We start from the raw sequence: 143,634 nt of genomic DNA on the forward strand, positions 1-143,634 counted from the left end.
CCTCAAATGTGAAATAGAGATATCTTTTCGTAGGAGGAGAAGATAAAGAGACTCATGCGACCATTGGCATTACACGTGCTCAGTTATTTTTCTCTATCTTGTATCAGCCTCAGCTGAAAAAACTAAAAGTAGAATCAAACCCCCTCCCCATGAATACTTTGCAATAAGAAACCAGACTCACCAATGTCCAAGATCTCTTCACCCCTGAGACAGTCCAAATCATTAACACACCAGAAGATCCAGCAGCCATTAAGTCCACACAGAGTACGTTTCCATTGCCCATGAACCCCACAATCTCTCATTTCCCTTCTTGTACAATAAGTTACACATTCTTCCTGATTTCCCAGCTGCAAACACTCCATCACAACAAGGTCGTTATTTTTCCAACAAGGTTTTAATCTCTAATCAACTTTTTCAAATCAGAGAATTAGGAATCAAATCGGCCAGAATTGATCTCGATCAAAACTGATATGGAAGTGATCAGAACGGGCAGAAATTGTCAACATCGATCGCAGCTAGGATTGATCACAGCTGATAATAATCCGAATCAGCCGATTCAAACGATGAGGACTCATCTAACAGTACATCCTACTAATTTCATAAGTATTAAGGATTCAGAACGATTGCATTGTTAGTGATTCTAAATCCTAGAATCATTTGAATTACCTATAGTGTATAGAATACAAGAATGAATAATGGAAAGAAATCAATCACATACCCGTTGAGCGTGAATAAAGTCCCTAAATCAAGGTTGACGCTTGTACCACGAATTATGATGAAGAACCACGCAATATGGGTCCTTCTACTGAGATCTTCTGCAGCCTCTTACTATGGGATCTTCTCTCTGTCTCTACACTAGCTTTGTGAGAAAGCAGTGCTCCCAAATATTATTATGAAAAGTAATAGCTGCAGGGACCGTCAGTATTCTATATATAATAGAATTCCTAAACCCTATTCCATTCCCACAATAGAATAGGGCTAGAAGTTTCCTAATTAGAGTGGTCCTTATTCTCTTGGACCCAATGGGTCAATCAATATCAGTTAAGCCCACATAAGAGTCCTAACAATCTCCCACTTGGGCTACACTGATACTGATGTCTTCCCATTGACATCTGGCCAAATAATCCCAAGATTGAATATCACTCAAAACAAACTTTGATCCAATCAATAATCTCCATTGTTGAACAATAGTAGAAAATACACCTCAATATACGGCATATAACTATCTAATGTTACAGACAACAGAAAATTATCAATTCAAATCGCCTGGAAACATAGATATAAGGAATTATATCATAATTGTGATCACATAAGATATATCCTTCCTTATAGGTCCGTTCTTGATCTAAAGATCAGCCTACCTTGAAAACCTCACAGGTAGAGAACTTTGATATTAATCAATACTTAGGAAAACCGCCATTTTCTTGTATTAATATCTCACTTTGGCATACAACCTATGGTTAACAACCATCTCCATGGATTTAGGCTAAACACCGCCATTAACTGTGACATGTTAAAGTAAACCACAATAATCATACAACAATACGGTGAAAGAGAATATAAATGAACACTATACTGGAAAGTAAATATCCTCAATATAGATTGTGCTCATAATGTATGATCTAACAAAATAATGCTTATTACAATACCATTATGGATAAGTAAACTCCCACTAAACAAGCATATCAAAAGATTCCATCACACCCATGTCCTTCATTTCAAAGTTTTCTGAAAGAAAACCCTTGGTCTCCATCAATAAGGTTTTGTTGCTGCTAGCCAACAGAATGTCATCCACATAGAGCGCAAGAAAGATGAAACTACTCCCACTGAGTTTCAGATATATGCACTGATCGATTGGATTCTCTACAAAATCAAAAGAAGTCACAACTCGATCAAATTTTAAGTATCATTGTCGAGATGCTTGTTTTAACCCATAAAGAGACTTTTTCAGCATACAAACAAAGTCCTCTTTACCATTTTTCTCAAAACCTTCAGGTTGTCTCATGTACACCTTCTCGGACAGCTCTCCATTCAGAAATGCTGTTTTCACATCCATCTGATGTAACTCTAGGTCAAAATGGGCAACAATGACCATGATAATTCTGAATGAGTCCTTTGATGAGACGGGTGAGAAGGTTTCCTTGTAATCTTTCCCCTCTCGCTGAGTAAAACCCTTTGCCACGAGTCTAGCTTTGTAGCGTTCTACTCTACCTTGAGAATCTGTCTTGGTTTTGAAAACCCACTTAAATGCAATAGCCTTACAATCCTTTGGAATTTGTACTAATTCCCATACTCCATTGTTACTAATGGATAACAGCTCTTCCTTCATTGCTTCTATCCATTTGTCTGAATGCTTATGATTAACTGCTTGAAGAAAAGTAACAGGGTTTTCTTCTTGTCCTATGTCAAACTCACACTCATTCAAATAAGAAACATAATCAGAGTGCAGAGAAGGCTTGCGCACTCTAGTAGACCTCCTTATAGGTTTAGGTGGAAGCCTACCAATATTAGCGGTATCAGGAGGTGAAAGTGGGTCTGCAATAGCAATATCTGTCCCAACTTGCAAATCATATTCAATTGGAGTTTAAGTGACTGTATCATCAGACATGATGGGATTGAGATCAATAAGTGAATTTCTCAACTCAACAGGTGCTATCTCAGGAATGTCATACTCCCCTTCTTCAAAAGAGAAATTACGAGGAGTTCTAGACTCTTCATTGCATTCAATAAATCTAGCATGAGTGGTCTCTACAATTTTGTGTCCTGGACCAGGACAATAGAATCTATACCCTTTAGACCTCTCTGGGTATCCCACAAAATAGCAACTTGTAGTCCTTGAGTCAAAAACTTTTTCTTGAGGGTTAAAGACTTTGGCTTCTGCTTGACATCCCCACACTCGCAAGTGTCTAAGGCTAGGTATTCTGCTACTCCAGAGTTCATAGGGAGTCTTATTTACAAATTTGCTTGGCACTCTATTGAGAAGGTAAACAGCAGTTTTAAGTGCCTCTCCCCATAAGGATTCTGGTAAGGTGGTATTGCTCACCATAGAACGGACCATGTCTTTCAGAGTACGATTTCTTCTTTCAGCTACTCCATTCTACTGAAGTGTTCCAGGCATGGAATAGTGAGGAAATATCCCATGGAATGACACTCCTGAGATAGCACCTGTTGAGTTGGAAAATTCACTTATTGATCTCAATCCCATCCTGTCTGATGATACAGTCACTCAAACTCCAATTGAATATGATTTGCAAGTTGGGACAGATATTGCTATTGCAGACCCACTTTCATCTCCTGATACCGCTAATATTGGTAGGCTTCCACCTGAACCTATAAGGAGGTCTACTAGGCATCAACCTTGATTTAGGGACTTTATTCACGCTCAACGAGTATGTGATTGATTTCTTTCTATTATTCATTCTTGTATTCTATACACTATAGGTAATTTAAATGATTCTAGAATTTAGAATCACTAACAATTGGTATCAGTGCCTACACTATGGTGTTAGAATCAAGAAATTATGTAAGAAAAAAAAAAAGATTTGGGTTTCAATTTATGAAAATCATTATTTTACTCTCACTTAAAGATACCGTATGAGAAAACTTTCTTCATGAAAGTTGTAGAGCACGAGAAGACGATCGCGATGATATACCGCACGTCACCGAAAACCTCCGGACCCACCGGCACATGCCACTAGAAATCGGCTGCTGGAGGAGAGAGAAAAAAAAAATTCAAAAAAAAAAAAAAAGGGCGACGAGTCATCGTCGGGTCAACTTGGAAACCCTACCGAGTTGACCCGGGATGTAATGGGTCAACTCATGACCAACTCGGTCAAAGGTTGACCGGGTCGTTGACCCAAACTTTGACCCGGAACTAATTTGCCCGAACCGGTTGGATTGGATTGATTTTGATTCCTTTAAAAAAAATAGTAACTTCAAATGGCTCGTACGGGTAAACGGTGAAGAATTTTTCACCCTGGTTTTTTGCGTTGAGTTCAGTTTTTCGTGCTCTTCGTTTTGATAAATTATGAACCTAGTTTTGATCAACTTTTATAATCTATTTTGTATAAATTACAAGTATGGGTGTTTAATGATTCTTTATAATTTTCCTATTAATTGGAAGAAATGAAAGAAAATCAACTCATACATTACTTACATATCAGAATATGAACTTGTTTATTCTTGGTAATGTAGTTCATGCTTTTGTTTATGAATATTTTTTTATTCATGGTTAAACAATCCCACTTTTAGCTGCCGGAATGAATTTGTAGACTATTGCAGTAAGATTGGGTGGAATCCACCAAAGTGGTAAAGTTCAACCTTATTGTAATAGAATACGAATCAAAGGTCTTCTTTGTTTGAAAAGACAGAGAATAATGGTTGGTAGCAAGGTTGCTAATGTTCACCCAAAGGTGGCATTATCAAAGAAAAGTTAAAGTTAAAGTTAAAGTTAAAGCAAGTAAAAAAAAATAGAGATTTTTCAACCTAGAAGATGCTATCCATCCAAAGATGGCGGTACTTTTTGAAAGTTAGAAGAAGTCTCGCAGTAATAGCAGAAACTTGAGTGGACCAATATGTTTCAGACCCAAAGGTCAGAAATGTAGTTCCGATTGACACTCATGAAGTAATTGATACTTGAGCATGTAATGTTTAATTTTGCTAAGTGTTACATGCTTATTCTTTTACATATATGTCTATATGTTGAATAGAATATTCTTTATTAAAATATTCAACAGAGAAATCAATCACATACCCGTTGAGCGTGAATAAAGTCCCTAAATCAAAGTTGACGCCTAGTAGACCTCCTTATAGGTTCAGGTGGAAGCCTACCAATATTAGCGGTATCAGGAGGTGAAAGTGGGTCTGCAATAGCAATATCTGTCCCAACTTGCAAATCATATTCAATTGGAGTTTGAGTGACTGTATCATCAGGCAGGATGGGATTGAGATCAATAAGTGAATTTCTCAACTCAACAAGTGCTATCTCAGGAGTGTCATATTCCATGGGATAACTCCTCAATATTCCATGCCTGGAACACCTCAGCAGAATGGAGTACTAAAAGAAGAAATCGTACTCTGAAAGATATGGTCCGTTCTATGGTGAGAAATACCACCTTACCAGAATCTTTATGGGGAGAGACACTTAAAACTGCTGTTTACCTTCTCAATAGAGTGCCAAGCAAATCTGTGAATAAGACTCCCTATGAACTCTGGAGTAGCAGAATACCACCTTAGACACTTGCGAGTGTAGGGATGTCAAGCAGAAGCCAAAGTCTTTAACCCTCAAGAAAAAATTTTTGACTCAAGGACTACAAGTTGCTATTTTGTGGGATACCCAAAGAGGTCTAAAGGGTATAGATTCTATTGTCCTGGTCCAGGACACAAAATTGTAGAGACCACTCATGCTAGATTTGTTGAATGCAATGAAGAGTCCAGAACTCCTCGTAATTTCTCTTTTGAAGAAGGGGAGTATGACACTCCTCTGATAGCACCTGTTGAGTTGAGAAATTCACTTATTGATCTCAATCCCATCCTGTCTGATGATACAGTCACTCAAACTCCAATTGAATATGATTTGCAAGTTGGGACAGATATTGCTATTGCAGACCCACTTTCACCTCCTGATACTGCTAATATTGGTAGGCTTCCACCTGAACCTATAAGTAGGTCTACTAGAGTGCGCAAGCCTTCTCTGCACTCTGATTATGTTTCTTATTTGAATGAGTGTGAGTTTAACATAGGACAAGAAGAAGACCCTGTTACTTTTCTTCAAGCAGTTAATTATAAGCATTCAGACAAATGGGTAGAAGCAATGAAGGAAGAGCTGTTATCCATTAGCAACAATGGAGTATGGAAATTAGTGCAATTCCAAAGGATTGTAAGGCTATTGCATCTAAGTGGATTTTCAAAACCAAGACAGATTCTCAAGGTAGAGTAGAACGCTACAAAGCTAGACTCGTGGCAAAGGGTTTTACTCAGCGAGAGGGGATAGATTACAAGGAAACCTTCTCACCTGTCTCATCAAAGGACTCATTCAGAATTGTCATGGCCATTGTTGTCCATTTTGACCTAGAGTTACATCAGATGGATGTGAAAACAACATTTCTGAATGGAGAGCTGTCAGAGAAGGTGTACATGAGACAACCTGAAGGTTTTGAGGAAAATGGTAAAGAGGACTTTGTTTGTATGCTGAAAAAGTCTCTTTATGGGTTAAAGCAAGCATCTCGACAATGGTACTTAAAATTTGATCGAGTTGTGACTTCTTTTGGTTTTGTAGAGAATCCAATCGATCAATGCATATATCTGAAACTCAGTAGGAGTAGTTTCATCTTTCTTGTGCTCTATGTGGATGACATTCTGTTGGCTAGCAACAACAAAACCTTATTGATAGAGACCAAGGGTTTTCTTTCAGAAAACTTTGAAATGAAGGACATGGGTGAAACAAGTTATGTGCTTGGAATCGAGATTAGTCATGATAGGCCGCGGGGGTTACTTGGGCTATCACAACAGGCATATCTTGATAAAGTTTTAAAGAGGATTAACATGTCTAAATGTTCTGGTGGTGAAGCACCCATCAGTAAAAGAGACAAGTTGAACAAGCAACAATGTCCAAAGAATGATATTGAGAGGAGCTCAATGAATGACAAGCCTTATGCCTCTGCCATTGGAAATTTGATGTATGCACAAGTTTGTACTCGCCCTGACATTGCCTTTGCAATTAGTGTACTTGGTAGGTTTCAATCTGATGCTGGTTTGGCTCATTGGACTGCAGCCAAGAAGGTCATGCGCTATTTACAGCAGACAAAGGACTTCAAGCTAGTGTTCAGTAAATCAGAAAAATTTGAAGTTGTGGGGTATTCTGACTCGGACTTCAGTGGGTGTACCGATGATAGAAAGTCTACCTCTGGATGCATTTTTATATTGGGAGGAGGAGCTATTTCTTGGAAGAGTGCCAAACAAACTATTTTAGCTTCATCCACTATGCAAGCTGAGTTTGTGGCACTTTATGAAGCTACCAAGCAGGCAGTGTGGCTGAGGAATTTTATATCTGAACTGAAAGTTGTAGATTCCATTTTTAAGCCTTTGCATTTGTGGTGTGACAATATTTCTGCTGTTTTCTTTGTAAAGAATAACAAGAAATCTAGCAGCTCCAAACACATTGAGATTACATATCTTGTGGTTCGCGAGAAGATCAACCCTGGGGAGATCGTTGTTGAGTATATTATTACTGAAGAGATGGTTGCTGATCCTCTGACCAAAGCTCTTCCAGTGGGAATTTTTAAGACGCATGTTTCTAACATGGGTGTGATGGAATCTTTTGATATGCTTGTTTAGTGGGAGTTTACTTATCCATAGTGGTATTGTAATAAGCATTATTTTGTTAGATCATACATTATGAGCACAATCTATATTGAGGATGTTTACTTTCCAGTATAGTGTTCATTTATATTCTCTCTCATCGTATTGTTGTATGATTATTGTGGTTTACTTTGACATGTCACAGTTAATGGCGGTGTTTAGCCAAGTTTCGTGATTTATGACGGTATTTAGCCTAAATCCATGGAGATGGTTGTTAACCATAGACTGTATGCCAAAGTGAGATATTAATACAAGAAAATGGTGGTTTGCCTAAGTATTGATTAATATCAAAGTTCTCTACCTGTGAGGTTTTCAAGGTAGGCTGATCTTTAGATCAGGAACGGACCTATAAAGAAGGATATATCTTATGTGATCACAGTTATGATATAATTCCTTATATCTATGTTTCCAGGCGATTTGAATTGATAATTTTCTGTTGTCTGTAACATTAGATAGTTATATGCCGTATATTGAGGTGTATTTTCTACTATTGTTCAACAATGGAGATTATTGATTGGATCAAAGTTTGTTTTGAGTGGTATTCAATCTTGGGATTATTTGACCAGATGTCAATGGGAAGACATCAGTATCAGTGTAGCCCAAGTGGGAGATTGTTAGGACTCTTATGTGGGCTTAACTGATATTGATTGACCCATTGGGTCCAAGAGAATAAGGACCACTCTAATTAGGAAACTTCTAGCCCTATTCTATTGTGGGAATGGAATAGGGTTTAGGAATTCTATTATATATAGAATACTGACGGTCCCTGCAGCTATTACTTTTCATAATAATATTTTGGGAGCACTGCTTTCTCACAAAGCTAGTGTAGAGACAGAGAGAAGATCCCATAGTAAGAGGCTGCAGAAGATCTCAGTAGAAGGACCCATATTGCGTGGTTCTTCATCATAATTCGTGGTACAAGCTTCAACCTTGATTTAGGGACTTTATTCACGCTCAACGGGTATGTGATTGATTTCTTTCCATTATTCATTCTTGTATTCTATACACTATAGGTAATTCAAATGATTCTAGGATTTAGAATCACTAACACTCCTCACACGGGATTTTTTATTATATTTTTAACTGTCCAATGGAATCAAATCACTCTCTGACTCATGGTCAAACGTCAATGGATGGTAAATATCCCATGTGAGGAGGTCAAGATCCAAGATTCAAACTTTTCCACTATGAGAGTGTGCTGTGGTCTTCTCACATAGGATTTCTCATTGTTATCTAAATCACCTCTCTACTCGTGCCATGAATGATGGATCCTCATGTAGGGAAATCACCACATAGAAGAAAATTCAGAATCAAAATTTTCATTGAGAGTGTGCTACACTCCTTAATTAGTGGAATGGTGTCACAAAATGGAAAGATAAACATTTGTTGGAAATTGTTCTTTTCTTTTTGTTTCATGAGAATGTTCTCTTTTTTTTTCCTTTTTTTTTCCTTTTTTTTTTTTTTTTTTTTTTTTTTTTTGTGGAGGGGTGGTTTGGGAGATGTTGCTTAATTACTCACATGCCTTCCTCTATTCTCAACAATTAATCTTTTATGGCATTCTCCCTTATTTTTACCTCCTTGCATGCATGTCGTGTGTTGTTCATTTTATGACTGGGGTATGAATAAATCATTAATTTCCATGATATATCAAGTGTCATTATATTGTAATGACCTTATTATCTATGAGTGTCTGTTACCTTCTTTGAGATACACCATTCTTCTTCTTCTTCTTTTTTACTGAGGATCATGATTCGACAACTCACATTTTCAGTATCCTCCTATTCCTACCATTGTTCCTCTTTCATATTCTCTTGTTGCCTCTCAACCAACAACCAAACAGAGTAGTGACAACAATAAATAGAGTTGGGCTTCTCGAATCACTTTCTTTTTCTTTTCTCACTTTAATTTAATTGATGTATTTAACATAAATCACCTACAAAAACCAGTTAGTACTCACTTGAGAGGCTGGACCAACAGGTTTTAGTACCAGAACCATTTTTTTATGGTGCTTGATTCAAACATGGAATCCCCTCTCTCTCTCTCTCTTATTTTTGGATGAACAAAACACAGACATGAAAAAAAAGCTTTGAGATTTCATTAGCAACTGATTCTATTGTGGACACAGGCCTTAAACTCTGCCTCATCTTCTCTTTCTCTTTCCATTGTCTTCCTTTCTACAAACCTTCTCCAGTACCAATGCTTCTCCCAAATAGGGTGCATTGCCTCCAGAGCAATCCCTTTGGTCTCAGGAAGGAACAACAACACAAATGTTGTCATTATCACCATCCATCCAGCATAGAACAAGAACAAAACATACTTCAAGTTGCAAAGCATGGAAACAAATGTTTGAGCTAACACAAAAGTGATCATGAAGTTGAAAGAGATACCGATGCCATTGCCCACTGGCCGGACTTCTGTTGGTAAGACTTCACTTGATATGAGGAAGCTAAGGGGACCCCATGAGAACCCAAATCCGGCGGCAAAGAGACACATAACGAACATTATCGCCAAAGCACTTGCCTTGGTGAGGGGTTCATCGCCGGAAGACCCTTCTTTGATCGCAATCAACCAAGCCAAAACCATCTGCAGTTCACCACGCAACCATAAGAGATAAAATGAAAATTAAGAAAGTGTTCATATAATTCATGTCAAGAAATGAGAATTTGCATAATGTTACAAAATCGGCTAGGCCCGGTTTTGTTTCTCAAGCGTCCAAATAGGATTTTTGTGGGCCGGCCACTAGGGTTTGAATTGTTAGGTGACCAGATCCTTATAAGTGATTAGAACTCTCTCTCTCTCTCTCTCTCTCTCTCTCTCTCTCTCATTTCCTCTTGGGTGTGTGTCTCCAAAGACCTCTAGCATTGTCCTTGGATTTGGAGCATGGAGTTTACATTGAAAGAGTCCTTATAGACTATGGATCAAGTTATTGTACGGTCTGATCCACACAGATGGAATCCACCTTAGAGTTTGTCTTCGAATGGATTCTATGTGTGTGGATTAGACATGTACAAAAATGATTCTTATACGAGGACCGGATCTGCTCTCGTCCTAAATCCACCATTTAAGGGATAAGTAACGAAAATTGTTTTTCTGGAGGTGAAGAGACACTTGGCATCGTCTAACCATACATGCAGCATACACGAAGTTCAAATCAACTCCCCACACCCGGAGAGTAGTTATTCTCTCCACATTAGATCCTACCATCCAGGTATAAGATCACATAGCAATTAATACACTATTGAGTCATGGTCTAACACCCAATTAATGGAAGATGAAATCCCATGTGAGGAGGTCACCACTTCAATACTCAGATGTTAGTGTAAAAAAAGGCGGGAAAAAGTTGATGAAACTGACCTGGCAAATAAACATAGTGGTTCCACCCACAACAAACAGAACCCTCCGACCAACTCGATCAACAATGGAACAGGAAGCCATAACAGAGCCGAGGTTGATCACTCCCAATAAAACAGCTCCGAACAAAGCAGAATTACTCCCAAACCCAACCGATTTGAACAGTATCGGCGCATAAAATGCTGCTAGACCAACACCAGTCAGTTGCTGAAACGTCATCACTCCCACTGACAACACCAAATGAGGTCTATACTTTTTCTGGAATATCTTGTTGTAATGATTCCCAGACTTGGATTTCACTTCTTGGTTGTAATTGAAGATCTCCATCAGTTCTGCATCCACATCTGAGTCGACCCCTCTGATTTGACTCAGTGTTTCTCGAGCCTCCTTCACTCTGCCTCGCTGGACTAGGCTGAGGGCTGTGTCGGGGATGAATAAGGCTCCGAATGTCATGAAGAACGCCGGTACTCCGGCGAGACCGAGGGCGAGACGCCAATTCCAGTCGACTTTGAGTTGGGCGGCGAAGAAGTTTGTAACGTTTGCAGTTACTATGCCGATGTCCATGAAGAAGTTGAAGGCTGTGGCAAAGGCTCCACGCCACTTGGGAGGGGCCATTTCGGAGAGATAAACTGGTGCTGCCTACACATGGAATTGACCAATTATGACATTTTTTTTTGGGGTCAAATGGTATCTTTTCTTACTATTCAATTTTGGAGGAGAAATCTCTTCTCCACTCAGTAATGTGATGATGCGATTTGATTTCTCCGTCATTGTTAAACTCTCAAACCCTATTGTAGGAGGGGATAAAAATTATGTCCTATTTTATTAATCCGGAGGGTTAAATATCCTTAGATATGGAGATTCCCTCTTCACCATGAGTTTAAAGAAATTCAATCCCGCCTATCTTTTTTGTATTCTTACTCACCCTTTGTATTGGTTGTTTTCTCGTATGTTATTCATTAGTACTTAGAAGTCCAAAATCTGTTGAACTTGTTAAATTTGTGTGAAGACAACATCGTTTGGTGGAGGATAATGCCATACTTTTATTGGCATCAGATCAAATCCCTATCGAATTCAATCTGTTTCAGAATTAGTTGAAAAAAAATCGCAGAAGCGTTTTGTTCTGAGTTTGATTCATCTTATCTCTTTAGGTCAAATTCAGTCCATGTAATTGTGGAGTCAGTATGAATCCACCGGACTATTCAGCTGAAATTGAGATTAGTCTTAACCAATTCCCGTTCATGATATTTATATTTAGGGAAAATTCTCTCTCAACCAAAGGTGTACAATCGTACAACGTCTCTCCTCACATTTGTTATTATATTATTTTTTTTTTAAAGAAAGAAACGGTTATTAAGTGTAGGAAGATGGATCATGTTGTATGAGAACCTTATCCACACCCAAGGTGTAGTATATCCTTATTGTTGAGAGATCCGAGTTGGAACCAGGTCCTCTTGTATCTTGTATGGTGTTTGATTCACATGTAGAATCAATTTGTTCTCTCTCCTTTCAATATGCTTTCACTTTTTTTTTTTTAAACATAGTAGGTTTTCCCATAGGATTCCGTGTATTAATCAGACACTCCATATGAGAACCATTCTCGTACGAGGGCATTATCCAAACTCCCTCTCATTATATTTAACAGTTAATAATTGTAGGGGAGAGAGTGTGTTTGTTAAGGCATAATGATGAAAAGCTCACCTGGTTGGAAAAACCGATCCCGATACCGAGCAAGACACGGCCAAAAATGAGCATAGTCACATTAATGGCGGAAGAAATGACTAAGGCGCCAGACAAGAAGATGGCACCACCAAGCACCAACGTGGCCTTCCGTCCCCTGGAAACGTTGAATCGGCCGGCGAATAAGGATGACACCAGGGCGGCCAAGTAGAGTGACGACGTGAACAATGTGAGAACTTGGCTATCGTACATGCAGTAGGTGTTGTCATTCCCATGCGAAGCCATCTTCCTCATCAGATTCGGAAAGAACTTCTCAAGGAACGGTTCCATCGTACTCACCCCTCCTGAAACGCCAATGTCATAGCCAAAGAGCAAACCAGCTGAGGCTGCAACCATGCAAATTATGACCATCGACACTGTTATGTTCCTATTACCCGCGACATCGCCGCCAAGAACGATCTTTCCGGTAGACATCTCTCTCTCTCTCTCTCTCTCTCTCTCGCTAAAGTGAACCGGATGGGAATGACTGAATGATGTGAGGGACGTCGTCGGATTACACACATTTTCTAAATATAATTAAAATGATTTGCCAAAAATGGATGAAGCCAGTGTAAAGAAGACAATAAGGCCAGAAATCTAGACGATGAGTCAACAAAGCTATGTGAGACTGTCGATCTAGACTCAAGATGCGAAGAAGCAGTTGTGATACTGTTCGGTCGTTCGGTTTAGGCGCGAAGCACCAGTTGTCCATACTTTTGTAGCTATGAATTTTGACCACTAGTGGACGCTGCCTCCGCGCGTGTAGGAACAAGTTCGTTGCTGGGTCTTGGGTAATCATACACGGGAGTATCCAACCCTTTTCCATTTTCTATCATTATAAGAGTGAAAAGGGATATATTTAAAAATAAAAGAGACTGGTGTTGAATACTCACATAAACCAAGTGATCGTCCAAATTTGATGGGAAGAAAACACCAAATTTTATTGAATGACATGGAACACTAGTATCCTATATTCCTACCCCAAAAGTGTGGTTGAGTTGGTCTTGAGGTTAATTTATAAAGTAAAATGGAAAAATCAACGACCTATGATGCAAGCGTATATGTTAGCATCTTATTGATAGTCGGATTATTTTTTATGCATTTTCTCCTCTCCCCAACCCAATTTTGTGGGGGTTTATTGGAAATTACCATCACTTTTTCTCTTGATATTTGGTAGCATTTAACATTGATTAGAGGGAAGATTTGTAATCTCATTATTGATTAAAGTGAAGGGTTTTACTTGAACGAAGTCCTGTGATTTTTTTCTTTCTCTTTGAAAGAATTTTTCACTTTAAAATTGATACTTTGGCATGATCTGTTTCAATATGTTATTATTTTATGCGTGCTTGATTATCCTAGTGTATATCCATTAAGTCGCACACAAGTGGAAAAGACTTATTTTTTCAAACAGATCACTACTGAAACAAGTGTTATCAAAAAAAAAAAAAAAAAACAACAACTGAAACTAGATTCAGGGGAAGAAAAAAAAGGAGGTACAAAGTACAATTAGAGACCATTGAATAAACCACCTGTTTAATGAAACCCACACCAAAGGCTCTTGTGAGATAGCTAGCTACAAGGGATGCAGCTAACCCAGGTATGTACTAAGTGGTGAACTATATCTGACAACTTGGTTGTCTTAGATGCATTACACCTTTTTTCTTAGCAGCCACCTTCTGCCATAATGTCGAATAGCATATTCCAACATGCAGAGTCTCACATAATTAAGATGTGAGGTCCACATTAACACCTACTCTTTCAGTCACAGGGATCACTAACCCAACCCACATGTGTGCACTCAATCTATTCAAAGCATCAGCCATGATAACCCATCTAGAGCAGAGAGCACAGAGCATAGAGCATACTTTCATTTTAAGTTAAAAGAAAAAAATATGGGTTTACAATTGAAAAAGAAGTTTAATGTAACCAATGTACTATAGGCCCTCTCAAATGGAATTTTTTATTACTCTCTCTTCTCTCCTGACCCTGTGCAACTCTATATGGATGATACCATTCTCCATGCTGCCACTGATGTGGCGTGGGAGATTCACAAACGGGAAACCCCCTCCCTTTGAAATTTTAAGGAACCCAAACTGTTCACCAATAACATTTCCATTGAACCGAGCAATTTTTCATCTTTTTTCTTCCACTTAATGCAAAAAAAAAAACCACGGTAGCACATTTTTTTTTTTTTTTTGGTAGAGACCATGTTAGGACAATTACAACAGAAGCTTTTTGTCAAACCTATTACAAAAATGAAAAGAGTATTTCATATTGTAAAACCTTCATCAGGTAATAATTAGTGAACTCCAAAATTTAAAAAAAAAAAAAGGAAAGGATTTCATTGTACAACCTTGAAAAGACGACACAATTGACCATTACAGCAACTGCAAATAAACGTTTAAGTATCTCATAGCAGCACCAATGATAACGTTGGCCCAAGATTTGATAAGCTCTCATTTAATGAACCAACTATTCCACCGTAGGCATTCGATCTCTGTATGCTGTGATCTCATTTAGCTTTAGTGACCCTTGAGATTATCCTTTTCCAACTGTTCCACATGGAAAGTGGCTGAGCCAAATTCCATCACTCTTTGTTCTATATATGTATGTGATGCTCTAGCAAGCACAGCCACCTCCTTGCTGCTCTTGCTGGGATGAATTTAATGTAGGCTTCAGGTTCACATCAACCATATCTTCTTGTTTAGTTGAGGAGAGGGTCTCCATTCCCGGCAAGGCAGCAGCAATCTTTCGGAATAATGGCTGCATTGTGAAATCAAAGGTCAAAGAGAAGAAATTTGTCAAATATTAAGTTATAAGGGATGAAAAAGAAAACCAAAAGCAAATGAAGAAGACTTGCTCATTGTCTCTGCTGTACAAGTAGCACATATGCACATGATGTCAAGATGGAGGAAAGTTCATGCCAAGGAAAACCATGTCAAAACACTGACTCAATTGAGTGAGACCAACTATCTGTAATGTAAAGATTCGGGACTACTACATGTGTCTCTCAAAGTTGGAAGAATGTAATAAGTTCAATGATTAAGATAAAAGTGCATCAATATTTCCTAGGAAATTTTGTTGGTGGCATTGAATGTCCTACGCTCACCAATGCAAAGGGTAAGGAGAATCCTTGCATATTAATGAACGTATTCTTCAAAAGAAAAACATTGACATAAGAAAAGAACATACTATCCACCTTGATATTGAATCCAGCTTTAGCACTGGTCTCTATGAACATGACACCAAAGTCACGGGATTTTAAATCTCCCTCCTCTATTGAAACCTGCCTGTTTGATCAACCAGAAAGGGAAAAAGAAAAAAGTATCAAAAACATGGTAGAGATTAAAAAACTATTTTTTTGATGCATGAAAATGTCATAAAACCCACATTTATTCTTTTAGAAGTATCATAGAATCCTCTTGGGCATTCTACTGAATCTGATCAGTAGCTCAGTAAGTGCAGTTCTCCAGACCTAGAAGATTTACTAATAGATGCTAAACTAGAGTTATTGTAAGGAACACAACTAAATTGGGTGCTCAATTTAGATAGTTTTTCATGCATCATCGAGGAACAGTCAAAAAGAGTTCCTCTACAAGATTGACAGTAGATGGTCCCGAAGCTACACATATTGAGATGAAAAAAATTGAATAAGATATGGGGCAAGAAATATGCATTCAAAATGCAGCTTAATTATAACCAACCTCTTCTCAACTAGATCAGTTTTGTTCCCAACAAGGACAATAATCACATCACTGCCTCGTTCTGTGCGTACTTCCTCTATCCACTTAGAGGTGTTCAGAAACGACTGCCGATCTGCATCAAATCAGATAGTGAAATGCAAATTCAGCATTAGTAACTGCACAAGTGGGTTCATGTGGATAAAATGAATCTAGATTAACTGGTTTTTGCAAAGTTTTGTTGTATAACAAGTTAACGATGGTTTACAGCTAGGATAGGTTGTATGTGTAAATTATAGTGGATATACTGGGCTACACCAATTCAGTCCAGCTTTTGTCTACTACCAAAACTCCAAGATGGAATTAAGCATGCTATATTGAAAATGTTAAAAAAGGGGAAGCTAATATGGTAACTCTTAATAAGTGCATCGTTAAAGAGGAGATCACTAAATCCAGGAGATTAGAGGCCTCTGCAAGGATAGACTACTCATCCACATTAAATCCAAATCGAGATTAAGATACAATGACACAAAGATAAAGAAATATTTCTTAGTCTGGAATCCACAAGTGCCACTACTTTCAGTGATTATAGGTAAAATTTTGGCTCGTCAACAATGGCTTTACATTCTTCTTTTCTCTTAGGTTTAGTTAATGCATTCAAAAGCGATTAATGAGAAGGAAGTGAAACAATACAGAAAACATTTAAGGTATGCCAAGAGCTACTACTCACTGGATACATCAAAGACAATCACTGCAACAGAGGAATCTCTGATGTAGCTTGGAATGAGACTCCTAAATCTCTCCTGTCCAGCAGTATCCCTGTAAAGCGAGACTGTGAGATTTCTAAAAGGATAATATGCCAACGTAATAAGGAACACAGAGGGAAAACAGAAACATGCAACCTGAAAATTATATCAACAATGCAATGCAGGGGCATTGAATAAAATGCTGATCTTCCTGACATCCTGACATGTGCTTTATTTTACAGGCCATTTTCTTTTCCTGCTTGTGACCGAGATAAAAATAACTTGTTTATTGAGGAAACTATAAAACGAGTCTAGAAAACATGGTAAAAGTCCAAAAGATAATTGAGCAACCAAAAAACTATTCTGCCTCTGGGAGAATTATTCATAAAGGAACATTTACTAAGTGAGATCCATTTCATGATGGAGTCAAGGGCCAGCTTAAAGGCATCAACCTATCACATGATTCCCATATCAAAGACAGGTTATCCAACTTCTGTAGACGTTGCAGGAACACAGTTGACAAAAAGTGTAACAGTCATTGGGAGGCACAAACAACTCTCAGCCTATCCACAAGGCACCAATTCTCTGGAAGATGATGTCGCTTCATTTTGTTTTTAAGTTTATGAGTCATCATATATCCTTGTCTTCCTTGTAAGTTTGAATTTTCTGAGAAAGGGCGAGTCAATTAACATACACTTTCCTGTAGCTTTATTTTCTGATACAATTACTGGGTTCTGGCGACAACCCATATCTAACCAACCAGAAAGAAACTTCATATTAGAATTCAAAGGTGTGCATTAAGGTCCTGCAGTATATTTACCACTGGTATCCTAAGTAGCCGACCCCATTTAGTTGGGATAAGGCCGAGTAGTAGTTGTTGTTGTTGTATCGTACAATAGAAGCCATATATCCGAACGTAAATGCAGGAAGCAGAGAACATTCATATATATGAGAATCGCCAAACTTGAATTGACAAATGGATAACTGAAATTGATAAAATCTTATTTCTCACAAGCCGCAAGAACTGCCTCATTATTTGTTGCTATAGATGAGATTATATTCCTCCCCTGTTTCAACTGCACTGCACAATCATTTCCATTGAAGGGACATGAGAAGGAACATATTTGCATTCATGCATCAGAGAGACATGCTTTGAACTTAGAAAATGAACTCCAAGTAGCATCAATATAAGGAACCATGAAAAGAGAATCAGATTTTTAGCAATCATGAAAAAAATGGCATACCATAGCTGCAGGCGAACAGTGCGATCTTCAAGGTACATTGTTTTTGACAGAAAATCAATGCCAATTGTAGCCTGTAACAGAATACAAAGTAAGAGAACCTGACATTAATTAAACATAATTAAAGGGATAAAATGCAAACTTATAAGAAAATAACAAAAAAACCAAGGTCGAAAGTAGGAAAAAGTATTCATTATGTGACAAAAGTAGGGATTGCTTGCAAATTATTTACGTGTTTATGTCATTGCATGATAAACTAAATTAGTCAATCAGAACTAATAGCATGCAGAGACAAACATATAGAGAGACAATTCAAAATTTACGAATGATACCTTGCAGTGTTATAATTCAAAATATTTGACAATTTTCTATCATGCATACACATAGTATAAATCCGTACTGAGTGAGAGAAAAGACATAGTATCATGTTCTGACATAAGGAGGCCAATTCTCACCAAAAAATTAAAAAAAATTAACATAAGGAGGCCAATAGGCACATCTAATGAATCTACTCTGTTATTACACATAAAAGTTGAGGTTCAAATCAAATGTCGTAGATTTGGAGGAACTTTTATGTCACTGCTCAATCAAAGCAGAAGATTTACCCCTTACAACTGAACTCAGCATTATCCCAATCAAAACCATACTTGTTACCAGTCCTAAGCAATGTATGTCTTTCCTTACCCCCTTCATTTTTTGGTAATGATATCATTTAGCACGCATTGTTCTAGTATTAAAACAACACAATAGAGAAATTAAAATTCAAAATATGACTTAGGATTTAGAAGGCCCAATGGCATATCGAAGTTTAGATGAAAATAATCTAAATTAATGACCATGTCAAAAGTAAGAAGATCAATCAATTCAAGTTGACAAGTCAAAACTAAGAAAATCAAATCAATTCAAGTTGAAATGTCAGCCAGACTGAAGATATCTTTTGAATTCAAAAATTGAAACATGAACGCACCAATTCATGAAATAAATTTTCATATGAACCTACATACACTGAAAACTGGCTAGAAAAGAGGATGCAATGAAAAGAAACGATCATGAAATCTATAACAAAACCAAGTAACAAAGTCAATTAGAAGATACAATTCCAGCGGAATTATCAAAAGTTTCAGTCTTTCGGTATCAAACAACAACCAAGCATCAACAATGCAATCAAATAGGAAGAAAAACCAAATCGACCAACCAAAACAATGAACAGATTAAAATCCAGTATGGATCTTCACAAAATTGAACGAAAAGACACGTGAGGAAAGATCTTGAGTACCTGGTACGTATTATCGAATTTATCGTACATGAAGCGGGTGATGATGCTGGTTTTCCCGACAGATTGGTCGCCCAGGAAAACGAGCTTGTATTTGGCAAGAGGAGAGACATTCGCCATGGATTCTGTCTCTGTCTCTGTCTCTGTCCTCCTCCCCTCTCTTACCCTCAGAACGTTTTATCTCAAGACGAGATGAGTGAGCAGATCTGAATCTAAAGAAAGCGGAGCGTGACAAGCGAAGAAAAGGGTCGTTTTGGTTTAATAGGAAAGAGAAGGGAACGACGAACAAGAGACAGAGGAGAGAGAGACAACGAAACCGCCAGCCAAGACGAAGGGAAGTCAAAAACTTCAAACTTGTTTCATTGACTGACTATTTTACCCCTGTTTTTCTTCATTTTTACGAAATGGTACACATGCGCCTGCCACGTGTAAGCTAAACATTGACCACAAAAAGGGTAAGAAAAAAAAATAAAGACCTTAGGAATATGGAAATACATTTTCTCGTTCATTTCCTTTCAGGCTATGACCGTTTCAGTTTGGATTTCCTTCCCGCGAAAGGGTATCTGTTACACTGGTGGGTAAAACCGTAAAAGTCACTGGACAGACATCATTAACCCTTACTTTGCTATTATTTACATGGATGCCCTCCAACCTTTTATCCCTCATGTACTCATGGTTTCAAAATATGGTATCGGATCCAGCCAATAACGATACTTCGCTGATCCTGTATCAGTGTAAAAGTTCATAAGGATAGATTTGGGCAAAATGTGTATCGATATTGGCCGATCCTGATTCCGATATTTAATACGAGGCTTGTACCAGTGGTCTTCCTCCTACCATTCATGCCCGGTGAGGATATCTAACCATACAAATCCAGTTCATAACGCATTTGGTGGAAATGCTCCAAAGATGTATTAAAATATATCTAAGGTCCTAAATAACAAAATGTGGGTTTACCAAAAAAAGAAATAATAATAATAATAACAAAATGTGGAACTATAACTTTATGACTCTAATATCTCAACAGATGTTCAAATGATGCCTTCTATTCAATAAGTGTCAATTTACAAATCGAGAACACCACTACCTCCCCATGTCTGGATGTCTATTGCCTTCCTTGAATGTGATAGTCATTTCTTAGGCTCCCTCTCCGGAATTGAACCCTAGCGGATCAAGCCCAAATCTCCTGGAAGAGAACACCAGAGCATGAAAGCCCCGTCGTGTCCTGATCCTATTGCACCACACCACAAAGCACTATAGGTGAGTTGAGTTGTTTGGGAATGCAGCCCTAATTGGACGGTAAATTCTGTCTGAGGCTAAATATGAGAGAAAATTGCACTAGTTTATCTGCCCCCACGGAACCCACCTGCTATCTGATTGTCCACAAAAATAAAACCTGTGTTGCAGGTAAAGCATCTTTTTACCATTTCTTTTAAACTATACGGTCATTTGGGAAGCAGGGTTAGGCAGAAAACCACCAAAGTAAATTAGGAAAGATTCATCCTATGATACAAAACTAATTCCATTATGTCCTCAAGTACATCATGAAACAAAATTGCTTATGTTCAAAACTGCCAAAAAAAAAAAAAAGAGCAAGATGATCAACCACTATGATGATTCTACAATGATTCTCTATGAACATAACAAGGTTGCAATATAATCGAAATGAACTTATCAGCTCGCTTGTAGCAATTAATGATTGGATACAAAGAGATTTATTTTTCTACAAGACAAATTACAATTAGGGTTTCTTTGGGGTGGGGAGGGGGATGGATGGCTAATTCACTTCAGCTTCAAAATAGTGATTACAAAGGTCTTCCTATATTTCTCTTCTGACATTATAAAATCAATACAAGAAGGCAGAGTGAAAAACTACAAATTCAATTAATAGAGTGAAGAAGCTTCAGTGCTTGGCATGTCCAAACCCATGTTGCATTCAAGAGGACAACAATAGCAGTAACAAATCATTCTATAGCACCGGTATCTGGCTTGCACGCTGTTAGAGTTGAAGTGTCTTCAGCTCTGAACCGAACAAATTCCATTTGATCCATGGCCCTTTTGAACTCACCACCGTAATTGAACTTTTAATGGAAAAAAAAAATAAAGAAAGAAAGAAAGAAAGAGATCTAGCCTTTGCCGCCTAAATTCAACCTTAGAAATCAGACCATGTAGGTCATGCTGACCTGCATCAGATTTGAGTGCGGCACACTCAAAGTTGTAATCCCTCTCCTACAATTCTTTCTCAAAAATGCATAGAAGTAGTTTATGACCAGTTTCTTGATAAACCATGAGTCTTTCCTCGCTCTAATATCTCCATGTCCAAGAAGATAAACAACCCCAGATTCTTTGGCCTTCCGTATGAAGGAGAGCTCCCGTTCAAGACTCTGCTCTGGATCAGATACTGAGGGATCTGAGACATGGACTGGCCTCACCTCAGCTGAAGTGCTTACCTCCGAGATGGTGCTCTCTGAGCAGTCGAAATCAGCCAAAAGTGGAACACCAAGTGAGTAAACACTACCATTGGGAGCAACTAGAACCCTTGAATTAGATGCCTCAATTTCAGACTCAGTGTCATCATCCCCATCACTCTCCAATGATCTCTCCTGAGCTTCACGACGGATGAACTTCTCGAGACTCTCAATTAGCAACTGTTCAAAAGTCTGATGATTCTCTTTGCGCACATCCTTGTAGCCATACCTGTTCATAATGGTAAATGTGCAATAGAAGTTCGAAGGCATTAGGTCACCAAGTAAAGTGGGTTATGAAATGCTCATTAAACAAAAACAACATTGAAGAAGTCGGCCCTACCAAGAATTAGTATAATATGAATGTATTCAAAATCACTTGACATCAGTTCCACACCATAGTTTTTAAAACTGAAACAAATTGGCAATCAAACTCCAATTCAGTTTTAAAACCTATTGTCTACACACCCAGAGACACCTGATTCATTCTCGAAGAATTTTAGATATTTAAATCAAATTTCAATTTTAAAGCATAATTCATTCAGACCCATAGGGTTGGGAGGGGGAGAGGGGGATGTGCAAGATTTAAACCAATCCCAAAGAAAATCAAACCAACACATCTCAGGGAAGATTCATCGATGGGCCACCACTAAGGTAGCGTACCCAGTGCATGAGGCTCTAACCATTGCAGGGTCTAGGGAGGGTCATAATGTATGAAACCTTACCCCAGCTTCGCTGAGAAGCTGTTGTCCTGATTCAACCATACAACCACAAGCTCGCCATGAAGCAAAACTTACCGCTGCGCCCAGCCCACCCTCTATGGGCCACCTCTAAGGCATTTCCCGGAAAAATAATGCAAACAAATGGACAAGTCCAAAGTTGTTAACACCTAACCAAATCAATGAATCCCAATGAGGTGGTGTTGAATCAAATAGGGATTCGAATCATGAATGGTAGGACTCAAAACGATTATCCAAAACAGTTGGAAGAAAATGCAGAAAATTATAGAAAAATATAAATAAAGAATTATCCATACAATTAAATGCATATCCATGAACTGAAAACCATAGAAGTGTTGTTCAGAAGCTCGTACAGTGATATGGATATTGAATAAGACATATTATATTCCTACATAAACATCCCCATAAAATAAATAAGAGTAACAACCACAAGCAAAATTAAGCAAACCAAGGGCCCGTTTGATAACGTTTCAAGAAACGCGTTTCTGCCGTTTCTGTTTCCAGAAACAGCAGAAACGGAGTAAAAAGTGTTTGATAAAACTATTCCGTTTCACTTATTTTCAGAAATAGAAATAGAAATTTTTACTTATTTATGGTTCAAGAAACGACCCAGGCGAAACAAGTTCAACTTGTTTCGCTATTTCTAGAAATGACTTGTGGCCATTATTTCATTGGTTACTATCGACTTCTAAAAACATGACTTATCAAACACCTTCAATTCCGTTTCTGTTTCTAGAAACGAAAATTTATGTTTCTGCCGTTTCTTGAAACAGAAACGGCAGAAACGTTATCAAACGGGCCCCAAGGAATAGAGATCTCTACTAAAACCCCCCTCAAAACACCTCCATCTGAAGCTTCTAAATCAGAGGAAATATACGAAATAAATGGGATCAAATTCCATTATGTATTGAAGGAGATATCTCAGTTTTCTGCGTTTACGGAAGAAAAAGCTTAAATATTCCAAATTCTTGCTAAAAGGAACTCAAAACAGTCTTTAAAACCCTTTGACAAGTGTTACAGGGATTAAAATAATAAAAAGAAAAATCTAAAAAGGCAATTAAGGTTATCAAATAAACGAGTTTCATTGTCACTGAGCTCATCTAATTTCTTCCAATTCAACTCAGTCACTTCACCGTCTTTCAGAATAATTTGAATCGTAAGCACTTATAACTCAGTGGCCGAGTCGTAACCAGTTCCAGCTAGAATATGACTCCACCAAATGAATCTGAATAAGCTGGGCACCAAATCGTAGAATTCAAAGCATGACTCAGACCAATTTAAAACGTTCCTTCAGCAACCCACAAAGAGTATTGATTGCTTATTTTGTTAAATTCAGGCAATACTCATTCCAAGAGGTAGTTCAATCCCAACACAAAAATAATACAATTAATAGTGGGTGATTGAGGACAATGAAGCCCAAATCCTCTATGACTCAAAAATTAATGATGGCAAAGCGTAGTGATGTATATATATATGTATATATATATATATATATAGATGATGATGAATCAATTCAAGGATCAAAATCCACCGAAGAACTTTATGACTGACAAGTGTACAGAACAGTACCTAGCAATGCAGCGGAATATGTGATAGCTCTTTGGGCAGACCCGCCGGAACAGAAATCTTTCACTTTGAGGCACTACAGGAACTGGAACATACTTTATGCACACAAAAATGATCATGGAGTGGATTGCAGGAAGAGTGGTCAAGAAATGGCCAAAAATTGCAGGTGTACCCTTAACTAGCTCATTATAAAGCAAGCCAATACCAGGAGCTCTGATCGTCCCAAGGTTGCAACCAAGTTCCCGCAACAGATTCGTTGACATCTTTTGTTTGACTTCAGTTTCATACTTGAGCTTGCTCCCATAATTCCAGATGTACATTATCAAAAACAAAATTGCCCCAAAAACCAATATGACCCAACTTCCATCTCCCACACTCCATAAAACTGAAGAGTAGAAAGTCAGTTCCAACCCAAGGAAGAAAACCAGAAAACTCAGCACAATGATGATGTTTATCTGCCATATCAGAAGCATAATAATGGTTAACAAGATTGTTGTCGTCATCATCACCCCGAGCTCTGTAATGCCTGTAAAAGTGATTCACGTCAGAAATGGTTTATTCCTTAATTGACAATTTGAAAGAATGAAAGTAACAAGAACCAAGAACTTTACATACGGACAAGGAAATCCCTAAAAGCTGCCAAGACAAGCTTATTTACATGACCAGCAATGTGGATGGCTAATCTTAGCAAACAGACTGTTGGATGGGTAGCACATGATGTGCATCAGCAGGACTGAAAAGTACCAGCGAAGGAACAAGAAATCAATAAGAGGTTTAGACAAGCCATTTTGAAGAATGGGTATTCTCAAAGTCAAGTTAACCAAACTTTATTTACCCAGAGAGGTAATGGTACTATCACAACCTAATTGTCTATGTGGACGATATTGTCATGACTGGAAATGATGAGGTTAAGATCATGAGACTAAAGTACTACTTGGCCCAACAGTTTCAGATTAAAGATCTTGGGCCCTTGAAGTATTTCTTGGGGATTGAAGTGTCAAGATCTAAGAAGGGATAAAAATTTGCCAAATGATGTTTATGTTGGACACCTGGACTTACTGAAAGAGATAGGAATGTTGGGTTGCAAACTGGCGAACTCTCTTATTGAACAAAATCACAAGCTTGGAGAAGACTATGTTCCACCCCTTATTGAAGCAAGGAAATACCAGAGTCTAGTGGAGAACCTGATCTACCTTTCTTTGACTTGCCCAGACTTCACATATGCAATTGGGGTGATGATGCAGATTAATTACCAAAATAGGCTTGTTTTATTAGGAATAAGCTTAGGGTTGGGTTCCATACATGTTGGGCCTTTGATCCCATGTGTTTTGAGTGTAATAGACCACTTTTATGGGTCTAAAAGGGGGGGTCTAAGATTGTATACGGGATTACTAGTTAGTTTCCATTTTCATTAGTTTCCTTTTTAGTTGGGCTTGATGTGAGTTATATTTGTTTCTTTAGGAGTCAAGTTATTAATTGAGCCAAGTCATTATTAGTTAGTTTCCTTTTCAACTAGTTTCTAATTTTAGATTTTAGTAACTATTGTATTAAGAGAATATTTGGTTTCTTTTTTGAGGAACTTTCTATTTTGTAATTCTCTCCCCCATTAACATTATAAATAAAGAAGAGGAGGCTCCTAAAAGCCTAGAATGATTTTGATAAAAAAAATTAATGGTTGTTGCTATTGTATTCTTCTTGAAGAGTTGTCTTGTGTTTGATCAAGGCTGAAGGAATTGGTGTTTGATCCAATTGACTCTTTGCGGCGTGAAGTCCAAGAGGTCTCTTCAACTATTCTTTCTTTCTTTTCAAAGTTAATTACAAGGTTCTTCAAACCAGGTAAGGGATCTGAACTGCTTTTGATTTCTGGTTCTGGAAATCTCAAGTTTCTCTCCTACTGCCCCTATATTGTTCTGAAGATCCAGCTAGCCGATGGCCCTCCCCTTTTGATTGATTGTTGGGTTTATTAAGAGGGAGGTTTGACCTTAATTTGGGACCAATCAGACCATGGGTTTGTCTGATCTGAGATGTTAAATACTTCTGGCCGACTATGTTTCTACCCAGATTTCAGATCTGGTTTGACTTACCTGCTCCTGTAGTATTTGTTTCTGATTGTGGCTTATCTCGTGCTCTATACATGCTGCTGGTTAGTCTATTTGTTTGGTATAATCTCTGTTTCGAAAATTCCAAATTCTGGGTTTGAAAATTCTGGTTTACAATGACTGTTTGACTCTTACTCCTGGACTGTTGTTTGCTGCCTAATTTTGGGTGATTATTGGTTGTTCTCTGGTTTATAAAATCCTGCAGTCTTAGGTCTGGTTTGGTTGTCAAATCCATTCCTACATTAAGTGGTATCCAAAATTAGGCAGCAAACAAAAGTCCAGGAGTAAGAGTCAAACAGTCCTTGTAAACCAGAAATTTCAAACCTAGAATTTGGAATTTTCGAAACAGAGATTACACCAAACAAATAGACTAACCAGCAGCATGTATAAAGTACTAGATAAGCCACAATCAGAAACAAATACCACAGGAGCAGGTAAGTCAAACCAGATCTGAAATCTGGGTAGAAACACAGTCGGCCAGAAGTATTTAACACCTCAGATCAGACAAACCCATGGTCTAATTGGTCCCAAATTAAGGTCAAACCTCCCTCTTAATAAACCCAACAATCAATCAAAAGGGGAGGGCCATCGGCTAGCTGGATCTTCAGAACAATATAGGGGCAGCAGGAGAGAAACTTGAGATTTCCAGAACCAGAAATCAAAAGCAGTTCAGATCCCTTACCTGGTTTGAAGAACCTTGCAATTAACTTTGAAAAGAAAGAAAGAATAGTTAAAGAGACCTCTTCTTTGACTTCACACCGCAAAGAGTCAATTGGATCAAACACCAATTCCTTCAGCCTTGATCAAACACAAGACAACTCTTCATGAAGAAAACAATAGCAACAGCCATTAATTTTTTTTATCAAAATCATTCTAGGCTTTTAGGAGCCTCCTCTTCTTTATTTATAATGTTAATGGGGAAGGGAATTACAAAATAGAAGGTTCCTCAAAAAGGAAACCAAATATCCTCCTAATACAATAGTTACTAAAAGCTAAAATTAGAAACTAGTTGAAAAACGAAACTAACTAATAATGACTTGACTCAATTAATAACTTGACTCCTAAAGAAACAAATATAACTCAAATCAAACCCTACTAAAAAGGAAACTAATGAAAATGGAAACCAACTAGTAATCCCGTATTCAATCTTAGACCCCCCCTTTTAGACCCATAAAAGTGGTCTATTACACTCAAAACACATGGGATCAAAGGCCCAACATGTATGGAACCCAACCCTAAGCTTATTCCTAATAAAACAAGCATATTTTGGTAATTAATCTGCATCAGGTGGTAAGTCAGTTTATGTTTGCTCCCAAGAGTTGGCACTTGGATACAGACATCAGTATATTGCAATCTTAGGTACTTGAAGTCCACCCCAGGGAAAGAACTATTGTATGCCAGGCGCAATTATTTGAGAATTGAAGGCTAGACTAATGTCAATTGGGCTAGTTTATTTTCTGACAAACGATCTACATCAGGCTATTGTGCATTCGTGGGTGGTAAATTGGTAACATGGAGGAGCCAAAACAACCTATGGTGGCACGGCCTAGTGAAGAGATGGAGTTTAAAACTATAACTCATGGAGTATGTGAGCTCCTATGGTTGAGGAGGCTGGTCCATGAGATGGACTTTGACACTGAGGCACCTATGCGGCTCATTGTGATAACAAAGTTGCTATAACTATAGCCTATAATCCTATACAACATGACCGGACAAAACATATTGAGGTGGACCAACACTTCATCAAAGAAAAGATTGATGCTGGCCACATATGCACCCCTTTTGTAAGGACAGACGACTAGTTGATAGATATCTTCACCAAATGGCTCATTTCTCATCAGTTCAGTATCCTTCTATGCAAGATGGGAACATATGAAATTTATTCTCCAACTTGAGGGGGATTGTTAGAGATCATATATTAAGGGTACTTTGGGTACTGCGATATTATGTTGTATAGTGTTTTACTTTTTTACCTTTCTACCTCTCTTTGCAACCTTATGTTAGCATGAGAGGTAAGCATGCAATTTCCCATTTTATTATCGGCTAAGTGAATCAATATAGGGAGAGAAATTCATAGTTGTCAAGATTCCTTGGCGTCCAAGCGCCTTGTTGGTGTCCCTTGATTTTGGACCCTCTCATCTCCCCTCTTGCTGTCTTGTTCTCTTGTAACTTTAAATTCTAACTGCGGGGTGGTGGTGTGAACATTAGGAGAGAAGAAGAAGAAGGACGGTGTTACTTTTGACATAAAATTACTGCTTTGCGCATTAAATTATACATGTGCTCATCAAAGAGCAAGAGTGAAATCAATTTCAAATTCAAAATTGAAACAACTCCTCGGCTATTTCAGAATTTTTATTCCATTTGATTTCCATTTCACTGAAATACATGCAAAAATCAAACCCATGAAATTGAAATATTAATCATACCAAATCAGGCCATAGGGATGTCAATAGATTAGTTTCACCGAAAGACCTCGAAAATGTAATATCTTGAAAGTCCCAATGTAAGTCCTTGAAAATGTACAGGCCATTAAGTCTAGGAGGAGTTCCAATCAGGGTCTAAAAACATCCTAGCCTCCCAGTTGCACGTAAGAATTTTAAATCAAAAGATTTGAATGAAATTTGGTTTTTACCATTCTTCAAGGGGAGACAGCCGCAGTGAGATGCTGTAGTTGTTGGTGGGATACTAGCCTAGGCTTGGGGTGAGACTCTTCAGGTCATATCTTCTCTTAATTTTCTACTTTTCTTCAGCAAGTATCATTCCTGCGAGGTCAAGTAAGTCACTCTATTCTGTTTCTTGAGTTTGTTGATTAAAAAAAATATTGAGAATCTGGTTATTTCATTGTTGAACAAGAAGTTTTACTAAGTTGAACCTGAGTTGAATTTTTCTGCAACTTGTAATAGCCTATGACAGCCCTGTTTGATATTTTTATTGCTCTGTTTTCAAGAATTCTACCGGGGAACATGTAGCCATTAGATTGGGCTAGGATATGAGGAGAATAATAACTCTGCCTTAGAGGGTAATCTTGGTTGGAGTTTGGCCTTTATCAGACTGGTGGATTTCGATATCGGAAGTTTCTCTTAAATATGATCACTTTTGGGTGCTGCGATTGATGTAGATAGGGCTGTCAAAAGGAGGGCACAAACTGATCAATTCTTGATTCAGTTCTGTCCCAAGTTTGGTCCTGGTTTGACTCCATTGAACCAGCTGGTTGGCAGCCTTGCCCCTTCATCGATCCAGCAAATCAAGCCTCTATTTTGTCTTCAAGTGAACTTCTAGAAGCCCAGTCAGTTTAGCCATTGATGGGTGCAGAAACGGCTGTTAGAATCTTCAAGAAATCCCTACAGATTTCAGTTGAGTGCTGCTTTGTCTTATACATGTGTCTTAATCAGCAAGCAAAAGGAAATCCCTGGAAAAGGTTCTAGAAGATCCAAAATCCTTGCCACCAATCTCAGTGTTGAACTGTTATCTTGTCTTATATTGAAGATACAGCTGGAGGAAGAAAAAGAAAGGCTACTGTTCATGTGAACAGCAACCAGCCCATTATCTTCATGGATTTGTTATCCTTTTTTTATGTTTAGAGTCTTTTGTTAGACAATAAATTAGCATAGGCTATTAGTTAGTTTCTACTTTCAGATTCGCTTGGTTAACAAGTAGCTTATTTAAGAGAATTTAGCTAGTTTCTATTTTATGTTAGTTTCCTTCTTTAGTTTTGTTTCTAAGTTGTAAGGTTGTGCCTAGCCTATTTAAAGAGACCTTTGTAATCAAATTATGTTTAGATTGACTGAATGACAAATGATTTAGAGATGGCTTATGTTGTTTTGCTGTGGGATGCAATTGGGTGAAATGCCCTAGGTTAGATGCCTAAACTTGAGGGTTGAGATGCCCACAACCTAACCTTCTTCTTCCCTCTTCTCAAGCCCTCCATCAATTCCTTCTCTATTTTCTTATTTTCTCTTTGTTCTATTGTTGAAAGAGAGTGATTTGAGAGTTAATTGACTCTACTTGAAGACCAGACACACATCTATCAAGCCAGCCTGAAGATCAGCCAAGCACAGAGATCAAAACTCAGCTTCTGTCAGGGTTTGAGTGCTGATTGATTCTGCCAAGACCTCCTCACCTTTAAGTCCAAATCTGAAACCCTTCTGGGGGTTATAGAGTACCTAAGGGGCTCCTTTGACCAAGGTTCAAAATATCGGGTTTTGACCCTTGGGGAGACCAAAATTTTGGTGGAAATCTGGGAAATTTCGAAGAAACCAGGGAAATTTTTCCTGTTTGGTGGAAACTTTGGTTTCGACCCCTAAAATGTGTTTTTTTTCCCCTGATTTTTTGTTTACGCCTTATTTTAGACATTTTTAACCCTTTCACATAATTAGTTTTATGGAAAAAACACCTAAAGTCATACTTGTCGTGTTGACCAAAGTTTCCTAATGTACGTTGAGTCGTTGATTGAAACTATACTACATAAGTACATATATAAGTTACAACTAAAAATGTGAAATACATTATTAAAAATTTAAAACAAACAAAATATAACGTAAAGGATCCAAAATAAATAATAATATTACATAATTGTGAGTTATCTCTAACAGTCAACACTCAACAGTCAATTCCAAGTACAGTGTCTAGGCGGTTCCAGTCCATGACTTGTGTACCATCGTAGATGTCATAGCCGCTCCTCTAAATGCACCACATATGAGTCCCATGACATGTTTTGGGTACAATTGTTTTGGTAGTCCGTCACTGCCCATCTATAAAATGCATTATCAACATCACCAAGGTATTCTAGCCAAGGGAATGGCTTAGTCACAGTGATAGGATGTGGATGTGGCACACAATACCGTCAACAAAAGATGACTCACCAGCTGAACTACCCTCATGTCTAAATGAAGTAAAAGATCCACCATACTGTCCATACCCACCACCATATCCAAATGAACCGGTGCTCTCGAAGGATGACACACAACGTTTGGGGAAGATGGGATTTACCTTTTTGGTCCAAGCTCCCTTCCTTAGGTAGATTTGCTATGAATGTGCAAGATCCGAGCATAGAATGAAGATTTGATGGCACAAGGGCAAAATCATGAGGCTTTTCCCAAGTTTCCCACTTCACAGATAAGAAATAGAAATGATCGAAATTTTGAAATAAGATGGCTTGGTTTCCGATTTAAGAAGGTTTTATAAAGGCTGACCAATTGGTCCACTTGAAGATTCCCACATTTTGGTCGAAAATGTGGGAATTTTGGTCGATACTAGTGAAAACTAGTAACTTTTAAAAATCACATGGTATTTGGTATCGAAGTCCTAGGATACCATGGAAATGTGGGAAATTTCGACGGTATCGGTGGAAACCTTGAATTATGCCTTTGTCCAGAGTTTGGTGACCAACTGAGCTTCCTATCAACTGTTCTTGAACGTCGACATTAGTTTCCTAATTGGGAGCCAAATTCCATATCTCCATATCTGGCCATCCCAATCAGGCCCAACTTTAAGGGTTTGTCAAGCACCACAAGAGGAGCATTCCATCAAAATTTGAGCTCCATTAGAGCATCATAAACCCAGCTTGCAGGCCTCCAACTATTTCAGCCAGATCTGAACTTTTGTTTGAAATCTGATTTCAGATTCGAACTTGTGAGATCCGAACTGGGGTTAGGTAGTTCCTACTAGCCTTACATCAGTTATCCTGTTAACTTTGGCTGGTTCTGAAATTTATTAGAAGGTTAGACCAGACTCCATTACCATATCTTAACAGGGCCATGTAAAGGAGAGTTTCCCCATTAGGATACAATGGACCGCTTCAAGATTGTTACTACAGATGTTGTGGTTGGGGAGAATTGGAGATGGGTATACCGTATACTAGTCTAATAACACACTACCAGGCTTCATCCCTGCCCCCCCCCCCCTCTTTTGGCAGGGCCCAAAATAAAATTGTTTCTCCAAAGAAACCAAAAAAAAGGGGGGGTATTAAGCTAAAGTTTTATGGCTTCTCCTAGGGAAACCAAAGCCCCACAGATTGTCCTACACATCTTCTATTGCTTCTCTAGATTGGAGAGGTAACTTTATAGGTCTTGATCTGGTACTTTTAATCAGGGCTCTATGATTTCCCATATCCTTGAGTTTTCAGGATCCGAAAATGTAGGATGTTCACTAGTTATTCAATGCCTCAGTTCTGCATTAGTTCCTCAGAGAGTTGCCCACAGAACCCAGAAAAGGAAATTATGAGGAAGTCCATCTAGCTGAAAGAAGAGTTTATAGGTTCAGTTCACAGGAAGTCCAGTGGTGCATTGTGTGCCTTGGATTGACCCTTTGTTATAGATACATTCATACATCAATACAAACAAACATACAAACCTACATATATATAAAAAAATAAAAATAATCCAATGCCAAGAAAGGAAGGGGCAAAATAGATAAGAGTATTATAGTTAGTTTTAGTTACCATATGCATTTCCGATCTCATTTATGCTTGAAAAGCTGCAGACAAGCACCACGCAGGATACAAGTAGAAACCAATTAACGACTGGAATGTAAATCTGACCCATAAGCTTTCGAGAAGTGTGAATTATTTTAAGGCGAGGAAAACAACCAAGCGCTGTTGATTGTTTTATGCATGAAAACGTGGCTGTTGTCATTGCTCGACTAGCAATCAATGCAGCAATAGTAGCTATGAAAAAGACTGGCCAGAATGCACCACCTGTGAAAGCAAGCACACAATATGAGCATATGAGTATTTTTTTCGAAGACATGCTGGAAATTTGTCCAAAAACATATATTATCAGAGACTACACATTAAAAATAGACCAGGCACCTTTATTTTATGAGAATGAGTAGTTTCAGGTACAAAACATTTCAAATGCAAGGCATTTCAAGCTTACTTGGAACGGAATAGAAGAAAACTTGATCAGATAAAGTCAAGTTCTCCATGAGGTAGGCAGCTTGACCTAGGTATCCCAACAGAAGGCAAGGCAGAACCAGAAACACAAATGTGAGCTGCAACAAACATAAGCAAAGCAATCAACACATGTTTCCTTTTAATACAATTATGGTATACTCATTCCCAGACCCCACAGTGGTGGCAGCATCATGCAATGGGTAATGCCCTTCATTGTATACTGATTCCAACGAGGGAAAATAACAGGAGAGAATATATTTCTTGTTTTGTCTTCCCACCCCTCCTTGGGACCCAATTTTATTCTCAATATTTGGGGTTCAACCAAAAAAAAACTACAGACAACAAAAGAAGTCCCCACAAATCGTAATTATCAACTACTATATACACAAAATAAATGATAAAGCGACATTTTCCCCCTTTTGCTTGGTAGCAAATGCATATTTATCTTGCACGGCTAACTGCTTTACCTGAACTGATCTGACTGAAAAGTAGCAAAGATCTGCAAACATAGCCTCCGAACCTGAAAAATATTTAACTGGTCATCAGTCATCCTAAAGGAGAGGATGCAATGGGAGGAAGAGAACGGTATCTTTCAGTACTTAATAAATTATATTATGAATTTGAATGCAGCTGTTGATTTAAAGATAAATTTGTGAAATTTTCCAGGAAAAGCTCGACCATACATCGCCAATGTTATTTTACAGTATGAATCCAAGTTTAAATGGACTGGCATTGAGCCTCTTAAAAAATCAACAGAACTAAAATATATATATATATTTAGGGAAAAGGACAGGTATGCTAGCGTAGTACTTAGGAATTAGGAATGCTAGCGGCATTTTGACCGTAGGATTTGATCAACATGAATTGAACCGTTGGATGGAGAGAAGATAAACAAATTTTCAATGCACGGTTGCAACACCTTTACTCTCTCTCTCCTCACCGGAAAAAATCATCCATTTACCTGATCTAGCCGGAGAAAGAGAAATAGTTGGCACCGCCGCTGTTGATGGAGCAGATGCCTCATCTTTCAGACGTAAATCTCCAGGCCGCCATGACCAAGGTGGTCACCGACGTCACCCAGACCTGATCGGTGCTCTAGTCCTTGGGTGAACGCCCCGATGAGGCCGTCAATCTCGCCAAGGCCGTCAATCTCTGAAATTGATTCCCACAATGAAGAAGCCCAACCACCAAAACCGAAGCCGAGAGCAGGGAGAGAGGGACATTGGACCGCGAAAAAGAGACCTGAGAGTTCACTGAAGATTTGCAGAGAGGGGGTAAGACTGTAACTCCAGGCGGGAGGAGAGAGAGAGAGAGACGACGACGACGGTGATTGACAGACGTTGGTCTTTCCATTTTTCCAATATCAATTCAAATCTCAAGCCGACGATGACGACGGGGAGAGAGAGAGACGACGACGACGACGACAACGGAGAGAGGACCAGGTTCGCTCAGCTGGTCCATCGTCATCTTTGCCATGGCATCGTCGTTCGGAGCCAATACTGGTGCTGGTGCTGGTGCCGGAGCTAGTGATGGCCCTGGAGCCATTGCATCATAGATCGGTAGCACAGGCGGTGAACCTGCCGGCATCGATGGTGCTGGTTTCTTGAGCCGGTGGGTTCTGGGGTCGATAGCCGGTGCTCCTTCTGGCTTCACCACAGAAGTCTGTTGGAGATTTCTTCGGCAGTTGAAATCGTCTTGAACGGATCGGGGGATTAATAGCCGTTCAATCCCGTGAAAGACACCGTCGGGACGGGTCACCGCGTCTGGATGGATGACCGCCACGGAATCGACCTTCTTGTCAGAATCTGTACAGGTAAGATGAACATGATCGTGAGAAAGCGTCTTGTGCTTAGCTGACTTGCCATCGTAGCCACAGTTGTTGTCGGTTACCAGATAGTACCGCTACCGTCGACAACAGCGGCGGTGCCAACTACTTTGCTTTCTCCGGCTGGATCCAGAGTTATCAATTCGCGCGAATTATTCGGCCGAACCGAATTTTAAAGAATTTTATCAAAAATTCGGACCGAATCCGAATTAAAAATAAAATTCTTTAAAATTCGTGACTTTTTCAAAACTGAATATAAATCGCGAATAATTCGGACCGAATCCGAATTAAACCGAATTATTCGGTTTATTTAAACATTATTAAAAAAAAAACAATAAAAAACAATTTAAAAAAAAAAAAAAAAAAAACCCCAATAAGCTTTTTTTACCACTTTTTTGACCGAATCCTTCAATTAATCATCCGAATAATTCCCGAATCCGAATTTGTTAACTATGGCTGGATCCGGTGAATGAATGATTTATTCCGGCGAGGAGAGAGAGAGAGAGAGAGAGTAAAGGTGTTGCAACCCTGCATTGAAAATTTGTTTATCTTCTCTCCATCCAATGGTTTAATTCATGTTGATCAAATCCTACGGTCAAAATGCCGCTAGCATTCCTAATTCCAAGGTACTACGCTAGCATACCTATCCCTCTCCCATATATTTAATAGAAAAACACTTTTCAAAGAAATACTTGCTATTTGGCATAGATGATTACCACTGTTTTTTTTTTTATCACACCTCCAATACAGTGGCAGGAGATATTAGAAACCTCATGATTTTAAATAGTGATTGTCATCTAGCCTACTACTAAACAGTATCCAATCCACCCCCTGCCCCAAAAAAGAATTTTTTTTTGAACAGGCATGGTTTCTCTAGATTCAAGAAGAACAAGTGTAGAGAGGTCAAACATCGGGATGATTTTATCCACTGCTGGCAGTTTACTCACTTTACCTTGAGTCAACTGTTAAGTTTCATTGGGAAGTACTACACCACATAGCACAATCAACAGGTCTATTTAATCAAGATTCAATACATAGTGGACCATATGTCGTTGCTTTGAAACTTGACAGATGGCCAAACCACATGGTACACTGTCTATGTACTGTTTCAATTACCACATAACCAGGATTTGACAGCTGAAAATACAATGGAATAGAAAATTTCACCACATGGTGTGATGCAGAATTCCAGCAAGAAAAGATGATGGGCATGTTCATTTGGGTTTGCCTTAGTTTTTGGGTCGAACTGAACCTATGGTTCAAGATTGGTTTAAGTTGGGCTTGATTTGAATGCCCAACAAATTCTATGGGCCATGAGTCAAAAATCTTGAGTTTACTATTTTAATGGACCAATTTTATAAGCCAAATATTAGGGATTTAGTTGTAATAAGGGGTTTTAGGGAAACTGTCAGATTCCAAACGGGTCCTTAGGTCCTTAAGGCTGTGTTTGGTAGCCAAAGAAAGAAAAGAAAAGAAAAAAGTACAAAATTTGTACTTTTTTCTTTGGGTGAAGAATTTTTCTTTGCATTTGGTATGTCTTCACCCAAGAGAAGATTCTCCTTTTCAAATTCAAAATTCCTCTTGGGAATTGTGAAGTTTTCTTTTACTCCCCTAAAAATTTTCTTGCCAAAAACACAAGAAAACATGAGAAAATATGAAAAAATAATAAGACAAAAAATAATGATTACACAATGATTTCCTATGTGTCTATCTCTCTCTTAAAATTCAAAATTTTTTGAATTTTTTTATTTTCTTTTCTTTTCTTCTCTTGGTAGCCAAACATACATAATCTTTTTATTTTCTTATCATTTCATTTATTTTCTTCTCTTTTCTTTTCTTTTCTAGATTCTTTTTTTTTTCTTTTCTTTTCTTTTCTTTTCTTCTCTTGGCTACCAAACATAGCCTAAGGGATTTGATGGTCCTTGTAATATTCTAGAACCTTCTCACCGTTATATAAATAAAAAGGGTTGGTGGCATATTAGACACAAGTCATCATCCCATCCAACTCGGTACCAGAGCTTTTGGATCCAAAACCCTAAGGTTATGTTTGGTAGCCAAGAGAAAAGAAAAGAAAAAAGAATCTAGAAAAGAAAAGAAAAGAAAAGAAAAGAGAAGAAAAGAGAAGAAATGGTGAGAAAATAAAAAGAGTATGTATGTTTGGTTACCAAGAGAAGAAAAGAAATTGAATTTTAAGAGAGAGATAGACACATAGGAAATCATTGTGTAATCATTCATTTTTTGTCTTATTATGTTTTCATATTTTCTCATGTTTTCTTGTGTTTTTGGCAAGAAAATTTTGGGGGGAACAAAAGAAAATTTCACAATTCCCAAGAGAAATTTTGAATTTGAAAAGGGGAATCTTCTCTTGGGTGAAGACATACCAAGTGCAAAGAAAAATTCTTAACCCAAGGAAAAAAGTATAAAAAGTGTGCTTTATTCTTTTCTTTTCTTTTCTTTTCTTTTCTTCTCTTGGCTACCAAACACAGCCTAAGGGTTTCCTCCTCCATCTCTTCCTCCGTTTTCTCATTTTTCTCACTCCCAGCGCCTCCCTCCATCTACGCCTCCTTCCAACTCTTTTCTTTTGCTTCTCTCTCAGTGGTAGTTCCTTAAACCACCAAGAGATCCACTAGCCTCCATCTCCCTTCTCCCTTGGGCTCTCAGACACTCTTCTACAGTGATATAAGACTTTGTTCTAGATCTATCCACCAAATCGACTTGTTAGGGTTTTCACCCTTCATTGATTTTGGGGTTTTTTAGCCTTTTTTCGTGCTTTTTCGTGGTTTTTTATGGTTCTTCTACCTCCAGCCGATGCCTCTTCCATTAGCACAATCCCCTTGAGTTGCAACCATGTCTACAAGCTCTTCTGCATCCACTTGTGGAGATAACTCATGATGCAGATAAGTCACTTAATGGGCTTATTTTATTGGAAATAAGCATTGGGTTGAGTTATATGTGTATTGGGCCTTTGATCCCATGGATTTTCTTTGTAATGGGCCACTTTAATGGGCCTAAAATATGGATAGAAAGTATGAAAACGGGACTTAATTCATTAGTTTAGTTAGAGTCCTGTTCTGAGTCTATATTCTTTGTTATTTCAGTTTCCTAGTCAGTTTAGTTTCCTAATTAGTTAAGGATTGGGTAAGCCCTTTCTTCTTTAGTGTTAGAGTCAGTTTTGAGTTTTCTATATAAGTTTGTAAGGGGCTACAACATTGAATACGAATTCGATTAAATTACAAAAAAAAAAAAAACTATGCTGGAAAACTGTGAGATGCAGTGTTGTGAGAGACAGCTTGGGTGAGATGCCCTAGAGAAGAGTGAGATACTCGACCTAACCTATTCCCCTACCCCCATTCTTCCCTTTATCCCTTTATTCTCTTATTTTTGTTTTGTTCATACTATATGATATTTATTGAATTTGCTAAAGATCCTACCTGGGATTGGATCACTTGTGATCCAATCTTACATTAATTGGGATTAGAGTCAACCTAACCAAGGAGTTACATGATTTTCAAAGAAAAATTAAGTCATACATGTTCCTTGATTGGGTAAAGGAATTGAATGTCTACTTTGATTCCTACAACCTGACAGAGACACTACGAACTCGATATGTTTGCTCCCAAATGAATGATTGTACTCGAATCAAATGGAGAGTCCGTGAAAGGCAATTTCAAGCTCCAGGACGGGAGCCTAGAACTTGGGAAGAGATGGAGCATGAGTTGGCGAGCATACAACTATCTAAACGTGAACGAAGTATGTACTTCCCTCCACCAGAGTTCCCTTTAGTTACACCCCAAAAGCCACACACAAGTGACAAGAGCATAAAGGAATTATTAAACCACATGGTCACTATGTTGCAACAAATTGAAAAGGAGCAACATGAGAGGACACCTCCAACCAATGAACTAGAGTCAAAAGCTGAGGTTAGTATTGAAGAAATTCCAGCAATTCCCATTGTCAAGGAAGAAATAGTCATTGAAGTTCCTATCAAGGAGACTCATGTGGAAGAATTCAAAAGCAACAAGGTTGCCACAATGGACAATGAGGTTGAGACTGAGGAACTTGACACTGCAACAATTGTGATGAATGTGAACAGCCAAGAGGAAGACCCTAAGGGGTTCAAGATTGAAGTTGTGTTTGAACCATCAACGGAATTGACCGAGAACCACCAAGTAGATGAATCAAAAGAGCTTTATATTGCATTGGAGTTTGAAGGGGTTGAAAGTGGGACCCTATGGATAAATCCGATGATGTTGAGGTTACATATGTGGAGTTCATCATACCATTAAAGTATCTAGAAGGTCGAGCTCCTCACATTCTAGACTACATTCATGTCTTCAAAAAATTACCTGAATTTTACTATGGGCTGCATAACCTTCATCAAATCAAGGTGGTCGTTCTCATGTTCAAAACTCAAGGTTGAGTTTTTTTAAGTGGTGGAGAATTGATGCAGCTAAGTCACTTAATGGGCTTATTTTATTGGAAATAAGAATTAGGTTGAGTTATATGTGTGTAGGGCCTTTGATCCCATGGGTTTTCTTTATAATGGGCCACTTTAATGGGCCTAAAATATGGATAGAAAATACGAAAACGGGATTTAATTCATTAGTTTAGTTAGAGTCCTATTCTCCATTGATAGTGAAGCAAAATCTCATCTCACTAAGGACGTAAGCAATCTTGCCGAACCTCATAAACCTATGTGCATTGTTTATTCTTATTTTTCCATTACCTTCTGCATCGTTTTTAGGGTTGCGTTTCTACAAGTTTGGCATCACACGAGGAACCTTCGATTCAAATTTGAGGTCCATCAAAGGCTACAATCTCAAGATATCAGAAGTTGCCAAAAGTTTCTTTTTTCTTGCAACCAGCATATCTCCCAGCTCGGTCATCAGAAATTGACCAAAATTTGATGGTTTGTTGGAGCATACAAGAGCTTCATTGTATCCCAAAATTAGGCTCATCAGAGGCCTTGTGAGTAATCAAAATCTTCTCTATGCAGCCAGAATTTCAGATCCTTCTGGGATTAGGTACTATGTGATCAAGTGTTACATCACATATGCACTCAAATTTAAGTGTGTTCTATCCTCTCAAACCAAAGGCCGTGCAGCCAAGTAAGTTCCATACTGTTCTACAATGATTAAAGGTTGTTTAAAGGTTGTTTAAAAGCTGGTGAAGAATTCTATTTGTTGTTTTACTAATGCCTTATGCAACTGAAGTTCCTGCTGGGTCTGTTGTGAGCATACAATAGTACCGATTCACTTCTTGTGGACCTTTTATAAGATACTGCTAAGTTTTATTCTGGTCATCAGTTGGGTGAGTTGCTTGAAGCTATTTGTTGTTTATACTTGCTGTATCAACTGAAGAAGGGTGTATGCTGCTCGTGGGATAAGTGCTAATGCTAGTCGCTATTTTCTGTGCCTCTAATGGTTTATTCAATTTGTCCTTTGGATTACTTTGGGTTTGATACATGTTGTTCTATTTATTGCGTAGGTCATCTGCTGTTAATTTAATGGTGAGTTGCTGTGTTGATGTGAAGTTACAACTAAGTAACTAATTCTGAAACCTAGATATTATTTTGGTGATCCTACAATCTCTCATCCCACTGCTGGAATAGGATCAACTTTTAAGGTATTGAAGACCCTAGGGAGACTTATTAATACTCTTAATTTGGGTCTGATCAGACTTGTTGCCTGGGATATATCACCAGTTTACTTTTCTGGTTGTGTCCATATGCGATTCTGCTTGTGGATGATAGTGTGTAACCTAGTTGTTATTAGGTTCATCCTATTATGGTGGGTTACATGGCTGAGTTGGACTATCAAATTCAACAATAAACAGCTTTATCGCAAAACCAGTTATGAACATGATACTCAGGAAAAAAAAAGAGAGATACCATATCAGATCTTCGAAATCATTTCTGGAACAATTACCAATAAATAACATTATGAATCCCCAAAACAAAATCTCCAGATTGGCATTGTTACCTGTTGCGCACAGAAGACAGCCCCCAAGGGACAACCAAGCGTGGGTTGAGTTCCTTTTGAAGAAGTAATAGATGTACACAGGATTAAAAGCACGAAACACACTGCTATCATATTTTATTAGGTTGTAGACCCCAATTCCCCCAAGGGAACAAAACCATATGAATAAAGCAGGGCCCACGGCAAGTCCTACTTTGCTTGTCCCAAACTTCTGTACGCTGAACAAAATTATAAGAAATGCAACTGAAATCATCAGCACCTGATCTGCACAAAATTGAAGGAAACATTTTATTAATATGGCCTCCTTGTGGCCAATAGAGAATTGCAATCATTAGGAATTATAAATGACTTGCATAAAACCAAATTGGTAAGTAAATGGCGTCTGCACTGGATTTTCCTAGCATAAAACCAAATTGATTCTCCGTAATAGTTGATTCTTGTTTCAGGCAAGTTTCAATAACTCTCTCCCATAATTTCACAATATGACTCATTAATTGTATGCCTCTATAGTAATTACAGCTCTAAATATCACATTTATTTTTGTAGATCTGAACTACAATGCTTCTCCTCCATTCATCGGCATTTTCCTTGTGCTCATAATCTTATTAAACAGCTTGGTAAACCAAGATACCCCACATATTCCTAAACTCTTCGACATATCTATTGGGACCTCATCTATCCGGTGTCTTGCCTACTTTCATCTTTCTTAAGGCTTCTTTAATTTCAGCCACTCCAACCTTTCGTATATATCTATGACGTGTGGTGTCTTAATGAATAATGCAATCTTCCAGGCCGTTCCTACTCGAACTGTCTCCATTTAGGTCGCAAAAATAAGCATCCCGTTTCTTTAAAATATCCTCATCCCTTGCTAGCACTCTACCATCATCACTTTTAATATATCTAACATGCTCGAAAGCTCTACTCTTCCTTTCTCTCAATAATCTTCCTAGCTTCGTTTCTGACAGCACTATACCTCTTTTTATCTTCTACCTCTTTCGTCCTTCGTGAAGTCTTAAAACTAGCTTTCTTAGTTTTAATGGCTACCTGGACCTCTTCATCCCACCACCAAATCTCCCTAGGGCCCAGACGAATACACTTTGATTCCCCTAGGACTACTTTAGCAACCTTATTCATACATGTCATCATCTCGGTCCACATCATGTTGGTGTCTCCCTCAAAGTCCCGCTTTCCTAGTTTGAACTTTGAACATTTTATCAGTAAATGAATCCAATGAATCTACTTTCAATCTCCACCACCTTACCTTAGGCAAAACAGCTTGCCTATCTTACGTTTCTATGTACCGAGGTACATATCTAAGACCACTAGTCTATATTGAGTGGTAAGGCTCTCCAAGTATAACACCTTACAATCCTTACACAATAAGCTATCAAACCTTCTAGTTAGGAAGAAATCTATTTGGTTGGTACATTGCCCACTATTTGTTGGTAATTAAATGTTCCTCTCTTTTCAAAGAAAGTGTTCACAAAGGATAGATCATAAGTAACCGCAAACTCTAAAACTGATCTCCCCTCCTCATTCCTCTCCCCAACTCCATATCCTCCTTGTACATCTTCATAGCTTTTACAATCTCTCCCAACATGTTCATTCAGGTCACCTCCTATGATAATCTATTCACCTTGACCAAAACCTTGGACTACCCTCCATGTAACCCCCAAAATTGTAACTTACTACTTTCATCCAATCCTACTTGGGGTGTTGAAGCGCTAATTATATTGAAAACCTCTTTCTCTAACATAAGCTTGATGGATATAATCCTATCTCCAAATCTTTTAATATTTACTACATCATTCTTTAGATCTTTGTCCAATACTATCCCAACTCCACTTCTATTACTTTGATCTCCTGAATACCAAAGTTTATAGTCGCCTAACACCTTAGCTTTTTTGCCCTTCCATCTAGTCTTTTGAATACAGGAAATATTAATCCTTCTTCTCCTCATAACATCTATCAACTCCAGACTCTTACCCGTTAAGGATCCAAACTACAGAAACCTTAAAAAACCACCCTACCCTATCCCAACAAAAGGAAGAGACTTCTCTGACCCACCCACTCCTTCCCGGGTGAATCGATAAGCCATGTCATTTGCTGACCTAGGTTTCTAATTGAACCTTTTCCATCTAGCTTTACAATATGTAAGGCCTCTTCCTCCTTTATTCCACAGGCCCCGTGTTAAATTTGGCAGTTTGAATAGTATGGTCAACCTATAGAAGGGTAAACAAATTTGTACAATAGAAAAATAAGGGAAAGAAACTCCAATCACTTCTTCAACGGAACCCTCAGTTTAACATGCTACAAAATACCCAAAAAAATCTTGCAAGAACCAAAAGAAAAGGCCTAAAACATATTCTCATTCAGGAATTTTTGAAGTACTAGAGCTAACTGTATGGTTTCAAATGTGACTACTGCTGCAAACAGTACACCATATGTTTTTGAGCAATAAATTCTTCATATAACTGAGCACCAAGCAGGGAAAGCAATAAAGGCGATGCAGAATTTTTGCAGAATCATAGATATAATCAATAGATATGGCATCACCTTGCTTAATTCCAGTTATTCCAACCTTTAGACCACCCACAGCTGACATCACTGCATTCAGAACAAATAACTTGAAAGATTAGAGGAAAAGTCTTAATAAGGAACTCATGTAAAAGAACAAACCTAAGCACACCTAACATTACAGTGCTAACGTCTATATTTCCCATGGCTCCATAAAACAACTTGAACATGAGGAAGAACAGCTATTAGAACCTGACATTGCTGGAGTAACAACTCCATTGGCAATCACCATAGAAGTACCCAGAAGCACTAACATTAGAAGAAGTTTCTTCAGTGTTAGCGAAGCCTCGAGCTTCTCCTTAATTTTCAGTGACCTCTCAAGTTCTGGAGATGGAACTTTTAGCCTAAAACTTGATATGCGAGCATCAGATGGTTGCTGATTTGGGAGAAGACTGACATTTGCATGCCTACAAATCAACGAATATAAAGCAAATGTACCACCTGCACAAGTTTCAATAAAATTTAGCTTCACAGGAAGCAACTATTTAAGAGCAAAAGCTTATATAAAATGGCATGCTTTCATACCTTCACCATCATCATTGGCCCAAAGAGCAACAAAAACATACTTGATCAGTGATATCAAGATTAAAGTATACAAAACCAGCGATAATGCTCCAAGAACATCTTCCTGCCCTTGAATTGGAGACTTGTTAAACATCACACTGAAGGTATATAATGGACTTGTTCCAACATCACCATATACAACTCCGAGTGTCTGAAAAGCCAGCATGATCTTCCTGCCTATGGTGAAGTCCTGCATTCCAAAACAATTCAAAAGGCTCTTCACCCAAAAAGAAAAAGATAGCATATTCCACTATTTCTTTCTCAGCTTATCTCCAACAAAGATTCTTAACCTTACAATTCCTACAGCACAATTTGACAATATCACATTTCATACTTGGGAGTCGGAATATCGATCAAAATTGACAAAATTTGGAGAACTGTTCCAGTTTCACCAAGGGTCATAATCGGAAGAGTTGGGTCAGAATACAAATTTTGACAAAATATTTCAGTTTCACTAGTAGTTGAAATCACACCTTCAGCAGAACTTAAATTGGTTCAACTCATCCGAGGACCTGCGAAAGCAGGACTTCTACCAGATTATGGCCTTTTCTCATACGTAAATGGTTTTCCAGTCACTGATTTTAGCAGTGTTACTAAGGCAATGCAGGCCCTTGCCTTGCCTTAGTCCGGGCACACCACCATGCCTTGGTCTATGCGCACCAATCGACAAAGGCTCTGACATTTCTGTGCCACTTTGCACCTTTTGTTACACGCAAAGTGCTGGAGAAACATGCCTCAATGAAGTTGACTCTAGGGCCTTTATCTTTTGTTCTTTTCTTGTGTAATGCAAGTGTCATATAATTCTGATCAATCATAAATAAGATTTTCCATAAATATGCTCCAAACTACATATTTCTTGTATTCTAACCTTGAAATTGAGTAATAACCTAAATTGCAAGAAGAGAAGAAGTCATCCATGTTTGTAACTCTCTCGGTCTTCAAAAGACCGGTACATATGTAGTTCTCTACCTCCTCTCTTAACTTATTTTTCTTCTCTTCTTCTTCATTGTCTTCATTTCCTTCCTCCCTCCTCCATATCTGAATCTCTTTCCTCTGTTTTCCCCCCTTTTTGTTTTCTCTTTTCTTTCTCTTTTTCTTCCTCCCTAGTCTCTGGCCAAGACCAGCCCAGGTGCTCTGTTTTAGTTTTTGCATTTTACCTTTTCTTCCTCATAGTCCGTGCCCTATGTTTGCTGGCTTAGAGTTAGCTCCCCCCCCCCCCCTTTTTGTCTCCCTTTCATCAAATCCAAACAAAGAAGCTGTCACTTTGAAGATTGTAACCAACTCTAATATGGCTTTCAAGCATAGAGAATGTAAAAATAGCTGAACCAACCAAAACCTGTGAAGAAGAAGCAAAACCGAGAGAGATATATAAACCCATGATAGATCAGTGTACTTAGCTACATGGTGTTCACCTTTATTTATAATCCAGTAAGTAGAGTCTTTGTGGGAAACCTACTAAGACTAAAACACCTAATTACAATCTAATAAGGAAACCAAAAACAACTCTAACTCTAATACTCAAGGACACTCCCACTATCGCGAACACTCTTTAACAAAGACCATATTTGAGGAGCTCGCCGTAAGGCGTAAGTCCTAGCTCAACTCTGGCTTCCAACAATCAGAAGAACAGATATTTCTTTTTTACATTTCGATTGTCCTGTTAATTTAACTAGTACTTCCACAAGTCCCAAGTCAGGTGAGCCACCTCACCTTGCACTGTCACTTCACCCAAGCATGCACCTTGCCTTGCACACTCAATAACACCATTCTATGATATACCTTTGACAGAAAAACCAGTTTATGTTCAAAAAGGGGGGAAACTTTTATCCTTAATGCTTTCTTTCTTTTATTTTCTTTTCTTTACTTCTTTTTTTTGGGGGGGAAGGGGGGGGGGTTGTGATTTACAAGCATCAATGATTTATCGAGACTTGTGAACACAACACAAGAAAATCCAAGTAATAGCTAAATCAAGAGAACCAAAAATTTAAACCAACTACATGATAGGTCAATCCAAGCCCAAAATTGTCACCAAGTTGTTACATCCTTGCACAAGAACACCAGCCTAATGTAGGTCAGAACACTACAAGTATAGCCGTCACCCAGTTCTGTTGATACACTCAAAATCATTGAAGTTCAATTTTCTTTTATTCTCCTTCCTCCAACTAGAAAAGCCAATTTCAATAGCCAAAACATTAACTCATTTCAATAAATAAATCAGGTTAAGTATAATGAAAAACTGCCAAAGTTGGAGTGATACAGAAAGATGTAATTCATAGGGATTTAGGAAACCATTTAAAGATACTGCAGCTATTGCAATTGAAAAACCAAACCAAGTCAACAAGTCTCCATGAGTCAAATCCTTAACCAAACACCTTGCCAAAGATTGCCTCCCAGTGAGTCTTTTCCTGTTTAGGCATCCATCTAATATAGTTGTTGTTTCTTCTTGGACAGAAGAAGCATTCACCAGTAAAGCCAGAAGGTGAAGTGGAAAGTAGGGGAGTAAGTTAGCAATGATTGTTACCACTATCTGTATGTTTTTTTTTTTTTTTTCTTTCCCCTGGTGAGGGGGGGTGGAGACCGGACGGATGAAGACATATGTTTGGCTTGTTAGAAAAGACTTAACAGAGAAACACATAGTGGATACCATGATGCTACAGATAGTGGAAAATCAATTGAAAGAAGGCTCCACAAACAATAACAAAATTTCCTATCGGCACCAAGAAAAATTCACTACAAAGGAGCATAGAACTTAAAATGCCACCATAATTAAATAGAATATAAACAAGCAGATAACAACTTGACCTATATTTTCCTTTCTTTAATGACCAAGCGAGCGAGAGAGAGAGAGAGGGGGGAAGGAGACCCAAACTGAGACCCAACCACCTCCTGATGGGGCCTAACACTCGACCAAAAGATGGAGATAATCAGGTGGTTAAAAGCCCTTGAATCAGGGATAGATTTGGGAACAAGAAAGAGAGTTTCAGAACTGGAAAATAGAAAGTACTGCAGATCAGTGGTGTGGTTTACCTAGGATGAACTAAGATGGAATTTGATACCTTGGAGTGCTTGAAAACAGTATGAGAAGAAGATATTTAGAGAGAGAAAACCTCTCAGGCTTCACACTGCAGAGAGTCAATTGGATCAAACACCAATTCCATCAGCCTTGATCAAACACAAGACAACTCTTCATGGAGAAGACAATAGCAGCAACCATTAATTTGTTTATCAAAATCATTCTAGCTTTAAGAGCCTCCTCTTCTTTATTTACAATGATGGGGGAGGGAATTACAAAATAGAAGGTTCCTTAAAAGGAAACTTAATTTAGCCTCCTAATACAATACTTACTAAAAACTGAAATTAGGAACTAATTGAAATTATAAACTATCTGAAAAAGGAAACTAACTACTTGACTCAACTAATAATTTAACTCCTAAGAAATAACAAAGACTAATAACTTAAATTGAACCCAACTAAAAAATAAACTAATGAAAAGGGAAACAAATTAGTTAATCCCGTACTCAACCTTAAAGCCCTTAGTTTAGACCCATAAAAATGGCCCATTACACTCCAAACCACATGGACTGAAGGCCCAACACATATACAACCCAACCCTAGTCTTATTATGCAAAAAACAAGAGTGGGAAAAAGGTCAGAACACTAAGGAGCACAAAGCATCCCCAAAAAAAAAAAAATTAGTATAATCACTCCCTTCCCAACAAGCTCCACAACATCATGAGCTGACTGGTTCATGGAATAACCCCAGAGGATGGTTCTACCAAATAGTAAGTGAGCATGAGAGCCTCCGCATACCCTTTACCCAGCTGCATCCGTCCAGCGAAACTGACGGAGTCACTTTCCCCTTTCAACTGACTAATACGTCTATGAGCCAAGCTTGACCGAAACAAGAGTATAGAAGCTCAACCCTCATAGAGTCTCCATCATCCACTGGTCCCAAAAAAGTAATAACACTAACACATTACGATCTCTGAATAAGCATAATACACTCCTCTTATAAGCACATGTCTGAATGACTCAAAGCGTAAAACAAACAATGTAAGCCACCATACAATATGGGGACAATGACAAGTGGAAGATGAGTGATGGGACTGGGAAGCAAACTACAATGTACAAATTGAAAGAGCAAATCCACAATCATATGGTATAGTAGTTCACCAATTCATGTTCTTCATAATTGTGCAAGTATTACAAATAAGAACATGAAACTAATATTGGAAACACGAATTGACAAGGATCAAACAAGACCAGAGATACTTTATACAAGTTTGAATGATGTTTTGCAGTTTCCCCAACATTAAAAGTTAATAAAGACTGGCCATACTGTTAATAATGTAGCTAGAGATGTGAACTCCATGGTGAACAAGCCTCTGCTAGTGAGGATGTTAATTTCAAGTCAATCTATATTCAAAACGTAGACAATGAGTAGAATGGAGCCTTGTCGCACTTTTAGAATTAGAAGTATTCATGCATATAGAAACACAACATAACATAGTCTATCTCACAGAATTCTAAATTCGGCACCGTGATTGAAGTATTTAACTTCTTGGAATGCAATGGAGATGAACTAAAAATATTCAAGGATAGCAAAGAGGAGATTGCATATGCAAAAGAAACAAATTTGGAACCAGAGCCCAATATTTAGTTACTCTCTCCTGAACTATAAAATATCTGTCATTGAACCCTTCCCCTTGCACTATGAGTCACACTCCAGTATACTCGTTAATGCTCGATGCAGCAGGTAGCTCTTACGAGAGGAACAGAGTTCAAGCCAACCCGACTTCAGATAACTACAGTGCATGAATAGAATCAAATGTTCGTAAATTTGACGGGACATGGAAAGAAATAGATCTTACTGGATTCAGTTGTATCAATTTTTTTTCCAACAAGGGAAAACAATTGAGAGACCACGAGTTTCAACCGAATTAACTAGCACATAGTGAGCACATTCAAATCTGTAAAACTAAATTCTGCCGTAAGAAATACCAATCAAAACGTAGTGAACTAATATTTAAAGATCGTAGAGCACAGAGAAACAAACTTTGCAGATCGAAGCCAAAAAATAGGAATGAGAATTTTCGACGTACATCGTAGTCGTTTCTCTGAGCACCATGGACCTCGAGGGCCTCAACATCGAAGGAATCAATCCGGGGACCCGTCCTGATCAGCCTCTGCTCCGCATTCTCTTCATCTTCGGAAGACAAACTCATTTGCGGATGTAAATCCTCGTCGTCTTCTGCATCCGAATCGTCTTCATCCTGAAAAACCCATCTCGAATCCAACGAATCCATGGAAACTAATCCCGCTCTACGCCTCTGTGAACCTTCTTCCGCCATTAATTCTTCAGTGACGAGAATTTCATCCAATGAACTTTAAAACCCTAAACAAGCCCACCTCATACGATATCGGAAATGACTAAACCATGGAGAGATCAGCCACTGAGAGAACCAGAACCCAGACAAAGAAGGTGTGATTAAGAAACTGGTGTTCGCATTTATCAAAGCAGGAGGAAAGCTATATACGATTGTTCCCTTCCTAAATGGTCCTTCAGTTCGTTATGGACGTTTTTATTTTGTTGCTTACTTGCTTTGCTTCGGTTATTTCTGCCTCCCAGTCTCCACCTGGCTAGAGATCACCATCTCGCTATTGGTCAAGCCTCACGGAAACAAAAATCGAGACAAGCCACAGAGAGCGAGTGATATACTTTTCTATGTTCGTTCAATAGTTTTTTTTTTTTTTTTTTTTAATAGTTCAATAGATCGAAATTCGTGGGAAAATATCAAATCTAGTAAGATACGACGTGGAAATTACGAAAAGAAAACGCGAAAATTGGCTACGTGAGAGTATTCAATCTCCATTTATTTATTTTATTTTATTATTTTTTATTTTTTTAGAAGAACCCCTACCCATTGAAGGAAAAGGATAATTTATGTTTAGATTATGTGTAGCACTCATGGATAGAGATTCGCACATCTTCAATATTTATGGATAGGAATTTGGTCAGATCATCGTACATGTTACAGACAAGGCCCTCCTAAGAATCAAGAAGATTTTGTTTTTCAGTAACCATGTGAGCCAGGGGTATTAAATGGTTTTTTCTTTTTTTAATAGGTAAATGTTGGAGGAGTGTTTTCAAGCTAAAATCCGTTGATGTTAACTCCAATTATCTACCATTGATGTTGCCACATCATTAAAACCCTAATTTATTTTTATTGATTTTTAACTTTTAATACCCGAAAAAAAGAGATTATCAACTTGCATGTGTCTACATCTAGACTAGGTGTTAACCGGTCGGGCCGGTCTGATTTCGATCGAACTTAATCGGTCTTGAAGACTTTCAAAGGCTGCACTGTGTCTACCCATTTAACTAATCGGGCTTAGTAATTGAGGGAATTGACTAATCGGGCTTAGTAATTCGGTCGGTAGGCCTCGGACTATAATCGAGCTACCTTAATCGAGCTTTAGTCAGGCCTTAACCGGACTACGGTCATGTTTAATGTTAAACGGGTTCTCTTTAAAATGTGCTATTATATTCCAGCCCACTCATGCAAGCCCAAAAAAATGACAATAAATCAATAAATGATACAAAATATAACCATTATTTAAAATGTGAACATGTATTTACTTTTTAGTTTTTACTCTTTAATTTGGGGGATAAAATAGATATTCTACAATCATTAAAGGGTTGGGTCAGGCTGGTCTCGGTCGGGTGTTATTCGGTCGGTCTCAATCGGGCGCCCGACGGTCCAAGTAGCAAAACCGAGACCGACCGTTTGTAAATGGGCCGGGCTCAAGCTCGACACGTTTAATAAACGGTCCAGGCCGGACCAATCTATAAAAGGTCGACCCGGTCGGATTAGTCGGGTCGAGCCATGAATTGACACCCCTAATCTAGACACTAGCATGCACGAGAAAACTGCTCCACCCCACCCCACCCCACCCCACCCCACCCAATGGGCTGAAAATGCCTTTGTTCGGTCTCTTATTAGTCTGCACATTGGTGGAGTGAACACCCAAGCGGGTAGCATTCTCTTGATCATTAATACTCTTATTTATTTTCTTAAACTATATCAACACAAAATATTTTTTTCACAAAAGGAAGGTGAAGAGGACTTTTTTTTTTTTTTTTTTTATCTAAACATCGGTGTGAAGAATCGGGCACCCAAGGGAGCCGAGTAAGGGAGTAAGGACGGAGAGGTCAGGTGGAGAGTCGACCACTGGACCACCTGGACTCTCCACTCTACTACTAAAATACCAGCCCCACTGAATGAACATGAATCAATAAAAGGTCAAAAAAAAAGGGCATAAGAATTTAATATGCGACGCCAATAGTGGATGTATTGTTTCGGATATCTCTAGTTTGTTGACTGTTACGTTGTTCCTTCATTGGGCTGTTAACACCGATGCTCATTTTAACACTTCTTAAGCTGTGAGATTTATGGGTTTGGTGGCCTTGTCCACTGTTTAAAAAAAAAACATGGACCATTCTATACATCTAGGGGGCCGTAGTTGTTTTAATAATTTAATATGGCAGTATCTCAAATATTATGACCTGGACCGTCCTATAAATCAAGGTGCCTATACTTGTTTCAATTCATAAAAGAAATATGGTGAAGTATTTTTTTTTTGTGGGGTGGGGGAGTGGGATGTGGACTGGGCCTAGACAAAAGGGGTTTGAAATGACTATCACACCTCCATAGTCAATGCCTTCCCGAGCTCTCTCATTGGCCTAGGCATGCCGTGCAACCCCTTCATCCTATACATAAAACTTTAATTTAATAAATATAGATCATATATGGGGGTTGGTCGCGTAAAAACACTCATTGGAAAGAGGGAGAAAGGACAATGTTATTTCAACCATCATAATAGGGTACAATCATGGTTCTAAAAATCGGGGAGTTGGATCCATGAATTGAATCAGCCGGTTTGAATAAGAATCAACTGACACCAATTCCAATTCTAATTACTTTGAATTGCTGGTTGTAGCTGATTCCAATTAATCTTTCTTATAAAAATCAAGTTTCTCAATTGGATCGGACTTATTCCAAGGTCAATTTAGATCCTAGCTCAAAATGGCCTGAAATTTGTTGGATTTGATTGGTTCATGCCAGTTTGACCCTTATTACGCTTTTAAAATCCCAATACACTAGCACCCCTGAGTCTATCTCTGTCCTTTTACGCGAATAACATTTTTGCCATCCTATCTATGATAGCATCTTCTCACACTTTATTGGTAAGTTATCCTAACTCACTTGCTTAGAGAATCCTCGGCTCTCAAAAAATAAAAATAAAACTAGATATTTGATTTCTTTATTCACCTTATGCGTGAAGATCTACAGATTGGTTATGTATATTAGCATCTTTCACCAAAACTAATGGCATACAAGAGTGAGTACCTCACAATTCATATATCACGACCTATATACTCGGAGAGGAGATAAATTTCAAAGAATGTTTGACAAGAAAGAAAATATAATGAAGCATGCACTATCAGTAGTGTGTGTACTATTTTTTCTTGCCTGATTCAAACGCGTCATGTTGCTACCTTTTTGCCTCCAAACAATCCATAAAGAATATCAAAGAAAAATAGTTATTAAACTAACTAAACAAGCAACCACATGTGAATACTAATTAGCTTATTCATATTCACCCATCGCTCTTCAATATTTTATTTACAATCTATCAAATGGATGGGAATGGCACCATAATCCTATATGTGACAACTAAAATGCCAATAAAAATTGGGATCCACATGCTCACCGGGTCTTTTTTTTGGTAGAAACGTGCTCACCAGGTCACCATGTTGTAAAATGTACTTCAAAGAGAAGTTTCAAAATTCCCTTTTACCTTTTTGACATCTGTCTGAACTTTTCCCTCACACAATGTTTGATTCCTTTGATCTTATGGTAGGTTACCTTGTTGTGAAGCACTTTTGTGTGAAAGTTATAGTCTCACATTGAAAGTGGAAATAAGATAACGAGAGATTAGAGAATTTCTTGAAGAGTGGGGATGGTTCGGAATGGTTTTCACACAAGTCGGTACAGGACAAGGCGAGACGAGTCTTTGAAGTATGTGAAATTCTTTTTTTCCCCAAAATAGAATTTAAAGTTTAGGTTTTCCTCTTGATGTCTTATTCCCTATAAATATATGAAGTTTTTGGCACTTCTAATGACTACTGTCGCTCTCTCTCACTCTTTTTACATGCTATTTGAGAGTTTCTTCCTAATCCATTCTCTTTGCTGATTGAGCATAGCCTTAAAGTGAACAGTCATGGACTAATGCATGAGTGCAAAAATAACTAGAAAGCCTAAATAGTTGTTTCATCTTGAGGATTGATTCACAAGAATTGTTTTGCACCATAAGGGTTAAATACAATCTTAAGGATGATTGGTGGAATGACTTGACCTCACCATCACTTTGACATTCATTTGGAACAAGTAGTTGTACATGAACCGCAAGTGAAATTTTACCATCTCATAAGTCAGGGATTAAACCATTTAATATTGCTTTTTGTTATACTAGTCTCATGTGTATCTCTCCTCACACATCTCTGGGGTTGATCCGAACTCTAATTTAAATTATAGTTTTTCATCTCGGTGTCTTCTTCTCTATAAAGAGGATGTGTTGGTATTTCCAATGATTATTCTAAGTGCTCTCTCTCTCTTCTCTCATCCATTCTCTTAGTTGATTGATTGTAGTTTGAAAATGTTTTGACTTGATTAGTACATGAATGCAACATTTAATGGAGGGCCTAAGGGGTTGTTTCATCTTAGGAATTGACTCACAATAACCCTCTTGCATCATGGGGCAATAACAACCTTATGTATAACGACCAGTAGCACGACTTAGCCCTATCATCACTTTGACATTTGTTTGGAACAAGTAGTTGTTCAAAGATCAAGTGCGTTGCAAGTGGAATTTTACCATCTCATCATTGAGTGATTTAACCATTTAATATTACTTTTCTATTATTATAGTTTCTCACATCATATTTTGGTTGTTATATTTCACTATCACTACACACCACTGTGAACCCAAATTCACATTCTGTCAACAAATAACGAGAAGACCATTTTAATTGTTAGTGATATTCCAAGCGTGTTCATCAAACCACCATTGCCACATAAATCATCCATAACATAAAATAAGCATATTCATGCATCCTCCGCTCACATGCACAATGTTGGTTGGAATGTTGTATAAATACATTAGTGTGCATGCTAATACATGGAAGGACATTTGACTAAATTAGAATATGAAATTTGACATGTGACTCAAAATTCTCAGCCATTTAAGAAGCAATGTAAGCTTATAGTTTCAAGAATCATGATCGGATCGATATGATTGGCCAATCTAAATTATAGTTGATGTGGCTCATCCAATACTTGTACAAAAAAAACATTGTATGCCATAAATATATCGATTGTAGGGATACTCGAGACCAATCCAAAATCAGTCCAGATTATAATTCCGTATCTTGAAATCCCTATTTGAATGTGAAGGCCTCCGATCTTTCTTTAGTTTGATTGGTCTTCGATTAACACTGACTATCGATCAAGAATGAAGGTGTTGATCTTCAATCAGGGTTTTAAAAATTAGTGAAACATATTAAGAATTGGAATTGATCGATGTGATTGATTCAGATGTCAATTCCAAGTTTTTTTCTTTTAGTACAGACCAATTCCAACTTTGAAAGACTTGTTTGCGACTCAACTTTGTTCAACTCCCTCATCCAACACCAAAGGCTGAGTTTGGTGGTCAAGAAATGAATAACAAAAAAAATTTGATGAGGGAAATAGGAAAGATGCAGTTATTGATTTATTCCTATATTTATCTTCTCAAATTAAAATTTTTTTTTGGTCAAGTTTCACGACAACCAAACAAAACCCAAGGTTCTATCTCCGGTATCTTTCCTAATTTGGCCATACAAATAATGCACCCATATGATTGTCAAGCACGGGAATTTTCGTAAAATCATAATGAAAGGTCCGAGAAAGATCCAAACAAGGAAGTCACCAGGGGAGTGACAATGATATTCTGTTATCACTAATCAGAGCCGTTGAAATCTTAAAACGATCATCCGCTTTCATTTGATCGGACGGTTCCATCACTAAGTCGATGGGCTTTATGGTTTATCTCCTTGGGATAACACTGTATCGGTAAGCACGGGACGTCAAATTTCAGAAAGAATAAGGGTATTAGTGTAATTTAACTGATATTTAGCACTTTAATGCTGAGGAAGCAACCCCTTGGTCCTCTCTGTCGATATATACGATAGGGAGCGCTCTTTGTGAAAAGTTGTGTTGAAGAGGGCCTCAAATCGAAACCCTAACCCTTATCGCTCTAGATCGTCTGTTCAGTGACAGAAATGTCTCACTTTGGGAGATCTGGTCCTCCAGATATCAAAGATACCTACTCTCTTCTTGTTCTCAATATCACTTTCAGTAAGTAACTAATCTTTTTTTTGTTCAGTTCATCGCCTTCTGTTCTTGGTTTGAATATGTTTTTTTCTGATTAATTTTATTATTTTGAATGGTTCCTTTTCAGGAACCACTGCAGATGATCTCTTCCCGTTATTCGATAAGTATGGGAAGGTCGTTGATATCTTTATACCGAGAGACAGAAGGTTTGAAGATGCTAGAACTCTTTTCTTGTCGATTTTTTCTTCTGATACTACAGAGTCTATATGTTAAGAATATTTTCGTGTTCTTTATCCTTTATTTTATCATGTTTTCAGAACTGGGGATTCACGTGGATTCGCTTTTGTTCGATATAAATATGCCGAGGAGGCACAGAAGGCAGTGGAAAAGCTCGACGGTAAGTAATGTTGATCCAAATACAAATTGTGGAAAGGGGTTTTTGTTTAATTGACGAAATTATTTACCCTTTACAATTTGATTTTGTAGGAAGGAATGTTGATGGTAGAGAGATTATGGTTCAATTTGCCAAGTATGGGCCAAATGCTGAGCCAATGTAAGTAGTTACTGTGTTTGTAATGGTATACTTTTCTTGTTTTTTGGGAATTTGAGCATCTTTATCTTCTTTCTCGTTTTCACACAAGAAGAAGAGCCATCCTTTCTTTTTTTAGTCTAGTAATTTGCTGGTCTTGGTTATTTGATTGGTAGTGGCAAGTTTATGCCTCTTGCATCATCGCTTTTGTGATTGTTACATTGATGCATGTGGTATTGAAAATTTCAGATGTAGTTTAGCATGTAGAAAGATTTGTTGTTGCTTATAAGTGAGTGTTTCGCAGATTGCTTTAAACAAATTAGCAGTGTTCTAGTTTATATGGACCAGGAATGAGCATATTCTCTCTCTTCCTCTCAAAAAGAATAAATAAAAAAATTCTTGTTGTATCCGGTAATTTGATTGGAAAAATGCGATTTTCATCCTTTGCTATATATGTTTCCTCATGTCGCATTTCAAAGTAAACCTATCCTGTATTATACTGAACTAAGCATGATTCCCAACCTACTATGGTTTGGCTTTGTGAATCATCTTTCTTTTGTCCCCTCCATGTAGGATGATGTTGTCCATGGGTCCTAATTCCATATGCTTGTTGGAACCTGTGATGATTTGAATAATATCTGTTGAGATCTTTTGGTTTTTTTCTTCTTTAAGCAATTTAAGCTAACATTTCAACCAATTTCTACTATTAGTCCCTTTTTTTTTGTTTTGTGTGTGTGTGTGGGGGATTTAAGTATTTAAGTTATATTTCCTGTTATTTTTTATTTTAAAATATTGAGTGTAAGCACAAGACTGAATTGTGTGTGTTTTTTTTTTCCTCCAGCCGCAAAGGAAGGATAGTGGAAGTATTTCCTAAGTCGAGAGGCAGGTCAAGAAGCCGAAGCCCCCGCCCAAGGTAACGAATGTTTGTGCGATTGCTTGTCATCTGAATTGCTGTGTGGTGGTGGAATTGTGTGGTATGGCAATGATATTTTTGTTGATAAAGTCTTATCAAATAGTTTCATTGGCCTTTAGTTTCGATGTATCATCATTTAACACCCGGGGTGTAGCTCCACTGGTCCAAAAGCGCTGTGTGTTAACAGACATGTCAAGTTTTAGTCTCCTTGCGGCTGATCTGTTACATGGGTTAGGTTTGGTTGCGTGTAACTGGGGTCTACCCTTGGGCCTGAACTGTAAAACCGGACGGGTTGGAGGGGTTCCTTGTCAGCAAAAAGAAAAAAATTGATCATTTTGTTCACAGATGCTTTCATTCATTGCATAAACCTTGGAAACATGACCACTATTCAATAATAAAGTTCTTGATTGAAATGCAAAGTAAATGCATCCACATCTAAGAGAATATGTTGCTTATGTACTAATACAATTTTATATATCTTAAAAACCTGTGGCATGAGTGCTGTATTGAAAGTTGAATTTGATTCTTTGGTCTCCTAGAAAGCGCTTATAAAAATTCTGGAGGCAGCTGAAAGCATCATGGAGTATCTTGTGTTTTATTTGTTATTTCATATGAATTACAGTAGGATGTACCCCAAAAAAATCCCTAATTTAATTTTTTGGTGGCTTGGTATATCTAAACCTTGAGATCTGGCCGAGAAGTTACGATGTTGTGAACCTGATCAGTTTTCTTGCACAGTCTATGCTGTCAACTTGTTGACTTATATGTAACATGCAGAAACTGATTATAAACATTTTCAGGTACCGGGATGATTACAGGGATAGGGATGTCAGGAAGAGAAGTCGCAGTAGAAGCAGGGGTAGAAGTGATCGCGACAAGTATCATCACAGGGAGAGGGATTATCGCCGTAGAAGCAGGAGCCGCAGTCTAAGTCCTGATTACAACAGAGGTCGTGGCAGAAGCCGGAAAGATGATGAGGGACGGAGAAGCCGCAGCCGGTCTTATGGAAGGTTTGCTTTCTTCCCACTCGTGCTACTATTTTTGTAATTGTTCTACTTTGCAGAATATTTTGTTCGACGCAATCTATATTTATCTTGTAGTGTTTCCCCTGCTCGACGTAGTCCTAGTCCTAAGCGTAGTCCATCTCCGAGGAAGACACCTCCATCTAGGGATGGAAGTCCTGATCGACGCAGTCAAGATGAACGCTCTCCATCTCCTAGGAGTGTTTCCCCCCGAGGTCGACCTGCTGCTTCTTTGAGTCCATCTCCACGTAATTCAGATGCTGATGTGAGTTCGTCTACCTACTTACATTATTTTCTTTTAAAACCTGGATCTGATTATCTAGATTAAGTGTTTTTGAATTGTCTTACAGGAATGATGGAGTAGAATGGCTTGCTATGGTTCTAAATGTTGGTGAATGTACCATCTGTAGCTGTCTTGCTACTGGAAAGGAGCTTTTTGGTCGTGCTTGTCCTGGTCAAAGTACTAGATGCTAGTTATGGTAGTTCTGGACTTCATTTGAAGGTTAACTATTTTGTTGAAGTTGATGCATCCTATTATTTAGCCGAGTTAATAGGCACTTTGATGACATGTACTTTCTTAGGTTTGTGTAGGTTCTGTGGTGTTTGCAAGAGATTCCATGATGTTGAATAATTTCTTATAGTTCTCTTTCCGTTTTTTTCTTCTAAAGCATGCACACTTTAATTTCTCTTCTAGTACAGTCATGGGAGTTGAGACTCGGATGAATCGAATACCTGGGGTTTTATATTAATGCTCGTGAAAAGAATTAATGTGGCTGATTGGAGAGATCGTGATATTGTAGCTGTTGATGCTGTTTTGTACTTGATGGATGATGTTCGTTTTGATGCTCGTTGCAAACAACAGTATTCTGATGGTTTTCACCTAAAATGTTAAACTAATATGCTTTGATGATCTCATGATTGGTAAGATTCATGATCATGTTTTCTTCTGAATAGTCTTTATCCATCTGGATTCTGGAATTTTACCTGACCGCAATCTATGGTCTTCAATGGTTGTAAAGTTTTGGACCCCGGAAGGAGTAGTCGTTGCCGTGATGGCCTGAAAGATGGTTGGAAGGGGATCATAATTTACCTGTAGCTGATGCTGCAAGTGGCTGGACCTCATTCAATCATTGATGCTGAGTTAAGATGAGGCCTTTTTGCTGAGCTGACCCTTCCATTATAACCTAGTCGAGACAGGGTAACAGATGCTTAGTTGCTTATTTTGTTTAGGGTCTTGGTTGGACCTAAAGTCATTTAATGTCTAGCTGTTAGGGTATTGACTTCTGTTGCATCCTGTACTGAGATGTGATAGCACATGGAGATTTGGCTGTAGCTGTGAAGCTGTAGCGGATAATATTGGCATCATGTACTGCAATGTAGCACATGAAGTTGTGGCTGTACCTGTGAAGTGGTAGCAGATGTCCATATAATGCCGCTGTTGATTGCCTTCCTAATTGCTGGGGTCGGGTTGAATCTGGTACTACTGATTTTGGTGCTGAACGACGATGACTGATTTGGTATGTCTGGTTGCAATCTGCTCCAGTAAATCTGCTGGTATGCCTGCATTTATCTCATGCAGATTGGTTAGAGCTTTTGTTCATCTGACCTCACTTTATGTTTGGCAACCTTTGAAGCTAAGTTGAAAGTTATGCTGTAGGTTTCATTTAAACCGATGTACAACCCTTAATCAGCTGCTTATATTGCTTGTGTGAAACAATTACATAACCTATCGTACTGGATGTGATACGAATTACAATCAAATCATTAAGCCACACTTCCTGATGGTCCATTGTAGTTGGGTTGCCATAATTTATTTTGAATTAATGACAAATGGTTATTTCATATGCATTAAATATTTTTGAGTTCTAAATCCTGTTAATTGCATTGTGGGTGCTATTTGACTCTTTCTTGACATGCTAGCTTTCCATTATTTTTTCCATTTTCTTCTTCTCTAAATCTTGGCCAGTTTAGTGATAAGTTGATGTTAGTCTCTAGGTCCTTCAAGAGGTGAATGTTTAGCACCAGACTTGGTATTTCTAGGATTTTGTCTGCTGTCCATTGGATATGTTGATATGGTTTGCTGGTTTGCTGTCAATTTCCATTAATTTCTCATGGCAAATGTTACCAAGACTATCTCCTTATTGGCATGATTGAACTACCTATTGTTGAATGCTGACCCTTGTCCGGAATTTTAGTGCTCTCTCTAATGTCACTGATGGATGTATAAAGAGATGATATCTTGCAATAAGTAGTCCAGATTATTGTTTTATTAAACTGAACTTCAAGGGTTTGCTGTTTGTTTTGTATTTTGACTGTTCTTGATCCATGTGATATTTCGGATTTACTCCTAATTGTAGCATAGGTAGATGTTTTATGTACGCCATCTAGAAATTTGGTATGAGGAGTGTATTTAGGTATGCTTAAGAAAGCTTTGTGTATGGTGGTGGTAGGCCTTATCATGGATGTTCACCACTGTTGCATGTAGGTTGTGATAGATGGGAACCAATCCAATTTTTCTTCAGACCAGCCAGAATCAGATAGAATTGGCTGGATCAAAGAAAATAAATGTTGCATTCCAAGCTTTTGGAGCTTTTGGCTCAAGAAACTTGTATTTGTCTGTGTTTTTTATCAAAGGAAGAAGACTGGTCAACAAATAAGATTTTCTAGCATTTTTGACCAATTACGTTTCTTGTACTGAGCTGGTGGAGATTGGAATTGACACCCATCGATCCTATTTGAAATTTGAATAGTAGATTCCATTTTATTCTTATACGAGTCTTTAATCATTATTCATTTGTCATAGTTTGGGGCATGTGATATTGATGAGATGGCCGTTGTGTGGTAAATTCATTTTGATTATGATCAATCATTATATTTTGGGAGAGTCAGAATTGTGCTGTTGGATATTGATTGATGTGGAAGTAACATGATGTGGTTTGTCATTGATTTCGGTGGGAAGTAGGTGAGGGTCCACTGTACTTTATGGACAAGAACTTAATATACCCTGGAGTTTTTACGGCAGATGAGGTGGGAGTGGTTATTTTGACCGTTTCTTGTATTGTAAATGGCATTAGCAATTCTAGTTGTTTGTGTGCCTGAATATAGATTATTTTTCTAATGTAGTGGCGGTACGGGTAGAGAAACATGTTGGTTTATTGATTCTCTTATAATGTTAAAGAAAATTCATTAGGTACTAGTGAAAGAATTTTTTTTAATAGGATGTGGGGCATTGGTGCATTTAGACATTGATCGAGAGAAGGAATCTACAGCCTTGGTAGTTGCAAGGGCCAACAAAAAAAACAAAAAAAAACCCCAATATTGTTTAGCCCATAGAAGCCACCCTGTATATTTTTTTTTTCTTTCTGGTAGAAGTAGTGACCATTTTTATTTTTTGTTGAGAAGAAGCCGCCATATTGAAATCCATTTAATGTGGTTAATAGAATGAACAAATTATCTATCCAACCTTTCAAACACCGAAGTTAACAAATTATTTTTGGATTTTAATACTAGCCAGTTGCCACTATGTCATAGCTTAGTTGAAACTATAAGAATACTTAGACGAACTTTATCTAACGATTCCTTGTCAACTTCACCATATTGGAGGCTGTCCTTGTGGTGTATTATTGATGTTTATGGTTGAATGTGATTGGAATTGTGGTCGAGTCATTCCTTGTTTGGTTGGAGTAGGCTGCATTGAAGATTGATGTGGATGATGGCATTCACAAATCATTCATGTTTATTGAATCTCATGTTGCATTAGTTGATAGTAATCTTCCGATGTTAGTAATTAATTTTCCAGGAATGACATCCTGTACTGTTAGGAGAATCATAGTTCTGTTCTAATGTTGAACCTGTTTGTAATTTTGTTTGTTGCTACAGAGCATTCTCTTTAACAGTGTTACTATTACATTCTCATATAGTGGTAGTGTGGTAACATCAAGTTTATAGTGTCTCATATAGGGTTCTGTAATTGCACTGGCTGGAGAATTGAGAATCATGTTGTTTGACTAATTACAAGTACAAATAATAGGACCAAGGGAAGGAGGATGGTCCTCTACTTGGGCATCTTTCAGTGGGTAGTATATGGTCCTTGATGGCAGCCGAGTTTCAAATTCCATGTGGGTTTTGAGAGAGTTCTGTCAAGCCAATGCCGAGGTGGCAGGGCAGCTTTGGACACCTTAGGAGCTGAGTTTTGCTTTTAAAGCCACCCAGAATGCATAGATTGTGAAACCCAGTTATCTTGAGAGGGAGGCGGCTGTAGAAGACTGAGTGGGGTATCAGTACTAGCTCCTCTTGTTAACACAAGAAAAACGAAACTGTGCCTGTGGCTGCCACTATAGATGGTAGTCTTTGAAAGACGTGAATAGAGAGGGTCAGTGAATGTGTGTTGTGTGGTTTAGTGTGTAGGATCATTTATGCTAAAGCTACTCGTTGTTATGTGCTTATGTAAAATTATTTGGGGATGGAGTAACTTCAATTGGGTATTGCTGCGCCTTTCTACCAGTCATGCAAGTGTATTAATCTCAACAAGTTCAGAAAATAGATCTTACTTTGATAAATCCAAGATTGGTAAAGCATCCCATAATGAGTATGAACCATGCACAACCTCAATAATGATTTTCCCTGGCTCAACTGCAAAAACTTGAAGTTACTATATGCTCATTTTTTTTCCCAGATGGAACTAAAAAAAATCAATTAAACATTTTTGATAACGAGGCAGAAACCCTCAACCTGATATTCATTAGTTTCGAATGAAGAGTGAAGAGTGCTCTGCCCCAACAAGCAACGGCCCTATACAACACAGGCACAAAGGATGCGTTAGCTGATCGTAGACCAACCAAGCAACGGAACGAGCGTGAAAGCTGTTGTGGGGTAGCCTGTGCAGTAGTTTGATTGCTTCAAGGTAACTAAAAACATCAATGTTAGGGTTGGTTATGTGATATTGTTTGTTCATAGTCGTATAAGCTATTTGCTTAGTTGTGTTTGTAACTTCGCATATATTTCAATGGAAAATGACAGGTATGCTGTCGCATTACCAAGGAATAAGGTATGCTAGGGGGATTTAAACCATTAGATGAAACATAGAAAATATCATCCGTTCATAATTGTTGTCTTACAAAACCTGGCCAATTTGCTTCATGGTCTTTTTCAGCCTAGTTGTTCCTTTGTCTTCACCTATCACTGCTCTAGTAACCTTTTGGGGCTAGTGTTGCTTGAAGCATCACCGCGGGTAAGTTCAAATAATAGTTTTTTTTTTATTTTTGGTGGGTGTTGAGAGGCTCGTGTTGAAGAAACTAGGGATTCAAGAAGGGGAATCATGAAACTCAAGAAAAGAAGAAAAAGATTCAATCTCTACATAGCATGGGTAGAAATCGTCTGCAATTCCGATCTCGTACAATTCCGTGCAATATCACCTTCAGGCGGTGACACGTGTATTGATACCAATACAATGGGCTAGATTTGGTATAATTAATAAAACATTAAATCAATGAAGAGACATTTAAATCAGATCTGGGCCATTGTATTGGTATCAATACACGTGTCACCGCCTAAAGGTGGTATTGCACGGAATTGTACGAGATCAGAATTGTAGAGGATTTTTTTCTGTCATTTGTAGTATTGTTATATTATCATTCAATAGGAAAAGAGGAAAAAGGAGAGAGAGAAGAGTACCGATTGAGCGTTGTGCCAAGAAATTCCCCTGTAGACGTCCATAGAGAAGGTGGGAGTGAGATATATGGTGGCGACGCCCAAATCCGCTGTGAAGGCCTTGAATGCCAAGTCTCCCACCTTACTAGCAACCCTATCTCTATCTGAGACTCATAAGATGGATATGAATTATAAGAATAGAGGAGGAGATCGGTTGAAAACCCCCTACAAACTCCACTGGATCTTTTCTACTTTAGTACTTATGAACGCTCTGAGAGATGAAAGGTCCTCACTGGGAGAGCAAATGCTGTTTAACGTCTTCGCACAGCACCATAGAAACTGACTAAAAGGACGAGGATGCGAGGCAGCATCGATGCTTTGGGCACACTGGCCGGAGAAGGTAATTGGAGCGGCGACAGGTGAGGGCAAAGGAACAGTTGGGTGGCAGAAAACCATGGAGTGACGGTATTGTGCAGGTTTTTTAAGACAACGATTATGAACGGATGAGATTTTTTATGTTTCCTCTAATGGTTAAAATCCCTCAAGCATGCCTTGGGTAATGCACTAGCATATCTATCCCTCTCCCATATTTCAATCTGGCCAATACTGATGTGACTCTAGTTATCAGAACTTCCATTAATCTTCCCAAATTGGTGTGTCGAATTAGAGCATTAAGATTACCTCTGCTTTGAATGTCTCAATCAATGGAAACAATAGAAGTGATAAATCACCTTCGTCTTTTATCACTTTTGAGTTCAAAGAGAACTTAATGGAGAAAGAACGTGTTTCAAGAAATCATGCCACAGGCGGCCTTAGTCTATGTATGTCACTGGTTTGATAACACTTGAACCTCTTTAAGAAACCACAAACCATTCTACGTGTCATTGATTTAGATGACACTTCGCCCTTCGGAAATTCATAATCCATGGTTTCGTAGGATAACCTGGTTCAGCAATTCCAGAATTTAAATGCGTTAGTACCTTCTGCTTTGTTCGTTTTTTGTTAGATATGATACTGATTCGTTGCAGTTTAGATTCGGAATTGAATTGAATTGAAATCGATGGAAAACCATGCGCGATACTAAGTTTGTTACTAAGTTTAAAACCGTGGTTTTACCACTAAACCAATTCCATATTGACTATGGCTTGAAATTAGGAAAGAACCCTTTACCAAGAAAAATTTAGGAAAGAACTATCGGAACTATCTACCCACAAAATTTGGACAATTGGTCCCCATCCTAGCAATGAAGCAGGACAGGAGTAATGTCTGCATCAGGTTGAGAGAAGAGGGGTGACGACGGTGGAGGTATGCACCTGGCGGCATATGATGGCGTCGTGAACAAACGACCCATCTGTAAGATGATGTGGCCTACATTACCACATGTGCAGCGAATGGTTTCTGAACCACCAATTGGAGTTTGTGAATCCCTCAACGTTCTGATGGTGGAAGTGAGGGGGATATAAGAACATATTCCTAAAAAATGATTGTTTTGAAAATTGGTAACGGGAAGGAAACCACTTTTTGGTCTGATCCCCTGCTACAATCTATTCTCTATTCCTAATTTGTCTCTTGCAAATTTATCTATGGCTAATAATCCTCCCCCACACCTCTTGAAAGCTAATGATTGTATGATCGGGAATGAATGGAATGTTGGTCTTTTAAATTCATTACCCCCTCCCTCCTAAACTAATAAAATTCTTCAAATCCCTGTATCCAATACCATGACAAGTGATGGTGTCACCTCTTAAAAGAGGGGTCCTCTCAACCAAGAGAGCTGCAATTTTTCTCAAAGTTAATATTTTTATTTAACTCTAGTGGATGCTCAAATGTACTTATTTGTCTCATGCTCATATTGGTGGCGACATTTTTTGAAACTCAAAATCCACTCGAGATTTAAATTCCTCTTTGAGAATTGCAGATTACGGAAATCCTACAAAGGACATCCTGTGAAAATGAATGGATATTGACCACTTTTGTGGTTTATGACACAACCAACATAAGAATACATGGCATGTGTTCATTTCCTGCCTTTTTACAAGGAGGATTTGGCAGGGCTCAAAACTGAACACTAATGACATCCCTAAAAATAAATTGGATTATGTATTATTACATATGCAAATATAAGAATCATGTCACATTTGAACTTGAAAAACCCAACTACATTATTCTAGTAGAATATGTAGAATATTGAGTATCTAATGGTATCCCTACACATTCCGTTGAACAGCATGTGATCTTCCCTAACCTCATTCCTGTTCAGATAGCAACTCTTCCACTTTTTTACAAAAGAGTGTTAATCACCACGGTGATAATTGATCACCAAATGGGCTATTGCCCTTATAACATAAGTGAAATGTGTCTTACTCTATATTATCTATATGATGACAAGAAAAAGGTATTGAAGCAACAACAATTGGCCTTCTTTATGAGATGAAAAGGCTAAAGATGAAGGAAGCGAGGTAGACGAAATTTGAAACAATGCGGTGGAGCTAGGAAACCTTATGTTTGGCATCAGTACCGAATCTTGGCCGTGGATATTATACCCCTTTTTTGGAAACTGTAAATTTTCAGTTCAACACCATGTTTTGTATAAAGGCTAACAATGCATTAGCTATTTTGTTAAAAAAATAAAGACCAGAAGGCTATGAACAGGAAAACTATGATCATGGACCCCAAATACATTTTAAATAGCTATTTTGACAATTAATATAATATTTTATTCTTTCATCAAAAGAAAAAAAAAACCCCTTTACTAATTTTTTTGGTAGAAATCCTAAACCATTAGTAATCAAATATAAAATTACATGTAAAATGTATCATCACTAAATGTAATAAGAAATTCAAATAGTTTATAATTGATATAGTTTATATAGTTTGTTTGTTTTTTTTAAGAAATCATATAGGATTAAAAAAAAAAAAACCCTTTCCTTTAAATTCCCATGGTAAGTTGCAATCAAGCACATGGAAAATTTACTATCACTCCCCTGCACTTGGGCTATATTTACTAAATTTGCCCCTATTTTTTTTTTTTTCCTGATACCCCTTGCCTTTGGACTTTTACATCTTCTTATCCATGCTCTTCTTAAATACCCCTCCTTTTCATTAAACTTTTTTCAAGTTGATTCGTTAAAAAATTATTTGAACCAAATCTCTCACTTTAGCAATCCAAATACATGTATCAAAGGGTGGCACAAATGAAAGGCATGTTCAGGTAGTTGATATTGGATTGTCCAAATTAATTGATATGTATCAGTATTGGAACGAAACATATCCAATACTTATCATTTTTTTATTATTAATTTTTTAATCCCTAAAACCATGTGTTGCAACCCTAACGTGGAATATAATATTGAGATCGATACCGATCCAAATTAGTATCAACCGAGATCTAAACCAATCCAATATCGATAAAAAAAATAGATTACTGAACTCGTGATGATGGATGAGACAAAAGAAAAAATAATAATAAATAAACAATAACCTTGATGATGGATGAGACCAAAAAAAAAAAAAAAAAAACAATATCTTTAGGTAACTCAATACTAATATATTTAAAGAAAATTTAAAAAGATAAAATAGAAAAATAATGATACGGGTGTCAAGGAAGAATTTGAGTTTTAGTCAACAAAGCAAAATTTGAACCAAGTAATAATGGAAGGATAAGCGAGTTAGTTATTTTTCTTGAATTAGTAAAAGCATGTTTTGACCCAGTTAATTTGAAAAAAATTAATAAATTATATGTGAAAAAGTAGGGTAAGTTTGGTATTTTAAAAGAGTAGAAGAGAAAGAAATGTAATCCAAAAACTGGGGAGTATCAGAAAAAAATATATATATAGAAAAATTTCAAGTAAATATAAGTAAGTGTAAGAGAGTGATGGTAAATTATCCTAAAAAGTTTTTTTTTTTCGGTAAAACCCCTATAAAGGTTTAAAGCCCATAAAAATCAATAAACAATGATCTGCGGAGGCTCGTAGAACCCTTTCCCTTGATATCAAATCTACATAAGGTTTATGTAACCAAGCAGGAGTTCAATCGAGATGTGCACAACGAGTGAAAAAGCAACGGTGCGCTCGAGCATTGCCACTATCAACAAGTGATATCGGATTCATACAGATTCAGGAATTAGGGTTTTTCCAGAGATATGTCATTCGGTCGACCGAAAGACTTGACGGAGGGGGATTTACCTCTCGTCCCAGTGCCGGAGAGACCAAAAACGGCTATTCCGCCGCTCCCACTAGCTGCGGCATCCAACGCACTCGTAGAGTATACGAAACCGTTACCCAACGAGGAAGAAGAAGACCTCGAAGTCAAGCTCCGCAGGATAATCGATCATGTCCCTGTCCGTGTCAGCAACACCTCTGGCAGTTCTGCCGGTTCTGGCTCCGGTGACTTCCACCAGGTCCGGTAAGGTTTTTCATGGCCTCAAACCTTGGAGGTCATTTTTTTTTGGGTTCCCATTTACGTTCGAAGTTGAAATTGCTCGTTTTCTTTACTGGTTGAGATGGTTATCCAAGTTTAGAGTCATTCAAATAGGATTTCGCTTTCATCTATTGATCTTGTTGCTTTCCGGTGACATTGTTTCTTAGTACCTTCCTAGACGTTTTTATACAGTCGGTTTGAACCATGTATCGTACTCTATTTCAGCTTATCTTCAATCCTATTATCTTAAAAAAATAAGGGTGACATTCTAACTTGACATGTTTATCCCCTAGCCTTGTCAACTAAGGCTATATCAACAGTTAACAACGAACATCATGATAGCTCCTCTTCAATCTCCTCTTCTGCATCCCTATTCTGCTCGCCCATAATAATGTTATAAAGAGATAAAGGGCCCAATAAGTCAATGAATCGCAATTTCATTGAAAGTATGGCTAATGAGGGAGTGGCTTAGATTGATGACAATGAGATATTCTAGCTTTGTCATTTTTGGTTTATTGGTTTAATCATCCATTAGGATAGGGATTGAAAAGATTGTTGCTTACAGAGTTAAAGTGGAGTGGATTAAGTGGTTGTTCCCGATGAAGCAGAATAGAGATATCATATTAAATAAGAAAGAGGGAGCTAAAGAATAATAACCAGTAGTTTGTGATTTTATGGTTCAACACCCCATAAGGACATACTGATGAGGGGTGGCAAGGAACTCGCTGCATGTTAAAGATGCCAAATACCAACTTATCTTTGATTTCCAAATGATAAGCCAAAAAAATTGAGCTACACTAAACAAACTAAGAAAAATGGAAAAGAATAAGAGAAATGAGAGGTAGGGGGTAATAGGCTTGGCTACAGGGGGTGTATACGGATGGTCCTATTGTCGGATGAGTTTTCTATTCTCCCTAAATTGCCTTTTGAATGAAGGAAATTGGAGTCTGTTAGCTACCTTTGATCTGATAGATGGAAGAGTACTTTCTGTTAGAGTTTTCCTGTTGGTTCAAAGCTCTTTAGAGGATCTAGATTCATGGAATAACATTCAATGTAAACTATTCTCCAGATGGATAGTTCGCTAGGAACATTCAAGATGAGGGTCTATGGTGCATGCTTTTTGCAGATGATATTGTTTTGGTGGATGAGACAAAAACATGGGTTAACTCTAAGTTGGAGTTATGGAGATCAACCTTGGAATCAAGAGGTTTTAAGATAAGTAGAACAAAGACTAAGTATATGGTGTGTAATTTTAGTTACACTAAGATGGATAATGAAATGGTGAAGGTTGAGGAGAGATATTCCACAATCCACAAAGTGACAAACTGCCCACTCTTTTCCATTATCTTTTGAGAATATCATGCTATTTACTATGCAGCAACACCTAAGTAGACTATAAAGAACACTTTTAGAGTGGATTTAGGTCACAAGTAGCGTACCTTAATAATCCACTTTGTTCTCTTATTGGGTATGTGGATAATTTGTTGAGATTAGATACATTGTTGTACGTGTTGGTTACATGATTTGGTGGTCGAGACTTTTGGCAATTCATGGTTTTCCGTGGAAATGGTACTGAATAGAAGTAGAAGTGAAGGAATGTCAAGAGTTTCCTTAGTGATATAAATTGCCAAAAGAAGTGGAATCTACATAAGTTGCGGTGATGTTCCTTAGATGTATATAAATTTGATAGTCTCAGAAAAGCCTTAAGAAATTGAGATCTAGTTGATGAAGCCAAAAGAAAAAAAAAGTGCTCTCTTTCATAAATCTTGATTGTAATCTGTTTATTAGCGTATCAAGGAACGGCCGAAGCCAAGAATTGAAAGCGTTGGGCAATGGAGAGCATGCTGTCAATGGGAGTATGTCATAATTGTCAGGGTGTCTAGGTGATCCTTTGCGTTGGAGGAGGGAAAAAATCAAAGTGAGGTGACACCTTGACAACTAAAGGAGTATGTTATCACCTTGTTTTTTACAGGCATTCCTGGTTTGATTTGGTTTGCGTGGCAGAAAAGTCAAAAAGTTCTAAAAAGTAGCACTATAGAGTTGTCAATTGTGAAGAGAAAGAGGATATTATGAAAAAGGGCTAAATCATTGGAGTTGAGTTTCATATAAAGTCAGGAAGAAGGATATGTTGCCAACTTGTCTGGGTTTGTTAATTTGATTTTCTATAATCTTCAGTTATGTTTCTATATATACTTTATATTTTTTGATTTCTTATTTGGGTCACTTTATTTTGTATGTTTTATTTTTTAAGGACTGTTAGTTTCGGTGGGACAAAGTTGAGAAAGCTAAACTTGCAATTCTGCTACTTTTCTTTCAGTCATATGAATGAATGTGATATTCTTTAGCTTGATTTGGTGATACGAGAATGGTTTTTTAATTTTGTATGTAAGGAGTCATAGTCGCGAATTCAATTTGGTTAGGAAGAATTGTGGTCAAAATGTGGACTGGGTATCAAGTATTACAGGATTTTTGTTTTAAGACTCTTACTTTAGTCAAGTACTAAAGTGATATATCAGCCTTTTTCTTTGAGTTCTGAATTCGGTGCAAATATGAGTGCCCTTGTTTTCCTGTTTTGTTGAGATTGTCTAAAAGAGTACCGATTATCTGTTTTCAATCGAAGATACGTCTCATCAATCCTGTGGGATTTTTTATGTTCAGCCTGCTGCCCATTTCTCTTTGCTGGGCCATGTGGAAGGGTAGATGTCAGCTGATGGTTTGAGGATTGTAGGCCATGGGTACAGTTTATTTACAATACCAACACAAGATCAATCCCCGTTTCCCTTTTTTCTTTTTTGTTGTTGGTCGGTCCTCTACCTGTTAGGGGGTTTTAATATAATCAGCTTCCGTGCTTCAATGATGAGTGGTTTAACATCTTGAATGATCCAGGTGAATTTGTATGGCTGAACCTATATTGCCGTTTGTGGAGTTTGGACTCTTCCCCCCCCCCCCCCCCAAAATCCACTTTTAAATCCTTAAATAGTGATTGTTACCAGCCAAAAGGAGATGGTTACCTGGACATTGGACAATCCATGCCATCTGTTCCAAATATGACCTCTCTCTCTCTCTCTCTCTCCGCATTGCCAATGATCTCTCCATGCTTTCTAGTACCTGGTTCACTAGAGGGGTTCATCTCTTTGTGTATGCCCTGGTTCACAGAGTGGTTTATCTCTGCCGAACAGTTTCATGGTGGGGTTTAATACTTTCAGGTTGCAGTTCAAGAGTTTAGAGCTTTCAGGTTCAGGTTTAATGGTGTTGTCCAGCACTCTATCCACACCCTGCATTTTCTGTTAGCACTGTTGAGCAGTAATGGTGCTGTTGCATGACAGGGATTTTGCTTTCTAAGGTTATTTAGTAATTGTTCCTTTTTTGGGAAGTAGACGGCCGGAGATTTGATTGAGTTTCTTAGTCGAGAAGAGTTATTTTTAGTGGTTTTTAGAAATCTTTCCTCTTTACATACAAGCATGTATTCAAGGATTAAGCTGATTGGATTGAATAAATTTTACATTTGGGTTCTTGCGCTGCTGCCAACCTTTTAAAACAGAGAACCAGGGATGGAATCGGTCCCTGCCGATTACAATCCAGAATGGAATTGATTGGAATTGATTGGAATCGGTTGCAAGAACCCTAGAATCGGCCTTCAGATCTGATGAAAACTCACCGATACTAGGGTTTTTGGGCATGAATCGGCCATTGGATTGGTCGGCATTGGGATTGGATACCCGATTCCGATCTGAAATAGGATCGGGTATGGCCGATTCCCAATTCTTGAGACAGTGGCTACTGTGTACTGACGCGTTGAGGCCATATTCTTCCTCTCTTCTCTGTAATGTAGGACTGGTTTGAACAATCAAATTAGACCCAAACAACAGGATCTTGCAAACCAAAGAACAACCAAGTACCCAATATACCAGCAATAACAAATCAGCAAAACAATAATAAATCAGCAGTCCATCGATCTCAGACCAGCAGTATTGATTAAGACAGAACAACAGTAATTAAATAAACATAACCAGGAGCTTCATATGACTCTTAGAGGTCCAAATCAACAGTAATAATGATCCACAGTCCTAAGACAACAGTATAACAGCAGTCACAGCAGTCGATTTCAATTCTGGACACGGCAGGTCACTAAAAGACAAGGATTCGGTGATTTTTAATAACTCACTACTGACTGGACAGAAGCAGCCAGAAATTGGGTCGAACCCTGCTGGGACAATAGGGAACACTCGACCAAAAAACTGGGTCAATCTGACAACCGGATCTGGTTCTTCCAGTAGGGCCGATTGCTCTATTTTGCAGAAAATTTCTGGGCAGAAACAGAATGGAACATACCTGCTTGCAGCAGTGTTACTCCTTGAGGATAGAGAAGAACTTAAAGAGAATAATAAACTTGAACCAGACCTCCTGGACTTCACGCCGCAAGGAGTCGTCGGATCACAATCCAACCCACACTTTGATCAAACACAAAGTAACCTCATAGGGAGAAGCAGCGACAGCAGCATATTTTTTGTTCATAAAAGTTGTGGGCTATGTTGCTGCCCTTCTCTTTATTTATAATAATGATGGGAAAGATTACAAATAATAGTAACTCAGATTTTAGAAACTAACAAAGGCTGAGTTACAAAAAATTAGTTACATGAAGTTACTAAAACTGAAACTGTAAAAAGGAAACTAGATCTGAAACTGAAATTAGAAACTACTTAGGACATGACTTAGAAACTAAATATATGGCTAAATTTGCAACTAAATAATATCTAATATTCCCCCATCACTAGCCCAAATCGTGGGCTATCTAAGGCCAGATCTGGTCGATTCAGTCAGCCACTTGGGTCGACCTTCTTGGTCCTTCTCGTGTGGACCTTTGTTGGTGCTGCATCACTCTGCTGTACCCAGATTCTTAGGTCTGATCTCTGTCATACTCCCTCATTTGTGGGGATACTCTGTTCTAGCATTAAGTTGGGTTCAGCAAGAGATTGTGTGGTTTCTCTGTCATTCGCCTTTCGGTTTCTGGAGTCACTACCCTAGAGCGACCAAACTCCAGAATCCCACCCTCCAGCAGCCCTTACCATGAGATATGCGCCAAAAACCAAATCTAGATACTGCTATACTGTAAACCTAACTTGCAGAACTTTTCTCCTTTGTTCCTTGCTCCTTGAGGCTGTTATTGGTTTATGGGTTTGATGGGAACGGGAGTAACAAACCTGCTATTAAGTTTTCCTGTGATTTGGACTCCTACTGGAACGATAGCAGGGAGTTCAACCATTGTTGGTCCGTTCTTTCTGCAGTGAGGAATAAGAAGGGGACCTTCTTCTCAATTACTAATGTGGGATTGAAATCTCATAAATTACATGCAAATCCTTATTTGTGATGATTTGTACTGTTTTACCCTATCTTTGTTAGAAATCCCATGTGCATCCTCCCTGGATCCTAGTTTTTCTTCATATCAGCGTCAACTAGGTCTGTAGATGGAAGTTAAGCAGCATAGGGTGCTGCAACCCTTGAGCAAGATCTTCCTAGACTTTCAAAACCAGAATCGAAGGTGAAGGAAAGTTATTTGAAAAGCTCGGGTACCATACACAAACAATAAAGAGAGAAGAGAGAAGATGGGGGATTAAGATGATGGAAGAAGGCTGTGCGATGGGTAGATAGTTTTTCTATCAAACCAGCCAATGTATTTATATTAAAACTCAAACCGATTACATAATAGAAGTAAAACTCTTTAGCTAGCTAAGCCTAAAGTCTAATCACAATGGGAAACTAAAGTCTATTTCACCATAGGAAACAATAAGGATCTAAAGACGAGCATAACTCCACGGTACAGAGGTCCATAGATATTATTACATTTATGTTGTGAAGAAAGCTAGGTATATCAGACAAAACAAACTGATCGTTTTAAGAAAATCTTAAATCATCTGTTTTTATAATGGTTCAGTTACTGTATTACTTGGTTTGACTTCTTTGTTGGTTGGTCTGGACACTGCACATTTGATTGAAATATGGATTTCCTTATGGTATTCTAGTATGCTAGTACTGATTTTATGTGCAAAAATGCCCATATCATATAAGAAAAATTATTCTTATGAATATGTAATCCAATTTTGATTGTTCATGGTTTTAACTGTTCTCGAATTCTGGGTGCAACAGTATCGGCAAATGAGACGGAAAGAGCAAGATCGCCTTGCTAGGATGGAAGTAGATTACCAGAAAAGAAAGGAACTGGCTGAGTTTAATATGAGAAGGGAGGAAAGAATGAAAGCTGCAGAAGAACGGACTGCGAAGAAGAGCTTGAAACGTCAAAAGAAGAAACAAAGGAAGAAAGAGAAGAAGATCAAATTGAACTCTGGTGAGGAAGAGGAACATAAAGAAGGTTCTTCTGATGACAATGATGGTTCAGACAATGGTGAAGATGTAAAATGAGGAAATTTCTTTCCATTGCCATTGAGCCTGAGATGCTTTTCAACCTTAAAAACGGGGTGGGTTGCAGTTGGGGTGTTAAAGAATTTTTTTTTCTATGATGGGAGTTTTTAGAAAATTGAAAGAGCATAATTGGGATGACTTCTGTGTACCGTGAAATAGAGCCACTAGCATATTTAGTTGGTCAAATGGATCTTCTTGCCTGTTTGAATATTTTGGGTGCTAGTTCTATCATGATCAGGCTTTCAAGAATCGGTGAATCGGATTGGGAATCATCCAATTAGGGCATGTTTTGACTAATTCTGATTGATTCAGATCTATTCTAGGTCAAGAGTCAACCAAGATCAATCTAGATTCTGATTCTCAGGGCCCGTTTGATAACATTTCTGCCCTTTTTGGAAACATAAACTTTCTAGAAATGGAAAAGAAGATGTTTGATAATACTTGTTTGTAAGGCAGGTTCACTGTCTATTAGATTTGAAACGGGTTCGACGGCTTTGATCCTAGCTCTAAACTTTGGATCAAACATTATTCGAACAAGACGACGATGCCACTGCCACGGACAACGAAGATGACACAGATCCATCCATCGCAGCTTCAATGGGCTTCTTGAGGCACAAGAAAAAATTCCTCGAACCCAGTTCGTTCAGCTTCTCTTCCTGATTCATACATGTTCCAATCAATATAACCTCACCGCCGCCATAATTAGATCCCCAACTGTACAGCTCCCAAACTCCCCTGTATCGTTACATTTAACAGCAACTTCGTTAGCCTAACCGGCCTCTCTGGAAAATTTTCTTGCAATTTTCAGGCAGAAAGCAGATTCGGAACAGTCATTGGCCGGCGAATCTCAACGAGGTTTGAAGGTCTTGGAGGGAGCAGCGACGACTCTGCTTCAGCCCTACTCTTGCCCTCACGATTTTTGGGCACCAAAGTTGTTCCCATAAACGGCGAAACAAGTATGACTTGCTTCGTCATGTCTGTTTCTAGGAACATAAATCACCATAAATTTTGATTTTTATTTATGAAAACAGGAGAAACAGAACGATTTTGTCAAACGCTTTTTGTTCCGTTTCTGTCGTTTCTTAACACATAAACGGCATAAATGTGTTTCTTGAAACTTTATCAAATGCGTCCTCAGTGTTTAAACCGTGGCCAATACCCATGGTTTAAAAAATGGGGAATCGGCCAATTCTGATTGGAATTGATCATGACCAATCCAATCAATTCTGGCTGGTTCCTGCCTGATTCAGTGATTCTACTTCGTTTCCAACCGATTCTGGCTGATTCGAATCAGAATTGGCATTGATCGATTCCTGATTCCATTTTTTTTTTTTTTTTTTGCCACATTGTCAATATCGAACACTTCTCTTTTCTTGAATATCGAGCATACATTGTTCTTATCGGAAAAAAAAAAACGTTTTGGTCTTATGGAGGACTTGGTTTAGTGAATCGATAAGTTTTATGCTGGAGGTATTTTTTATTTTTATTTTAAATGGGTATAATATAGAGGGAGATAGGGAATTTTTATTTTGGTAAAAGAGATACGAAATTGAAACATCTAGGTAAGCGTGGACTTATTACACCACAATCTCATGTCACTTGTAAACCAAATGTTGTATGAAGGGGCCACCCAATTTATAGGGATGGATCTAAGGTGTGAAAACCTAGTTGGAACTGATAAATTTTATCGATCCAAAAATTCAAACTTAAATCAAATCAATTCTTATCGGGTTGATTTTGAACTGCGGTATAATGGGATCGGCTAAAAACCTCACTGCATTGAACCAATTGATATCCAAACTGAAAATTAAATCCAATGAAATCAATAATATATATACACACACACACACACACACACACATATATATATATATATATTTATATATTATGAATAAGTGAATTGATTATCCATTGATTTCAATATTTAGTGCGAAGATTTCTTATTTGTAAGGGCAATTATTACAAATTAATGAGATAAGGAAGTTGATTTGTAACAATGTTTCCATTGATTTTCTTGTTCACAATATAATAGGGTTCATTTTGTGATTTTAATATTAGTTATCTTCTCACTAATTAATTATTCATTGATTTCAATATTAGTTATCTTCCTCTCACAATGATAAACAATGATTTTGCTTTCAAATTCTATTTATCCTTTGACTTCAATATTAATTATCTTCCATTTACAATTTACTCCCCTTTTTTTCTGATTGCAACATGAACACATTAAATCAATTTCCCTATTCTTGATTGTTTATTTGTTGACTTGGAGAAGATGATTTAAAGTGATTTTACTGAATGTTTCCTCGCTAAAGGTTATGAATGTATGATTTCATTGTAGTCCAAGTCTGAAAACAATTTGATCTAAACTACTATTAACTTGATACTAAAAAACAAAATAAATTGAAACTAAATCAGGCAAAAAACGAAAGTTCCTTAATAGTTTGATTTTGGTCTCACCCATTCTCAAATCGAAACCACCTCATCCTGACCAAAATTGAATTGAGCCGACCATCTTACGCCCCTAGATGGATCCATTAGTTTAAAAAAATAAAGATCAGATTGGCCAATCCATGGCCAAAGTCTAGGATTATGGCATTTCAAGGCAATTCCAAATCATTGATTCGATCGGGACTGATTGATCTAGATATTGATTTTGGATTTTAAATCTTCCACAATATATATGACATATTTGAAAGATCACATAATGCTTTTACAAAAAAAAAAAAAAGTCACATAAAACACTTTTTTTTTTTTCTTAAGAAAAATGGGATAGAGTGATGTGGGTGGAGAATGAATTCATTGCTCATATAATTGCCTGATTGTACGGGTGGATATTCAAACATTGATTCCATTTTCTATCATTACAGAGGTGAAGAGGGATATATTTAAAAGTAAAATAAATAGATGTTGGATGTTCATTCATACGAACAAACGATTATATCATATCAGCATCAGATCCAATCTCACATAGTTGTAGGTCTATGGGGGTTGGAGTTAGGGTGCAATTGCAAAATGGCAGGGCTGAGGTGGATTACTTCAGGGATTTAAATTTCGCAAGGGAAAGAGAGGTGAAAATTTTGTTTTCTAAAGTAATTAAAAAAAAAATTTAAAAGTACAAGAATTTAAGTAAATATAAAGATAAGTATAGAGAAGTGTTTGGATCAGATTGGTCAATTTTGCTCATACTTTCGCGAAAAGTAGATTTTGATTTTACACCTTTACACCTATTTTCAAACTGATATCCGATCTGAAATTCTGAATCGATACATATCGATATCAAATATTGAAATGAGCGATTCGATACCAAAACTCAAAACCATAGAAGCGAATCAAGTGATAGGATTTTTTCAGAAAAAAATTAAAAACACGTGTGCAAGCGCGAGTGAGTTCATCTTTTAAAAAAAATAAAGAAAAGGGAAAAGTCATGTGAAAGTAAACAGAAAGCAGTCGTTGGAATAAGGATATCACCATAGTGGGCATGTGTCATCTGGGTCGTGAACGCACGGTTCTTCTTCCAGTAGAGAGTTGCTCAACCTCGAAAATAAAAATTGAAACTTTTCCTCTCAAAATCAGTTTAGTTTGCTTCAGCTTCAATTCTTTGTTGGCTACTGAGCTTCTCTAGTTCTCCGTCTCCCTCGTCTTCTTTCTTGGGTACGAAACCCTTACGTGTACCGATCATGGGAGACGGTGATTTAGACAGTCAATCTCTCGGAGAGCAATTTTCATCTGTTTCATCACAATCTCGTCGGAAATCTGTTCATCAAGCTCTTGGCGGTGGCACAAGTACATACTCATCTATTTCTCTCTCTATATCTGCGCTTCGTTTGTTTCTGTGAATTTCCGAAGATCCCGTCTAACCGCTGTCACTATATCTGGCATTGCTTTTTCAGGATTGGAATTTTTATTTATTATTATTATTATTATTATTTTTTGTTCTGGATCTACTGAGTCATTCTTTTTATTCCTCTTATTCATTTCATGAGTTCTTGTTTGATTGGATATTGATACTGTAATGGGTTCTGCAGTTGCGGAAGCGCTATTGTGGAAACGATGGAGTACAGGGGCTTTTCTGCTAGTAGCAACGACTGCCTTTTGGTTCATGTTCGAATGGGCTGGATACGGTCTGTTATCATTTGCAGCTAATGTGTTCTTGCTTCTGGTTACAATCTTGTTCTTGTGGGGGAAGTCCGCTTCTCTCCTCAATAGGTACTGCGTTTGAAATTTTCGGATACATTTTGCTTCTTCCATTATTTCTTTCCCTTTTAAATTCTATTAGTATTCAATTCAATCTATTCAAGCTCTTTAGTATTATGCATTTCTGCTTGCTGGGGTCCTGAAGTGACTGGTATCGTGGTTCAGGCCTCTTCCTCCTCTTCCGGATCTGGAAGTCTCCGATGATTTTGTTGTGAGAGCTGCGGATGTAGCAAGAGCGTGGGCAAATCGTGTACTGAAAGTTGCCCATGATATCTCTCTGGGAGGAGATGTGAAACTTTTCCTTCAGGTATTGATCAGAAAGAAAATAAAGAATATTTTCGGGCCCCATTCTGGCCTGCCTCCTCCTCTCCCCTTTATATTTTAGAACTGCTTTATCTTGAAATAGGATTTTGTTCGTGTATGTATAGTGAAATTGATTTAGTTTGTTCTGTCTGCAACCGTGGTTGGATTTTTAGGTAATTTTCAGCCTATGGTTGATTTCTTATATTGGGAGTCTCTTCAGCTTCCTCACTTTTGTCTATATTGGTGAGTTTTTAACGTGACGTCTACTATGTTAGTTTATCCTTTAGCGATTTTTCTGCGTCAATTACATCTTGATGTGACCTATTCATTTCTTTGTTGATTCACTTTTGTTGACTTTGCCACAGGTGCTCTTATATCTCTCACTGTTCCTGCTTTGTACGACAAGTACCAGGATCATGTTGATGACAAGCTGAATAAAGCTCATGAAGTCCTTTCAACACATTACAGGAAAATTGATAACGTCTTAAGCATGATTCTCAGACCTGTAAACAAGGAAAAGAAGATTCAATAGCATGGTTGTTCTCCATCTCAAGCACTTATTATTTCAACTTATCTTTGATTTTGTGCATTGAGTATTTAGAGAAATGATCAGTAACTGTTGATAGGTTAATTATCCTTTTTTTTTTCTTTTAAATAATCTGTGTTGATATGTTCTATCATAAAGTTCTCACAATTGGTTGTCTCCTTGTTGTGGAGGAGGTTTATTGAACCAAAATGTGACTATATTTTGTAAAATGATATTTCCAATTTTTGCAAGAAGATGTTATAAAATCATAGTAGTAAGCCCAAGTAAAATAATGGTTTTCCACCTGTTTCCAATATGTATCCATAATATAATTCCCATGTCCAACATTCAAAAACTTAAGCACTTCAACGCTATGAACTTCATTTATCCCATTCATTTTTGCCATTTAATTCTTTGTAAGGGCTGCAACTATTCAAATTCCTAAATTTAATGTCAGATTATCACTCAATTACAAATCTCAGAGATCTGGGGTTGCAAAGTACAAGCTTTATATGATGCAATATGCAGGCTTTTCTTGCATCCAAGAGGATCGGTTGGCTTGTAGCATTGAATAGCTACGAAAAGAAATATTTTAATCTCTCTCAAATCTCCCTTCCCTGACTGGCTTCTAATCATTGTATAATCCTATTACAGTTGAAAGGGTTGAGGTATGGCCCAACCATATCTAGTTTTGTGTCACTCTCCTCTTTTAGGAAAGGTTAAGAACTAGTGCGGGAGGGCATGGATGGTTGAAGGATTAAAGTTCCTGAAGAAGCTCAAGAAAAGCAAAGCACTGTTTGGAAGAAGGAACAAGAAGACTTTTAACCTATCCTTAAGTTTGATCTCAATTCTTTTAGAACAATAGAGGGACAAGCTTTAATTGCAGATGGTGTACGAAGAATTGACATGGAGGGGACAAATTATTTAATGCTAGAAATCAAAGCACTTTTGGATCAAGTGATGAGATGACATTAACAAGTACTTTCACTGATTAGCCAATGCTAGAAGACAAAATCATATGCTCAAGGGTGTAATGTGAGTGTCGATTTAGAGAATATGCAGGCCAATGAGAGGATCTCTAGATATTTTCAAGACAATTTGTATTAATCCTTTTCCTAGAATTGTGTCAAGGTGTTATATTGGAGCAAAAAAACCATTTCCGGAGAACAACTGGTGTTGCTGGAGGCTTGGAGAGCCTACTTGTGGGCTGGGGTCAACAAATTTTATTTTTATGATTTTGAGGTAGTGGTTAAATAATTCCTTGTGACCTTATGAGAAATTTAAAATCCTCAAGGAATTTTGGGAGAGGGATCAGAAATAAACGGAGAAACACTATCACTTGCAAAGAAAACTGGCTTTTCTCATAAAAAATATTCTAGACTAATAATGCTTGTGATGAGATATTATGGTTAATGTGTTTCCAAGGCACGTGAGGGTGGTTTTGGAATTTTTAATCACTTTTTCTTATGCATTTGTGAAGAAAAGAAGTATTATATGGTATTCATTAGCGGCCAACCAATGTATGGAATGTGTGGACATTAGGATCAAAGTGGAAAGAAAAAAGAGCAACCAAGTGCACAAGGCTCCCTCTACTATAGGGATTGGGAGGGGTAAATGTATGCAGCCTTACCCCCTATTTCGAAGGAGAGACTGTTTCCAAGTTTCAAACCTGCGAGCAACATGTTGCAATAGTGCAACTTAACCCTTGATAATGTTTTTTGTCAACTACGCAATAGTGGAGAAAGGTTTCTAGAATAGATGGAAGGGATGGATTATGGGTAGGTTTGGGAGGATTCCATTTATAATCTTAAAGACTTTTTAAGGTGTTTTCGACAAATTGTTGGGCTTGAGAAAACTCAAGGTGGTAGGTATTAGATGTAATGTTATCTGTTGTAAGAATGGTATACCTTTATGCAATTCATCAGATTTGAATGCTTTACCTTCTTCACATAGCATGTATGATCTTATCCTTGACATTTTGTCTCAACCATGGTTCTAAATCTCCCCGAAATTTCCTAGTTTTGGTATGGTCCGAGATGAAACCAGGTGTTGAAACCAAAATGTTACTGGTTTCGAAGTTTTGCATGGTTCAACCAATGCTTATATAAGTGACATTTTTCGATGGAAACATACACTGTTTCCCATATTTCGACAGAATCTCTCGAGTATTGTGGGTTTTAACTGAGAAGGGGGAATTTGGCCACAAAACATCAATTTTTGCTTAAGTTCTTGCAATCTTCTTCTACTATCTTGCAATATCAACCAAAATCAACCTAGAGAAGACTTCTTAGAGCTTCATGGTAAACCCACTTTTTCCCCTAAACTTCTTTTTTGTTCAACACAGTAGTAAACATAGTAGAATTCTTTCGAAGCAACCATGTGTTGGGATACTTGCAACATGTTGATGATGGGGCTTATATGTGGGCATTGATGGACTTTCAGAACAATTGGGCTCAAAACATGTCGTGGGATTCATACATGTTGCATTCAGAGGAGCGGCTAGGACATCTGCAATGGTACACATCTCGTGGATTGGAGCCACCTAGAAACTCTTGGTACTGAGTGGCGAGTGTTGTATGACTAATTTCATTATCTAAGTTATATGATTTGATTGTCGTATTTACATTTTTAATATTTAAGTTATATGTAGACTTAGTGTTTATAACAAATTAATAAGACTAGTGTACAACATCATTCAGTGTACACTAGCACACTTGGGTTAACACCAAAAGTTCCATTTTGGTTTTTTTTTTTATGTATAATTAAAATAGTTCATTTATTAGCTTTAAAAGGCAAAAATTACGTTGTACACAAAAAACCTGACAAAAAAAAAAAAAATAAAAACATTTTCTACGGGTCGAAATCAAGGTTTCCCACATAGCCCAGAAAAAGTAACTGGTTTCCCCGAAATTTCGCATGTTTAGATTTAGAACCTCGCCCTCAACCAAGCGGCATTTTGTACGGCAGTGTATATATATATATATATATTTTTTTTTTTGGGGGGGGGGGGTGGGGGGAGAGTGAGATGTTTCACACTTGGAAGATGCAACCATATAGCTGTCATTAAGGGGCTTGGGGGAGCTTCTAGGATGCCTTCTACATGGGCTTAAGCTTTCTGGCATGCTTTAATTTGGTTAGCCGCATGTTTTAAACTTGAGAAGTTGGCTTCTGGAAGCGAGAAGCTGAAGCCAGATAAGGTTAGATAGTTGTTTCTTAAAACTAAGCAATATTACTATGACCAATTATCCTAGGTAACATAATCCTTCTAACTTTTATGAATAAATTCTTCTTTTATATATTGCAACATTTAAAAATGTTACCCAGTCCTGGACCTATGTTCTATTGCTAGCATGGTAATTACTAGGTCAATTTGTTTATCTTATTTTATTTGGATGGATGGTGTATTGGTTAGTTGACTGTGGGTACCCAAAGTGTAGGGCAAGAACTCCCTATACTCACCAATGCAGGAATGTGGTGTTCTTTATGACAAATCATGTTTGAATGGTGCTAGATGGGCTTCTCGTCTGGGTAATCAAATAAACAAGTCATTAACCAGTGCTGGTCCCGCCTATGCAGGGTCTTGGGAGGGGTGAGTTTGGAGTCGGTCCTAACATTTGGCATTTTTGTGCAAAGTGGCTGCCCTCAAGACTCAAACCTGGGCATTTGCCCTTGACAGCCCGAACCTTTTACCATTGCTCTAAGCAATGGTCCAAACTGTTGTATTTTAGAACTTCTTATGTAGAAAATATGCTCATACTGGGTTTATGAGCCCATGTGACAGAATATTTATATCTTTTTCAGGGTTAAAAATAAAACATATTTGTGTTGGTGTAAGATTTGCATGATTGGGAACTGGAGCATTATGTAGTTTATTGGAGATTCTATTAGACAAGTCACCTTGCTTCATCGATGTGAAGTTCTGATTCTCTCGCTCGAGGTTGAATAAGCCAGCGGTGCCAAGAGTGTCTGTGAGACACCTCAAGGGGAGGGGATTGAATGTTTTGGCCTGCAGTTTTCTCATTTCAGGATAAGTCAGTACTAAAATTGCTTAGAACCTGCCATGGGCATCTTTAGAAACCACAGGGTTGTCAGGCTGTTGCCAAAGGACTCCTCTGGCTTAATACTACCCTAATCAAATTTAATCACTGTAGCAATTTTTCCTGGGATCAATGTGTTCATGCGTTGAATAAATTAATCAGAAACAGTAACTGGAGCAACTAGAGTTTTTTTTTTTTTGGTTTTGGAGATTCCTGATCCTGTCATTAATGGTGTGGGACTGTTCTTGAGGCAGCTTCAATGCCTTGTAATTGAGTAGATCAGTTTGTGCACGGTAAGACCTCTAACCCTAGTCTCAACCAGGCCCAAAAGATTCAGTGTGAACTCATCATTAAGCTTTCAATTTCAAAATGCTTGACATTGTTGTCAATATCCCTGATATTCCAAGCCCTTAGCCTATTCATGGAGGGGGCTTGGTTAGGGGAGGGGGCAAGGCTATTGCTTGCCTCCATAACTAGGGGTCCAAACTTCAGGGTGAGGCGCATAGATGACACAGTTCAAAAGAACTAGAAGGCCAGCAGCAAACTATGCCATCAAATTGGAGCAAGAATTGACTAATATGTTTAATATTGAGTGTTCCATGGGTTAGTATTTTTTAATTCTCTATTGTAATGGGCCAATTCTATAAGCCCAAATCTTAAGGATTTAGGTCCTATACAGGATAAGTTCTTAGTTTCTAATTTATAGTAGTCCAGAATCTTCCTACTTTGTTTTCTCTGGAACTCTCTCGCTTGTGCATGAAGAGTTACTATGTTTTTGTAGTGTTGGAAAGTTATAAATAAAGAAGCAGGGGAATCATACTACCCCAACAATTTTGACAAAACTATAGCTCTGCTGTGATTTTTTTTTGAGATGCAGTTCGCTCTTGTGAGATGCAATGGCAGCCTTGGTGGGATGCCAAGTTGAATTGGTGAGATGCTACTCAAGTTCTAGGTGTTAGGCCTAGTCCACATCCTTCTTCCATTTTTTTTTGTAAGGTCAGTTTCTGATTTCTCCATCCTTGTGCATACAAGTTCAGAATCTATTTTCCTCTTTCTTGCGCATATAAGTTTACCATTCTGTTTTGTAATTCTGTCCGCTAACTACTGCTAGTTTCTTCTGAGTTTCTGATCAGATTAAAAAAGGGGCATACCCAGTGCATGAGGTTCCCGCCATTGTGGGGTCTGGGGAGGGTCATAATGTATGTGGGCTTAAACCCACTTCGCAGAGAGGCTGTTTTCTGAAATAGATACCACTTCATTGCATCGATTCCACATTTTGTTGGTAGTACATTGCCTATTCATTAACTCTGGTACAGCACTACTACTTATTCTAACTTCTATTTTCTGCTAGTTACTATTTTCCAGTCTCACTTACTAATTTGTCCGTCTGAGTTTCTAAAACTGTCCTATGTTCTTATTTGATCCTTGGTCTTACGCTTACCTTTCTATTTCTGTTAACTACCAAATCTGAGTTTCTATTTTCTACTTTCTGGTAGTTTCTGAACTCTCAGATCTATTACTATTCCCTATTTCCCTATAGGTTTCTAAATCTGTTTTGGAAAGTTTCTATTTGTTCTTATTGCCATAACTCCAGATCTAACCGTTGGAACCATAACTCCGTTTATTCCCCTATACAGCCCCATCGGATTGTGCAGTGTTCAGTTATTTCAAATCTCTCTATTCTGGTCCTAAGGATTTGCCTTGCAATCCTTACCTGTGGTTTGCATCTGAATTCACTTTTAGGTGAACTAGATTCCATTAGTGGCGCTCTTGAATTTCCAATGGAAAACGAAAAGAGGGGCTCAGTACTTGTAGGAGCAGAAAGCGAGTTTGCTGGAGTCCTCTCTCACTCCACATGGCATGAACCAGAAGCTAGCTGCCATGACCACCATGAGAATACAGGTTTGATTTCTCATTATGCATTGATCCAAAGTCTATCCTGGGGAACTGAACCTTTTCTATACAAAGATGTATACATTTTGCTTGACTATTGACTACTAGTACTTGTTACACTCATCGCTGGTAAGAGAAAAAGCTGAAACAATTTTGTTGGACTTCTTTGTTGAATGTAGAAATTGGCGTCTAGAACCTAGTTGAATTGTATTAAAAATAAATTGAGTTATTGTGGCAACATACTTCTAATATCCTCTCCTCCCACCCCACCACCCTAAAAAAAAAAAAAAACTCTGGAAGTGGAGCTCTAAAAGAACTAGTTTGGGAGAAATCTGTACTGCTTGTATTAGGGAATAGAGTTGTCTCTCACAATGAGTAGAATGTATACAAGACAAATCATGTAGACCAGTGACCCACTGTTATCTGCTAGTGGATTCACCTGGGTACTTGTTTTAACCCTTTTCAGTGATGTTGATGAATGTAAATAATCTCAATTATCTGTATTTTGATTCTGCTGTTTGTGTTACTCACTGCATCTATCTGTCGGCTATTACAGGACATAGTTGACTAATGAGTAAAATATTTCAGGTTTTTGTTAGCTGAGATGCCACGTGGTTTCATCGCCTTCTTCCTGGTACAGCATACCTTTAACCAACACAAGTCATCATTCATTGTGGGAGAAATATTGTTTGCCTGATATTGGTGCATCTAGAATCTTGATGTAATGATTTCACTAGTTTTTTATATCTTTTTGGTTGATTGTAATTTCTTCCACACTTTCCCCCCATTTTTTGTATTACAAAACTATATTGTTTGTGCATATCCTTCTTTTCTGTTAAAAACCCTTCTTAAAGCTTATGAAGTATCATTAGAGCAGATCTGTATCACATTGATGCACAAGTGCTCTTGTGCCAATACATTAATGCAAATGGAACTTAGATCAGTAGGAGAGAGTATTGTCTGTCTCCCTTGGTTCTTTGGCTGGATTAGTAATTCTTGATTACATTTTTCAATGTTAGAAAAAAAAGCATGTTTTGTTAACTGAACCCATTAACACTAAATGGAAGAGGAAGGTAACCTCTTGGATGCAACCTTATTCGACATTTGCGTACTTTTCATTTCGATCAGGTATCTTTCATGAGACTTGTCTGATCTTAACTACTCAAAGGACACTAGCTGCTATTACATGTTTGTTTGTGTATGCATTAGTCAGATTTTCATCTATGTTGCAATGCATTTGTTTAATCATTATAGTGCTGTTGGCTGTTCGTTTTGGCAAGTTGATGGGTGATTCTCACATGTCCTGGTATGAGAGAAGAATTATAACAGGACTGCGTTTGATATGCAATCTAGATTTGTTTCGCTTTCTTTGTTTTTTTCATCACAGAATGTGAAATCTACATAAGAATGCATACTAAATGCAGCGAAATAAACTAAAATCACATCATTGGAAACATACTTTGTTCATATCTTTGAGAATCCAGAGTCAAGTTCCTACCCAGAAATTCCAGACATTGAGACAAAACTGATCAAAAAGCCTGTTCTTCCTTGTCCTCAAGATCACGTTATTGGAAAGTACAAATACCACTCCGTTAAGGAAAGGAAAGGAAAATGATATTACAAAGGTAATTTTATAAATCGTCATTCATCAGAATTAGGGCTAATTTGAAAGTGACTGTCTATTCCAATCGGATTTCTAAAACCATAACCCAGGAGCAAAATCCAGAATTCCGGGCTCGCTATGTTGGATGTTGTAGCCCATAATCAGAATCGGTTGATGGTACCATTTCCTAATAGAGAACGCTGGTGGCTAAGGACTAAACGGACAGTTTAAAATCCATAATCAATTCGCTAGGTATCCGTTTAATGATGTTTCTGGATTCAAATTCAGAACAAAATCTATCTAATTCAAATAGATATCAATTAATAATGATATTAATTAAATGATCTTGAGGATTCTTGAAGTTCTTACGGATTTTAAATAACGAGAAAAAGAGCTACGACAATTGAGAGACATGAATTGTTAGTGAATCATATCCTTTAGAGGGAGGAAAGTCTTGGTAACACGAGTTAAGGATGTACATGGATAGTTGAAAATCTGTATTCAATTAGCATTTATATCTGTTTATGGGTATTCGTATTCTGTCAGGAGATATCCGATTCTGATCACATCCGATGTTTATTCGATTTGTTTACATCTCTACAGTCTATGTGAAAATCATTTGTAGTTGTTACACCAATGCGATGAGTATCGGGTGACTGAGAGTCTCTTGGAACGTGCCCAAATGTTTTCAGTTGTCGGATGCTCATTGTACCTCACTGGTCACTGCTGAGGATGTGAGCTCCCTACACAAAGTCACGCTTTAGATTAAAACTACTCTCAACTATTTGTCCAGCTGTTTATTAGCTTCAAGGTCTATAATAGAACCAGCAGCCAGTTTTGTCTTTAGAACTTTCATAGCATGGGGTACTTAGTGGTAACTGGGTGGATTTAGTAACCCCACCAAAACGGTTCTTGCTACTGATATACTAGAGCAAGGTGGGATGATGTCAAGTCCACATGCCCTTCTGGGTTGGGCCACACGTGCTATAAAGGCAATTACAATGAGAGGCAACACTGTATTTCACCTCAGTTCGGATTGTTCTATGGAACTCAGAAACATGAAGTTGGAATTGAAGTATTTTTGTTGGGTTTTGGTATGTTCTTGACCTATTTTGATCTGTGATTGATCTATCCCTAATCTATAAACCCTTTTCTTTTTAGATCCTAATTGATACCAGGCCTACTCCTCCAGCGCTTTCAAAAATTGGGAATCGGATCTCAGCTGATTCGACATAACCGATTCAAGCTAAGAGACATAAAATCACTGAGTTCTCAGATTTAAGGGCCAATTCTGATCCGTAGGGACCGATTCCATTCATGATTCTGTGTTATAACTTCTAACACGCTGGTCCCACACTCCCTGCATTCCCATGACCAGAAAGTTCAAGTCCTACGTCATCATTTCATTCACCAATGAGAATTCAAGAACGTGAGCTCATAGGCGATAATAACCTTATTATAGTCGTTAGTCGGAGGAGCCATATATCATACGAGGCCTTCGGAAACTAGACCGACATCACTGAACCTTAAAACAAAGAAATAGAAAAACACAATTAGCAGCCAAAGTGGACAGAGACTGCCTGGCTGGGGACCTTTGAACCACGCGTGTCTGGGCGATCCATTCCGGAGAGATAAGTAGAAACGGTAAACACGTAACCCTAGTATCACAGCTGAATCTTTTCCACTCAAAGCCAAAAACAAAACAGAATCTTTTGAAAACAAATGTCCAACTGTTCAGATCTGATGGTCTCTTCATAAAACGTAAAACCTTCTTTTGCTCCTGGGCTCGCGCCTCCACCCCGTAAGAAGAAGGAATATCGCTCCACCGTTAGAGAGAGAGAGAGAGAGAGAGAGAGAGAAGCCATGTGTGGGATACTCGCCGTCTTCGGTTGCTCCGACAACTCTCATGCCAAACGAGCTCGAATCATCGAATTATCTCGAAGGTATGTATGCATTGTTTCTGGATTCGAAATTATAAGTTTTGGTCATTTTCGGAGTGTAGGTTAGCATCATCGTCGTTCCGTTTGATTTAGTAGGGAAACGTCATTCTTGTTAAATGTTGGTCGTTCCTGCTCTGGTGAGTAGACTCAGAACCTGTTGAAACATCCATTGTTAAGTTTATGGTCTGAAGGTTTGATGATTCTGACGAGAGCTGTGAGTTTAGAAAGATTTTGAACATAACAAAGGTAAAATGGAATATAAATACCATTTATATCAGTTTCTTTTTGTGCACCTTCAATGTGGTTAAATCTGTTCCCTACTTTAGCAACTTCATGGATTTATAATATTATATGAAAGGGCCGTTCGATAAAAACGCGTTTCTACACAGAAACGGCAGAAACGGAACAAAAAAAGTTTTGATAAAACTGTTTCCTTTTACTTGTTTTCAGAAATAGAAATTGAAATTTCTACGTATTTATGGTTTCTGGAAATGACTCGTGGCCATTCTTTCGCTAGTTACTATCGACTTCTAGAAACATGACTTATCAAACACCTTCAATTCCGTTGCTGTTTTTAGAAACGAAAATTTATGTTTCTACCCTTTCTTGAAACAAAAACGGCAAAAACGTTATCAAACTGGCCCGAAGTAGCACGTTTCTGTTAGGCAGCTAGCTTTGGGACCCAAAATAAGATTGTCCTCTTTTAATGAAAATTTCTACTGAGGAGAAATAAACCAAAAGATATTTGGGTTTTCATATGTTATTCCTTTTCTTCTGATGAATTTCATTCCCAAAGTTAAATAGTTTTGGAGATTAAAACTTGGACTTCAGGGTGTGAATCTCTATTGTAATTGTAGTTTTGATTGTTGCTCTTGGTTTTTTTAACAAACAGGATAAGAACATAATTGCTTTTTCATTGGTTTCAATTCTACCACAACTGCAGGTTGCGCCACAGAGGTCCTGATTGGAGTGGTTTACATTGTCACGGAGATTGTTATCTTGCTCACCAGAGGTTGGCTATTGTTGATCCCGCTTCAGGAGATCAACCACTATACAATGAAGACAAGACGGTTATTGTTACGGTATCTCTTGTGGTCCTATGGATAATTTATGTCATTGAAGGTTGCTTGCTGTATTATTTTCTAGGGCAAGAGATCGCTGCCTGGTCATGTAGCCCCTGCACCAGCATGGGGGCGAATGAGAGCGTGCACAGGGGATCAACATAGATGGGATTTTTTATTTCACAGGAGAATGGACGATAATTTCACGTGCTCTTGTGTCTCGGCACAGAATCCACCTGACCAGGCAGCGTTCTTTTTCCCTATTATCTAGTACTATGATCAAAAGGAAAAGACTGATCTCTAAGTATGAACCTAATTGTTTGCCTCCAAATTCAGATTTTGATTCTCAATTTATCTTTTTGAGGTCAACTCTTGTCAGTATCTTACTCTTTTTTGCAGTACTGGCCCCCGGGCTGGTCAACAGAGGTCTTGTCATATTATCTACGGTCATAAGACATTTAGCCAAATAATTTATATTTATATCTTGGTACTATTTTTGCTTGGAGCTTATAATGTTGAATTGGAAGAGCAGGATTCCTGAAGCTGACCTAGTAGTTGGGATGTGGCTTTGTTCAATTCTGTTGTCTTGTTTTTTATCACATCAAAGTCTGAGTTGTCTTATATAATCAGTTGATCTCTGTTACCTGGGTATGATAAGGAGACAGATTAAGTATGAAAGTGAATTCTGGTCATGGGTATGGCTCCTTCGAACTGTCCAGGTAAGTATTCGATCAGTAGCCCAGCTATTGCTGGATCAAAATAACTAACCTGAATTGAGACTGCAATGCTTGTCTTATTAATTATGGGCATGACTGGGAGCTTCGCTTCACCTTTTCTTCTTTGATATGTTTCCCAAGTTGGTGGAAAGTTGCTTTTTACCCTTAAATTATTGAAAAATGGAATACTGATAGTGTGGGTGTTTCCCATTTTTAAATAATCCTCAACACTCTGAAAACTATAAGGAATGAAAAATCACTATGTAATATTAGTATCTGGCCATACAGCCCTGTGCTTTGCTAGATAATCTGTCAACTCATTTGCATTCTTTGGATTGCATTGGAAATCAACATGCATTTGAGAGGCTAAAGTCGCATGGATCTAATCAAATAAGAGTAACACCATGGCCCTGCATCCCAAATCTGCATCCAACGTATCACCTTGAGAAATTGACCCTGGATAATGTCTTTTCGGAGTCTTAAACCTTAGCAGCACCTCAATCCCAGTTTTAAATGCCAACAATAATGCTATAGTGGAGTAGCCTTCCCTTATTGAACCTGAGAATACCCCAAACACTGATGTATCTTCCTGATGAACCCAGATTCTGTAACAAACATCCGTCCACATTTAGTTTAAACAAACCATCACATGGAGGTTGTCATCTAATTATCTACATGTTTGCCATTTCTCTTAATATTTAAGACTATTTTCTGCCAAATACCCAGTTGGCAATTCATCTTCATTTTTCACATTGCCCTATCAAGAATTTGATAACTCACCAGCTTACAGGATACTGTACTTCTGCATTTTACAATCCAAGCTCTAAGCCTGAAGTGCAGATGTTTCTATGTTTACGTTATAGGAAAGTTGTATATGAATATGGTTTTTAAAAGTTTATTAGTATTTTCTTGTCATCTTGTTATCATGGAAATGTACAGCAACTGCAATGATCAATGCTCTGAGGGTTTTGGTTAAAATTTTTTCTTTTATTAGTTTAATTTATAGATTTATGCCATTAGGTAAATGGGGAGATCTACAACCATATGGATTTGAGAGAAAAGCTAAAGTCTCATGAATTCCGAACAGGAAGTGACTGTGAAGTTATTGCCCATCTTGTAAGTTATTATTTTTTCTTTTTTCTTGTTCATCAGAATTCTAATTTTGAAGCAAATTTAAATAATAATAATAAAAATAGGAAAAAAAAAAGTGGAATTGACGCTTGTTTCTTGCTTCTCATAGTAAGTTAGAAGCCCATGAATATATGGGTTTGATTTGAACATAATTCGAGTGAAGAATTGGACTTGCAGTTCAAGTTAGTTGGTTTATCTATCTTTTCACCTGTCAAGCTTAATTTGTATATAAGTGGAATGAAGAATTGGACATGCAGTTCCAATTAGCCAGTTTATCTATCTTTTCATCTGTCACAGTATGAAGAATATGGAGAGGATTTTGTCGACATGTTGGATGGAATGTTCTCCTTTGTCCTTCTTGACACCCGTGACAATAGTTTCATTGCTGCTCGAGATCCTATTGGTATAACCCCCCTATACATGGGTTGGGGTCTTGATGGTATGTGGTGTAACTTGGCCTACTATGTTTCAGAATTTTGATTTGTTATCCTGGAAAATGTCTTGATGCTACTTCTTTATGAATATTGTTTTAGGATACATTGTTTTGTGACAGTACATGTTTCTGAATGAGAACACTTGTTAGGGATGCCACTTTTGTATTTCTTCAATAAAAGTCGACAGCAGCCACTTTTTTTGGGGTTGCATTTGTTATATAGGCAGTTATGTCCTCACACTTAGTTGTAAGATTTGCATAATGTGATGGTTTCAGAAGTTATCCACCGTCTGGGGCTATGGAAATGAGTGCAACTTGCTCCAAAGGTTCATATCTCAACCAACCAATAGAATGGATTATTCTTTTCTTTATACAGACTTGTGGTTGAGTCTGTTTGGACTAAAATTGCCGCATAAACTGGGGAGGGTGGCATTCCTGTCACTAAATTTGGGCTCCCACTTGACATGCCACAAGGCAGATAATGCCTCAAGTATTGAGATGAAAAGTCAGGAACTTATTTGCTATTCCTAGTTTTAAGACTTGGACCTTTGGGGTTTAAAATTATGAAAAGGAAGATGAAGATGTTGGGAAAGTATAAGGTTGGACCTTGAACTGATTTGTGGTAGGAGTGTCAACTGATAATAAACATGGTTTGAGAACTCGAGCGAAACATGCGAAATTTCACGTGTTTCGCAGGTATCGACCCAGGTCGAAATGAAACCTTAGGGAATTTTAAAAAATCACCTGTTTCGACCTAGTTTCGACCAGGTTTCCCATGTTTCTACCGAAACATGGGAAATTATGACATTCTCTTGTACATTTTTTCTCCAAAGTGTGGGAAACTGGGGGAAACAGTGGAGATTTTCATTTTTTGGCACTTATTTGTGCTAAATATCATTTTAGTAAGTGTATTTTATATTACATTTACTTAAGACATTATTCATAAATAAGGAAATACCCCCTATTTGAATCCAATAAAAATAGTTTAAAAATAAAATTCCTAAAGGATAAAAAGTCAATTCCCCAGTCTAAGAACAAAAACTGGATTTTGGTTATAGGGGCGATTTTCAACTTTTAAATGTTGGGTTTTTTCTCAATTATGAAAATTTTATAAAACCCATAATGCTAAAACATTGCTAAAAACCAAAAGTTCGGTAAAATAATCTTTTGTTTTGATATCCCTAAAATTATTTTCATTCAGACGATTTTAACAGTATTCGCGCACTTTAAAATAAGTTTGACCGGAGCATAACTATGTCATTATAACTTAGATTTAAGTAATCATAGACTTGTTTGAAAGCTGATTTTATGTTTTACCAAATACAAAAAGTCTCATGTAAAAATAAAAATCATTTGACTAGTCAAACTTTTTATAGAATGAGAGCATTTCTCTAAATGTTGTAGGGGTCGTTGCTTGGAGCAATGGCAAAGGGCTCTTTCCGCCTACGCAGTGGTGCGGGTTCAAGTCCTGGGAACCGGCCTCTCTGTAAAGGGGGTAGGGCTGTCTACCTATATACCCTCCCAGAACCCTGCTTAAGTGCGGGAAGCCTTTGTGCACTGGGTAACGGCATTTTTTTTTTTTTAAGCATTTCTCTAAATGTTGATTCTTTATAAATTAATGTGACTTAATGTTGATTTTTTATGATTTGATGTGGCTAAATGTTGATTTTAATGACTTAATGCGGCTTAATGTTGATTTTTTTATGATATAAGGTATATATAGCTTAATAATGTTAGAAAAAATAACATGCGTGCCTTGAGGGTAGTGAGTCACTACTTGGATGGAACCGCCTAGACACTCTACTTGGAATTGAGTCACTACTTTCGAGTGTTGAGTAATTGAGTCACTACTATTCAGTGTTGATTGATAACTGTTGATGATGTAATATTTTTATCTATTTTGGATCATTTGGATTATGTCTTGTGTTTTGATGTAGATTGTAGACTATATATAGTCATTATGTAGTAAAGTTTCAGAATTTAAGCCAACAAGTCAGTGTAATGATTATCGAACCTTGGGTTCACCACACAAGTAAGACTTTGTGTTTTTTTTTATGAAACTAATGATGTGAATGTGTTGGAAATGTTTAAAATAGGCTGCAGACAAAAAGTAAGACAAAAAAAAAAAACTGATTGGGGGTCAAAATCTAAGTTTCCACCATACCGGGAAAAATTCCTTGGTATCCTCGAAATTTCCTAGGTTTCCACCGAAATTTCGGTCTCCCCAGAGGTTGAAACCTGGTCGAAACCCGATACCGTGAACCTTGATAATAAAAGAACCAGATCTTTTAGGTTTGAGAATAAAAAGAAAAATTTAAGAAAACCTAGAAAGTATGTTCAGAATGATGGGGTTTATTCCCTTAGAATTTAGTGTTAATGAATTGAAAAGCACGAAACCCAGGAAAGTGGAAATCCGGTACTCCCAGATTATTGATTGGTGGAACAATTGCTCGAGTGATGATTGGCAGTTGGTGCCTAGGCTTACGGTATTTCTGCAAATATCTTCCAATCCATTTAGGCACCGTTTGATAACGTTTCTATTATTTCTGTGTCTAGAAATAGCAAAAACGGCTTTTCACGTTTCTGGAAACAAAAACGGATTTTTTGCTGTTTGATAAACCTGTTTCTCGAAACGTCTTTTGCAGACATAATGCCACTAAAAACCCCAAGAGTATCATCGGATGCCCAAAAGTCGTTTATAGAATTGTAAATAGGCATATATTTTGATTTATGTTTCTAGAAACGGGTGAAACAGAACAACTTTATCAAACGCTTTTCGGGCTGTTTCTCCGTTTCTGGGAACAAAGAAATGCAGAAATGGCAGAAATGGAACGTTGCCAAACAGTGCCTTAGTTGGATTTTTTGTTCGAATGGTTAAAATTTATTTTGGGAGGGGGTGGGGGGGGGGGGGGGGGGTGTGAGGAAATTTTGGCTGTGGTTTATATAGGTTTTGATGTGGTATATAGGCTGGAACGGGACAACAATAACACCAAATGAAATCCGGAATCGCAGTGGCCAAAATGACAGAATATGGGATAGTTAATAACTCCAGTCCAAACCAATGGATGCTGCTGATATTATAACTGAAGGATGGTCGATTAGGGTTGAACTTGGACCTAAAATGTCAGAATTATCTTAAAGGGGGGGGGGCAGAATCAGAAAATAGTAACTAGGTCAACTTACTATATCCTTCAATCCAGAGGTCTGATGGAACCCAGACTAGGGTTGAAGGAATCTGACCAGGGGAGGGTTAACATATAAAAATTCAGAACATTCTGATGGTCAGATCCTTAGAACTTAGAGGGGAATTTCGATCAGAGAACTTGTCAAATAGACTATTGCAAGCCCATAACAGACTCGAGAAAAAAATCAGATTTGATTAATCATTGAAGAACTGTAATAATTAATTAATTCAGCATCAAATTAAAGACTGAATAGTACCTTTTATGTGCCATGATGGTAAAGGGACTGCTGGGATCTTGCTGAACAAGATAGCAGTTGAAGAACGAAAGAAGAAAAATGAAAACATAGAAAGAAGAAGATTGACCAGGTTTCACCACCATAGGCCAAGGGATAGGGCTTCACCACCCAATAACCTACTGCTTCACCACAATAGGGTTGCCACTACTTCCCCATTGGAGCACAAACTCTCACAAGTGCCATTCTTTCAATCATTGAATCTGATGGGAGAGATTCCCCCTTTCTTGTATTCATAAAATATAGTAGCCAAATTACAAAGATGGAACTCTCCATGCATGGGAGAGATGCTATTGCAATGTAAGAAAACTACTTACAAAAAATAGGAACTACTTAACTAAAACATTCTTAGCAATTACAAAGAAATATCATATTACAAACTTAATAAATTAGAAACTAGATAAAGATCTTGGAAATCTCAACATCACCCAAACTCCTCCCACCCAAGCTGTCCCTGGGGCTTATTATAACTGTAAAAATATCTTCAAAGAATCCTCCCAAATCAAGGAAAACTCTCCTGCAGACCCTCCACGAAACAGCCTGGCTGGCCGCACAAAATATTGTAAACTCCCCTTCAAATACTTCGGGTCAATGGCTATTTTGGGGGCAGAATAAAGCTGGATCAGTGGGCTTAATTATAACCCATATATTGGCTCAAGTGTGCTCCTGCCTAGGACACAATTCGATGGACTTGTGCTTGCATCTGGTTTCTAAGGATGATCCAAGTCCTTGACTAAAAATGTTACATTACAATCCTATGGTTTGGGATACATTTGTTGTCATGGTCAGTGGATTGGCCCCAGCTTGGCGATCATTATATAAGGCTTTGCCAATATCGGATCTACCGTATTCAAATATGACTATATGTTAACATTTCAATTTGAGCTATTCCTTGGGATTTTGATGCTTCTTTGATGTTAAGGATATCATTCACCAGTAGCTACCTGTTTGAGCTCTGACATATTATACTTCATTAGATTCTGCTGTTGTATCTTAGAACATTAAGAGTTCCCTCCAAAGCATTAATTTTTATGAACCTTGGGTATGCATTACTCAGAGAAAATAAATGTTTGACCAATCTCATTCTGATTAAGAAGGCTGACAAGCACGATGGTTTGACCCCCTTTTGATAGTAATGCCTGGAAGATCTGCACTTATTATAGTGGAGTAGTGGACCTTTTTTGTAAAAGGATATTCATTCACTGTACAGGATTTTTTTATGGAGGGGGTTGTTCAATGTTTTTTCTGATTGTTCAGAAGAAGATTTAGGCTACATGGTCACTGGTCTTGTATGAGGTATTGAGGTCTACTGCTTGATGATATAACATTCTGCCAACTCTTTATTCTCCTTATGCTAGCTGATAGTTCCTCAGCATTTTCGGCTTTCCCTTAGATTTGGTGTACTTGATCCATTGTTTACATTTCTTTATGGGCAATGCTAGCTGAATCGATGGTTTGGTCCACTGGACAATTTCAGTTTGATAATTCATATGTATTAACAAACTGAGGTATTTGAACTTAAAAGGAGCAGCTGTCTTTGCCAGGATCAATTTGGTTTGCATCAGAAATGAAAGCTTTGAGTGACGATTGTGAACGCTTCGTATCCTTCCTTCCAGGGCATATATATTCTAGCAAAAGTGGTATGCTATCTAGTCTGCTGAGCTAATCATATCAAATTATTTGTTCTGGTAGTAGTGTTGGTTGATCTAAAGTTGAAAAGTTTCTGTTTGTCTAACTGCTAAAAATAGTGCAAGCCCCACTCCTCCCATTGTTGCAAGGAAAGTCTTGTGTAATATAATCCATGGTTACAGGTCATTAACTACACTTCCTTAAATAGAAAACAACTGGATTCATATGAAAACATGGTCACAAAGCTGATCATGGGGCTTTTTCTTGCCATGGGAAATCTGGGGACGTGTGTTGTGCTATAGAAGAACATTCCTATAAGTGGTCAAACCATCTCCCATCTCAAGTAGTTTGTTTAATTCTCTTCCCTTTAAAATAATTACTCCTGTCCTGCAAAGATTATTCTCCTTCCAATCCCCATCTCGCAAATTGAGTAATGAGCTATATTGATTTACTATTGCTCCCTCCTGCATTGGTTAGCACATTCACTAATTACTGACCTTGAAGAGAGTTTAAATAATCAATGGCAGGGGATTTTTTTATTTTATTTTTATTTTCCTCCTTAAAATCTAGGCTTTTCCAACAGGGATGGTCATTGTGGGACAGATGGAATATTGGTTCTTATAATGGTTGGAACCTCATTTTAATTAAATTATATGGCACTAAATTATAGGTTTCAAATTTTGTAAAATATTATGATTTTTCAAATGAAAAAGGAATTCAATTAACTAAAATGTTTGTTTTGCCACCTATAAAAAATAAGGTACTGTGAAAGCCTAGAAAATCTTGAAATTATTTGATGTAACTTTTATTGTTTTAATGAAAAGAACTCCATGGCCCCACATAGGTTACACCCTTCCTCTTTAGGATAAACTCAAAGAGCTAATCCAAAACAAGTACAATATGAGTACGTATTATTACCAAATGCCACATAATGTGCTACAACCCTCAGCACTTTCACAAGGGAAAATCGTTCCCTAAACAGATCTAGAATGAACGACCCCTTCTATTCTCAGTCTATCAGTAATATTATTTGTATATCTTGGATTCCATTGGAATATGAGTTGCATTTGGGATGCAAGATCCGATAGGATGAAAGAGCTGTGCATATTGCCTTGGTCCCTCTTCTAGATTCCTCATCCGACTAAAAATTACCAAATCCCTTTGCTGAACCACCTACTACAATTGCATGAAACCACTCTTTTTCCTTATGAAGTCTATTCCCACTTTTATAGCCATCAAGATTTGGGAAATCTAAGAAATGTTTGTGAACATCTGTTTCCTTGTCACTAGTTGTAACATTTTGAAAAGATCAGTAAAAAATTTGTTTTAATGTACTACTGTCATCATGATTCCCCACCCCCCTCTCCCCCCAAGGGGTTGATGTTTCAACTGTTGGTTTTTGTTCCATCTGCTATTCATTATGATCTGAGAATGTCCAGCTGTCTGCAGGTGAACTCAGGAGGTGGTATAATCCACCATGGTATTCAGAACACATACCATCAACTCTATATGATCCTTTAGTTTTACGACGGGCCTTTGAGAAGGCAAGCACTGAAATTAATGCATCTTATATTTTTTTTTTTGGCGATTAGGGGGCTAAAGTTTGGGTGTTTCTTTTATTTAATTGTTCATCCAACAGTTTGCTTTTTATGTTTTCATAATCATGTGAGTAAAAAATAGTGACCATTGATAGAAGCAATCCTGTAATAACTGCATGTATACAATCGGTGGTTCGTCAAGGAAAAATTTAATTAGTGAAATACGGATTCAAATACTTGGACTTCCATCCAGTAGTTTCTTTGCGGTAGCTTCTTAGTGGTGAATGGAAAAGATGAGTATTTTCTTTTGGTGATCATTGTGCTTGAACCTTCCATATAGTCATTTAGAAAAACTCTCACGTAACTTGGCAAGACTGGAGATAATACTTACTCATAAAATGAGATTTCATAAAATATTTTAGGTTTGTATTAGCGTCACAGATTTTCCAGATGCCACACATGGATCTGGATCGTCCATTGCCATGACTCCCATCTAAACTATAAATTTTGTGAACTAGGTTTTTTGGCCAGCTAAAATTTGCAAAGTTTCAAAAACATCACCTTTTCAGCTCTTCCTTCTCAGTGGAATCACTGTAAAGCTGGTCAAAAAACCATGAAAACTTAAAATAGTAATTAGTAAACCATTCATTGCCAAAAACAAGGTGGCTTGCTTTCTTTCAAGCCACACTGGAAGGGAGGGATAAAAACCTCTCTTAAGGCGGCGGCTAGGGTTGGTTGGGTCTTTGACCTTGACCGCCGCAGCGGTAGCCAAAGAACCCTACGCATATGTTAGGAGGGGAATTTGTGGTAGGTGAGTCAACTGTTCTAAAACCCTTATTTTTTGTGACTCCTATTTCAGCCTTATTCCATTGCTGCAAAGACTTTCCTCAGTTCCCTGATCTGAAATCAGATCTGATTATTGGTGTGGTATGTGTAACTGTTGGGATTTTGCCGAGGGTGAACCAACCTTACATCACTTGCTTAGGGTTTTCTTGAGACCCTGTAATGGAGTGTGTAAATCTGAACCAATGGTTCATCCTACCTAACCCCCCCCCCATCAGGAATTGTACCGCCAGAGATAGGATAGAGAAATCAGGGAAGACAGGGACTAAGAAACTCTGTTGGATAGGGGGGATTGCAGCTACTGAAAAGAAAGATTACCGGAGCCACAATTGTGGATGGTCCCTGGCTGCTGCAACTGCAATGATCGCTTCAACATCCAATGTGGCCTACCATTACTGTCAAATTTGCAGAGAAAAGGGAAAATCATAGAAGGAGATGGAGAGGAAGATCAAGGTAGAAGAATGATGATGGTCGGAGATATTACTAAACCACCCTCGTTTTACCATCATCTTTTTTTTTGTTTTTTTTTTATGAATAAAATATATTAAAAGAGAAGAATATACAAGAAGGGGGGCTCACAAGGAGACAAACAAGGGGAAGCCTAGCAAGAAGGGAAAAGTACACAACTCTGGGATACAAGCCATCAGTGGGGGTTGGGTAGAAGAAGAGATATAGAGAGGAAGTCCCCAGGAGACAACAGTGAGCTTGTTCTTTTGGGGAATCTCTAACCGAACGGTGGGGGAGGTAAGCGAGCTTGGTGCCAACGTCAAAGAAGATGGCATTCCAAATCTTGTTGTATAAGCAAGAGTTGGACATCCATCTTTGAAGATTCCGCTCCATCCAGAGGTGGTTGATGATGGTACAGAATGTGAGTTTTCCAACAATGTCACAAATAGTGGGCCCACGAAATGTCATATCAACCTAGATTCACTCTCTAATGAAAGGGAGGACTCTCCTAACAGCGACTGAGGATTTTTTTTTCCAGATGATGGAGGAGAAGGGGCAGGAGAAGAATAGATGATCAACATTTTCAAAGCCATTCCAACACAGCAACTGGTGGGAGAAACTTGGATCTGTCTGTAGTTGAGGTAGGATTGGGTGGGAAGACAGTTGGCAAAAGCCCGCCAGGCAGTGAAGCTATGATGGGGGATGTGCCCTTTGAACCAAAGAATTTTCCTCCAAGGGACAAGGGGGCTTTTGATCTCGCAAAGTTCTAGAAAGAGGAGGAATTGAAAAGGTTTGAGGGGGAAGGCTTCCAAATGACAGAGTCCTCTCTGCCTTTATAAGGGAGAGATTGGCCCAAATGTCATCAAGCGGGGGACTGGAGAGGGGAGAGGGGAGGGGCCCAGACCTCATTCAGGATGATGGAAGAGACAGTGGCAAGACGATCTAAACCAAGGGAATAGATGATCCTGGTGCTTACCACGTGAAGGATGACTCGGGGCAGGTGCCAAGGATTGAGCTAGAGGAAGGTAGAGGCACCATTTCCTATGGAGTAAGAGATGGCATCCATGGCTATGGGCCTGAGGCTAAGGATACCTCGCTAGACCCAAGAGGCATATGGGCCAGGGGAAGTGGACCAGAGGGAGTCTTTCTTTAAGAGATGGGAGTAGACCCAGGACACCCAGATGCTATTTTGCTTAGTCACAACTCTCCAAATGAGTTTGAGGATTCCCACTGAGTTAATGTCTTTGATGCACCTGAGGCCCAGGCCACCTTCAGATTTGGGGAGGCAAACATTTTTCCAACGGGTGGGGTGGAGGAACTTTGAGGAGTCAGAGCCTTTCCGAAGAAAGGAGCAGATGAGAGACTTGATTGCTTTGATGGTGGAGGGGGAAGAACAAAGATTCCAGACCAATAGAGGTACATTGGTCTTTATTATATGCCTGAGGGGTAAATTATCGTGTGCTATTAAAACATATAGTATATTGCCAATATTTAGTAGAAAATTCATTTCTTCTTTGATATTTATGTGGTATGAAAAATATATTTACGAATGGTGTATAAATGTATATGTTGCCTAGTTTTTATGGGAACCACTTCACATAGGAGCTTTTATAATCTATGATGGATTTCTTAGATGAGCTCATATAACCTACAATAATTATTATTCAATACTTTTTTTTTGTTTGGGGGAGGGGGTTGGTTCTCTATTCTTGCAATGAACTAAATAATATTGGTAGGTCTTGCTCAAACATGATAACAGCCATCAAGCAAATTCCTGGTCAAAAAAAAATCTCAGGTTTCTTTTGTTTTTATTTGTTCTAGCACTGATCAAAAGAACTTCTTTTGGGAGGGCTTAACCCTTTTTGATGATTTTCTCAACAAGAACCTTTCAGTTGAGTGGGTGATGCTTTACCTTGTCTGGCTTACATTAAGATGACAAAATGGTAATGCCTTTCTCAACATGAACTTTCTGTTGAGTGAGTGATGCTTTACCTTTTCTTGCTTACATTAAGATGACAAAATGGTAATTCCTTTCTTAACATGAACTTTCAGTTGAGTGAGTGATGCTTTACCTTACCTTGCTTACATTAAGATGACAAAATGGTAAAGCCTTTCTCAACATGAACTTTCAGTTGAGTGAGTGATGCTTTACCTTATCGTGCTTACACCATGAGGAGAAAGTGCAAGTTGTTCATTTAAAAGTATAAGATTATTCCTTTTCACTTTCCACCATTTTGTTATTTCTTATGCCTTCACACTTAATTCCTCCAGGCAGTTGTTAAGAGACTTATGACGGATGTGCCATTTGGTGTGCTTTTATCTGGAGGGCTTGACTCGTCCCTTGTTGCTGCTGTGGCTTCCCGCTACTTGGAAGAATCAAAAGTTGCTAGGCAATGGGGATCAAAGCTACATACCTTTTGCATTGGTCTGAAGGTGATTATATTTTCTGAATTTGTCCTATTCATTTTTGAGTTATCCGCTATATCTTCATTTTGGTTTGACTTTGTTCTATATGGTTTATGATATGTATTGATGGCACTTAGGAAGTTCAAAACAATTCAACAAGTGAGTTGTATAGATCTATTGTTTGTTATCATCTCCTCTAGGCAATCTATAAACTGTAGAGCATATGACCGTGTATTTAGGAGTACTTAGAGCTTTTGCTCCATGCCCCACTTTAGTAGAAGCTTATACTAGCAAAAAGGTCTTTGTGTTCTTACATTATAAATTGTAATGGTAAATGAAGTTTTTCACATATATAATATATATATATATATATATATATATTTTTGGGGAGTGGAGGGTAAGTTACCAGTATGGGCTGTCCTGATAAGCTTCTCATAACCGCTCAAATATCCGCAACACGGAAAATCAGATGGATCCCAAATTTTTTGAATGGGTAGAGCCCAAGGTACATTGCCTACTGTTCCAGTCTAAACAGAGTTCACCAAAGGGCAAAACAAGCTTTGAAAATCTAGGCAGTATGAGAGGATGCATGGACATACATAGACAGCAGAAAAATCCATGGATAAATGGACATACATGCCAGGGTATTTGATTTTGTCTGAAATTTGGCACGTGGGTAGTGCATAAGGTTTACAACTAATCCAATTGTCAGTTGGCGAAAACCAACTGTCCATGTGGCTTGATATGGTGAACCATCCAGAGAATTATCATGACAGACTGTCTAAATGAACTTGTGCACCATCCCTTTTTTCCTTCTTTCATTGTGGGATTATATCAACTCAATGTGTGCATGTTATCTGGAAGACTTTTTCCTAGTATACCCCTTTCATTTAGACGGACTGTCTAAATGAACTTGGCCTTTTTTGTTCTTTATTTTCTGTTTTACTGTACTTTGAACTAAAGACGACTTATATGCAAGAGCGTGCTAAAAATTCTTATCCTCTTTTTTACTAAAATGCTTTATCATATTAAATGATTAGTGGTTTCTTTGTAATTTTCTTTTAAGTGGAGATGTCGAATCATATATAATAGTGTTATAAAATCAGTTTTGACTATGTATTGAATAAGTTATGGAACTTAGGAAAGCTGCCTATCTTCCATGCAAATATAGTTGTTATGTTGAGATATATTTGTACTAGGATAAGGAGAGGTGTCTTTTAAGTGTTCAGTTGAAGTTAAATAGATGTCTAAAAGTGGGGTCAGCTGTAGAATACATATATATATATATATATATTAAGCCAGAGTGGGTTTGGGTCGGGTGAGCAGGTGGGAGGTGGGGGAATAAGGAAATTTAAGCCTAGTGCATATATGTAGGGTCACAGGATGGGTTTCGGTGTGTTGGGATTTAGGGATAAGGTTACTCAGGCCTGGCCTGAACTTGCCCGATTAGTATAGGCTTCAAGGATCCTGCCCAAGTCCAACTTATTTATAATCAAGAGAGTTCACTCTGGCCCAATTAGAGAATAGAAAAACTAAGAAGAAGAAACAGGGAAGAAGGAAAAAGATTAGGAAAACGGTAGAGCGGGAGAGGTTAAGGTAAATAAGAACAAAAGAAAATTGTGAAGGAGTAGGAGAAGGAAAAAGAAGAGAAAGGAGGAAGGGTGGAAGATTTGAGGCATGGAGGTCTGTTGATGAAAATAAATATTCTTCCTAAGGTCTTTGGAGTTATTAATTGATTTTTTGGTACTCAAACTATTAATTGATTGGGATGAGAAAAATATTTCACTTTGTATTAATTGATTTTTTTTTTTTTGGTATATTCAAAATTATTATTGATTGGGCTGACAAAAAATTGTCACCTTGAGGTGAGTAAGAAACTTGATTTGGTTGCACCGAGGGCTGCTATTATGTAAATTCCTCATGACAGTAGATATCAGAGGCATATTTTGGTTTGAAGGTGATATTGATATATTGGAATGGAGTAACTGGGGTGGGGGGGGGGTGTCCCAAGCAAAAAGCTAGTGTGGCAGGGAGAGGATCTCTCTTTTTTGTTTTTAAAGCGTAAATTTGCAATTTAGAGCCATAGTACTTGGACTGCATTCTTTTTCTTTTTCACCCTCTTTATTTTTCCTTCATCCTTAGGATGGGGGTGGATTTTATCTGTCGTCTGTTGCCGGTGGGGCTTCAAAGAGTTGGGGGTAGAGGTTTACTTGTCTTGTTTCTTTCTTTCTCTTGCTGGTAGTTGGCTCAATCCTTTGCCTATGTGAGGCATCAAGTCCTTAATGGAAGAGTCAAATCCCTCTTGAAATGCTCCATCCAGAAAACTTTCTTTAAAAACAAAAAAGGCGCTGTTGTGAGGGATGACACGGGATATTCCCTGATCCAAGCCAAATTGTTTCGCCACCCTATCTGGCCTGTATTGCACAACAGGCTCATGTTGCTTCTCTTCGGGAGTGATGATCGCTATCAAGTCACCTGGAGTTACGATTTGTACAAAATCGACAATCTCATGGTTCTCTGCAGGGTTGGAGGGTCGAACTAAGCGTTCCCTATCATCCCCAAGCACGGTGACTATGGGTGGGTTTGAATTAGGCTCAACACCTCTGCGGTTAACCCTTTAGTGGCTCACTGCCTGTCCCTGTGTACCAGTGCCAATACATGCCCAATGCACGAGGCTCCCACCACTGCGGGGTCTGGGGAGGGTCATAATGTATGCAGCCTTACCCCCAATTCGTGGAGAGGCTGTTTCCTGAGGCAACTTTCCTTTCCCACCTAGATTAATATGGACTACAGAAGCGCCCAAAAAAAAAATTTTCTTAGATCCTCATGAAATCTTGACCAGCCATCTAAGTCATCTGGGCATACAAATGTTAAATAGGTACGTCCTATCCAAAGATTCATGTTTTATTCTACCGTCAGGTTTTATGGCAATGATGATATATTGATGTTCTCATGGAGTTAATTAAGACATGGGAACTCTTCCCAGTCAGTGGTCAAGCTAAGGTGGTATCTCCCCCCCCCCCTCTCTTCTTTTGGTGGTTAGGGGGACCATAGGAGGAAAATTTGTGAACAAATTATGACAAATACCATTTGGTCAGAGCATAGAAGAAAGATCAATTAGATATTGTCCCAATGGTTATAAGTCTTAAATGAGTTTAGAGTTACAATCCATAGGCTGTTTTTTAGACAGTGAATAATGTAATGATGACAATTTAATTTTCTACTTGCCATAAAAAAGGCACCAATGCATATGACACTGTATGGTACCATAATTTCTGTATATTGCTTTCGTAGAATTGGTAGTCTTAACATATCAACATAGAACAAACTGCCATGCTATATTAGGTGTCATATAATGTATAGCATCGTCCGAAGAATTGGTTTCATCATCAACATTCAAATGCCACCTCTTTGAGCCTAACACTTAAAATTTATCTTGTTCAAGAAGTTTGAAGTAGTATCACACACACAAACACTCAGAAGTATCCACTAGTGGTGTTTACTGCATTATAGATGACCAATCTGTGAGTTATCTAAAACTCTGTTGGGATTCAGTTCTATGTGAATGTTTTGAACCTTGAGACAGACTTACTGATGCTGATAATCTGATTTCAAACTCTGGGGGATAACCCATAGCGGCATCGCTGTCTTGAAGATGGCTGCTTTATGAGGTGCTCAACAGTTGTGATTTGCATTCATCTTATATAATCTATATGCATCTCTTGATTTTACACATTCAGACACATTTTCTCCCCCTTCTTCCCAGTTCCTCATTCATCCTATATTGATATCATGCATTTAGGTTAGATGATTTGAGTCTCAACCCAAAATGTAGGATCATGCTGCTATCTCTAAACTCTAGGTTAACTTGCTTCTTAGCTCATCGGTACCTACATAGAGGTTTTGCTTTTCTCAAATATGTATCTCCTTCAGAATAAGGTCCTGAATACTTTGTTGATAGATTTATATGCTTGAGGTTTTATTTTTATCTTATTATCTATTTTCTAGTAGTATTTTTTCTGCATACCTTATCATTGAACTTTCTTATTTTTCCCATGCATGTTTCTTATTCAGGGTTCACCAGATCTTAGAGCTGCAAGGGAGGTTGCAGATTATCTTGGTACTCACCACCATGAGTTCCACTTCACAGTTCAGGTAGTTTCTTTTCTAGTTCATGTAGCAGGTAAGAAGAAAAGCCTATTGGGTTTGTCCTTTGTAATGCAGGATTTTGAAGGTTTCTTTTGTCATATCAGGAAGGGATAGATGCAATTGAGGAAGTCATTTATCATATTGAAACGTATGATGTGACTACTGTCAGGGCCAGCACTCCGATGTTTCTAATGTCTCGGAAAATTAAATCATTGGGTGTAAAGATGGTTCTTTCTGGAGAAGGTTCTGATGAAATTTTTGGTGGTTACTTGTATTTCCACAAGGCACCAAACAAGGAGGAGCTTCATCGTGAAACATGTCAAAAGGTAATGCAAGGAATGCTTTTTTCCTGTTCCTGTTATTGAATAGAAGTAAAAACTAGCCCCCCACCCCCCCCCCAAGAAGAAGAAGAAGAAAAGGTTAGCTTGCTCATATTTTTTATAGAAAAAAATATTACTGTTTGGGCCAACAAGGATTCCTTCTCTGACACCTATTTATTCCACCTGGAAAGATGATGTGTCAATTCTGACCCTTGGATGTGTAGGAATTTTCTGGATTGACTACTTGTCAACTTTCAAAACCAAATTCAGTCATTTGCCCTCTCTGTGATGGCATACCCTCCCATGTATGTGCATGCATCCCCTTATCAATCAGTACACTGTCTTTGTAGTCCAGAATTTTTTAATACTGCATTTTGTTATATTTCGAACTCCATTTGTTCTGAAACTTGACATGGCAACAGGGTAATTTGGGGGTCTACTTGTCCACCAACTTCCATCCCATACAACTTCCCATATTGCAGAATCATGTCTGTCAACCAGAGATCCCTTCCTTGTTGTGTCAACCAGAAAACCTGCTTCCGTTTTTTATCATGAGCATTATGGTCTAGTTTCTTGTTACTGAGAAATATTTTTGAGTACCTGAGTTTACAGGGTATATATATATATATATATATAATTAGATTGCTTATATGTGCTGTTTATGGCAACATATTGGACTGGGCCAGCCTTGCCCAAAATTTGGCCTGTCTTGCACATGGTTTAAGTGGTCTGGGTTGTGATCTGATGCTAAAGTTGTGCTTGGCTTGGGTTTGGACAGACCTTGGCGAGTTCCGAGCCAAACCAGGCCACGATATAGACAGGTAAGTAGATTTTGGGGAGATGTCTTTTACGTGGTGCTGTCAAGACAAGCTTTGCTTTGATTGCCCACCTACTTGGGTTATCTGGAGGGCTGATCTGGCCAATAGGTTTTTGGATTGGTAGGCTCTGTACTGCCCCTTGAGTTGGCCATTTGATTAATTTCAGACCCCATCGCAACTGTATGGCCCACTTTGTATCTGTGCAGGTATATTGTATTTTATAAATATTTGTGTGCATGTTAACCATAAGCAGAGAAAGGTATTAGGATGTGAAGCTGGGGCTGCCAGAGGCCCAGAGCCCATTCCATGTGGTCATAATTTTCTACTTACCATGCCTCCTGTATTGATGTGGTGAACTAATGTTTGTTTTTCCTTATGTCAGATTAAAGCTCTTCATCTATATGATTGCCTAAGAGCAAACAAATCTACTTCAGCGTGGGGTGTGGAGGCTCGTGTTCCTTTTCTGGATAAGGAGTTTATAAATGTTGCTATGGGCATTGATCCGCAGTGGAAAATGGTATGGATGCTACTCCTGAACTGTTCTCATTATGTTATCTTGTCCTTGTCTAGCTGCAAAAACATTTCAGCACCCCAAGCATGTTCTTTGAGCTTATCGAGTGTTTTGGGATGCATGGAAACACTTTCATATGTGTTAGTATAAATTGTCATATTATTCTATAGTTCAAGCCTACCTAATCCGAGGCAGTATAGAATTAGAAGCTTGGACAAACTGACTTTAAAATAGCCTCAAGGATTAAAATGATCTGGAGCCCTTCAAGTCCTGCATATGTATGCCTTGACTTGTGTTCCTTTTAGTGGTTTCCAATGCTTTGTATCTATCAGAGGTCCATTTTTATTTTTATTTATGATTTTACTATTCATGTGTGCATGCTATGACCTTAAAAAAGGGTAGGGAGCCCTTTCAAGTCCTGCGCCTGTATGCCTTGACTTGTATTCCTTTTAGTGGTTTCCAAAGCTTTGTATCTGAGTATCATTATTGTTATGGGAAAAGGTTCTCTGAGCCTAAGGCTAAGGCGTACACTGTGCCCTCTTACATGAATTAATAAATTTATTTTAAAGAGAAAAATATAATGATTTAAAAAATCAGCGTGAGAGGGTGTGGTCCATGTGGAGTACCCTGCTTGCTCAGAGATGAGAGAACCCTCTCTCAGTTATGATTTCTTATTCTTGCGTGCATGCTAACTATTGTTCACAATTGGTATGAAGTGAAATGCTGATGGTTAGAATCAAGGACTATGACTCATATTTTCCACAACAGACCAGACAGGGAAGCGGAAAGTGGCCAGTTCTGGTTGTCCGGGTCTCTGTGGCCAGTAATCAATCAAGAGGGTGGACCTTGGTGGGTTGCTCCATCGTGAACAAATGGTCATGGGTTCGAGTCAGGAATCAGCCTCTCCGCAAAGCGGGGGTAAGGCTGCATGCATTATGCCAGTGGCGGGAGCCTTGTGCACTGGGTATGCCTTTTTTTTGTGGCCAGTAATCAATTAGGGAGCTGACAACTGGAAGAGGGCAGTTCAGTTCAACTTAGTTTGACCTGCCAGCCAGTCCTCATCTGGAACTATGATATGGCATACCTATCTTGCATTTTAGAAATTCTTCTAGTTAATCCTCATAATTTGGCCTGGAAACCGTAGCAAAGTTTTTGTATGCTGTAAGTCTCGGTACTTAGAATTGATAGGTTTATTTCTACATTGTTATTGTAAAGTCTCAGTACTTAGCATTTTTTTTTTTTTTGGGTTAAAAGCAAAGCATTTTAGAAATTCATTTAATACTCATAATTTGGCCTAGAAACTGTAGCAAAGTTTTTGCTGTGCTGTAAGTCTCGGTACTTAGAATTGATAGGTTTATTTCTATATTGTGATTGTGAAAAGGAAATCTATGAATTTATGGATACCTACCTGATTAACCCACATTCTTACCAAACAATCACAGGTAAGAGCTGATATTGGTCGCATTGAGAAGTGGGTTCTACGCCATGCATTTGAGGATGATGAGAACCCTTATCTGCCTAAGGTTTGTCATGATTTGTCTTTATTGCCATTTCTGGTACTGTCAATGTTGTTCCAACTATCCTCTCTTTGGTTTCAGCACATCTTGTACAGGCAGAAGGAACAGTTCAGTGATGGAGTTGGTTACAGCTGGATTGATGGCTTGAAGGATCATGCAAACAGACATGTACATTACTACCTTGATTTTTTTTCAAATTATTTATAAGAACTAAACTGTGTAAAGTGACAAAAGATGCAATGTTGACCTCCACAACAATGTGAGAAAATGTAAAACTGACATTCATTGAGAGGATATTACACAGGATTATATTCAGTTAGGGAGAGGGTGGAGGGGGAAACATTATTTTGACCAAGGCAACTAATGGTGATTTTTCCTTTCCTTAACGCCAGGTCTCAGATGCAATGTTGACTAAGGCAAGCTTCATTTATCCAGAGAATACCCCCACAACAAAAGAGGCATACTACTACAGGACTATCTTTGAGAAGTTCTTCCCCAAGGTTTGGATGCTGGCTTCACCACCCCCACCACCCCACACCCCCCCCAAAAAAAAAAAAAATTTATTCATTTTCTATCATTTTTCTTTTGGTTTCTAAAGAAAATAATATTTTTACAGGAGATGCAGTTTTGCAAAAACCAATTTCTTCTTTTGTTTCTTCTTATTTCCTTTTCATATTTGCTAATTGAGGCCAACAGTCGTGTTTGTGTGTGACTAAACAATCCTTTTGGACAGAATGCTGCAAGGTCAACAGTCCCAGGTGGTCCTAGCGTTGCATGCAGTACTGCTAAAGCACTAGAATGGGATGCCACATGGTCTAAAAATCCTGATCCCTCAGGCCGCGCTGCTTTAGGTATTCATGCTGCCGCTTACAATGAAGCAGTGGATACACTTTCTTCGGTGAATACAAGTTCGTTGCTTGATATTCCTCAGAAATTGCAGGAAGGCATTGTAGAGGCCACTGCATTAGCTGTTTAAGGTTTCTATCCTAATTTATTTGTCATACGAAGCTTAAACTAGGTTGCATTCAACTCTAGTTTTATTTGAAAGTGTACGGCATTGGAACATTCATTTCAGATCCTTTGGTTTGTTAATTCCAGTTTGTTATTTTCTCCTTCTCCATGGTAAGAGCATGGTTGTACTACTTGTAAGGGTGAATTAGATCCCAATTCTATCATTTACCCTTCCATGCATTTTTGACCCGTAAATACTTTTTCCTGATTCTACACACAAAATTATTGGAATAGATTGGTGTCTGATAACCTAATGAAAAAAATATTTCCGGAACAAGGCGAAGCTGTGAAAAGTTAAAACCTTAACCCAAAAAATGTGAGGTTACCATCTTCTCTTTGTGAATTGAGAAATCACACTTTCAGAGTGTTACTAAACACCATCCTCCTTATTTTTTTAATATTTTATTCTAACACTAGATACTCTTCGCTTGAGTTAAAACTTGATATATGAGCAGAAAAGACCTTGGCATCCCTCTATAAAATTTCAACCCCATTCGACGTCACTACATTGCAAAAACGTGGGTGCTCGTCCGGAAAACCACCTGGACAAAGAAAGCTAGAAGGCTCAGTAGTCAATACTGAAATGTAAAGTTTCCAAAAAAAAAAAAAAAAAAAAACCTACTGAATAGTCACGTACGCCTAGACACGTCGAGAAGTATAACCAAATTGTAAAAAGATACCCATGTCTTAACTCCACTTACCCATGTGTTTGGATACATGCAACACTATTGGTAGCATTCTTTCTCCAAAAAAAAAAAAACATGATACTGAAATGTGACATACAAGTTCAACCAACCGTTACAATCGATAGGGGCCAAAACTGGGAACTACCGAAAGTTGTATGCAATTAGTACGTAGTTAAGCGTTCAAATATATACAATCGTGAGGCAAATACTCTCTATGTACAACTTTGACATATACACAAGTCCCTCCACATTATGAGTCAGCATCCAGCATTATACAAGCATAGAAGGTACAACAAGCTTGATGTCTATCCTTAAGACGTGATCAACTGGTAAGACGCTCAAGAAAGATTCATTAAGCGGCAGATCCCAGGAGCCTCTGACTGGCACAAAGCAATGGTTTCCTCGTACTTCGATGCATAGGAAAAGCCCCACAGCTGCATGGTATCATAAAAGTTTCATATAAGAATTCACGCGCATTTAATCATCAGTTGGATGGAGTGGAACACAGAACAAACATACCTCAACCTCCTTAACTTCAAAGTCCTCGGACTGCGCCAGACAGGGGTTCCCATAGGTTTCTGAAACTGAACTTGACCCCCTCAAGCTGCAAAAATGGATGGAAGATTGAAGTAAGGTGACAGATATCAATGTTGCCGATCATTAAGGTATTTGATGCACTGACATTATGGCCAACCAAAGGAACTGACCGCGCTTCACCCCCCTCCCCCCCAAAAAAAAAAAGAGAGAGAGAGAGAGAGAGGAGAAAGAACTAAAATTCCCAACATTTCGACCCCTATCCAAAACACCCATTGAACGGTACCTCTATCAGACCTACAAAAGGTCCTCTTCACTGCTCGAATGATTTCAAAATTGTGAAAAAAAGGAAGTCCCATATTATAGATGTATTTTTGTCATTTCACCTAATCCAAAAGTTGGTAAGATAGATCTCCCCATCCCTTTCCCTCAGAAAAAAAAATAAATAAAGCCTCCAACCAAAAGAAAAAGAGGGGTGGTATTTAAATAATATTTTTTTTGCATGAGCGAATAGCTCATTTAGTCAGGGAGGTGTCCTCGCTTTGTTACTGAGGAGCAGTGAGTCTCTCACTTACACAAAATAAAAATAAAAACTAAAAAGGGAAATTTTGATAGGAATAGAGACTCACAGATCATCACCCAAATAGAGTGCAAAGTGACCACCTCCACCCAATGCTAAAAAGTCGAGGGAACAAAGAGTGAAATAATGATTTGCCCCTGCACACTTACAGCAGTCAGAATCCTAATCTCTGCAACTCAATAAGATTTGCATCACATTTGTTCCTAAGCAAAAAATGAACTCATTGTAGATAATTCTCTCTCAGTAGGGTTAAGCACCTTTTAAATTAATGTTTGATAACCTGTACCAAAATATTTCAAAATACACACTACTCTACCATTGTAAGCCATCCTAAGATATATTGTAATAGTATCAAAGATGAGAGATCAGCACATAAGAAAGAAAGGAAAAGAGAAAGAAAAGAAATCGAGAGAAATGGCCTAGCCAAGACCACTCAATATATTAATAGTGACTAAAGCAGTAAGATTACAAGAAAGGACAATAACTAATATAAACAGTACACAACCACCATAAACAAAAATAGAATAACCAGAATACCCTTAAGTGTCTGTAACCACTAAACAATTATTAACAAATTAGCATGTCCAAGTGGGGATTGCAGAGAGAGAAAATCTTGTGTGAGAAAAATCAATAATGGTTTAAACCCAGATAAAGAACCATAAAGGGTTTCCATGTTCTAGGTATGTACATACAGGTGTCACCTACTTCACAATACTTAGCTTGGAGGGTCCTGCCCCATCCTTCAATTAACAAACTCTATTTCAACCAATCTAACTATGAAGCTGAAGGAATTACTTTGGGAACTAAGGCAAACTGATCCCTTGATATGATGGTGGATTGGTGAGAAAAGAGCTATGATGCCCATCTAAGATATGGGAATTTTAAAAGATGCCCTAGGAAAGATATGGTTATAGGAAGCATGAAACAGATGTTTCTGGGTTTCCCCATAAAACCAACTGTAAATTTATGATTTGCATTTGCAGGGCATTATACAAGGACACATACAGGACCCCAGTGACAAAAATCAATTTTATTACCATAAGAGCTCAAGCATAATGTGAGGACGGTAACAAAGTATAAAAGAGAAAGATATCCAGCGGCAACAGCAGTTCAGATAAGACACTGAAGCCACATCCCTTGTGAACCATCTAAAGGTTCATGTAAGCATGCACCAGCAAGTCCATGAAAAGCAGCTCCCTGGAGGGAGCCATATCAGCAGTTGAGCTCACTGCATAGGCTGCAGGGTTTATATGTTAGACTGCTACTGAGAGCTTATTATTTCAACTCGCATAACTATAGAGGGTGTAATTCACCAGAGAAAAACGCCGTCCATATTTAGGGAAGCTTTGAGATGTCATCCCACATCGAGAAAGTAACTTCTCTGAGTCACACCCCCCCTTGTATTAGAATCTAAGTCATGAAAAAAGGCTGAAATTGTCATCACCAGAAGCAATTGGAAGTTTAAGAAAGAAAGTAAGCACATAAGGGACATTAGAACCTGCGTGGTATTTTCCTGTATCTTAAATAATATATCTAAAGTACCTAACTGTATGTTCAGGAAACTGTTAGTATTTGCTACTGAATTAAAAAAGATATATAAGGGAACAAGTAGTACCAGTGGGACGGAATACCACTGGATGCCCAGATATATTTGTGAAAATGAACGTATCCTTAGTCCCCTGTTTGACACACACAACTTTCAGTGAAAAAATGCAGAAGACGAGCTGGTGACTAGTACAACAAGAATGTGTTCTAACAACACCTGATATTTCCTCTTACTGGTTGGTCTCAGTGGTGCCTCGACTAATCCACCAAATACTGCACCTTTCTTGTCCCCGACAACCTGTGATGCATGGGACATAAACAAATGATGAACAAGGAAAATTTTCATCCCAGCATGGCATTCCAAATATCACATACAATCAGAACCCAGTGATGAGAAAAGACATGATGGTTCATGATTTTAATAGAAGACTTGTCATGAACAGATTTGGATTGTGACATAGAATTCCTTTGACTCACCCCAAGCAATTGAATAGCCAGCGAAATACTAAAAGACCTTTTGCATCAGTGAGGACAGAAATGAATTTTATATAGTATAATTTCTCAGCAATAAATTCCCTAACGAGGAAAGCAAGAAAATAATACAAAAAAAAAGTGAATGTATATGCCAGCCAGAGAGAGCTGAGGGATATCAAAATACAAAAATCCAAACACCATTATGTTTGGCAAAGCATAATAATGATAATAAAGCAAGAGGTTTGCAACCCACTAATAATGGTGTGGCCAATGTAGGCGGCCACTGGTCAACCTCCTAGTATATTGTTGCATATGAAGGACAAACCTATCAGACCCTTCATGCCTTCTTTTTCTTGAGAAAAAAGGAGGGACGGGGGAGGGGGGGGTTGAGGGGGAGGAAGAGAGAGTGGGACAGAGAAAGGGAGATAGTCTCACATAAGTAATTGTCTACAAGAAGAAAATGTTATAGCATGCATGTACAAACATGCCCATATGCTGAGAATTTAGCGGAGATATTATAGGTGTCCATGCTCTGATTATGTTGGTCCAGTTTGCAATACTCATCAGTCTTAAGTCTTAAACCTTCATTTGAAGGCCGAAAAAAGGTGACCCAAAAGGAGGGGCGAGTCAATATTCATATTTCATGGTTATTGTATATTGGTCTGAGAACATAAAAGGTGGCTTGGCTACACAAGCTACTCAATGGAATCAATTTCTAATCCAAACACCATGTATCTGCACTGAGAGGTTTTTTTTTTTTTTTTTTTTTTTTTTGGTACAATGATAATTTCCACCTACCCCATAACCTCCTCTCACTAGGCAGGACTCAATCCCAGGTCTTACGACCAGACCAAGGGTGGCACCTCTCTGAACATAACTGAGTTAAATCATAAAAAAATGTTGGATGACAAAGAATATGTATGGTTTACAACAGTGTGAGCACAAGTGAATAACTGTTTTCCAGATCATGTTCGGATATATCATATAAGGTAAAACTGCCTCAAAACTGTTTAATTTTGAATACTGCATTAAGAGGCAATACCAGCAAACTAAGGCCAGGGCAAAGCGAACTTCTCCTGTACAAGGTTGAAAGTGATATTCCATGTCTCCAGGTACTGCATTAAGACAAGAGAGATGTCCAAAAGAATACTGCAATAAGCTAATTAGGCCCTACTGAATAGTATATGCAGAATTGGGTAAATGTAAACATATAAAAGAAGTGTCTCAGAACCTGTAGAGCAGCACCCATTTCCTTCCTTGAACAAGTGATGGAAGTGAAGTATAGAGAGCACTTCGCATTTTCTCAGAAAGAAGTAACGAAGGTTCAGAAATATCTGGGAGACAAAATCTTGACACAGTCTCCTTTGGATTCTGTACAGGGTTCAACTCAAGCCCAATAAAGTTCGAACTGCCCATGTCATCATTTTTCTTTTTCTGATCACCCTTCCGCCCATTAAACTTTGTGGCAAGGTAGATTACTCTTGCAAGTGAATGTTTTCCCCTAGAAAAAAGTGTCTTCCTTGCATTATTTTCCTTCACTGGTAAGTCCTCAGATGCCGACTCACCCATTTCATCATGATAACCATTTTGTTCATCACCATGTGAATGACCCTCAGATTCTGAAGCTGACAATAAAGAGTAGAGGAATGCTGTGAAAGAAGATGTATCAGGGCCATCTACTAGAGGCTCAGAATCCTCCTCTGCTTTTGACTCATCTTCACTTCCTTTGGGATCCATGGTATCCTCCTAAGAAAACAATGGCTATTAACATAAGAAAAAATTCCATATTGAAAGAATGGAAGTTCTCATGTGTCTTGTCAAGCGCTAAGACTTCACTGAAATTGGAGAACTATCATTAATGACAAGAAATGTTCTGTAAAAATAAAATCTAGCCTGATTTCAAAAAACCCAAACAAAAAAGGGCCTCCCAAGGATTAGCTTCTAGTGTCAATCTCGACTCAGTACTCTTTAACATCTAATCGGATTAATAACAGTCAAATTGATAACAATAATTTTGTCTGCCGAAATTTGGCCCTGCCTATAAACCAAGAAATTCGCATTTCACAGTGATCGAATCATAACAAATGGAAAGCTAAAATCAAACCCACCGTAATGACCAAGAATGGAACGGAACCCTTGTCATCATATAAAAGTAAAACCTAGGTTTGACAGTGAGCAAGACCCCTAATCCAAAACATTCAAACCCCAGAAACCAAATGGGGAATCGATGTTAAGCAAAGCCGTATCGTAAACCCACTAAGCACCATAAAACAAGTAGATATAAATTTGCAGGTTCTTACACAAATGATACAATCCCATTTTTCAGAAACAATAGTTCAAAGAGAAATTAAAAAGTTGGTTAAAGAATCAAACACTTACAGGATGCTTTGAGGGTTCATCAGAGATTGGATTGAGAAACACAGTTGTGAGATCAGAGACGAAATGGGCAGCTTTACTACGAAAGGAGTGTTCACGGCCCATCGATTCGGTGGTCGCTAAGAAGAGTAAGAGCCAAGAGATGGAAAAATAGCTGAACTGCTCTGGATTTTAACTTATATTTAAACTCAGAAATGGGCATCAACAAAAGCAGATAAAATCCCAAATCACAAGAGTATTAGAGAAAAAGTGGAAGTCTTTCTGGTTTGTTCTCTTCCCGGTTGGAACTTGAAAGAGTGGAAAAACAGGGTAGCTTGGATAAGGAAGGAAACTTAGTAATGGGCCCCGCATATCTAAGGCCGGTTCAAACTGCCACGTGTCATTTGGAAGGGCTCAAGATTTAAGGCTCAAACTTGGGTGTGAAAATCGTCTCCAACCGCTGAATTGGTACAACGAGAATTGAATAGTTGAATGCCTTTCGGAGCACATGTTCAAATGTTCTTAGTTATCCGAAGCTCACCGTACCTCACCACTTCCTGCGGAGGATGTGGACTCCAAACCTGGACTCAAATCCTCTATGGTGAATAATGAGTGACAGTGAACATCCAACGAGTCATGCCTCCCATCAAAGGATTTTTGTGCCTCATGCTTAGAACTACTCCTATGTCCAACCCTTGTTGAGCACTCAAAGATTTGTTGACCTAGTGGGTCCTCTCATGTATCACCGGCTTCATTTTGAAGGGAATTAAAGTTGATGTGGCCACCTCAATTGTATGTAAGACGAAATCTTTGTATTTGGTCACATGTTAATTTTAGGGCTCCATTGTGACAAATGGTCTTTTTATTTATTTATTTATTCTTTTAATCAAGAGGATTTGGGGAAATGAACGGTCCTGATTGTGTGGCACCTGTACCAATGTGTGGCTAATAAGGGAGTGTATATGTACATCAATAAGGGTTGAGATTTTTCTATTTCATAAGCGTAGATACATCATTTCACCCCCTTTATGTCTAGGTGTAAAGGCCATATGATTAGGGAACTTTTTTTTTTTTTTTTGGAGATCATAATAAAGAGTAGAAAATTTCATTTGTAATAAAACTTGAAACCTTTTCTATAAAAGAAAAAAATTGAAACTTTGATTAGACTCTCTTTGGTTTGATTTCTATTTGCATTTATTTGACTTATTTCTATTTTTACAAGTATTTGGTATAAATTAAAGCACTTATTTCTATTTATAAGAGATAAAATAAATCACAAATCACAAATTACTCTTAAGCTATTTGTGATTTGTGGCAACAAATCATTTATGTTGATTTTTGCTACCTTAAATGAGCAGGTGTGCTAAACTACTCAAAATCAATAGTATATAGGTAACTTCAGCATGTTTTATACTTTTCCAATAAAAAACTCTAAATCCTATCATCTTTCTCACTCGAAGCTCAAAACTGAAACCTATTTTCTCAATATTTAATCTATTTTATAAATAGTAATCAAACGAATACTATTTGTGGTCCATAATTTATTATCACAAATAATTTCTAAAAAATAATTAATAAATACAAATAGAAATCATACTAAAGTGAGCCTTTAGAAAGGAGGTGAGCAATTTGTGGGTAAAATTTGGACCTCACTTAACTTGCCAAATATCATTTATACAGAGGCCTAATATAAGCTTATGTAGGGTTAGGGTGATGTAGAGGATCAGACAGCATGACCGTGCATAATCTTTGAGCATTTAAGGATTAATTTATTAAATAAATAAAAATCAATTGACGATGGATTTCTGTGGGAAAGTTTGATAGAAGGTTGTCTGCAATTAATCTCTTCAATTGTTAAGATAAAATGATTTGCTTTGGGAACTTTCTAACCTTCTTTAAGGCAACCTCTCATCATAGCCATGGAAGCTTTTTCATACTATTTATTTTACTTTGAATCCAATGACCTTTTAAGGGGGAAAGTGGCTATATTAGCCCTTACCCATGTTCCACCTTGTCTCAGCAGATAATTGCAAGATTTTTTTATAAGAGCATTGCCTGAGGACAACCCTACTGTTCCAATATGCAAATCTAAGATTTTTTTTGAATTTCACCATATCTTAAAATAGGCAATTTTTTGCACTTCTAGTATAATATATTATACTATTATATAAAAAAGCGAGGTGGCAAATCTTTCACTTGACAATTTTGTCATTTCTTTTTTATTATCTTTTCTTTTCATTCTTTTTTTATTTTCTTAAATTACTAGTACCTTTTATAATTATATTTTTATAATATTTAAAGACTATTCTATCTCTCTCTCTCCTACTTTCACACTATTCCCATTATCCACTTTCTTTTTTTTTACTAAAACTCTTTCTCTTCCTCCCACTCTCACAAGATTTTATCTACTTTCCTTTTTTAATTAAAACTCTTTTTTTTTTTTACTTTTCTTGCTAAAACTTTTTCTTTCTTTCTTTTTTCTTAAAACTTTTTCTCTCCCTCCCACCCTTTCTTTTTACTCACCTCCCTCTCTCATGTTCTCTCCCATTCTCAGGTACTGTTCTACCTCTGCACTCATCTTTTATGTTCAATTCTTTTTTCTTTGTTCTCTTTTAATTGAATGTATTGCATTCCAACGTTTGTGTTGTTATTAAAGTTTGTTATGGTTTACTGCCTTTGGAATGAGAATTTTAATTTTTCATAAAATTAGTCACAGTCAATGACAAAAAATCCAAACTGTAAGAGAGAGAGAGGACTTTCTTTTCTCAACAAGGATGTCATTGATGTGGTCATCCATTATTACTTTTGAAACAGCAAAACATAAGTAGTAGAAGGCATACCTTGTTTTGTATAAACCGCTATGAAACCTCAAACAAACATATAATACATACATTATAAGTTATTACCCTCCACCGCTAGATGTTATTATTGTCCATTGGAGAATATGAAGTTGCTTCCAAACCTCTTTAAAAACCCGTTAGATATCCTATAGTTTTAAGCCACACCAGTTATCAATGGGGGTAGAAAAAGAAACTCCTTAAATTTCCCATATGTTCGTTGATCCACTTGTGAACACTAGGATCATGGCTCTTGTAAGACGATACGTGCTGGTTACGAAGACAAGCTTGCTATTTTTAGGGGCTTGGGAATTGTTGAGATCCTACGTTTACAGTTAAGGGGGTTTGGGTGGCGAATGGATGCAATGCTACTTGCGTAGATGTCCTCAATTTCATGGTAAAGTATCATATATATTTCACGAACACTAAGATAGCCTAGTGGTGGTAGCTTCGACTTGTGGAGTCGACACCCAGGGGAGCGGTTCATGCTTACACATTTAATTTCTAGATTCATAATTTTAAGATTCTATAGTTAAGGTTCAAGGTTATCATGGGGTTTAATCAGTAAGTTCTGCTGTAGTTTGCCTTGGGTGTCACAGCTTAAAGTTGAAGATTTTATATGATTTTCTAGGAGTAAGGTTCATAGATCTTGAATAGAGGTTTCATGAAGGAGAAGGAAGGCTTTCACTGGATTGTTTGTTGGGGATTTATTACCATCCCAAAGCAATGGCATAGTACAATACATACAATAAAAATGTGGATTAAGGGGTTACTTTCAACTTCAAAGACAGAGATCTGAAGGGCTTTCATCCAACAGTAATAATCAGACCTTGAGAGCAAAAAAAAAAAAAATGATAATCAGACCTCCCAGGACTTGTTCTGGGCATGCCACCAAGATAAAACACATCCCTTGTTTCAGTTCCAAAAAATTACTAGAAATATCAGCTTATTTTATCTCATCCATGGAAAGAAATATTGAGATTTCAAATAGGATAGTTCTGGTTGAACAAGGACTCAACATGCACAAAATAGAAACCAAATCTTAATATATACTATAACTATTATGAATCACATTACTAATAAAATTTCTCCTATACAACAACAACAACAACAGCAACAACAACAAAAACCTTATCCCAACCTTATGGGGTTGGTTACATGAGGGTACCAAGCAAGGACAAACACAAAGATCCATGCAAAAAGATTGATGGTTATGGCTAATCATAATAAGTGCTGGCTGTCAAGCTGACACACTATTAAATCAGCCATAGGCTTATAATGACAGACTATAATAAGATACCAGCTGTCTACCGGACGTACTATATAGATTAGTTAAGCCAATGCGTCTTACATATATTACGTCCACCACTAAGATAAGTCATCACCCAACCTACTTTCATAAAAAAAAGAATGAGATAATGAAATCTTGATAGCTTCGCTAAGCACGAAAGTAACAACTCGAACACACATCTCCACATTGAAAACTATGTAATCACACACAACAACGCATTAAAAGCTAGATATTCAACCAACAACTTGAGCTGAAGGTATTTGTGAATAGCGATTCAATGCACCAGCATAAAGCCCACCACCACAAGCAAACCAATTGCAACTCATGTGAATTACGTCCACTACCAAGGCAATCCACTACCAGACCTACTACAGTGTAATAAGGTTTTGATAGAAGAAAGCCCAGTAGCCCCGCCGAGCACTTCCAATAAAATTTCTCCTCTATCAACTACTAAAATTCGAAACACTATAAATCAACCATTGAAGCCCTTCTACAATGGTTGCAATTTTAAAATTACAACTTCAACTTTCACATCCTATTGGAGCTAAGGAGCCGAGGAGGTAAGATCTCTCTCTCTCTCTCTCTCTCTCACACACATACACACACACACACCTATACACATAAACACCGCTCTCTATAGACTATAGTATACTGAACTTAAGGATGGACTCAACCCACTTTTGGAATTGAAAAACACATGATTTTTCCATAGAATTGTGTTTCTTTCACAAGCACACTTCATTATATTAGTAATTCAATGATCAATGATCCTATAATAACCCTACAATTATAAGGAACCTTGACCTAATTCTTTGGGAAAAAACCACAAATATATAATCTCTCTCTTGCAATTTCACCAACAAAAAATCTTATTTCTATTGTAACTAAAATCCTATCTCTATTGTAAAAATTTTATTTTACATAAATACACTCAAAGAAAAATATTCTACAATAATGCACGTGTGTATTTACTATTGTGTGTGTATATATATATATATATATATATTTCCTTTTCAATGAGGATAAATACTATTATTTTATATTAAACTGTATTAAATCCAGAATCAAATAGCTTTCAAATTTTTTGAAAATCTATTCTTTTATATGATAACAACAAAGCCTTATATCAAATACCAATAAGTAGGGTCAGCTACATAGGATCTTGCCCTCTAGGTCTATTGAAAACCTTTTTTTATATTATGCATTAAATATTATATTAAATAGTTCTTGGGAGTAAGACATGGGCAATTAAAAGAAAATTACAACTTCTTAGTTCACCACTTCGGTGATAGCAATTTGTTCGCTTGACTTGAATTCAAAGTATTTAAGAAATGACTTTTTTTTTTTTTTGGGTAAAGAATTTAAGAAATGGGACTTACTGTAACCATGGTGGTAGTAAACTAAAAAATTGTAACTTTATTTTTTTACAATTTAATATAACACATTTTTTCGATGAAGGTAAATCCTATCATTTCACATAAATACTGCATCAAATAACTTTTGAGAATAAAACAAAATGTAATTAAAAAATATATAAAATTATTATAACTTCTTAATTCACCACTTTGGTGTGTCGCACCTTGAGAAATAAAATTTAACTTATAAAACTAGTTGGGAACTTAATTTTTCATCATTTTGGTTCAACTATTCCAAATACAAGAGTATGACTAAATACATTGTGAACCCATGAGACCCAACAAATGACATTTTTGGGGTGTACTACAATCCAATGACCATTTCGCCAATATAAGCATCCCAATTTCCACATGGCTAAAGCCATCAAGATAAGCTTATTTGATGGCCGTTGACAATGTTCACCCTAGGACTTGCGTTGGAAAGGTGTGCAATAACCAATAGAAACCCCATCCAGAGCACAAGTCAAGCTGATTAGCCAGTATTTTTTCCTTTTTCTTTTCTTTTTGGCAAGTCCACCAAGGTCCAAGCTTATTTGATGGCCATTGATAAGGCTCACCCAAAGACTTGCCTGGGAAAGGAAGGAAAATATCACTGAAAACAAACCACTAGAAGCTCTATCAAGATTTAATAAAAAAAAAGAAAAAGCTCTATCAAGAGAAAAAGTAAGGCCAATTGGTTTTTTTATTTATTTTTGGTAAAGAAGAATAACTTCACCAATAAAAACCAGATAATGAAGTCCACCAAGTCCATCAAACATGGATTATCAAAGGGTGAAAAAGTCGACCATAGAAGGTTTAAAAAAGAAGAAGAGGAACTCTTGCTAACAGATGATATTACCATCCCCCAACTTAGAAACAAAATGGGGAATCCAGTTGAAGAATTTAATTACTATATTTAACAAGATTTTGTGTTTATTACATAGACACAATTACGAAACTTTTCATTTTTTTTTTTTTAAATTAATTTCATTTTTCTTCACTTTCCTTTACTTGCAAGTTGCAACCAGATGAGTCTACATGAATTGCATATCCTTGTTAATGATTTCAAACAAATACAATAGTGCAAGTGTGCAAGTGTGCAACTGAACCAAATAAGAATTTAAGCCACTAATCTTAGGCTGTATTTGGTATGCATTCTAGATATTAAATTGATGTATCATGAAACTTTGACCATTTCAATGAATGTGATTGACAACTAAAATGCATTATTTATTTATTTATTTATTTACTTTTACTTTTTTGTTTGTTGATGGGTATCCAAGACTTTGGCCTGACTAGTCCTGCGGATCCATACTGATCCCGCAACTGCATGGACCAGGTCATTAATATACATATGTTTTACACTCATGGTACCTTATAGGGTTTGAACCCATGACTAATGCTTCTACCAAATCATGTATTAAAAATTAAAATGCATGTATGCTCCGGAATTACTGCATTAAAAATTACAGTATTTTACCATGTACCTTTACTTTTTGAGGCGCAATCTGGGCACTAATATTATGGAAAAAATGAGGCAGATAACTGTACCAAGATACAAGAGTTGAAGGCTCACATTATCTGTTGTCCTCAAGTATGTCCATAAGATAGGTGGTTCAAGAAGATAGTGGAAATCTACAGAATAATGCAAGATGGATAGAATGGAGATGATTGAAAAGAAAAAAAAGGGGATGAGGTTCCGTCCTAATATATATATATATATATATATATATTTTTTTTGTAATCTGAAACATCACTGGAATCTCAGCTGTGGAGTGAGCACCCTGCAAGACAGGTATGGGACCCACTAAACTAGTGAGGTCCCAGCCATGTGTCAGATAATGGCACATCAGGCTAGCATTCCATGAGAAATAGAATACATGTACCACAGCATGAAGAGGTCACTGTTTGGTTGGAGGGGCATCTGAATGATGAAATGCAAGGTCTATCAATGATTATTTTAGGCGAAATTACATTCCATATCGTGTAATTTGAGGGTCTAGGTGATACAAGTACCTCTAACCATAGGTGTAAACAACAATCAGGATAATATTATGAGCTTATGCCTTAACTACATTATGAAAGGCAATACAATAGATGTAGAACAAAGGAAGTTAAAGCATAAACGCAGCAACTCTTAGCCACTTTTTTTTTTTTCCCCTTTTGTTTTACTCAGAAATAAAAAAGTATATTACAAACATGAAGTTAACATACAAATTAAATGCTGAATATGTGCAGCAGGTGAGAAGATAAACAGCTGAAACATGTGTATGGTTAAATTTGAAGCACACAAGATACGGGCTTTAAGGCTATATAGCATAGAATGACATTCCCAGGAAATGCCATCAAACCTGATATGTTTGCGGGTGCCTCTTCAAAATATTATATATACATAACAACCAGCAAGGTGAAATACATGGAAGTGTTCCATTTGAGTTGCAGATTTGCAGCTGAAGCTCAAATTCTACTGCTCAGTATGCATCTCTGTTTTCTGCACCACCAGCAACTTCTTCAGGGCAAACCAGCTTCTCTTGACATTGCAGGTTGAGTTGAAATAGACCAATGAAGCTGTTTAAGTTCCAAGCAAAATGCTTAGCCAGATGAAAGAAGAGTAAAATATAGAAATCAGAAGTTAGGGCCCAATGTGCGAGATTCATACCATAGCATGTGACTCTTGGGACAAAACATCATTAATGGCCGTCGTAGAAACATCTGAGGGCCTGTGGAAAAGTAAGTGTGCCAATGACCGATCTATGGGGTTTGTATCAGTTTCCATATCCATAAATCGTGTGCATCTGCACAAAAACTAACAGAAATAAATTAAACTCAAGGAAAAAGTTCTAAAAGTAACAATAAAATTGTCTTAGCTGAGACACCATTACTCAAATTAGGAAAAAATGGAAGACGAAATGAATATTGGTAATATGAGTTTCGTACTTCCATGTTAAATCAACCAATTCAGGCCTAATCACATTGAATTTTTTCTAATTATCAGATGTTTTGGCTATTCTACCAGCCAAACTGAGCAGCTTCTTTTCTGCTCTTTTCTTCACTCGTCAAATATCCAAATTGTTAGCACATCTGAGAATCTGCATAAAATTGAATCTTACAGCAACACTTAAGGATTTCTCCGATGTGCAGCTGGAAGGCTTTCATTCCATGACTTGGAAGCTGTCGGTATGCCGGGATGCCAAGTACAATATTTCTATAAAGTGTAATCTACAATGGAATGGATATAAAATTCTTCTTTTCACACTGAAATCCTTGTCCCATTCTTCATGATTTTGGGTTCCAAACATCAGAAACCCTATGCCACTTCCTTTGTTAAGTTATACCTCCCTCCACTTGTAAAGGGAAAGTGGACTCTGTCAGCCCATACGAGGGGAAAGATCAGGTTCTCTAAACAGAAGAATTTCAAGGGGGGATAGAAGAACAATGAAGTGTAAAAAGGGAGCTATCTCCTGAGTTCCTTTGCCTTCTACTACCCCTATGGCAGACACCTAAATCTGCCTTTGAAAACCTTTAAATCAATCCCATAGAAGAATGAAGATTTACATAAAACAGAGATTGACACTGGGTAGGCATTCCCCCTCTCCTCAACTTGAGAAACACAGCCACACACATGCACAAAAAAAAAAAAAAGGACGCAAAAAAAAAATTAGATTGAAAGGAGATAAGCTAATCTCAGCCATCCATGATGTTGATCAAAAACGAATGGGAGCATTATCTTTGAAAGTTCCCATGTTCAAGGTTTAAAATCTGGTTCAATCCTTTTCCTTCTTCCTCAATCTTCAATCTTCGTTTTTCTAAAGCTTCATCTGTACTTCTCTGCAAGTTTTCAAACACAAAAAAGACCAGATTCAAAAGTTTTAGCCGGAAGAAAAAGAACAGATATAGAAACTTGGATACATCCCATGTCTTCCTTTTGTTTTTTGTATTTGTTTATTTTGTAAGTAAAACTCAACCCCCAGAACAGCCTCCATTGCTCTCCTTTTCAGGGACTATCCTCATGGGGCCCAAGACACTAGTAATGAAGACAAACAATATAGAGGACATAAAACATCCAAATATAAGTGCTTCTTAGACCATCTCCAATAGGATTTACGATGGGATTAAACTAACTCCAAACCCCAAACAGCAAAGGCCTCCTTCCACCGAACATCCTAGGTTATGTTTTGGCGGCCTGACTTCAAGAGACAAAGTTGTCCTTTTTCAAAACCTTAAATCTCCACTATAATTTCCTTTTTCTTCTCTTCCTCAGTTTCTCACTTCTGTCACTTCTTTTACCACATCCCATAATCTCTTGTCTAGGCCCACTATTTTTAGGATAAAATCTCCCCACACTTGCCCTACATCAACTGGTTTCTCTAAGTTCTTGAACTCTGTTTCTTCTAATATCTAACATAATTCCATTGACTGAAACGTTACTTTATTGATAAGCTACTATACCAACCTTTATTGTTGAAGATTGGCAGTTTCCATTACTTCTGAGTTCTGGCTGACATACATGATTAAAGAGCTGTTAGGAGCATCTGCGAAAGAATAATTCAGGCATATTTGCCTAGAAATCGAAGGCCATTAAAACCTTAGCTCAGATCAGTGATTATTGATATGACATCTCGTAGTTTACAAGGACCTCTCAAACCCCAAAACTTCAGCTTTATTAGACAAGGTCTGCTAGCATTTGGGTCATTTTGATATTACCAGACCACATACGATTCCGTTGCTACAAGTAAATATTATATATATATATATATATTTAGCCACCCATCAAATATGGCTAATTCTCCCACTATCTAAAGCATAGTTGTCATGGCGCCAAGGTGAACCAAGGAGGTGCAGGAATATGTCTAAATGCTTAGGTGACAAGTCGCCACCTAGGCATTGCCAAGGCGCCAAAATCACCCAAGCGTTATTTTTTATTTTCCGTCTTCTCTAGCATTATTTAATATGCTACATAAATTTGGTATTATAAAAAATCAACATTAAGCCACATTAATTCATCAAAAATCAACATTAAGCCACATCAAGTCATCAAAAATCAACACTAAACCACATCAAGTCATCAAAAAAATCAACATTAAGTCACAATCATAAAAAATCAACATTTAGAAAAATGTATAAGTTTGACTAGTCAAATGATTTTATTTTTACATGAGACTTATTGTATTAGGTAGAGCACAAAACCAGATTTCCAACAAGTATAAGATTACTTAAATCTGAGTTGTAATGACAAAGTTATGTCAAGGTCAAACTTATTTTAAAGTGCGTGAATGCTGTTAAAATCGCCTGAATAAAAATAATTTTATGGGTATCAGAATAAAAGATCATTTTACTGACATTTGGTTTTTAGCGTTTGAAAGTTGAAAATTACCCCTATAACCAAAAATCCAGTTTTTGTTCTTGGACTGGGGGTTGACTTTTATCTTTTTAGAATTTGATTTTTAAACTATTGTTATTGGATTCAAATAGAGGGGTATTTACTTATTTATGAATAATATCTTAAGTATTTACTTAAATGATATTTGACTTGTGCAATAAGGCGACAATCGCCCAGACCCCAACTAGGCCACATGGATGCCTAGGAGACACCTTGACAACTATGATTTAAAGCCATGTATGCAACAACTGTACATGTTCAAACAAGATTTTATCCTTGTATACAACTAACCAAGAAAGGAAATGTGTTGTCATTGAAGATTTAATTGCACTCTCGAAATTATATGCTGCACTATGAGTTTATGACTGCAAACACAACAGTTTTGACAGCATAGGCAACTCCTATCCAGTATCCATGAAACTTTTTCTTATAGAGAATAGTACAATCAGTCCTGTAGCAGCCTATCCCCACTAAGGGGGAAACAACCTTGATTTCAAAAGGTTCTTACCAATGCATTGCTCTAACCCCCAGTTAAAGTCAGAAATTTGCCTACTTCAGTATAACCGATGATTCAATAATTGACTCAAATGGTAATTAGGATTTTGTACACAAACAAGCACTTTTGTGATAAAAGTACGAAATTTTTAAGAAATTGGTGAGATTCTTGACCTGACTCATTCAAATTTTAGCTAACTCTAGCCACATCAAGCAAGTCAACTTGGTTGCAAAACATTGAGACTAAGTCACAAGGCCACCAAATTTAGTCAGGTTGATTACATCAAGTTTCGGCTTGTGTTTTAAAGCTATATAGTTGAGTACCGGTTTAGTTAGGGTTAGTTCACAACTATCAATACTGCATTTTGGTATTGGTTCAGATTTGGTTTGGTTTCATTCCTTGTGTACAAGTTTTCAATTCCTTGAACCCTAGTTTGGCTTTCCAAGAAATTCTCTATACATGCGTAGTTTTTTCTCTTTCCCAAGTTGGTGAATTAAAAGAGAGAATATTTTTGCACATAACTTGAAGGATTTATGGGAATCAGTTTTAACTCGAAGGCTTTATGGGAATTAGATTTTCTTGGAAAAGACAATCTTGACTATAGATGTTGTTTCTAAATCTCTGCAACTTCTTTTAGTTCCTTCTTGAATCCCTTAGTTTTGTAACAAGACCAGAAGGCATATGACTTCAACACCTGCAGGTGAGGCTACAATAATTCTTCCCATATCTGAATACCTAACCTCAAATTTTATTCCGTAACATTTCTTCACTAAATCCATGCTCCTCTCTCCCTAAAAGCCAAGCCTTCTTTTGTTCATGACCCAAATTGTACCTTGTTGGCCTGATTTAGAAATGTCCACGCAGCCCATTGCTTGTTAAAAAATCAAGATCAGGTTTTCTTCTGTTTTCCCTGAGTGTATAAAAGGGTTGAATTCCAAATGTTGGAAAATTCGACCTTCAGTCCATATTTGTTTGTGCAGCTACTTCTCATTGCATATGCTTGGGAAAAAACTAACAAGCCTCTGCTCATACTTTGGCTTCTAAAGCAAGGAGATTTACTAGTATTTTAACCATGCAAGGGACTTTTGAGAATGAACATCTTAGGTAAACATGCTTATTGGAGGATATTTTTCATATATTTTCCTGTGAGGCCTTCTGTATGGCTCTCCTTGGGAAGAATGGGAATTGGGAAATTCACTCAGAATAGCAAGGCTGTTTTCTGTTTGAGATGTCCTCCTACCAAGGCTAACTTTAGCATAAAATGATCATTTGAGAAGTGCAATTGATGCCTTGAATGCAAAAAAGGTATTATATACAAAAAAATGGAATGTTTGAAGACATAATAATTTCACAAGTGATGAAATTAGAGCATATTTTATATTATCAGGTACACAAATAATGAAACAATAGTACAATACGTTAAGAAAGCATGCTATAAGTGGCCATACTTATTTGAATCTTCAGTCTTCAATACTCCAGATTTAACACTACAGTTTCTGCTGCAACCATCTAAATTTCCAATATTATGTCTTTGTTCAGCACTTCTAGCCAAGCGGTACAGACTATCTCTTATGCACAGCTTCGTACTAATATCCAGCTGAATTTCAGAGCAGCTCAGTCAGTGACAGCTTATGTAAATATATAGGAAAGAAAAAATAAAGGCAAAAACCACAAAGTGTTTAGGTACATCTGCATGTGATGAACATAAATGCTGACTTTACTGACCTCTACCTCTAAACTCACCCGCCACTACCATTTCAATGTCACCACAGGTAGAAATTTGAGAACTTTGACAAAAAGCACAATGGCCATTCATGCAGTTACTCCATATGGAGTATGGGAATCATAAAATTTAGACTTGACAGCAGTTTCACTGAAAGTTCCAATATAAAGGAAAATTTTAATCCTCCCTCCACAACTACTACCTGTTGCAACATATGTAACTTTTTGCAGATAATAACCCTTGCATGGCCATGATAAGTTGACCAGATTTGGAGTTTGAATAAAGATGACTAATTCATGTGACACTCGAGCAGTGTATAAGATTCATGAAAATGTATACATGGAAATGTGTGCATGCATGCAATATATGCACAAAAAATAAATAAATGCTCACCTATTCATGCATGCATGAGACATTAGAGATGATACCATATTAAGTTCCAGGAAATGATTATACCTGTTCCATGATGTATTGAAGCTGCCGAAAACTAGTTTCTTCTATTGATACTACAACTGACAGTGCAGTGCTCACACAAGAGCTTTGTTGTACAGTTGAGGAATCCTCTGCTGGAAGTACAATGTTTGCTCCTTCAATTTCGCTATGAGCTCCAACTTCATCTCGAATTTGAGCTGGGTACTTCTGGGTTGAAACTTGACCAGTAAATGCAGGCCTCATCCCCAAGTCCTCATATTGAGGATCACCAGTTAGTTTGGCATGTAGCTGCTGCTCTTGAAAAGGTTTTCCAACTCTTTTCCCTGATTTCATAGTCGAAGCTTCTAGTGAAGAATCAGGAGACCTTTCTATTGGTTGTGCATGGTTTGATGCATAAGAAGAAGATTTTGAAGAACCAGAAGGATAACCATTGTTTTCTATCTTGATGCTAGATGTTGGTGTAACAGGAACTTGATGTGAAGGATCTTTATACTCTGGTTGCATGTAAGGCATTTGTCTGTCCGAGTAGCTTGAGAAATTAGGTCTTATGTTTTGCTGTTGTTGCGGAATGTCTAGAGAAGGAAAAATTTGTTGGTACGAGGACACAGAAGAGGGAATCTTCACATTTGCAAACTGTTGAAAAGGCCCAAGACCATGGGAAAGACCATCACCATTGAATTTTGAGGACTGATTTTTTCTTTTTCCAACAGATTGATTGTGTTGCTTCAACTGCTGATTTTGCAAATTGATCTGTAACAAGGAAATAAGTACATAACTATGATGAACTGAAAGGTCATAGAATACCAACGATAAAAAGGTAAAAGGTAGTAAGATAGACCTCCACATAACTATGTCATTGATGATTATCAGATACCACAATCAAATTGGGGGAATTTAATACCAAATGCCTCAGCATCTGAAACAAGAGGTGCCATTGTTTTGAAATAGAACAGTCAAAATGACGATATGATTTTCTCAAGATATAGCAACCCAAAATCAGAACCAGAAAAAGATGGTGCTAAAGAAGAGCATGACTCCCTTCTAAACAAATAATTCATATCAGCTTTTGATTCTCGAACTTATGCTTTTGTGAGTTTATTACTCGATCAAAACTCAGGAAGTTGACTCATAGACTGCATAGAACTAAGGAAAATTAACATATAAGTTTCATGTCATACCATCACAACATTTCCAATCTCAGTTCGGGAGACAGGAAAATTAAAGTCATTTCCTGGTTTTAAAGCTCAATTCGAAGTAAACAGGAAAGTTTAAAAAAATAAAAATAAACCAATTAAAAGCACACATCAATTGCAAAATTGAACTGAACCATGGAATTATATGGAATATGACTTTTACTAACCTGTTCAATGGACACAGACTCCCTATTTTCAGCATTTGCATCAGACCAACTGACATATGTTGAATGACCTAAAGTAGTCAGTTCACTGGCATCTTGTAGCCGAGAATCGATCTTATAATTATAGGGGACACTATTTTCACCAGAATAATTGATCAAAGGAGTGACAGTGTCAACCGCAAAGTTCAGATCAGGCTCATGATGCTTTGATATAATTCTCAATTCATTTGAATCCGATGATGAGTATTTAACGCCTGATTTCATGGCATCTTCAGAACCATCAATGGCAAGAGAGGAAGCAGAAAAGCATGACAAATCATCATCATGACCCATATTCCCATGTCCGAATGTGGAATCGCAGTTTCTACAAAATCAAGACAAGATAACATAAAAGGGTTATGTATTAAAAGGGAAAATTTTCATGAAAAGTTCATGATAAGAAAAATTATTATTATTATTATTATTATTATTATTATTATTTTATTATTATTATTATTATTATTATTATTATTATCATTATTGTTGTGTACAAGCGCAAGCGCAACCACAACGCTAGAACCTTAAGGTGATAGTAAGGGTGTAACTCTTATTACTTAAGTACGACCTCTCGGTCCACCACACTTCCGCAGTTGGCACAGTAGTTAGGAATAATCACTGCCTTGAATAATCCTTCCACAGGGTTCGAACCCAGGGGCATTCTCCTAGGCTCTGATACTAAGTGTATGAGTGCAACCACTACACTAAAACCTTCAGGTGATAGTGATGACACAACTCTTATTACTTAAGTATGACCTCTCAGGAGCCTTTTATACTAGTCAGGCATGATGTTAAAATAGTCCAATGGACTTGTAAAGCACAATTTATAATTTTGATCTATAACGAGAGCTGGTCAGATCATATCAAACATTAGCTCGTACTGTACCCCTTGGATTAGCCACATGTCATTTTTGTGTCCCCTACCACCTATATGTCCAATCAAAATATTGAACATTTACCATTGCATTTTAACCATTAACTTTTCAACCATTTCGTAAAGCTCCATAATCCATATTACCACATGCTGAAATATTTTAAGGTTAGAACTGTCCACATTTATACATGGTGATGTGAACTAGACTAGAACAGACCACATTGATAGATGATCATATGGACATGTTCACAAAATTTAAAGCTGAAAAGATGCAAATTGTGGATATTTAGAGCCACATAAAGAGCCTTACCTTCACAGGCCATGAAAGAAATATCAACTCTAATGATTATAGTTATAATTATCATCATAAAGACAACTAATACGAATATCATTATGTAGTTGATGGGACAGATAGGATGAATATCAGGTGATACACGAGATAAGCATGTTTTAACATGATTACTAACTGAAACTGAATCACGGACATGTCATTGGAAAATAAAGAATCTTCCTACTCAAGCAGGTGTCTTAAAAAGAAAACTTTCCAAATTGAATCAAGCTCAATAAACATAAGAAAGATGTTTGATGAGTACCTAAACATTCTGTCAACGTCCTCAAAATTGCCAATATCAGGCCAAGCGTGATACGGAAGACCGCTGCTCTCCTTGTCCTCATGTCCATTAGCAAAAAATTCAAGATCACTGCCTGTTGAAGAAATACCACCAAGTGGGAAGTGGCACGAGCTACTGCCTATTACAGCACTTCTATTACCAAGAATGGGATCATGTGCACAAAACTCATTGCTAATAAAATCTATGTGGTTACTATTGAAGCAGGTATTAGGTAGCTTAGTACCATCGGCAGTTAAACTTGACATTCCCTTAATGGAGTCATTATCGCATGAAGCTGGAAAGACTCCATCAGGTGTGCAAGAACATGAACCCATTAGGGGCATTGGAGCCTTTTGGTCCTTCACAATTGCAAAACTTGTTCCATCTTTTCCGTGGAGGGCACTTTTAACAGCATCCTCGCCACTTGCACTGTTTGTAAATGCACTTGCTTCTTCATGTCGTGGCTTCTTATGGCAATCAACTTGACCAGCGGAGTCAAGTACTTCTTCACCACTAGGATGAGGTACTAAATGATCATCATTCACTCTAAACTCATCCCACAGAATGCCTTCAAGCTGTAAAATTAATGAGAGATTAGATTACGCATAAATATAAACATACTCTAAAAAAATCTAGAAGAAATACTAGGATCAAGACAGATTCATATGAAAATTTTCAAAAAAACTCTAGTTGTCAGAGAATACTTGGGAACATAGTAATCAATGTAAGCATCACAGAAGCAATTCACGTCAACAGAAATTGATAAGGGAAGGGAGAGAACTTAGTAAGCCACAAGCTGTACTAATGCATCATATATGCTTAGGTGTTAACCAATTAGCACTGAAGCCACTTTCAAGTAGAATACACAAGATTTTTATATCATCTACCACAGAAGCTCCGTAGAAGGAAGGCGAGTATAAAAGGGTTATAACATTGGCATGGAAAAATAATTTTTTACTGCATCAAAAGACATGGCAGGGGAATGCCATAAACACATCAATTTCTTTGGGAAAAATTTATCACAGTTCAAAAATCAATTTGAAACATGTCAGCACACAGATAAGCTTATTTTGCATGAATCCAATCATCAACTTCCATTTGGAATCAGAATTCATTGAATTCAACCTTGTTATAGCGAGCTCAATCCTGGCTTTTCACCAAAAGTAAAAAATCCATGGCTACAAGCTGGGATGTTCCAAGTTCTACAATTTCAAAATCTTTAATTGCCCTGAGAATATTTTATTTTTGTAATTTGGCAAGTCCAATAAACAAATCTATGCATGTCAAAAGAGGTAAATGCATCATATGAGGATTCTCAAACTTGGCTTTAGTAACACACTCCCTTATCTTTACTAGGAATTCCAAATGGAAATCCAATACGAGATCATTGCTAATAGAGAGGGCGGGCTAATTGTCCATGTTAGGAGGAAACAAGATATGTAGACAGAAGAACAAGGACAGTTGAATAGACTTCTGTCCAAAGCTTCTGGACTGAGGCCAGTAGCAAAATTTATTGATTCTACATCAAAACAAGGTGGAAACTTTCACCCATTTAACCGCCTACCTTCTCATTAAATCAAAAAGGGTAGGAAGAGAACTCAATGGCTACAATCTTACAACCATTCTACAAGAACTCCAACAAAAAAATACTGATAAAATAACCATTTTCTAAGTTAAGAATACTTTAGCACTTCAGTTAACAAGTCGGTTATGAACTGAGTGTTGGGCACCAAAGACACAACAAATAGATAAAATAACTTTTGCAGAGGTAAGGATGTTGAGGTGGATAATGGAAAACCAGAAAATATAAAATATGAAGCGAACACACGAGAGGTGATTAGGATCAGCCCCAGTAGGTGACAAGTCAAAGGAGAGCCATATGAGGTGGTGAAGGCATGTGCAAAGGAGGCCACAGAACCAGCAAGGAGTGAGACTTGCAGATTAGAGGAGCTAACAGAACAAGGGGTAGGCCGAAGATAACTGGGAAGCATTGGTAAAAATAGATGGGGACAACTAAGGTTTAACACGAGATATGGCTTTAAACAGGGTTGAATGACAAAACAGGATTCATGAAGATGCCCTTATTTAGTGGGGAAAGTTCATCACACCAGACAAGTTCCATGAAGGTAAGAATATTTACTCCATAAAAAGAAGTGCAAGGGATGAGCTACTTGTTCATTCTTCCATCAGAATATGAAGCATAAAGAGTTTTAAGTGGAAAAATAAGCATTTTCTAAGGAAGAATGATGAACTGAAGTTTCAAACATGGGTCTTTGGTAAGGACAAATAGATGCCTGGCTAGTTCCAGGAAGTAGTGTATTTTGCCTAAACAGACTGCCAGTATAACTAAAGTGAGATAGATATTACATATTATAATTAATTTTGCCAAATTTAGCCATTTCTTTTCTCTTAAACCAATCAAGGACTAACTGCCATGACAACCACCCTGCCTCTAGCAGGATGGGTATGTTATGGCTAAAGAGCATGGGAGAGGGTTGGACTCCAGTCAGGGATAATTTGACAACCCTGACTGGGGACCTCCTTGTCATAGACCTTTTTTCCCTTAACTGTTCTAGCATTCACTGGAATACATGTGGTTCAAAAATAAAAGGCCATAAACCATTTTCTTATGAAACTCAGGAGAAGAATTTTAGGTTTCCTGGAGGTTTTTTTTTCCCCTCAAACAAACTTTAACATATGAACAGACAAACTGCAAGTTAGGGTTTTCTAGGATTTTATTGAGCCCCACCAGCACCGTCTTGAGTTTGTTAAGCAAGGGAAGAAAAGACAGCGATTCAATTCCATGCTGGCTAATAAGAAATTTCCATTCTCCATATCTGTGGGCAGGGGTGGGGGGGGATCGGAGCAGGATAATACAAAACTGATATCACCTAACCAAGTTACATGTAGCCACAGATTGTGGTTATTTATCTCCATGGATAAAAGTTTTTGATGCATTGTAACACAAAACAACTGAATATCGGTTCATGGACTTGTAAGATTCACCCCCGCCCCACAAAAAAAAAAAAAAAAGACTCAAATCTCTTAGGTGGTTAATAGTTATGCATCTGCACAATGAAAAAACAATTAGCATGTTCAGTTTTAAGGCATGGTTTGCTATGCCTTATAACTTGCACGGGCTCAATAGTTTTGAAAACAGATATTAAGCAAAGGAACAAGGAAGAAGAGGAGGGGGTAAGGACTACAATCTACAGAATTGATCACTTCATAATTGAACAATATGAGTATGCATCAGTACAACATGCTCAAACCAACAGCCTGAGAACATTTACTTAATGACCAGGAGATCGGCAACCAAAATAGTACTTCACATGTAAGCTATTTTCGCTAAAATAAGTATAATAACCGTAAAAGACATTATTTTCTTCCAATTCAAGCCTAACATAAGGCACAATCAGAGCAAGAATCAGAAGAAAACTATGGTCTCAGAGCCCATTGAACCTAAAACTACAAAGAAATATAGAATGAAAATTAAAGATAGATTAAACGAAAAAGAAAAATCCCACCTCAGAGGTGTTCCAGTCTAACATCACTTCGAGATTCTTTAACCAGCACTTAAAGCATACACGATTCTTGGATCTAATCTCATGATTCTCACAGAAAAAGAATGGATAATTTCTACCGTCAAGCTTTCAATTAGCAGAAACTTCGATCAACGGAGTTGTCTCTACTTCACCAAGAGGTGTAAGAGTTCACAAGAATCCAACTCTGTAAGCAAAACACCATTAACAGAGATCAGTCCACAGCACGAGTCGCCAAAAAACCACTAACAGAGCTGAAGAGTAACCAGAGCCACCTGCAAATGAAAGCTTCGTTTACCCTAAATGGCCGGAGATCCACTCGTAGTGATAGGTTCTGGAATCTGGATCTTCTGGGTCATGTCGAACGAGGTAATATTTTTAATTTAATCATTAAATTTTTAAAATTTTAAATAAAATAAAGGAGATTCATGCCGGTTGCCACGTGTCAATAGAAAAAAAAAAAGGTGGCGGGTGCAGAGAGAGGAATGGGGAAGAGGCGTAAATCAGAATTCGTGGACGAGAGGAGAAGATGAGATCCGATCTCTTCCTGAAATATTATTGGTCCACGTCAGCTTGACTTTGCTCTGTGGGGAAATGTTTATGGGACCATTTCGTTATTTTGAACCAGCGGTGGTGAGCGCTTGGCGTCACGAAGTACCACTTGCTTCCTTCGCGTTAAGCAGTTTTATATTTTTTAATTATGATGATTATTTTTTAAATCATGATTATTAAATAGCCAAAGATTGTTAAAAAAAAAAAAATTCATTTTTTAAATTACGATTATGAGTTTATGATTATTAAATACGCAAAGAGTCTAAGACAAAAATATCGAGTAGTTTCTAGGCCAACCTCAAGTTTTCTCGTTTACCTTTTAATATTTATTTTTTAGATGCATTTTATTGTCACCAGAATAGTGAAGAGAAAAATTATAATCTTCTTTCGATGCTCAATTGTCTTATTCTTAAAAATTATTTAATGTAGGAACAAATAAGGTTTTCAAAATAAATTCAAAATGACTTCTTATTATTTCAATATTTATAAAATTGCATATTTTTTGGTAGATATGTAAAATGATATGATTTATCTTCACTCAAAACATAATTAGTATACTAAATGGACAAAAAAGTAAGGTTATGATTTTTTTCCACCAACATTGGCCATAGAAATGTGTAATATAATAAATTGGTATTTCAATTTCCTTATTGTTTATATCTTTGTGTTTGAGATTTTAAGATTCAAGAAATTTGTCTGTAAAAATATAAACATTTTTCCCCAAAAATGATAAAAATTTATTCTTATGTAAATCATATAAGATTGTTTTTCTTTTTTGGAAAACCTAATTCTAATACATTTGACCATTAAAGATACCTAGGAGACAGTCTAGATAAATCAATATCAAATTTCAGACACAGATTCAATCAATTTTTTCTTGGCCACATGACCAACTCTATTTAGAATAAAACTTGATATATTGAACAATAATCTTTGAGTCTATTTGTTCACAAAATTTCATATCAATCCAATCCGCTACATGGCAAAAGTAGACATCCGACTATGGCTTTCTAGTGTAATTACAATTATACTATTTTCTTTACAATGAAATTTAGTAGCATTTTGAAAATTCTTTCTTACCCTTACATTAAATAACTTTTGAGAATAGGATAAAAGGCAATTGAAGTAAGATTAGCTTTTTTGTTCACCATTTTGGTGATAAGTTATTCCCTAGATTTTAATAATCAAATTTTAAAATATTTTGGAGTTAACTAAAATAATTATATTATGTACAAATAAAAAAAAATTACAATTTAATTTGAATATAATTTCACTTCCCTTCTATTTTATTTCCTTTGCAACTAGAAGATATATTATGTCTTTTTTTTGTTTGGTAAGACTAGAAGATTTTTTGTCCCACTATTATGGCATGCTACTCATGGTATTACATCATCAACATGGAGCATGTGATAATGAGGTCATGAATGATGGCAATGATGTGCTAAAAAAACTCATGTATGCTCCATCAATCTCTATCATCTCATCTCATCTTAAATTTGAAATAGGTGGGAGTTCAATGTCAAAACACTTTTATACCAATTCAACGATTTAGATGAATCAATCTTTAATCTATAGTAATTGGATTGGTCGATTTATTCTACACAACTAGCCAAATGCTTTGTTTTGTCTCTCTTTTTTATGTCCAACTTCCTAAAATGTTAGGTTTAGACGTAGAGAAGACAATTTTGAGGCTTCACGTTACTTTGGTTTATATATATTTTGGAAAATTCAATACATGGCATGCCTCTCACTTGATGCGCTACCAAAATCATGTAAATGATGATAAAATTAGAGAGAAAGAGAGAGAGATGTTTTGTGGGGGTGTTTGATTTTTCTTAGTTGATCTGATGTGAGGTTAAAAAGACAAAATTGTTGATTCACGTAACTATTAGTTTTCTCTTCACTTCCAACTAAATGAAGCCTTAGAGAATATTGCCTACACATGTTTCTATTTTTTAATATTTCACTTGTCACCTATTTGGCTATACATGACAAGGGTTGGTGTAGTGATTTCAACTCATATTTTTTTTTTCACATTAATTTTTTTAATTTTGATAATTATATCATAAGGCAAATTCATTTCTCCTTAAGCTTACTAAACAAGTGATGATGTATGGCTCCCAACAATTTTTGAATACGTTAACTACAACTAACAAGGGGCGCACTTGGTCCAATAATAAGGTAGGAATGTTGCGATCTGATAATCATGTGGTCAAAGTAGCCTCTCGACATTATTAGGTAAGGCTGAGTATTTTTATCCCATCAAACCTCACACATATGGAAGCCTCATGCATCGAATACGTCCTTTTTTACTATAATTAATAATTCAAGTCCCTAACAAATTTTGAATACAAATAGAGAATATCGAAAAAGATTTACTGAGGTTCTATTTGCTAAGATGAAGCGAAATAAATATAGGGTAAAAATAATAACTGTACTCAATAGCAAAAATAATTGTATCATAGGGTAGAACTAGAAATTTTAAACTCATTAGGAGCCAGATCTCATTTGCAATGAAACTATATAGATCTCATTTGCAGTAATAACTATATGCTCTTAATATTAGTTGGGTGATTCTTTTGTCTGTTTTTAATAGGCATATCAATTCTTGTTGGAACCTTGATATTTCTTATTTATTTTCATAATGTATGACATGTGACAATGTCTCTCTTCCTCGTTATTTTTTCTCATATATTCCCTTGCTTTTTTTTGTAGAGTCCAAGAGAGGAGCATAGTGTAGGGACTAGGGAGTGGATTCTCATAATGTGTCCAAGGTTGAAGGAGCAAAGTAGATGGATTATTGTCTTGAAGTTGTTTTTCCTCATGAAACGGTTTAATTTGGATTTTTTGTATTGCGTATTTCTAAGCTGAAATCAAGATTCTTCCTCTTTCATCTTCAACAGGCATATTTATTGTTACTATTGCTTATATATCTTGTTTGTTTGGTGGAGAAAGGTAAAAAAAAAATTCAAAAGAGTTGGGAAACTTGTATTTATTTTCCATAAAATATTATGAATATGAGTATTTGAATATGTAGGGGTAGGATACTTACTAGACTAGTTCTTCAAATGCATTATTGTTGTCTCTAATGTGGCACTCAACTTTTGTTCTCCTATTTTACTTAAAATAAAAAAAGAAAAAATGATTTTTTCCCATCCCACTTACTTCCAAAGAAATTTCGATACTATTCATGGAAAAGTTGTTCGATATTGTGTTTATCTCTCTCCTCCGCCTATATTCTATTTTTCCCATAGAATTCCACCCCACTTCCATTTCCATTCAAATAATCCTTTCTAGTCATTGGGACGCCCAGCACAGCATCAGAGCATTGTGAGAACCTGGGCATGCACCCCAACACACATGCACACACCCCCAAGTCCTTCCAGCCTTTGGATGCGCACAGCGCACTAGGATGCCCAACGACTAGAGAGGTTTTGAGTCTCCTCCATTTCCTCTCCCTTTCACCAAATTCTACCCCATGAAAAATTACATATCCCATTATTTCCTTATCTTTTTTTCATTGTCAACCCAACCCACAACCTGTGGAACCACTCTTACAAGTTTCCAACCCCTTTTTATTTATCAAACATACAGAACTGGAAGGTTTCCTACTTTGCTTTTCTTTGTTTTTGGCTTTTTCCTAGAAAGCTTATTCTTCTATATAAACATTGTTTCTTCATTTTCAGATTTTTTTTAATTATGGGAAATGGAAGCATATTAAACATGCTTTATACTAAAAATTACTAAAATTGATAGCTAAAAAGCTTTCTTCATTTTCAACCAAAATATTTTGAATTTTTCTCCCTCCTAGTACCTTCTCTAGAGACTGGATCATCTATGTATTTTTTTTTGGGTAATGATCATCTATGTATTCATACAGTCATACATATACGCTTCACATATGGTTAGGTGATGACATTAATCCCATTTGTTGCCATTAAGAGTGCATGAAAAGGGCATTTATGAAAACAAAAAAGATAAACATTACCACCTTATAACGACATGTGAAACATACATATATATATACTTACGTAACCCAAACTCCCTTCTCAATATTGTGGACCTAATACCTCTCAATTTTTTTTTATTTCATTTTGTCATGAATGATAATATGGTTGGAGTTCAACATCAAAACACTTAATTCATAATTTAGATGAACTAATGTTTGATCTATAGTAATGTACAATTGAGAAGTTCAATAGATTGGACCATTTTTCTATGCAACTTGCTATATGCATTGTTTCACCCCTACTCCTTTTTAATGTCCAACTTCCTAAAATCTTAGGTCAATATGAAGGCTCCATACTACTTTAATTTGTATTTTGGTCAATTCCATTTATGGCATGCATCTCAATTGATGTGTTACCAAAATCATGTAAACTGATGATAAAAACCATTAGCCTGGCCATTTTACTAGACATGGGCTACTACCTCTTGCATGTCACATGTATCCCTTCTAGCTAATCCCATAAATCTATCTTGTGCACATTGATGACAAAAGAGAATATTAAAAGTGGAACAACCAAATGTTTCATCATTTTTTCCCATCAATAAAGTATACAAATATCTTGATAATATTACTATATATTTATCTGAAATAGATTTTAATATTTTTTTTATATTTATACCACAGGGAGAATTAATTTGTCCTTATAGCTAACTAAACGGGATGTGGGGTTCCCAAAAACTTTGGAGATGCCAACTATAAATAACACTTGAGCCCCTAACAATTTTTGGATACATAAAGAGAATATTTTCAAAATGACTTACTTAGGACACGTTTACTTTAAAGAGATGATGTGTAATAAAGAGAATAATAAAAAAAGTTTTATTTAATATCAATAATAATTGTATAACTAATTCAAAAACATATCAAATATGTCTTATTCTAAAATTGTAAGCTTTTTTTTTTTTTTTTCCAACCAAATTATATTGAAATTTTTTTCTTCTAATACCTTTTCTAGAGATGGTAACACCTACTCATTCAGATATATGATACTATTTGTCCCATCAGCTGGCATTAAAAGTGCATAAGGGACATTACAGATCTTATAAAAGATGCACATGTATGGGCAGGTGATCTATACTCCTCTATATTGTGGACTCCATATATTTTCTTATCATTGTACATGTACTCTAACTCCAACCTTGCAACTTTTTCTTTCAATTACTTTTCATTACATTTCACTTTGTCATGAACGACGACAATGTTTACTAAAACACATGTGAGATATTTTAATAATCTCTATCAACTCATCTCATATTTGAAAATATATGAACGTTCAATGTCAAAACACTCAATTCAACAGTTTGAATGAACCAAACTTTAATGAATAGTGATGCACAATTGACGATTTTAATGGACTTGACCATTTATTCCAAGCAACCCTTGCACAAGTGGTGGTTTCATGTCACTCTCTCTCCTTATTTTTTTTCTCTTGTTTTATGTTTATCTCTCTCCTCACTGGTATTTCTCCAATACCACTAGTGCGCATTTCACGATTAAGAACAATTGGCATGCACTTCAACACCTTCCCAACTGTCAGATGCGCATTAGGGGAATTGACGTGATGCTGAGGATTCGACTCCCAAATCCATGTTTACCCCCTCCCCTTTTTTTTATGTCACTTCTTTCTTAAAATGTTAGGTGTAGAAGTATCTTACCAAACAAAAAAGTTGTAAAAGTGGAGAGGACAACATGAAGGCTTCACGCTACTTTTAATTCATATTTTGATCAATTCCATTTGTGGCAAGCTTCTGAATGGGTGTGTTACCAAAATCATGTAAATCGATAATAAAAACCATTATCCTGGCCACTTTACTTGTCCTATGCTATACTACCTCGTGCATGTCACATGTCTCTTTTCTATCTTATCCCATAAATCTATCTTCTGCACATTGATGATAAAAGAGAACATTAAAAGTGGAACAACCAAATGTTTCATTATTTTAGTCCATCAAATAAGTATA

The 143,634-nt window shown here is 37.4% G+C and overlaps 9 protein-coding genes across 13 annotated transcripts; 4 read left to right on the forward strand and 5 right to left on the reverse strand.

The window, feature by feature from the left end:
- Positions 1-9,456: 9,456 nt before the first annotated feature.
- LOC122074319 (sugar transport protein 5-like) lies at positions 9,457-12,801 on the reverse strand. Its single transcript, XM_042639146.1, has 3 exons — positions 12,412-12,801; positions 10,714-11,349; positions 9,457-9,942 (listed from the first exon to the last, which is right to left on the reverse strand). Exons 1-3 carry the CDS (start codon positions 12,799-12,801, stop codon positions 9,457-9,459), a joined length of 1,512 nt encoding a protein of 503 aa, XP_042495080.1.
- Positions 12,802-14,639: 1,838 nt separating this feature from the next.
- LOC122073335 (ras-related protein RABH1e) lies at positions 14,640-19,675 on the reverse strand. Its single transcript, XM_042637909.1, has 6 exons — positions 19,373-19,675; positions 18,100-18,170; positions 16,840-16,928; positions 16,134-16,245; positions 15,629-15,719; positions 14,640-15,192 (listed from the first exon to the last, which is right to left on the reverse strand). The coding sequence occupies exons 1-6, from the start codon at positions 19,487-19,489 to the stop codon at positions 15,049-15,051; spliced, it is 624 nt and encodes a 207-aa protein (XP_042493843.1). The 5' UTR covers positions 19,490-19,675; the 3' UTR covers positions 14,640-15,048.
- Positions 19,676-20,997: 1,322 nt separating this feature from the next.
- On the reverse strand, positions 20,998-49,758 carry LOC122074081 (potassium transporter 7-like). Its single transcript, XM_042638904.1, has 10 exons — positions 49,178-49,758; positions 44,037-44,265; positions 43,704-43,952; positions 43,491-43,541; positions 40,938-41,198; positions 33,599-33,651; positions 33,115-33,229; positions 32,679-32,933; positions 24,144-24,666; positions 20,998-22,066 (listed from the first exon to the last, which is right to left on the reverse strand). The coding sequence occupies exons 1-10, from the start codon at positions 49,424-49,426 to the stop codon at positions 21,529-21,531; spliced, it is 2,523 nt and encodes an 840-aa protein (XP_042494838.1). The 5' UTR covers positions 49,427-49,758; the 3' UTR covers positions 20,998-21,528.
- Positions 49,759-55,352: 5,594 nt separating this feature from the next.
- On the forward strand, positions 55,353-59,827 carry LOC122073857 (serine/arginine-rich splicing factor SC35-like). Of its 3 annotated transcripts, XR_006138891.1 has the most exons (11): positions 55,353-55,534; positions 55,638-55,716; positions 55,828-55,907; positions 55,997-56,063; positions 56,881-56,952; positions 57,753-57,962; positions 58,053-58,239; positions 58,325-58,476; positions 58,674-58,895; positions 58,994-59,172; positions 59,287-59,827. XR_006138891.1 is itself a non-coding variant. In XM_042638525.1 (8 exons), exons 1-8 carry the CDS (start codon positions 55,459-55,461, stop codon positions 58,328-58,330), a joined length of 777 nt encoding a protein of 258 aa, XP_042494459.1. In that variant the 5' UTR covers positions 55,353-55,458; the 3' UTR covers positions 58,331-58,641. The 3 variants fall into 3 exon arrangements, 1 of the variants encoding a protein (XP_042494459.1); XR_006138890.1 differs by having other exon boundaries at positions 58,994-59,827; XM_042638525.1 differs by lacking the exons at positions 58,674-58,895; positions 58,994-59,172; positions 59,287-59,827 and having other exon boundaries at positions 58,325-58,641.
- Positions 59,828-67,557: 7,730 nt separating this feature from the next.
- Positions 67,558-74,708, forward strand: LOC122073019 (PRKR-interacting protein 1 homolog). The gene is made up of 2 exons (XM_042637499.1): positions 67,558-68,022; positions 74,187-74,708. Exons 1-2 carry the CDS (start codon positions 67,765-67,767, stop codon positions 74,457-74,459), a joined length of 531 nt encoding a protein of 176 aa, XP_042493433.1. The 5' UTR covers positions 67,558-67,764; the 3' UTR covers positions 74,460-74,708.
- Positions 74,709-77,900: 3,192 nt separating this feature from the next.
- Positions 77,901-86,358, forward strand: LOC122072945 (reticulon-like protein B11). 2 transcript variants are annotated; one of them, XR_006138612.1, is made up of 7 exons: positions 77,901-78,245; positions 78,488-78,668; positions 78,822-78,963; positions 79,133-79,202; positions 79,325-79,495; positions 81,928-82,040; positions 86,004-86,358. XR_006138612.1 is itself a non-coding variant. In XM_042637388.1 (6 exons), exons 1-5 carry the CDS (start codon positions 78,140-78,142, stop codon positions 79,489-79,491), a joined length of 666 nt encoding a protein of 221 aa, XP_042493322.1. In that variant the 5' UTR covers positions 77,902-78,139; the 3' UTR covers positions 79,492-79,495; positions 86,004-86,358. The 2 variants fall into 2 exon arrangements, 1 of the variants encoding a protein (XP_042493322.1); XM_042637388.1 differs by lacking the exon at positions 81,928-82,040 and having other exon boundaries at positions 77,902-78,245.
- Positions 86,359-88,571: 2,213 nt separating this feature from the next.
- LOC122074029 (asparagine synthetase [glutamine-hydrolyzing] 2-like) lies at positions 88,572-111,145 on the forward strand. Its single transcript, XM_042638813.1, has 14 exons — positions 88,572-88,961; positions 89,902-90,040; positions 91,756-91,851; positions 92,164-92,305; positions 97,321-97,416; positions 98,855-98,949; positions 102,505-102,666; positions 106,714-106,794; positions 106,893-107,114; positions 108,309-108,443; positions 109,880-109,960; positions 110,036-110,122; positions 110,347-110,454; positions 110,688-111,145. Exons 1-14 carry the CDS (start codon positions 88,882-88,884, stop codon positions 110,928-110,930), a joined length of 1,767 nt encoding a protein of 588 aa, XP_042494747.1. The 5' UTR covers positions 88,572-88,881; the 3' UTR covers positions 110,931-111,145.
- Positions 111,146-111,786: 641 nt separating this feature from the next.
- On the reverse strand, positions 111,787-117,469 carry LOC122072828 (TLD domain-containing protein 2). The gene is made up of 8 exons (XM_042637249.1): positions 117,164-117,469; positions 116,016-116,530; positions 115,827-115,899; positions 114,528-114,608; positions 114,381-114,444; positions 112,815-112,902; positions 112,171-112,255; positions 111,787-112,085 (listed from the first exon to the last, which is right to left on the reverse strand). The coding sequence occupies exons 1-8, from the start codon at positions 117,263-117,265 to the stop codon at positions 111,990-111,992; spliced, it is 1,104 nt and encodes a 367-aa protein (XP_042493183.1). The 5' UTR covers positions 117,266-117,469; the 3' UTR covers positions 111,787-111,989.
- A 7,306-nt stretch (positions 117,470-124,775) lies between these two features.
- LOC122074686 (protein LNK1-like) lies at positions 124,776-137,486 on the reverse strand. 2 transcript variants are annotated; one of them, XM_042639631.1, is made up of 8 exons: positions 137,388-137,486; positions 137,098-137,299; positions 133,553-134,145; positions 132,053-132,413; positions 130,717-131,442; positions 129,986-130,134; positions 125,321-125,456; positions 124,776-125,229 (listed from the first exon to the last, which is right to left on the reverse strand). In XM_042639631.1, the coding sequence occupies exons 2-8, from the start codon at positions 137,119-137,121 to the stop codon at positions 125,173-125,175; spliced, it is 2,046 nt and encodes a 681-aa protein (XP_042495565.1). In that variant the 5' UTR covers positions 137,122-137,299; positions 137,388-137,486; the 3' UTR covers positions 124,776-125,172. The 2 variants fall into 2 exon arrangements, 1 of the variants encoding a protein (XP_042495565.1); XR_006139012.1 differs by having other exon boundaries at positions 125,321-125,467; positions 137,098-137,471.
- Positions 137,487-143,634: the final 6,148 nt, after the last annotated feature.

Source organism: Macadamia integrifolia, chromosome 3 (assembly GCF_013358625.1).
Source record: "Macadamia integrifolia cultivar HAES 741 chromosome 3, SCU_Mint_v3, whole genome shotgun sequence".
Classification (NCBI taxonomy): Eukaryota; Viridiplantae; Streptophyta; class Magnoliopsida; order Proteales; family Proteaceae; genus Macadamia; species Macadamia integrifolia.

Bases quoted from the DNA above. Each gene is read 5' to 3' on its own strand.
- LOC122074319 (XM_042639146.1), bottom strand. From the start codon at position 12,801: ATGGTCATAATTTGCATGGTTGCAGCCTCAGCTGGTTTGCTCTTTGGC. The intron at 11,350-12,411 runs GTGAGCTTTTCA...TTCCATGTGTAG, and splicing joins GGATCGGTTTTTCCAACCAG to GCAGCACCAGTTTATCTCTC. The intron at 9,943-10,713 runs GTCAGTTTCATC...GGTGAACTGCAG, and splicing joins CCACTATGTTTATTTGCCAG to ATGGTTTTGGCTTGGTTGAT.
- LOC122073335 (XM_042637909.1), bottom strand. From the start codon at position 19,489: ATGGCGAATGTCTCTCCTCTTGCCAAATACAAGCTCGTTTTCCTGGGC. The intron at 16,929-18,099 runs GTATGCCATTTT...CTCGCTTTACAG, and splicing joins ACTGTTCGCCTGCAGCTATG to GGATACTGCTGGACAGGAGA. The intron at 15,720-16,133 runs GTTGGTTATAAT...TTGATCAAACAG, and splicing joins ACTGATCTAGTTGAGAAGAG to GCAGGTTTCAATAGAGGAGG.
- LOC122074081 (XM_042638904.1), bottom strand. From the start codon at position 49,426: ATGGCGGAAGAAGGTTCACAGAGGCGTAGAGCGGGATTAGTTTCCATG. The intron at 44,266-49,177 runs GTACGTCGAAAA...TTTGGAATGCAG, and splicing joins CTCAGAGAAACGACTACGAT to GACTTCACCATAGGCAGGAA. The intron at 41,199-43,490 runs GTGATGCCATAT...AATTTTGTGCAG, and splicing joins AATAACTGGAATTAAGCAAG to ATCAGGTGCTGATGATTTCA.
- LOC122073857 (XM_042638525.1), top strand. From the start codon at position 55,459: ATGTCTCACTTTGGGAGATCTGGTCCTCCAGATATCAAAGATACCTAC. The intron at 55,908-55,996 runs GTAAGTAATGTT...TTGATTTTGTAG, and splicing joins GGCAGTGGAAAAGCTCGACG to GAAGGAATGTTGATGGTAGA. The intron at 56,064-56,880 runs GTAAGTAGTTAC...TTTTTCCTCCAG, and splicing joins GGGCCAAATGCTGAGCCAAT to CCGCAAAGGAAGGATAGTGG.
- LOC122073019 (XM_042637499.1), top strand. From the start codon at position 67,765: ATGTCATTCGGTCGACCGAAAGACTTGACGGAGGGGGATTTACCTCTC. The intron at 68,023-74,186 runs GTCCGGTAAGGT...TGGGTGCAACAG, and splicing joins GCTCCGGTGACTTCCACCAG to TATCGGCAAATGAGACGGAA.
- LOC122072945 (XM_042637388.1), top strand. From the start codon at position 78,140: ATGGGAGACGGTGATTTAGACAGTCAATCTCTCGGAGAGCAATTTTCA. The intron at 78,246-78,487 runs GTACATACTCAT...TGGGTTCTGCAG, and splicing joins AGCTCTTGGCGGTGGCACAA to TTGCGGAAGCGCTATTGTGG. The intron at 78,669-78,821 runs GTACTGCGTTTG...ATCGTGGTTCAG, and splicing joins TCCGCTTCTCTCCTCAATAG to GCCTCTTCCTCCTCTTCCGG.
- LOC122074029 (XM_042638813.1), top strand. From the start codon at position 88,882: ATGTGTGGGATACTCGCCGTCTTCGGTTGCTCCGACAACTCTCATGCC. The intron at 90,041-91,755 runs GTATCTCTTGTG...TTATGCCATTAG, and splicing joins ACAAGACGGTTATTGTTACG to GTAAATGGGGAGATCTACAA. The intron at 97,417-98,854 runs GTATGCTATCTA...AGCTGTCTGCAG, and splicing joins TATATATTCTAGCAAAAGTG to GTGAACTCAGGAGGTGGTAT.
- LOC122072828 (XM_042637249.1), bottom strand. From the start codon at position 117,265: ATGGGCCGTGAACACTCCTTTCGTAGTAAAGCTGCCCATTTCGTCTCT. The intron at 116,531-117,163 runs GTAAGTGTTTGA...TTGTTTTCTTAG, and splicing joins ATGAACCCTCAAAGCATCCT to GAGGATACCATGGATCCCAA. The intron at 112,903-114,380 runs GTACTACTTGTT...GTAAGTGTGCAG, and splicing joins AGTGGTATTCCGTCCCACTG to GGGCAAATCATTATTTCACT.
- LOC122074686 (XM_042639631.1), bottom strand. From the start codon at position 137,121: ATGTTAGACTGGAACACCTCTGAG. The intron at 132,414-133,552 runs GTACTCATCAAA...TTGATTTTGTAG, and splicing joins GACGTTGACAGAATGTTTAG to AAACTGCGATTCCACATTCG. The intron at 125,457-129,985 runs GTATGGCCACTT...GTTTTTGTGCAG, and splicing joins AAGACTGAAGATTCAAATAA to ATGCACACGATTTATGGATA.